Genomic DNA, 121,896 nt, shown 5'->3' with positions numbered 1-121,896 from the left:
ACACAAACTTATTGCACCATCACACACATTGACAAAACCTATCACCTATGGTAGCTGATTGTACTACTGCACTATTTCCACAGTAATATTTCATGTAAATTCTTTAAATGAATTATCCTTATTCTCTATACTTTACACTTATTTGTGTAGATATTGCATATATTTTTTAAAGTGTGCTGTGTGAAACGTGCTGCTGTTACACCGGAATTTCCCAGCTTGGGATAAATAAAGTAACTATCTATCTATCTTGCCTCGTACATTAACCTTAGATATCACCAAATGCTTAAACCCAAACCCAGCCTTTAAGTCTAACATTAGACTTTGAGTGCTTTGACTTCCTAGAGTTCCTAGAAAAGTGCTCTAGAAATCTTAGGTATTATTATTATTATTATTATCATTATTAATAATAATAATAAACCTGAAGCCAAGTCTTCACCCTCAATGTGCACACACAGACACACACACACACACACACACACACACACACACACACACACACACACACAGTCTCTCTCTCTCTCTCTCTCTATCTCTCTCCCCCCCCCCCCCCCCGGTGGGAGGAGCTTAGCCTCTGCTGCTCTGAGTTTGTCAGTTTCCCAAACACAGCGGACGAGCGTTGTGTGTCTAACGGAGACACTTTGATTCACAGAAGAAAAAGAATATATATATATAAACACACACATATATATATATATCCGTATTTTTCAGAAGCAGGCGGAGGGCAGAGTGGTAAGTGGAGCAGGCTGGTGTGTGTGTGTGTTTGTTGCTGTGAGGAAGTGTGTTTTGCTTGTGGAGTGTGTGTGTGTGTGTGTGTGTGTGTGTGTGTGTGTGTGTGTCCTCTGCTCTGACAGACAGACACACACACACACACAGACACTCCGCCTGAACGATGCGCTGCTGGTGTTGACAAATCAACTGTTGCTCGCCCCGTTATGTTTCCTCAGGGGGAGGAGAAGAGATGACAGCTGTGTGTGTGTGTGTGTGTGTGTGTGTGTGTCTGTCTGTCTGTCTGTCTGTCTGTGTGTGTGTGTGTGTGTGTCTGCGTGTGTCTTTGTGTGTGTGTGTGTGTGTGTGTCTTTGTGTCTGTGTGTGTCTTTGTGTGTGTGTGTCTGTGTGTGTGTGTGTCTTTGTGTGTGTGTGTGTGTGTCTGTGTGTGTGTGTGTGTGTGTGTGTCTTTGTGTGTGTGTGTGTGTGTCTGTGTGTCTGTGTGTCTGTGTGTGTGTGTGCGTGTGTGTCTGTGTGTCTGTGTCTGTGTGTCTGTGTGTGTCTGTGTGTGTGTGTCTGTGTGTGTGTGTGTGTGTCTGTGTGTGTCTGTGTGTGTGTGTCAGTGTGTGTCTGTGTGTGTGTGTCTGTGTGTGTGTGTGTGTGTGTGTGCGTGTGTGGACATGCAGCCTAACCATGGTGATTTCTGTTTGTTGTGATTTTGTGGCGAGGTGCAGAGTGTGATCACAGTACGGGGTGTACACTGTACATGGACAGCTTTATAAAACTTTCAGTAAATCCCTCTCTCTGTATATATATATACAGTATATGTATACAAACTGTACTTGTCCTGCTCTACCCCATGCCTCTGTGGATATGGATATGGATACTGTGGCCATTTAACAACACATTGTACATGTGGGGTTGCTGTCCATGTCCACTACAGTTCAGCGGCCCCGTCCCACTGGGAGCCCCTGCAGCACTGCTGCACTACTTTTTACACCGACTCCACAGGAATGCGTGAAGATAACAGTATTCGTGAAAAGTATGGCTGCTGGACCTCAGACAACCAGAACACACAGAGTAGTGCTGCAGGCATGTGAATTCAAAAGGTTTCGCTCCGGCATGGATCTCAGAGACGGTGACCAGTGTCCTGCAGATGACAGGGCTGGTTGAAGCGTAATGAAAAGGGGAAATTCATTCTGAAGCCATAAATTACAACACTATCAAACCGTATTCTCTGTATCAGTGTCATTACGCACAGAATGTAATGTAAAAAGCTGAGAGACGGACACAAGGCGAAGACAAAGCGTCAGGCGGAGCCGGGGACCGAATTCTCAGAGCAATATTTTCAGCAGGACAAGGAGAGTCTCAACGGGACATGTTGGTCATCTGTCAGTATATTCAAAACCAAAACGCCACGCGTGACACTGTCGAACAAGTGCTTTGGAAATTCAAGGCCACTGCTAAATTCTGTTTCATAATTTTGTCATGTGTTTCATTTGAGATGTGGCTGTAGCTTTGTTCTGAACATATATATGATAATGAAAAATTGCATCAGCCCATAGTTGTGTTTTTTTAACATGACCACATAACAGACTCGGTATGGATGTTTTAGATTAGTTTAGAGAATTACGATCAAGATACATACGGAGAGGGATAATTTGAAAAAATAAACCTCTGTCTGTCTCTCTCTCTATGTATGTATGTGGGTATATATATATATATATATATATATATATATATATATATATATATATGATGGGTCGGTGAGCAGAGGTTCTAATACACATTGTGCATCAGCTCAAGACAAGTATAGTTTTTCGTATTTCTCAATGTTGTCGTCCGGCATAACTCAACAAATGCGTGGAATTGCTGGGCTCCCGCCGGGGGTCTTCCTCTGTCAGAGAGCTGTATTCGAAGGCGACGCGAAGATTGCCCTGATTCAACCTGGCAGGGTCTGGGCGGTTCTCAAAAAAAAAAGGCCACGTTTTGGGAGGAATTGTTTCATTTATTCATTATTGTTTGGACATAAGCTTAAAAAGATTCTGCATTATTTTCACGAGATGTCGGAAGAGTCAATGTTGAAAGATGGCGTCACGCTTAAAAAGATACGTTTGGAGGTTGTTTGCCGTTGTGTAACGGGTCTGTCATAAGTTTTAAATGAGGCCCTTCAGATCATTATGGGGGATATCACTGATACAGGGTTGATGTTTTTTTGAATAGTCACTCTGTTCCTGCGGTGCCTGCAGGGACAACCACACACACACACACTTCTTTTTATCACTGAACTAAGACGACAAAACCTACTGTCTTGCATGATTTTATTGATATTATGGTCTTGTTGTCAGTCAGAGACCGACATTTTCTTGGTGTGTTCGGCAGGTGAAACGAAAAAGGGGGTCGGGCGACTGGACGGAGCACGTCCTGCTCTGTGGTTCATGCATCGCCGACGCGCCGCGGCATTGTCCCTGCTCCTTCCCGTTTCCATATTTCATTAGCCTGGCTCGCAGCGCGCGGCGTCACCTTCGATTATCCTCCCCGTCAGAGGAGCGACGGTGCCTGTCTGCTGGCTTTAGTGATTATAGGCTTCAGGGGACAGGTAATCGGGTCACGGTTACACCGTCGCCCTGTCAGCCTGCTGAGACCACAGGGAGCGCGCGGGATAAAAGACTCTCCCAATGTCCAGTCCCTTGTTTCTGACCATACCTCCGTATCCAGATATCGCCGAACGCGACGTGCGACACATTGCGGGACAATGTAACGTGATGGCATTTCTCTGTCCTTTTTGTGTTCCGGTCGCTTGCCATGTAAATGGCAGAAAGGGTCATGTTTGTCCGTAAGAAACCGACAACATAGCGACGGCTGGCACACCATGCTGTTTCCATATACATTTATGGAACTGTCGAAAGGATTTTCGAGCAGTTCCTTCGCTTAATGGTCAACGTTATTTTTCATGTCAGGCCGTGTTGATGAGTTCATTCAATTTGCTCTGATTTATCAACAGAGGATCATATGGCTGCTACGAAGCGATCATCCCGCAAACAGTGATCTCCCGACTCTTCTGTTTGAGCATTTTACTGTCTTCCAGCTCATTGTTTTGGTTTTTGGTCTGAGCGCAACTTGACTGATTCGGTTCAAATCTTGCTGCTGTGATCACCTTCGACCTCGGACGGCGTTGGCGACTCCTCTGCAACAAAGCTCTATAAGACCCTGTGTACACGGCCTGCCGCCAGCAAATGGCAGACGGACAAATTTATCCGCCAGCGTATAGCGGCAGAATTTTGCATTTTGGTCGAGACCTAAAACAGACGCAAAAGTATATTATAATGCTGCTCAATGTGTAAATGGGCAACTGTCTGCTATCGTGTTAGTCACATCCACTTGAAAGATGGTAACATCTTTGTGTTTACAGCTTGTTTCTGCCGCCCTCAAATAACCAGCATTTTTAATAACGTTGCAGGAGGACTGGCTTCATAAAATATTTAAGCCAAAGTCATAAATGACTCGTTTTTATGCCTTTTATGCCTCGTGCAACTCGTTTCGGGGGTCCTGCCTTGTGGTGCAGGTTCAGCAAATTACCTGGATAACTTCATTGTCATTCAAGAGTGAAGAGTGTGAAAATGCAACACACTTGAAATCCGGTCACACGTACTTCATCCAATTTGTCGGAGGTACCGTGAAGTCTCTGAGGTGCATCACACACCGTATGCTATTGCTAGAATGTGTTTCACTTTGAACAGTTCATTGCGCAATCTTGTCGTGTAGTGTGTACATGCACATAGTGTTCTGATTACTGTAAATCTGATTAAGATGTATGCTTCTCGTGTTTACATGCAATGGAGCAGAAATTCCCTTTATTGGTAGGTCAGCCTTTTCAGAGACACGAAAAGACCCAACCCATCTTTCATCCATGCAGGGAAAATGCACGGTCCTGCTTATAAAAAAAACAAAACTTTAGCAAGATATTGAGCATATGCATAAGGTAGTAGAACATATTTCATACAAGTATTTATAGACAGTTCACTCCATCGGCCAAAAGGAAACAGGACACTTTTCCAAGAACTGGTTACCATGCTGTGCAATTGTTGGCTGGACGTCTGATATTGTTGCATGAGAATTCAGAACTACACTTTGCCCTAATGTAATCTAGCTGGAAACATTCCTGGGATCCTTTCCCATATAATCAAATCCACTTGGTCGTCTAGCTGGGGAAAAAATATGGTCACATGAGTATTTGTTTGATGGATAGCATTTGTTTCTGAATGCTGGTGAGCGGGTCAGTTGTTGTCAAGTTTGCATCGGGGTTAATGGTTAATGTCAGAGCCGTCAGTCAATGTCACGTCATTTGGTAGGCTGGCGGAGGTTTCAGCTTTGTTTGTGCCATGAGTAGAAGGATCCATGAACTGAGCCCTGGAGCTAGACAACATCACAACCATGATGCTGAAGGAGAGCTCCTCACTGGTGATGTTACATCGCGTGGCGAAGGATTGCAAGGTGTATTTTGTGACCTCACGTGAGGGCATGAGTCTATCACAAAGGGCCATTCAGCTGAATGTGAAGCTGCAGGGGTTTTTTTTGTAATGAAGCCGTGCCACTTTGCCTTGTGAATGAATTTGATATATTCACTTTTTCTACCACGAAAGGCTGAGAACCTCTGTCCCTTTTGTTGATCGCTGTAAAGGCAATTGGAACACGTTACATACATGCCAGTGACCAAAGCTGCACATTAAAGTGTTTTTTTTCTTTCTGAATATGCAACTTTTTTAAAAAAAGTGGTAGGAAATCAATCACCTCCAGTGTAATGGCTCTCATCATAAACACAAGACACACCCTCACAATAGATGCTTTAAAATGAAAGTTTAGACCAGAATTTATTCTAAGAAGAAAAATACTTTGAAATAGAACATTGCATAATACTTTCATAAATGCCCTAAAACGTGCTTTTTAAAAGTTGCCCGCTATCCATTGTAGTGCATTTTCAAGAAGCTCCAATCAGCTGTTGTGTTGATGCTCACCTTCACTTTCAGGTGTTTTTTTTTTAAACTCACATGGAAGGAAAACCATACCCCTGGGTGTTTGCCGCAGCACTGCATCATATCAGTCACTTGAAAGCGTGTGTAGTGGTTTAAAACAGAAATTTGGCAAATGTCATCTTTTGCTTTTGTGGCAGTTTTAAATTGACACGTCTTGAGGAAATCGAACCTGCAACCCCATACCCCATTTTTTCTTTCTAGTCAATTGCATGGCCTGCTCTGGCGGGCCCGAGCCGATGCAGGCTGCCTCTGTGCGGACTAATGGATTTTCTTATCCACTTTCATTAGCTGTGGCGATTGGCGGGCTAAACCAATCACACGCTGTGTGTCGCACAGAGCACCGAGGAACGAGAGGTCCATCTGACTCTTCCTGCTGTGTGAGCTCGCTGTGCGCTTGTTACCAGTCCGTGCTGATGCCCGCATCCACACTGATGTGATTATGGAGCAGCACAAGCTCATTTTGGTTCTGCCCGCCGCACGTGAATCCTCAGGTCAAAGTTTGTATGACACGTGTGGTGTATACCTTTTCCATCTCATTACATAAAAAACAAACTTCTGTTTCAGGGAAATTATGATATTTCCCACTGATGCTTTCATCACATCCGGCAATATTGCTTCATTTGTTGCCGACGGTCTTCACACAAACAGTTATGTGCATACGCGTGTCTATTGTGTAATGACTCGTGTGGTGAGAAGAGCAGTCAGTTCTCAATGTGAGAAGTGCTCCGAAAAGGGGATTACTGCGCCCAATTTATCTTCAAAATAAAAGACATTCCTTTCCCGACAGGAGCAGAAAACGTTATGACTTTTTTTTGCCCTTTCTGAATCTGAGAACACTGAAAGGAATTGCTGTCTGTAATATTGTCTTATCTGGATCTATCAGAGGACAAATCAATTCCAAGTGTCTCTATATAAAACCATTGAACACATTTCTTGTAACTGCTGCTGCAGAATTTAGAAGTTGTAGTTTGTCATCCAACACCAAAACAGTTATGGTGATTAACATTAATTTTCACCTAAACTTGGGTCTTTGACTATGACTATTAATTAATTTGGGCTTCAGTGTTATGAGGCATGATGTCCTTTAATTCTTTTACACAGGGCCCAGATTCCATTGGTGAAATTCTTCAGAGAATATTCACTACAATGTCCTGAGCTCCGTAATTCAACTCTGGTTTTCCTGATTAAAAAATGACTTCCAGACGGTGGTGAAGGCTCTGGTGCAAAAGAATGTGTTTTGTGTTATACCTACTGTATATGGACGTATGTTTGAAAATCATGTCAATTGAATTGAGCAATACCTCTCTTCTCCTCTCGCTGTGGTTCCTGACAGAGCTCCTAATCATTTGGACTTGAGAACTCTTCCTGCAGGGTCGCCCCAGTACACCAGGCCTGAGCTGCTCCTTCCAAAACCAGCCAAACCTCTGGCTGCCTGCCGTCTGACCGCCGGGCCACACGCCCGCACGTTCGATGCTCAATGTGCCGCGGAGGAGCTCAGGAATTACAGTCAATAAATACAGAAATCAAATGAAACAATTTCCAAATATTAGCCCTGCAATCTGCTTCCCTGCAGTCATATAAAACCGCCTTTGTTGCTCCCAGTAAATAGGTTTCCCCTCGGCGCTGCCAAGTCAAACGGCAATGTTGGGTCAACGGCAGCGTGGCTTGGCTTAATTAAACTCAGTGTTGATTTGCAGAGACAGAGTCCAGACCGGAGAGCGGCTTGGGTCTGCTCAGAGTCCTGACACGGGTCTTAATGGTGCCAACACTTCATTAATGCCGACCGTTCGTGGAGACGCTCTCACGCCACGCTCAGCTGAGGAGAACCTGTTGTACCGGCAACTTGTACCATATACTCCAATGAGGCACGTTTAGCTTACAGGCTGACTGACTGACTATGGGCCAATAAAATGAGAAGGTATTATTAAAATGGATGTCTCCTTGTTGACCACCAGCTTTCCTCGAGTACAACAGCTAATAGGCAGTCAGGATCATGTTTGCTTTGAAGTATCTATAGTATCTACTGCTGTCTGTAGTCTTTTCCTTAATGAAGAAACATTTCTCGAGATATGTGCATGACCTGCTTGCCGCTGCTGTCGCCCTGGCTGTTCAGGCTGAAGTGAAGTTTCCAGCAGATGCAGCCGGTGTGATCTCACAGGTCTATCAGCAAATCTACACCCTAATCCCAGGTGGCTCGGAAAACTGTTCGGTTTGCTGCATTTGCAAGCCCCTTGAAATACCATTTACATTTAATGAGAGTTAGATCCCCTGCTGATCATGTTGTTTGTGTCGCATGTGTCTTTCGAACTGATCCTTGAAGCGATACTTAAACACCGAACAGCTGTCGTTTTCTTCGTTCCAAAGAACAGAAGCTGTGGTGAAAGAAAACACATCCATAGAAAGCACCCTACTGTCATATGTATATGTATATTCTGAGCACTCATTTCTGGCTGAATGCCCAGCTTTCATTTCAGTCCTCATGCCTCACCTAACAGGAGTGGGCATCGGTTTGTGTATCCGAAACACCCGCTCTTCTGTTGAATAGGGTTAAATGGCTGTCTTGCGGGTTCGAGGACTACTTACTCAACAACTGAACTTCAGGCTTTGCCATAAACTGTTTCAACCATTTCAAACACAGGAAAAAGCTTTGGATTTGGGATTTGTGAATTTCCCCCACAATGAGCTTTAGGAGCACACAGGTCCTCCTGTCTGAAGTGCCACTCACAAGGAGCAATCTTCGTCACTCGCGCATACCCCACTGATGTGAGATCGATGCCGGATGAATGCATGTGGAGGGGTCTGTGTTATGGCTCCAGCTGAACTCTACTTGTCCTGTACATACACTGTTTACCCAGTAATCTCAAAGAGAGAGATGGCAGTGTTGGAAAATGTGCGTATGTGTGTGTAAGGGGGAGTTCGGGGTGGGGGTGTGTGGGGCTGGGAGATTGCCTGGAGGACCCTCAGGGTAGAGGTTTCAGATCTACTTACCATCGCTTCACAACATTAAAAGGAGGATATCACTTTGCTGAAAGCACAGAATATCAATGAGCTCAGGAACAAACAAAAATGTTAAAGAATTCATTATAATATCATTTAGTGGATCAAAAGATTGGGCTGAGGCTAGATCTAGTTATCAGTGGAGTAGCGTGGCTCTGCAAACTCATCTGCTTTGAGCACAGAGCAGGAGTGTGGAAGAGATTGGTTGTACTTTATGATTCTGTAGATATCACACTACTGTCCTCAGCGCCACCTCACCTCAGTCTGCAGGTGTTATTGACACAGGGCACTTATTTTTTAGAGAGGAGTGTTCCTCGATTGTGGTCAAGCAGACTCCATTAGAGCGGAGGTTCTCCCAGTCACAGAGATATTTCCCTCTTGAGTTGGTAGAGAAAAGGTTTGAAAAGTCGTCACTTGGACAGTATTCATGCGAAGGCGAGAGGGTGCACGTGATCATGGTGAAAAAATGTGCAGTATGTTGAAACAATAAACAATCCGGAGTGCTTCAACGCGAGAAAAATACAGTTGCAAAGAGGGGAGGGGTTAGTGTTGTGTTTTTTTTTTGTCATTTGAGGGCAGCGGATGAGGGCCTGGAGACAGGAAGGCAGCTGACAGGTCGCCTACATATAGAGACAAACAAATATTCATGCTCCCATTCTGACAGACGATTTAGAGTGCATTTCTTTGGATAATGGGAGGAAGCGGGACCTGTAGAAAGCTCCGAAGGCTGTGGCCAAACTGGGGTTTGAAGCCATGGCAGATACTCTCACTTAATACTCTCACTTCTTCCCTCCTGTGGCTTTTTGAAGCCAGCCAGGGGTCAAGAAACAGAGCTACTTTGAATTCAAAACATTTTGTCGGTGCAAAACGAGGTGTATCCAGCCATCCATATTCTTTCGCTTATCCAAGATCGGGTCGCGGAGGCAGCCGGCTAAGCAGGGTGTTCCAGACATCAACACTTTGCAGCTCCCAGGATATGCTATCCCTCCAGTGACTTCTGGGTCTACCCTTAGATCTTCTCCCAGTTGGGTGTGCCTGGTACACCTATCCAAAGCAAGGCACCCAGGAGGCATCCGAACCACCTCAACTGACGCCCTTTTGACGCAAAGGGGCAGCAGCTCTACTTCGAGCCCCCTTCCGGATGTCCGAACTCCTCACCCTATCTCTAAGGCTGAGCCCAGCCACCCCCAGAGAATGCTCATTTCGGCAGCTTGTATTTGCGATCTTATTCATTCGTTCACTACCCAGAGCTCATGACCAAAGGTGGGGGTCAGAATGTAGATTTATCAGAAAATCTAAAGCTTTGCCGTACAGCTCAGCCCCCTCTTCATCACAAGGATCCGGGTACAACTTCTTAATGTTACTTCAGGTGTTGATCGACACCTCGTCCCCTGAGTCCTGTACTTTCTGGTGGGAACAAAATCAGGCCGCCTAAATCAATGGTCGCGTGAGCACTCTCAATTCAGTCTCTTGTACTTTTCACCATGTTCGTGGACGACTGCAGAAACCAGGACCCAGACATTAGTTACATCACACACTTACACAACACTTCCATCGTGGATGGCAAAGACTCTGGGGAATGGCTTCAGTGCTTTTAAAACCAAGGGGATGAGTGTTGATTTCTGCCAGAACAAACCCACTCCTCCTGAAGTGGAAATCAATTGTCATGAAATTGCAAGGGTGAAGAAATATAGGTACCGTGGCCCCACTGTTGACCAAACTCTCCTTTAAAAACAGCAAGAGTGTGGCCATCTGTGGAAAATGTCAACGGTGACTATAGTTCCTAAAATAACTTTCACTTCAAGCTGTTCCTTTTCAAAAGATTGTCAGCATCAGAAGCAAAATCATCGGACTGGACCAGGAACAGCTAAACAACATTAACAGGAAACACAACATGGACAAATGCGAGTGGGAGAATATCTTGCCCCTTACAAGCTGTAGAAGTGCTCCAACTGTGAGTCACACAACATTGTCTAAGGAAAAAATGAATTGGACTTTTTACATATAAACAAGAGTTCTGGTCAGAGATTTGGGAGCAGTTGGAATTTTCTTTTTTTTTTATTTCGTTGGACCCAAAGAGCTTCGGCCTCATGCCGCCTGATTACAGTTTGGAGACGAGACATGTAACTGAGACATTGTCACCTCACCACAGTCCACGACCACAGTTACTCAGCGTATCTGCTAGAACTCAGGAGGAAAACGTCACAAAAGTATTGTGCCAGCCTTGAAAGTTGAAGACAAGTTATTGTCTTTTTTCTTTATGAGCGTGGAAGGGAAAGCATATTTTACAGTGCAGCTTGTGTTTCAATCTGTGTCGCAGGCATGACATCAGTGTCTCTGTGTTGAGACAGGAAAATCTTATCCCACTGTCATAAAAGCAACACAATAATGAAATGACATCACAGCGGGCCAGTAATTAAATGAACAGACCGCTGTCTTGGAGTTTTTATTAGGCTGGCAGATTGTGAGTAACGTTGCGGCATGCAGGAGAGTAGGGTGTTGGTGAGTGCAGTGCTGGAGCTACAAGCTTGTTGAGTGTGAAATTCACAAAGTTCAAATCATGTTTTTATAAAGAACAGATTTCAAGTATTGCCTTGTTGTGCCGCACATAAATGTATAGACACACTGTCACACAGGATTTTTTTTAACCCTCATTTCCTTCAAATACTGACTAGTATTGAACATGGTAACACAAGGTCCTGGTTTGGGGTGGTATGGCAGATAACAGTTGAAGTCATCTAATCTGCCTGGCCTTCAGCCTGGCATTAAAGGGTGAGTTTCTGGTGGAGGGAGAGGACTTTAATTATTACATTTCAGGCAAGAACTCATTAGCTCGGTGACCTGCAAAGCAGCAGAGGCCAGTGCCGATACTCATGCTGCATGATACCAGAGGCTGGCCTGTCGGTCAGTGGGTGATGAATTAATCCCAGTCCGTGCTCCTGCTGGGCCTGGCAGCGGACAACAGCAGCGCTCGGTTGCATCGTCCCCGCATTGCTGTGAGCGACGCGTCCCTGTCTCAGTAACCCACAGAACAGCGGGAAACCAGGAATATTGCGAGACTGAACTGAAATGAGTCTCGGGTTTTTGTGTAGATCTACAAGGGAGACTCGTTGGCGGCTGCTGCTGCGGGTTGCCATGTGCGTATCAACCCCTGCTCATTCAAAGATTGCGCATTGTGCCAGCGCATCATTAGCATAGGAAAATGCTAATTTCCTTGCTCTTGCTTTCAAGTTGCTGCAACTCCATTATATTTTTCCATAAATTGTCATTCGCTTTCCTTACATCAAAGAAAACTCATTTTCCCAACTTGGCATGTGGGGAGGGTCCTACTGTAAACAGGGAAGTGTTAAACACTTGAGCCGGTAAACAAGTCTGAGCTCACTCCATCTCCCTCGGGGAGCAGGTCCACCACATATCCTGCCTGTTTACTATGAATAAGTTCCCCCAAGAACTTTAATCCAAACTCAATTCACGAGAACTTCAAAGAATGGCCAGGCTTGCCGGGGGAAGGGGGGGGAGAGAATCTTCTATCAGTCTGCCTCGTTATGCCTTGAGCCAACTCTCCCTGCTGATGGCCACAATGCAAATAAGCTGCCAGAGGAAGAGGGATGAGATTTAGCCAAACGGGAAGTAGAGGAGAGCAAGGAGATGAGCAAAGCTGCTGGGAAGGTGAAGATACGTACACAGAACATAATCTGTGTCATCAGTCCTTAACACTTTTGCAAACTGCGATGAGGGAGAAACACTTTAATCATCCCACAAATGACCACGAATCTCGCCATGGCTGTTTCCACGCAGATAACCGGGATCAGCTCGGTGATCTACCGAACCAAAAGGATGTTCACTCTTGCACATATTGGACACAGTGGTTCCTTTATTCCCCATGCAGCAGAAGATTGGGGTGTTATCTAGTGGTGCATGCTGGGTACCCCTCAGCTTGAAGCCTCATTGATTCACTGTTGGAGTGACTGGAGCAGGGGTCGCGGTGGGGTCAGCACAATTAGAGACCAACCCATGGTCTTTAATGAGGAGGGGGGATGAAAGGGTTGCCAATTACTCTGAGCTGTTGTGCACTAAAAACAACCCGGTGCTGTTGAGACCCAGCATGATTAACCTTCACCAACTCTAATTTATGTTTATTCTTTTATATGAGGAAATGTTAAAAGGGAGGTTGTTAATTAGTGCTCACAATGTTAAAACTGTTATCAGGACTGCTACTCTCACGGCCTTTGTTAACATGTTCACCGGGGTTTCATTGGGGTCATCGGACCAGCGTTAGGGAGTCACTGCCATGTTCTCGTGCAGGCTGGATGACATGCAGGGAAGAGTTTACAAACCAGAGCAAACCATTATCTGCAGATAATGCGCAATGATTGTTTGCAAGGTCTAAGGTACAGCTAACAATTAGGTAAGGTTGAAAAAACTAGTTGAAAAGCTAATTAGGTTGAAAGTCTACAGGAATCTTCCATCGCAGTGTCTTTATTGCTATAAATAAAACTTCACTAATGAAGTTACACCAGCATTTTCCCCCGTGTCTCATAAATGCTCAAAGCTTTGGAGATTAAGAGAAACTGCTGCGGAGTTGCTAAAGTTCTTGGATTATCGCTGTCGTCTTTGTTCCCTGGTGGTTGGTTGAGTTTAAAGGAATAGTTCGACATTTTGGGAAAAACTGCTTATTCACTTCTTTTCAAATTAAGTGAAAAGCTTAATTTGGAGCAATAGGCTGGTTAGCTTAGCTTAGCATAGAAACTTGAAGAAGTTGGGAAAAGGCATACCTTGCTCTGTTCAAAGGTAACAGCCCACAAGACGGGTTTGAATCAAATTGAAGCCTTGCTTGTTGATTAGGAATAGAAAAATAAGTGAATCCTACTTTTGCAGTCTGTTTAAATTAGTTTGGATACAGTAAGTGTGTTTGTGTGTGTGTGTCAACTCATGCTCCCTCTTTGACTGCCAGTGGACAGGCCAAGTAACAGGATGTACGACAGTTGACCGAGCTCGTAGGCAGTGGAGGAGTTTCATGTCATGTTTCACCACTGTCCTAATCAAATATTCCTTTCTTATTTTGTAAGAGCCAGCAGAGATTCTGAAACGTACATCGGTCGCTATCTGCGAAAGTGAATGTTCGCGAACGATGTGGCGGATGTGGTCAGTTCTCTGAGGCGGGGACAGGTGGCTTAACTTTCAGCTATTCATAGATGGGTGAGCATCGTGCAGGTCATCAGCAACACCCTGTTCTCATTCAAACTCCCACTTTCTGCTTTTCACACTGTCTGAACTGCCCAGTACAGTCATAGGTCATGATACTCTGTTACCGCAGAGCAGTATTTAGTCAGGTGCCTTACTCAAATGACCATCAGGGAGGGTAAGTGCTCATGCTATTGTAGTGACCAAACAAAACTTAACATATTGTTATATATAAAGTTTAAAAGGACAATTTGTGGTGGTCCATTTATTTGCAACGTCCCAGACACTGCTCATTGCATGGCAGCATCACGGTGACGACAAGTATGATTTTGTTACTTCTGGACAAAAAGCCAGACTGGACGTTCCCCCTGTTTCCAGGCTTTGTGTTAAGCTCAAGCTTAATTTCTAACTACAAGAGTAAATATAGGTATCAATCTTACCTCGGCATAAAAGAGAAAGAAGTGTATTTCCTATAATATATATTCATACCTTATTTCAATGTGCACAAATGCCTAGTGCACATCACTTTGTGCATCTTAATGTGGCAGTAAAATATATGCACATTTAACGACGCTTCTCCATATTAGCAATCAGAAATATTCTTTACAGCAGACCTAGCAAAAACATACTTATTTTCCCCTCATCATTCAGTCATGTATCATGTAGCATTCAGAACACCTTTCGTGTAGAAAAATGCTAGATGGAGACCCTTGGGCTCCATTCAGAAAAACAACAATACGTGACATTGTGCGATTGTATAAGGAGTAACACATATACAATCCTGTCCTGTGCAATCCAACCTTGGAAAAACTGTGTTCATACCCCCACAAAGAACGGTCACGCTTCCAATGATCCGCCGGAATTGGATTTCATGGGTGAGATAAAGAGGAGTGCGTTTGGCTGTGAGGTTCGCTCCAGGAGCTTAGCACTTCTTGTTAAGGATACATCCAGAGGCAGGGACATTAAAGAGAGGCGTTGAGAAGGTCAGCGCAAGCAGAACTCCGTCGATCTATTTCATTGACGTTTGATATTTTTTCTAGCCCTTTGAAAATAATGAAATGGCTACAGCAATTAGGTTTAAAAATGCCAAATATTCAGAGCAACAGTTTATTATTAAATGTGTACTCTTAAGACACTGAAGGATTGCCAGAAATATTCAAAAATATAAAGAGAAACCAACAGGATTGAATATAATTTAGTTAGCTTGAATTGGCATTTAATGTTTTTATCCGGTGCTACTTATCGTATTTGATTAGGTGTGACTTTTCCGTTTGGGTGTAATGAAAACATAATAAATGGCTGAACCTCGCAGATGTCTGTGCGAGCGCTGGTGGCTGCAGCCCGTTGGCTCATCCCTCTGTGCTGTATTGATTTTCACGCCAGCCGGATAGAGTTTCTGCCAAAGTAACATATTACACCTCCACCGATCACGACAACTTGTCTGGGAAGCGCATGCACAGGAGATGCAGAGCAGGCACCAGTGTTACTGTGCGCACTCTGCAGTCTGAGACACATTCGAGACACACATTTTGTATTATATTTTCATTGTATGTATTCTCTTTTTACGCTTCCATCTCTCACTGGCATCAATTTAATAATGCAGACACAGGAGATAATTAGCGACTTTTAAGTGAAGCAATCAACTGCTAAGGCACCTGTCTCCTCGAAATGATATAAATTATATTCATAACTTATGAACACAAAAGAAAACTTTGTACATTTTTGAGTTTAACTCATCGATCTGGTGCATTTGCCAGCAATTTAAGCGGCTCCATCTATGAAGAACTTTATGCTTTTGTTAACAATTGTGTGCTCAAGTAATTTAATCACAAACACATAGGTTGTATGGATATGAATTTTGTGGTCAAAGGAGTAAAAGAAGCAACTGGCAATGTGCCTGGGCATAGTCATTTTCAGATTCAACTTTGACGAGTAACGGGCAGCAGGAGCGACCTACAATTATCAGAATATAAAAGCATACCAACAACAGCAGTGAATCTAAGGCACTATTCAATAAATAAGTACAATACCTTCATTTAAAATGAAAAAGAAACAGGTTTAAAACCTGACTGTAACTCAAATCACCAGAGTTTGGCATTGTGTTCATTGCTTCCATACAAAGGCACGCTGACCTAAGTCTGGTTTTAACTTGCCATTTCACTGTAGGAATTTTAATTCATTGGAAGTGCGCCTCGGATTCTCCTTTGGTGTTTGAAACTATGAAATCCGAAGCAAAGATCACCTTCAGGACCCAACACACGTTTATAATCTAAGTCAAAACCATTTACCTTTCTCACAAATCTTTCCCACTGCTCCTCCCTTGGCAGGTCCTCAACACCCTGTCCTCTCCTGTTCCTCTCCTCCTCATGATGGATGCTAAAGCCTCAAAGTCCAAGGGGGTCATCGGGGTCTCGGTAGATGCGGGACAGGAAGGAGCCGGGGAGTGAAGTTGATGCGTCTGAGGGGTCTCAGTTGGGATTGGAACCTAAAGTTTAGTGCATCCTTGCAGCAATTATGTTTCCTTACAAAGTGTATTTAGAGAAACAATGAAGTACCACAGGGTTGGTGAGGAATGTGAATTTATTTCTAAACAGCAATTTGATTAAATTCAATTTGTAAAATTGGCTATTCAATTCAAGAGTAATCTTTGAGTTTAACATAATTTGATAATAGAAACAATTTTTTCATTTCGCTAATGACTGAATTAAAATTTTACGATGAATGTGAAACCACAAAAAGACAGCTAGACATCAGAGTTTTATTTCAAAATGTTTTAAATGAAGACACAGAAATAAATATATTCATATAGGAGTATTTCACTAAAATGACTTCATGAAAAAAAAAAACTCACGATGAAGACCTCGGCCTGTTGTCAAACTGAAAGTCTTAAGTTTTTCACAACCAAAGATTTTGTCTTCTCTTCTGAGTACAAAAACAATTTAGACTTATATTAAGAGTACGATAGTAGTAGCCATTCTATTTAATAGTGGCATTGGCGGCAGTAACAGTAGTAGTGGTAGTATCGGGGCCAGTTTCAACCTTTCAGTCACGACAGCCAAGAGAACAGTTTTATTATTGTGATTCAGAGTATTTAAAATTGATAATCCGCTGCATTTTGTCTTCTTCAGATCAATGCATTATTACTGGCACAATAACTTAATTATAACACCCTCACATATTACGGCAGTGCTCCAAAGGCGCCCCTGCTATTCCAGGGCTTTAGACCGCAGCGCTGAAGTTAGACTTTTTGCTTCTACGTGGCTTTAGCCGATTCAGACGCAGCGTTTATCAACCAACCAAACTCAAGAGAAACTCCTTTGTCTCCCTTCTTGTGGAAACGAAAAACTCAGAAGGGTGGTGGAAAGGTTTTGTTGTTCTCTTTTGCAAAATATTTATCTCGCCATCAAATCATCCAGATTGTTAACGGGTAAATCCTTGTGACCTTTAAATCCCATACATGCAAGGCGTCTTTGTCCGTCGGTGTGCACCCTGAACTGACTTGGCTGGGTCAGCTGGGATCGGGGCTGGTGGTGAACTGGATGGGCTGGGCAATAGCGTGCAGCCTCTTTGCAAAACCAATCACCATTACATACAACCTAGCCTTAAAACGTTGAAGGATGAAAAAGAAAAATATGAAATATGAGGTGTATTTTCAATGGGAAACAGAGAAACAATCACTCAAATGGCACAAGACCAGAGCGGGCTGAGGAAGTCCTCAGGAAATAGCAACGAGGCTTTAAATGCATTTCAAATCATCATGGGATTCTCTATTTAATTTAATTTATTCTTCATTTATCTGCTGTATGGGGCTTTAAGGTGAATTATATCTCCTACCAAATATATTGATATTAATATCGAAAATATTTGTCATACAAATCAGCAAATGTCAAGGGATACAATTCCACTGTCGCATGACAAATGCATTTGTCCCATCTCCCAACCCAGTGAGCTGGGTCTGCGCTGGGGGGCTTTTTGGTGGCTCGGCTCCGGGCTCCACATGCTGCAGTAATCCAGGGAGGGTTAGGATAAAGCCCGGCTTCACCCCGCTCTCTGCCTCCTCCCAGATCAGATGAGATTAGGAAAGAGCTAAGGAGCTCTGGGGGAAGGCAGGGGCTGAGAGACACTGAGGCTGAGGAGGGACACAGCAAGGCAGGTGGGCATCTCCTGCAAGAGGAGGAAGCAGGAGGGCGAGCACAGGCGAGGTCACTCGAGACGGCAGGAAGGGACGTGTCGGTGCACACGGGGGAGGACCGCTGTGGACGAGAGCCCGGAGCCAGCTAGACAAGGTGCGCAAGCGAAGGAGAAGCACGGGATTCATGGCAGAAATTTGGGATTTTGTTCCAACAAACACAGTTGGTATTGTGGGTGGAAATGTGGTGAGGGATCACGTCCTTGTTGCCGGTTGGTCAGTGTTTTTTTGCCCTCCAAGGTGACACTCTCTCCTGTCAGGTCAAGAAGCAGCAGCTCTTCCTATGGGACAGTGGAATTGGCAGTGGCAGTGCACTGCAGTGCACGGGAATTTGCAGTATCAAATTGAGGAGAAAAAAATGGCAAAATAATGAAGACTCACAACAGGCTTTTCAGGATTCATGCAAATCCTGGAAAGCATCTTCTGAAACTCATCGATTGTGACATTGCCCCTGCTGTGCGGTGCTCAATAACGCTGGGATTAGATTGACTCTGTCTCCGCTTTTGCTCTCTTTCAGCGAGCCATGCCAAGCTGTCACTGGACTAACAGAGCTGACAGTGGGACTCTATGTTGAGGATTGTCCGTTGAGCCCTTGAACTGACCGGAAGCCCACTGACATTCTCCTTTGGCTTTTACTGGAAGGCGTTTTTCGGCAATGGGGAGAAAGAAGATCCAGATCACCCGGATCGTCGATGAGAGAAACCGGCAGGTCAGTGACGGTGTCCTATTCTTATTCTGTCGTCTGAGTTCTTATGCACAAGAACCTCCATGAGCCACTGGACCATTTAACTTCCTTGTTCCTCATTCTGCTCTGTCAAACGTCTCCTCAGTGTACTGCATCACAACAATGCACTCGCACAAACACGTGCGGTGGTTTTCTGCCGTGGAAAACAACATCTGTGGAAAACACACTTCATTGGTCGTTATATTTGGTTTTCATGATATCTGATGTGTTGATGTGTGGCCCCTGAGTCCTGCTAAGAGCCCACTCTAAGATAAGGGGATTACGGCATTTACTCCAAAAAAAAAGACGTAATTTACCACATTCGGACTCATTATTTTAAAAAGTATGATTATAAAGTTTCAAAAGAAATCATCAAACATGTCATGGATGTACAGGTGTTGACAGGTTCAACTTAGCAACACTTGTGTGAAGGGATCCCTCAAGGAGACGACTGCGGCTCCCCTCCAGTTTTAATCTTGAGAACTCCCAGAGACTCTCGCGAGCTGTTTTCCTTTTGGGAGTGCAGCGGTCACGGCCGGTGGCGAGGGCAGTAATTTGGGGCGAGCCGGCACCGGACGGCACCCTGTCATTAGCAGGGTGGGTCAGCGTTAGGGACACACAGTGGCCTTCTCTCCTCGCAGTCTCCCCGCTCGGCCACAACTGCTGCCCGCTGGAAATCCTCTCTGTCTGTCTCCTCTATATATATCACCTCCAGCAGCACAACAAATACCAGCCTGTCTGGAGGGAAGGCGCAGGCTCTGGAAATAGGGATGTGGCTGGAAAATAAATAGCTGGGATGATGTTTATATTTGATGTTTGGTTGTCTGGGCCGGAGCATATTTTAGATAGACACTGCTTTAGCTGTCGAGTGTGCACTATCACTGGAGCCTGCTGTGTATTTAGGCTCCTTGCACTCTATCTTGGGAAGTTTGCATGTTCTTCTTGTTTTGTTTTCTTATCTGTCAAGTGCATCAAGTGCTTTAGCTGTTCTTACACAACTATTACACATATTATACGGGTGCAGCGATGCAGTAAAAAGATACACCAGCGAGATCAGCTATCAGCACGCATATTCAGGGAGGATCGAGGTAATTCTTTATTCCTTTTCATAGACATATGTTTTCAAGTTATACCCATTGAATAACGAATATACAGCAATTACAATCTTTGTTAGAGAAAGTTTCACCACTATCCACCGATTCCAGCTACCGCGATTAAGATGCAATATTTATTCATTGAGCTGTTAGCGGCATCGGTATGAATGTTGAGCTCGGTTGAACGTGAACTCGGTCGCCCGTCTGATGCAGCCTCTTCTCTCCCCGACTGGACCGTGCGAGGTTGCAGGAGCACCGACATCATTGCTGAGAACACTTTGCTCCTCGCACATTTTTCGAAAAACAAATTAAACTGTAATGGAAGCAAATTGCATTAAATTAAACCCTACCGGGAAAACTAAAACTAAAGGCTAAATTACTCAGTAAGCGTATATTGCTCACCCTCTGGCTCTCTGTGGTAGAGCATAATATGTAAAGCCCCCTGCGCTATCATGCGTATAATGGAACTCTCTCCAGTTTCCTCGGTGCAAGTCTCCTAATGCGGTGGGAGATACCGTGGAGAGTGGCTGTTTAGTCACAGGGTTCCACACATCTAACCAAACACCGATATGGCCTGGCTGCTGCTCTTGTCAGTTAACTGAGGCCCAGGGAGGCCCCCGCAGTGTTGGAAGCATTTCTTTGTCCCAAGAAATTTGGCATTGATCTTTCTGTTTCCAATGAATAACGGGCGATGATGAAGGTGCGAGGGCAGAGGATTTGGTTCGTTTCATTTAGGAGCAGAGAGATACGGGGGAAGGGTGGATATTTCCCACTGAGCAGGTTAAATGTCCTCGTGAGATGAACACGTGCTCACTTAAAAAGGCCACTGCAGAGTCTGCCGGGGCTGATTTGGAGGTTCCCGCTCTTCCTAAACTCTCTTCCATGTTATGTTTATAGGATAATTTATACTTCCCCCTCAGTGAACTGCAACATTTGGCAGACCACCAACTCAAACCTCTGGGGAGAAGCTGAAACTGGAAAAACTGCTTCTCGGCAAACTGTGGACGGATTATACTTCCTCTGAGGATGCACATGACTGCGTCCTGCTTACATGTGTCAACAGTTGTTTTTTTTTCTTGGTTTGGTTGTACTCACTTTTGGCATCAATATTTTGTAACTAAGATGAACCGAGATGAATCCAGTTGACTCACTGCAGGGAGTCATCGTCACGCCACAAAAGGGAATAAAAGTATGATCGAATGTGTGACTTGTGGGGGGTTTTTATCTGAGTTTAATGTGAGCTGTATATGGCTCACTCCATGGTTTAAGGGAACATGGAGGGTTTCAAGAATGATTTCTATCATGTGGGATGTCACAGTGCAATATGACACTGTATGCTTGGAATGTTGTTTTGTCCAGGGAGGGGTTACTGACAACATCACAAACTTTCAAGGAACATGATTATCTATAACACCTTGACAATAATCATTAAGGGTGTGGAAAGATTACTTAATGTCCAGGTTATTTCCAGCCTCTTTGGGGAATTTAGTTTCAGATCTTGCACAAAGACCTTCCTACTTCAGTGTGACACAGACACATTGGGAATCTCTTATCTGTCAAACCTGTGACGCTGTAACAGTTGAACTTGTGCCAGTGGTGCGTGCTGTCGCTGTGGTCATTGTCTCCTCATCAGTTCAATTAAGTTATGAATTATTAATAATTATTATTATTAAACCTGTCAATGCAAAAATACATTTTGACAACTACAAAATCGACACGTTCTGGCTGCAATGGAATGCGCATTAGGGTCACGTGCGATTTTGCCGTTAGCGTTTTGAATTTAATCCACAGAGAAGCTTGTGCTTTATTCTGCTTGCAGCTCTGACATCAATCAACTTTATGGTGATTTTATTTCTCTAAAACATTCGAAAGCGGTTTTCTGCTCAGAAAGCAAAACATTTCCCAGTTTAGAGAACATGTTTGCTCGGGCAGGATTTAGTAGAAAGCTCCACTCCATTTAGTAGTATTATTGTCTGTTTTCCACCATGACAGCTAATGAATGCAGGTAATGGGGGGCTTCTTGTGTCATAGAAAATGAAGGGACAATGATGATCAAGTGATTTCAAAATAATTGACAGTTTCAGCCAGTTCTTCAACTGCACTTTTGCACGTAAACTCCTCGCCTGTGGATATTTGACCCTCGGCGTCTGTCTTCCCAGGTGACATTCATGAAGAGGAAGTTTGGCCTGATGAAGAAGGCCTATGAGCTGAGCGTCCTGTGTGACTGTGAAATCGCCCTGATCATCTTCAACAGCTCCAACAAGCTGTTCCAGTACGCCAGCACCGACATGGACAAGGTCCTGCTGAAGTACACGGAGTACAACGAACCCCACGAGAGCAGGACCAACTCTGACATTGTGGAGGTGAGTGGCAGATTCTCTTGGTCGTGTCTGTCTCATGTCGTCGTGTCAGTGCTGCTGTTGTCATTGGAGAATTTTGAACTGAAAAAAACCCCACATGGGACAGAGTTGGCTCTTGTCCATGTACAAACTGTGTGTGTAGTGTGAAGAGAAAAAGGGGACTTGTCCTCTTCTTTCTTTAAATATTGTTCTGGGGGCCAGTTACCTAAATACCATCATATCTAACTACCTCTATTTAATTACACTCGCTAAATAGTAGCAAAGATATAATGTTTGACAGGTTTTGTTAACAGATTTCTTTTTTTTAAAGAGAGTATTTACACCGGGACAATATGTAGCCAACACTAAAAACATTTTCTGCTTCTTTTCTTGGGTCTGGTAAGTTATTAGAGAACATTTTGTTGTTTATCCTTTATTTAACCAGGAATGTCCCATCGAGATACAATATTTCTTCTGCCAGGTCAAGTTGGGTAGCAATGAAATGCCAAAATATCCGACATAAAACCATCAGGAACAGGTAGTAAAAGAAACATACAAACACAAAACACAGCAAACAGACACATAAACGGGAATCATTGGCAAAAAATGGAGAGTGGAAAATGAAAAGCACGTGTAAAAAGCAATGACATTGTTCTAGGAAAAACTGCATTTTTAAACATGCCAACAGAGGGTAATGATTCCAGGTTTAGAAGTTCTTGCATCTGATTGGAAGCATGTGGTGAATAAAAGCAACAGGCAGATTCCCTCAGCTCCGATCGGGTAGTTGGGACCTTAAAGAGAATTTTTCTTTAATGGTCGTGTATTGTAGCTAATGGGACAAAGTATTGACGGACTAGATAAGTATTGTTGTACCTAGAAGAGCTTTTGCAATAAAAATTGAGGTATTGGTTTTGCCTCTAAGAGGCAGCAATGACCATTGAACCATTTCATATAATGTGCAGTGATGTGTGTGGGTGATTGCAACAGTTACAAAATGCAAGGCAGCAAGATTTACTACATTCAGAGAAATACATGTGTGCATTTAAATCACATCGCCACAATCTATTAAGGAATAAATATATATACAGAGAAACAGTAGTATAAGTAATTGAGAAGATTTTAAGACTGTTAAGCGATTGTCAACGTTTTTAATAAGTTTATCAATTAAATCTATCAGGTTTAATTTGCCTGGAAAAGCACAAAACAATGTCCATGAACAAAAAACCAAAACCAAAATGAATTCTGCCCTATTCAATGCCAAGGAGCAACACGCTGAATAATATGTGACATAAATGGATTATTGATATAGAGAAACATGTATTGGTCTGTAGAACGTTAAGCAATAAAATAACACGTTCAAAATCGGATCTTCTAAAAAGCTGCACTGAGAACAATTTGCTTGTAATACTCCTTGCGGGTATCTGAGGCTCTTACCGATGTCCGCCTCCTCATTCACACTTTCCAAAGTCCTATGTCAAAATCCACTCCCAACGATGGGGCACAGGCTATTTTCTGCACCTCTGGCTTGAGCAGCATGTGGGTCAAACATGCCGAGCGCCTCTCTGGAAGGAGCCCAGGTTGCTTCTCTCTGCTTGGCCAACAACTCAGCCGGGCAGGGAGTCAGCCAGGTCCTCCACGTGAAGTCCAAGCGCCGTAATCACTTGGACTTGATGGCCTCAGGACGGGTGCACTACAGCCGAGACGCTGAGACCCGCTGTGCACAAACTGGCTGAGAACCACCAAGCACACGGCGCACACTTTCAAAGAAGTTTTGCTTGTTCACATTGAAAATGAAATAATTTTGAATTTCTTTCAATAGCCTCAGACATTCTTGGTAGACTGCTCCTGATTTCTGAATAAGAACTTTTTTTGTGATCAATAATGACACCTCATTATAGTTTGAATGTCAAATTTCTAACTGATGCATATTGCATCTATATACCCCAACTGTACAATCAAATCAAATCTGTTATTTGGCATTCATTGGCATACTTTTTAATTGGTGTCACACAGAAAAATGTTCATACTGATAATAAGAATAAAATAACCAAACAATAATAATCAATATAAATATTCAGGCTATTATGTATTAGCCCTCATTTTATCAGATAGGGGGTGGTAAGGGACATGGATTTTCTGTGATGGCTGGATCAAAAAAGGTTGTGAACCACTCGTTTAGAGGAATCAGGAAGGAAATGATGCAGTTTGTGCTTTAGAAAGTTCAATTCCTAGAAAGTGTAAAGACCGCTGATTCAGCAGAATTAATCCAGCTGTTACTGCCTTCAGTTCTCTCTTGTGTCTTTTAAAATGAACGGCCATGTAATGTACATTTTTAGAGATATTAAATATATGATATAGTATAATGGACAACACAAATACAAAATCTATCTAGGAGATACTGACCCCGTAACAACACAGGCAATGTGGCCATTTCCCACGGCTCCCAAGAGTTTTATGAACATACAAAATGCATATAGTGAAACATTGAAGATGGAAAATACTGGACTACATACACACGTAAAGAATCACACTTACATTTTTTCGGAATGACTAGATTTGGTTTGTTGAGAGGGGCCATCCGTGTTTTCACGTTAACACTTTGGTCGATTTGAAATGTGTTTTATAAAACCTTTAGCTATTATTGTTGCAGAAAGTGAAGAAAACGCAGCTGTGAGACTTGATAGTTAGTTCAGTTTGATTCCGTGTTTCTTTTAGTTTATGTGTCTAAATAACAGCAAGATTTTTCAGTGCTGATACAAAATGGGTTACACTTACGAAGACTGAGAGAATTTGCAGGGCATAGATAAAACCCCTGCTGTTACTACAGACAGGTTGGCCTTCCAACTTTGGATAATGCAAATCATCTGTGATACTGTGGATTAGGCATTAACACCCCCCCGTCGTAGCTGGCCTACTGGAGACATATATGTTTTCGGTGATAAGACCCAGCCATTTACAGCGTTTACATCAGTGTGGCGACGCCGGCAGTGTTGCATCATGGTCCCCGAGCAGCGCTATGCTGTCTGTCATGACACGTACTCATTGCTCCTGCCATTAAAAATGAATGGTCATCTTGACTCATGTTCTGGCTGTTTATGTAAGCTTCTAATGTGTGTTTGCCTTACTGTTCCCACTTCCCACCCTACTTTACACACACACACACACACACACACGCACACACATGCACACGCACACGCACACACACACACACACACACACACACACACACACACACACACACACAGCAGTGCTGCACCACATGCAAACTGTCAACTGTGAAGGAAGCTAAACTTCCCATATTAAGTTTATTTTCTCTTCCCCCTTCATGAAAGAGAGAGACGCGTCATTGTTTCAGGGGCGTCCGTGTACGTGTTCCGTCCGCGTCCTTTCCTCACGGACTGTCCTCTATCTAGACAAATTATTGGACTGAAAAAGAAAAAAGGGAATTTGATACAGGCTTACATTGAACAGGAGTCGAATTCATCCTCTTAGATGAAGTGATGGTACAGTGGTCGAGGTTGATGATATGGTTAATGGACATCGATGATTCTAAGGAAACATAACCACATCTTTGCTCCTGCTGTAAACCACAAGCAGACACCCGTGTCGCCTCTGTAAGCCATCAGCCCGGCTGAATTTGCCTACTTTCTTCCCTTATTTGTTTTGTTTCCCCCGCAAATGTCACGCAGACAGATAAACTGGTGAAAACAAAGCCTGGAGAGTACGAGGTTGCTCTTTTACATATCGGCGAGTCCATCTGCAACCTTTAAGCATGGGATTTGACTATGTGTAAAGTAATACCCCGCTGGCTGCAACAGACGTCCCTGGTCAGGAGGGGCTGGTGCCGGCTAGTGCTGTTTAATGGACGTGAGGTTCGCTGATGATTATCTCCCTGGCACAGGCACACAAACAAGCTCACGAGTTTCTTTGTCGCACACATGCGGTCTTCACATTACTCTGCATCCACATGCAACGTGCACTTCAACGAGGTTGAATGTTTGCTGCGTCGTCTTGTGCTGCGTTCCCGTTGCACTGCGACTCTGGAGGTTGGAAAAAACCTGGAACGCAGCATTAAATACGGTTGTAGTAAACTGTCCAGAATACGTCGCATTCGCGTTGAATTTCCAGCGCTGCTGAAAATGGAAATGGAATTAGCGGTGCGCCACCATAAAGTGTCCCCTGTCGGATGCCAAGTTGGTTGCGGTGTGCAACTTTACCACCAGATGCCGCCAGAGAGGTAGAAAGCTGTTTGGCCCCTAACCACATTCGACATTCAGGAGTTGTTGTGCTGTTAATGACTCTACTTGCTCTCAGAAAGTGGAAGCTTGGCATATGTTGCCATTGGTGCCGTTACATGTCATTTTTGTTCACGACAAATCAACACCTCCCAAGTCATCAGCTGCTTCAACACACTCCCTTTTGTGTTTATCCAACATTATACAAGGAACAGTCGAAAGGAGTCTAAATGGTGTCAGCGCGGTCTCTTTCGTCGGTCCAGTTGTGGTGATGGCAGATGACCAGAGTGTCAAAACTAAAAAGTAGCCTACTGATTTGAATCACAACGCGGTGTCTCCTAGGGTCATGGAAAAATGTTGGTGTAGTGCTTAACTTAACAAATGGCAAGCAGTGGCTCATAATGGTGAAGTTGAAACAAAATGCCAAAGTTTTTCCAGTGCTCGTCCGCACAGATTCAAGATGCCAACTCAAATTCCATGTTCATGGACGTGTTTAAGGTTGAATTAAGTTGGTCTTTAAGTGGTACACACATTGCACTCTACAGATCTGTCTCCATATGGAGGAGGTCGAAGTGTTAGGTCAAGCTCTAATGGAGGTGGAGGCCCGGATGACGCAGAGTTGACTTTTCAACCTAACAGAGAAGCTGTCCAAGGTATGCAGCGCAGACATAAATAAGAACCACAAGAGAAAGTGAAAAACGACCATACACCGACAGACGGACTCATGTGGCATATACAGCACAGCTGTTGCTTTGGTTTAGTTCTATATGATTGGATGCCTCGTAGAAAAACGGAAAAAAAACAATCTGTGAAAGCTGGTGTGTGTGTGTGTGGACTGGCTTTCGAGAGCGTGTGAGCTGAGCTTATCCCGGGCCAGAGACGTGTCGAATCACATTTCAAACTGCCAACGGGGCGATCACCTGACTGGAAAAGACTCAAGGGGGGAGCCTCGCTGTGGCTTTGATGCGGCCCCAACAGCAACAAGGCATCACCTTCACATGTGAAGATGTCGAACATGGCAGCCTGCGCACCGTGGTGGCGGCGATCCACATGCCTTTGGTGAGCCACTAAAGCCGACTTTGACATTTCGAGATAAGGAGACACACGCGCTCTCAGATCCCCCAGCAGACACTTTGAGATAGTCTTCCATTCCCAGACATGATGTAGTGGTTTAAACCAGCGTCCGTGGAGCCACATTTAGCCCTTTGGGTCTTGGACCAAAATCCCCCCCCCGAGACCCTCCTCTCCTGGGTATACTCTGTGCCTTTCTACCCCCATACTGATCACTCTCATCTCTCTAAAGAAAACAACCTCTTTTATAGCAACTGGAACGCCCCCAAATTTAAAGATAAACTGCGAAGCTACCTGAGTATGTTGTGAAACTGCGGATCATATGATTGGTTACAGCTGTCCCCTCTTGTTTTGCTTGTACGGTCAAGCTGAGTTCATTCTGTACATGAATCAGAGAATGGTTGTAGAGTAACCCACTCCTGAAAAACTTTCCATCTGGCCTTTTTGTCTCATTTCTCACCATATTAATAACAATTGCTCAGTCATTATACTGTATGCTTATGATGTCGTTCTGGAGTTGTGTCAACTCACTGTAATATCTAGCTTGTTATGCCTATGCTTGTATACCTGAATACCTCCACACGCAACTGGTATAGATACTGGTATATGTGAACTCTGAACTATGTCTCAGATGATCAGTTATTGTCGGTGAAAAATAACGCACAAACAAATGTTGTTAATAAGGCCTTCTACAAGAATGCAGTGAAATGCATCACATGTACGGTTAGCATGCATGTCCTTTTCACACTGTGAAACAACAGGAGTTCTCTCCTTCACCTTGTGTGTTAGAATGGGTGTCAAGGCCAAATCATCCGCACTGTGCACGGTTTTGAAATCACTGACGGAGAATGCATTCCCTACCCGTCATTTTGATTGGTATTTGCTGGCACTGCTACACAGTAACTGACATAGTGTACCACCAAGCACCTTCCCCATAATTAAACCCAATTGCATGATTGTCCAACACAGGGTCCAACAGTCAGGATGAGAGGTTGAGGGAAAGCCCTTCCTTAAGCGGAACAAGCCGAACACCGTGTCTGTCCTTTGTAATTTTAAACTGCCCAGTTTGATGTTCACTGGAGCGTAGGCAATGAACAGCCGTTCAGCTGAGCAGGGATAGAGCGTGTGACTTCTGAAGTGTTCGCCAGTTGTTAAAGTTGGAGTTTAAGGCCTTTGGTTAAAAAATAGACTGGCAAGTGTGCGTTGTAAGCTGCTTAATAACTACCAGTGTCTGGGAATGTGGAGGACATGTGGTGGACAGACGGTCAGCTGGCTGGACGTGTTGGTCTGTCAGTCCGTCCTTTTCACGCCACGACGCGCAATGTAATGAGGAGCAGAGATGAGATGATGGATCCCCGCGCGGTGAAGTCATCCCCCAGGCTCGCATGATGTTGGTATGATTTGATTTGATTTGATTTGCAGCGACTCCCAATACCAAGGTCCAGGTGCTGTAGCCCGACGTCCATCACTTCGTCCAACCATTTTCTAAAGCAATGACCTAATCTTTCTAAACCCATGGATGAACAATGCCAAAATTCCTTGCTTGGCAGATGCATGGCACATTTTGAATTTAAGTATTTGAAATCCCACAGGGTTCAACTTCTAGCTGCCACAATTCACATTTGTGTATCAACAATGGATCATATAAACATAAACGCATTATGTGCATACGGTGTCTTCAGCCAACTGAACCGACTCTGCCTCATCTCTATATGGAGCATTTCAGCATCTTTAAGCTCATTGGGCCTCATGCGAGGACATTTTCGTATTCTTATCCTGAATTTCTCTTACACCTGTTTGTAGCGTGACTTCGTACAAAGAGGTAACCTCGGATTCATCTAATGCTTCTATCTTCAGAGAAGTGTAGTATAATAAACTACCAAATATACCACATAACTTGCTTCACCTAATGCACCTCGCACATTTACTTCTTTACACTGATGTGGACAACTTTTATCAAAGCCACTGCAGTTTGAGATTCAAAATGAATCAAAAGCTTCAGTAGCACAGTGGGGTTTTTTTTCACATAATGACATAATAATAATACAAAGCTCATACAGTTGTTGTTTATGACTGAGGGACCTGAGCTGAGGGTTCTTCCTTCAGATTTCTTTACCAGATGTGCCTTTCTGCAGCTTTGTGTACATTTGTGAAAACTGATCTTTTTACTGTAATCCAATCTTCTACAGACGGAGGAGTTTGCACCAATGAATCTCATCTCACTGCTGCACCGCTGTGATTTACAGTCAACTCCTTGCCCTATATTTCCCTCTATCCAGCCTGCAGCACTATCAACGCCGAACCAAAAGTGGTTCCAGGCCTGCTATGAAAAATACCTAACTCCCTTGCTTGCTGTTTCAGAAAGAAAGCGAAAAGAAAAAAAAGCTGTTATGTACATAGATGAGTCAGACTGCGCTGCGAGCGCAGCATCTCTCTGGAGAAACACTCCAGATCGCTGATGTCTGCACCACTCGGACCGGCTGTTTGTGTGTCACGCACGCCGCTCCACAACTCATAAACTCAACCGAACCGTCAGACCCTGAAGAGCAGAATGATATATACAGTCAGGACAGGCAGGCGATGTTTGGTCGGAAACGTAGATGCGGCTGTTTCACAACTGTACATGCAGAACAAATGCGTTTCCCAAACTAGAACTGTACTTCAGCGCAGCTGTGAGCTCAATGCTGAGAGCTTTGAGCGAGGCTGCTTGTGTAACAAATCTAAAATATTCTTCGGACACATACTCAGATAATTAAACACACACCTGAATTAGTTTGCCTGATAGTAAATACAAAAAACCCCATAATGTTTAATGAATCAAACAGAGGCTATTTTTGAGAATGCTCTTGCGAAGGGATTTTTTTTTTTTTCACGGAATAAAACGCGTTTCTCCACCCGCGCCGATTTAAGGATTAAAACAACTTATTTACTGTACAGCTTTTCAGGAATTTGTAAATATGGCCTCGGTGGTGGGGAAGTATCCGTATTTTCTGAACCTCTAGAGAATCAGATCCGTTCTCTTGTCTTGTTAGTGGTGAGTTTTCCTTCCTGCTCTCTGACCGCACGTCAAATAGGGGGCCAGCCAGAACCGGACACGTCACTTTGTGACATGGACAAATATTGTCTTGTAGAAAGGATCAATAATTACCATGTTCCATGTTTGTTCTATTTTGTTTTTGTCAACTGTTTTTCTCCTTCACTTTCTAACAAACGTCTTTGTGAAAAAGGAACTCGACTGAAGTGTTTCAGATCTGTAGTTGCTCTGTTTATGGACTAGTAAATCATTTCAAACATCATTTTGATGTGCTTGTGCTTGTTTTACCCACAGGCCCTGAACAAGAAGGAGCACAGAGGCTGCGACAGCCCTGACGGCGAGGCCTCCTACGTCCTCACCCCCAGTACCGAGGAGAAGTACAAGAAGATTAATGAGGAATTTGACAACATGATGAAGAGTCATAAAATTGTAAGTTACATTAAATTTCTCATTTCTTTGCCGACACTTGTCGTGGGAAAACAGCTTAAAAGGGGACTTTAACCCATCATCACCCATTTTCTCTGCGGTCCAATCCTACAGCTGTTCGACCTCTGTTTTTGCATCTCATCCACAGGTTCACATACTCTTTAGGTTTTACTCAAGCGCATATTAACACGCCTTCTATCTGTCACTGTCTGTGCAGCCCACAGGCCTTCCACAGCAGAACTTCATGCATGTAGCACCGGGCAGCATGTCGTACGGCCCTGGTGCAGGAGGAGGAGGAGGAGGAGGAGGAGGAGGAGGGGTGACTTCCCAGGCTCTCGCTGCCGCTCTGGCTGACAGCGGGGTCCTCTCCGCGCACCACTCACACCTCCACAGGAACTCTCCACAAAGGCCTCCCAGCACTGGAAACACAGGTGTGTGCGAGTGCTCCATATTCCGGGGTGAGGCAGGTGATAACACATTTGCATTGCTCTTCGATATCTGCACTCAGCGTTAAACTGAGCTGATGACACTCAATCACGATCACAGGAAGCGCAACATGCATGTAAATCAAAAGGTTGACGAGACGGGGCTTAATACTGCGGGAGGACCAACCGCAGCACTGGAAAGATCGGACTGTATTGCTCCCCAGAGAAAAAGTAATACAGTTACACCTGCACATGTCATGTTACAGTTGCCGGCCTCCTCTCGAAAATGAAACTCCCACCTAATGGGACTTACACTGTATCTACATTGAGGGGGCGTCCTCGCTTTTCCTCTGAATATTCCTCCATGCGATAGTGAGTGGCAGCATATTGGGGACTAGCGAACAGCCAGGAAAGTCAAACCACAAGAGGACACTAACTGGTGGAAAAATAATCGTTGAAAAAAATCAAATACTAAGCTGTGTCTGTGTGTGTGTGTGTGTGTGTGTGTGTGTGTGTGTGTGTGTGTGTGTCTCTCTTCAGGTGGCCTGCAGGCCAGTTCCGATCTGACTCTGCACAATGGATCTGCGTCAGTTGGTATGTACAGTATCTCACAGGAGTCACACACACACTGCGACATACACACTGCAGACACACCGACACACGGTCCACTGTTACGAGTGTAACTATGGAGGGAGGTGGAGTCCGAGCTGGCTTCAGTAATGACTCTTCACATCTGCTCCTTTCATCCCCTTCAAAAGTTGGACTGGGTGAAGAAAACAAGTCTCCTCAGAGGAGGAAAATCCCGTTTTCTCTCCTCCTCCTCCTCCTCCTCCTCAGGCTGATGTAGACAGACAGGATGTGGGCTGAAGGTCTCTTAAACATCCTGTCTGCCTACATACATTACAAATACTTGACTACAAACCCCACAACGCCCCAGTCTCTGGACTACACGCATGATGTACCCTGGTTACCTGCTGTAACCTCTCTCCGTCTCTGTGTTTGTGGCTCTGCTGTTATGTTCAGTGTCTAGTGACTGTTGGAAAATCTGCTTTTTCATAACAACCTAGTATGATGCCTGAGTTTGCAAGTGTTTAATATTGTTGTCATACTTCTTTCATTTAATACTTTTTTTTTAAACAATGTGCTGTTAGATGTTGAAGACACACAGCCCAAAAAAATACACATTTATAAGCCTTCCTCCTGATTTAAAGACAATGTTATCCATCTCTGTTCATGGATAAGGTGAAGAACTAATGCAGTAGACCTGAAATGAATCAGTACAAAAAATGCACAGAAACTCTTCACCTCTCAGTTTTTGATGCTCGCAGTCAAGCAAAACGGAGTGATCTTGAGAAACTTTAGATGAATTGCATGTTTTACATGTGAAATAAATTGTCAGTCAGACCAGGGGGTGAATTGAATATGCCGTCTAAGAATGAACAGCTTTCTATGAAAAATGATCAAATAATTCTCTAAAAAAAAGTTAAGACCAGAGGAAGAAAACACACATTTTAGTTCCTGTCCTCATTTTATAATCCCTAAAATGGGGGCCATTATCCCCCGGTTGGGAACCAATGATCCGGAGGTCCTGCGCTGTAAATGTTTCATGTTTTCAGCCGGCTGCTGTGCGACAGCAGTTCCTGCACCGGGTTTCATGAAGGAGGTTGAGTTGCTGTGGGATAATGATGGATATCTCTTTGTCAAGTGAAGGTCACTTCTTCACAGTAGAACACTGTAAGAGTTTCAGTTTAAAGGCCAGTGGAGTGTTCCTCCAAGATTGTGGATGTCATTTCTTCTGTTTGTCAGCTCCATTTGTCTTTACTGTGGGGTCGTCAGCTCTCACTGCTCCCTGTGCTCCTCACAGACCTCCCCTCCCTGTCATCTCTGTTCCAGAACAGCATATCCCCCTATGAACACTGCCATTATGTAATGTCAAGACCAAGGAAAGATACATTATTCATTATCATCTTTTGTATAATATATAGCTGTACTTTTCTCCACGCAGAGCCTGGTGGAGGACAGTTTGGTTGTTACAGTGCACAGACTCCTTCTGCTTACATGTTCTTACTCTCAGTCCAAAAAGTCTTTCTCCTATTTTTCTCTATTTCTCTGTCCAGCGAATGGTTTTGTGAGCTCACCTGCTGGAAGCAGTTTGGGGAAGATCATCCAGCCCAAATCTCCTCCTCCTCCTCTCCCACCTCCTGGGAACAGCCTGGTCCCCGCCAACCGCAAGAGTGATCTGCGAGTGGTCATACCCCAGTCCAAAGGGATGATGCAAACACTGGTGAGTGTGTGCGTTTGGCTCGTACATTTTGGACCTTGACAGGAGCCGTCACGAAGGTTAATAACAAAGAGGAATATGCTGCGTTTAAAATAAAAAAGAAATAGAGCATTTAGACACACCTGCTTCCTTCTCACCAACATACTGTAGGAAGTTGCCATGTTAAGCAATCGTCCATCTGAATGTGGATATAATGAAGCACAGTAACGGGAGCATCTCCAACTCGGGCCTTAGGAGGCATGGTGGAGGAGATTAAGTCCTGGACAGACACGGGGCCTAATGGCTTTCAGTGCCCGGGTCTGACATTTATTAGGAACCAGAACAGTACACAATGTTCTCCGAGCCCGAGGGATGTTGGACGCAGACAAGAATGGGGGTAAATAGATTATGCACACTACCTCAACTTCTCAGAACGACTGGTTCGACACCATCAGGACCAGATGGGGGCTGGGTTCGCAAGTGAAATCGCTGATCTTTTTTAAAGAAGGGAGGAAAACAATGAGCAGTAATCTCCTTCGTGATCCACACTCTCGCTCAGTATCGCCGTAGTTTTTCCAGTTTTTGTTATGAAGTAAAATAGATTTGTGTACATCTGGGGTTTCTTATAAAAATGCGCTGTACGAATCCTGGGCTTGCGTTCTTCTTCTCCTTTTTTGTTTGTTGTCGTATGACAATATGAGCATCTTAAACCAGCACTTGTGGATCATAAAACAAGATAAAATTAATTCAGGGTCATGTTCATCTAAACATTGTAGCACTAGGGGTCAGGAACTCTGGAAACTATGATCCTAATAATTATCCTTTTCAATCTCTTCTGTCCGTGTACGGTTCCGTCCTTCTTTGCTTTAGTCTTGCCCTTAACATTTCAGTCTTTTTGGGTTGCTAGTGGCCAAAAACTTTACAGCGTAACATGAAAGATCATTTTTAATCATAGAAATGTGCATAAATACCGGCGTGGCACACATCGGTATTTGTGCAAAATTCTATATACACTGTTCCAAGCATTGAATAACATTTTATTCATCAGAACAATGGACTGATTACGCTCCTGCACATCCAGCACAGAAGATATATTTGACACCTCTATAATGGCTGTAGTAATAAAGAAATAGTTTAGGTGGATTGCAAAACCAAAGCATCAACGGTCGTCAGTTTGCAAATGATTTTCACAAGAGCTTCTAGTAGTGTATTATGAAATGATTTCAGGCCAACCTAAGGTACCATCTCTGTAGGCTGCGCTTTCATCCGCAGAAAGGCCACAAAGCAGTAGTTTATTGTTTTTTGCATGTAGTTTGAACTTTACAGACACGCTGCTGCTTGTTCTCACAGACACCTCCATGTTGGCCCAACGCCTAAGAACCCCACGGAGTAAAACTTTGCATTTCACCAATGCAGAAATCTTGTCACCAGCAGTTCTGCTGTGTAGATGCGTTTGAGTTCGGTGAACCGACTCCTTGCCTCTAAAAAGGCGTAGAAGGAATCTTCGGATCTCCCTGCGCCTGTTTCTCGTCCATCGGATTGTACATTCAGCGGCTGCGCCGGAGTTATTGATTTGCCCCCAACTCCCTTCCTGTTGCCCTTGCCTCCCACTCTATGCTCAAACATGATGTAACGATTGGCAAACAATGGAAAGAAAGAGTGTTCTATTTTTCTTTTTTTTTATGGTGACCAGGTGGCTCCAGTACTCTGCTGACTGTTGGATCAAGGAGATTTCTTTTTACATTTGATCGTGATCCAAGGGCAGGAGTTTGTGATTTGGTTGTTATGACCTTTAATGTAGAAGTCCAGCCTTTTGGTACACACAGTACATTTGTAGATATTGTGGTTGAATTACAACTTATATACATACAAAAAAGAGTATATTTGAATGAAAAGAGTAGTAGATAGAAAGAGAGAGTAGATTTGACTTTTTTGAGATTATACATGGACAACAAATTAAAAAGCTTATTATGGGTTTCTATTACGAGCTTTTTTTATCAAGACTCATGAGGAATATTCACTAGTATCAAGAAGATACTCATGAGTCCAGATTGAATCACACTGTTCTCAATAATCAGTTCCCATCACTCTGATTTTTCTGGGCGGATCACTAACGACGACTGGGTGAAAGATAAGAAGATAGCATCTTTTTTTTTCCAGTTGTATGAGCGTGTCAGCTTTTTACACCTGCATTCAGTCGGAAACATGCATTAAAGCAGAAACCGTAACCTGCCACCGTCCCCACCGTGTTGAATCCAACAGAGGAGGATGGCAGCCGCAAATGTCACAATTTGTATCTGCTTTTCATTTGAGGCAGTAAAAGACGCCGATGTGCAGTCAGACAGGCGTCCCCTCAGTTTGATCATTTTGCAACGGCCTTTCACTTCCTCCTCACTGCATGGGAGTGCGCACATTATGCCCTGTGTGTTGTGTGTGTCTTTTGGATTGCAAATTTTAAAAACGCTTTGTATAAAGCCATATTCATAAAGAAACCGAGCAGGTCGGGATTTTCTTCCCAGGCTGCTATGTTTGTCGGCGTTACCATGTCGGCTTGAACGGAAAATTCTGAAGTTCATAGTGACGGGACTCACAGATAACACAGGGACAGGGGGAGGACACACAATGCAAGGCCCCTGCTAAGTTACATTGGTAATATGTACAGGTTGGTTGACCCACCTCGTGTGTGTGTGTGCGTGCGTGCGTGTGTGTGTGTGTGCGTGTGTGTGTGTGTGTGCGTGCGTGTATGTGTGTGTGTGTGCGTGTGCGTGTGCGCGCGCGCGTGTGCTAAACAGTGAATGACCTCACTCGCGGTGATGTAATTTATGACATTATCAGGCTGGAACGCCAACGGCCCATATAGGAGCAACACAAAACTTAAAATCAATGTTCGAACTGTGTCCAGTTAAAGAGCCACCTCATTTGATCACAAGCACCAAACGAGTGTCGAGGCAACTCGGCTTATTGCTCAATCTGAGAAAGTGACTGGTTAAGAATCAACTGCCGGCTGCTGTTTTATGGTTCGTTGCTCAAACATTCAATCGATTTATATTGGGACTGAGGTTGTAGCGGTAGGCCTGATTGTGATTCCACCTTGATGAGCCAACTCCCAACTGAAACACTGCATCTTCCGGAATAACACAGAACCAAGTTCTCTCTAGGGAATATGATTGTTCTGGTGGACTATTTCTCTGTACTTAAAAATACAAACAAACAAAAAACACAAATAATGACGTTCGGTATTTGTCTTATGAAAGGATTTATAGAAATCATAAAAATTCAAAATGATTCTATCTAAGTCACTGACAGTTTGGTCTTTCCCTGGTAGACTTTTCAGTCCAAAACATTCATCGTCTTATCGGCCTCTTCCTCTGTCTCGCGTTTTCAATTATGCTGAACCTCCGCGATCTCGCAGTCTGGAGGACGGTAGCATTCTGGGAAATGTAGGAGAGAGTATGAGTTTTGACTGTTTTTTGGTGAAAGGTGTCACAGATGTCACCGGCTGCAGAGAGACTCCATGGGAAAATGAACTCATCCTGACACCTTGTGGTTGAACTGGGGTATCACAACCCGAGCTCAGCTCTGGGTAATGCACCATAACGTTTATATGTAGACAGTCGAAACACTGACAAGCAATACACCGCATTACAGTTTTTAGACAGTTAGATAACACATCTTAAAGTGTATAACAATGTGGTTTTTTTTTTCTGTTTTTCCAGAGCAACCAGAGGCTGAGCAGCAGTCAGTCCAACCAGCCTCTGTCCACCCCAGTGGTCTCCATCACCACTCCCAGTCTGCCTCACCAAAGTCTGTTCTACTCCGGCATCAGCTCTGCCTACAACAATGGTACCTGAGCATTACCACTATTTGTACTGTTTTTTACTATTATAGCCCTGAGGATCCAAAGAGGGAAAAAAAAATGGATAAAAAACCAACTGAAGGATTGCTGTTTTTATTTGTAGATCACTTCATTTAATGCACAAGTGGGTACATTATTACATATCAGAAACAAACAGAATAACACAGTGTTGTTATCTGCCATAGTACGCAAAAGGGTTCAGACATTCTTAACATTATGCTAAGTAGGGTTATCCTATTTATACGTGTATTTGTTTAATGGTATGTTAATATGATCTCTAAATATATCATCATGTATCATCACAATGTTTCTCTTCCTGGGGGAAGAAGAGACTCGCGGGACACTCCATACTTTTCCAGCAATAGTTAGTGAAAGTGAGATAGTTCCGGGTGGTGCAGCAGCTCCTTGTGTGAATCCTACGCTTTCTGCCTGCCATCGTGTGACGTGTCCCCGGCTCTCTCTCTTTGTCAGATTACTCCCTGAACAGTGCAGAGCTGTCGGGCTTCGGCTCGCCCGCAGGCCCGCCTCTGGGCTCCATGGCAGCATGGCAGCAACACCAGCTGGCCTCACTGGGGTGAGTAGGCTACCTGACACAGTTTGCCTTTTAGTGACAGAAAATAGGTTTTACTTGTTACTAGTATAAAAAAAAGGTTTATTTACACATATGCTTTAAAAAAAGACATACAAAACAGTTCAGCTAAAGCCTGAGGGAGTTCTTATGAGAGGTGCCTTGATGAAACTGATGATTTCAACTAAACATATTGCAGGACTTATATGCTATTGACTACCAGTGTTGGGCAAGTTACTCTGGAAGGGTAATAAGTTACTGATTACTTATTACACTTTCAAAAAGTAATTATATTACCTTACTTATTATAACTAAATATTATAAGTAATTTGTTACGTTAATGGTTATACTATTGCTATATTACTTTTGCAGGTTCTGCATATTCAGTCACAAGAGCAGCAAGGAGTATCTGATGGTTTTACAGACCATAACATTTTGCAAAACACCCAGCTGATATTGTGTCCAGCTTCTTGTTCTGTTATTTCTGCCCTGGCCTATTAAGCAAGGTCCTAATGTTCAGCAGTGAAACAATGATTGAATGTCATTAGCCGAGGCTTCTCAAACCTCTTATCTACGATATACCCAGTGTCAAGCTTCTCCCGGTGATCTCTGTCATCCTCCATCCTTCGTTTAGCTTTCTGGATCGTAGCCGACGTGACCTGCCAGCACGTACACGTCATCTTATAGTAATAAGTAATGCAGCGTTACTTGGATCAGTAACTATAATATAATTACTATTTCGGAAATTGTAATCCCTTACACTGCTAGTTACTGGGAAAAGTTATTATATTACAGTAATATATTACTGAGTAATAAGTTACTGCCCAACACTGTTGAAACTGAAAACACACTGGCATGTTCAGTAAGGGAGGAAGCGCTGAGGTCCATTACTTACATTAAAATAGCCATACATATTAAATTAAAGTAGCCTTTCTGTAAAATGATACCTCACAAGTTACAGTGAGACAGTGTTACTTTTGCTGAGCAGCGGCCACCGGGCCCAGTTGTGGGATAACGATAAAACATAGAGAAGCAGTACAACAAATAAGAGAAGAGATTTTGAATCATACAGCAATTGTGGTCTTATTTAACCACCATAAGCTTTCCACTCTTTTTTTCTGCCTCCATAAAGTCCTGCATTAAAACTGCTATCTATTATTTAGCTAAACATATTTGAAGTACGAAAATTAACTGAATTAAATGTAAAACAATTCCCCGGTGTGTAAAATCATGTTATTGGATTATTCTTTGTTATCACATTAATGTGTATGCATAGGGTTGGAAATAACTTCTGTTAAGTAAACATATTTTAAAATAGTATTCAATTACGTTATTTGATTAAATACTAAGTTTCAGTATTAGTCAAGCAGAGAGGAATTACCTCTTCTGTCTGCAGACCTGTCAGTTTCCCCACTAGGTGGCATCTTTACCCTGCAGTGATATGTTCCAACGATCCTCTTCCTCTTGGGTGCGGTCGATTTGTCAAATTGTCTTAGGAAGTTTCCTAAATCTTGACGTGAAATATTTGATCAGCCGCCATGATAAGAGCTGTTCGTATGCTCTAAATGCGATGCTTCCTTTCCTATCTCCTTTAGCATAGGGTACACTGGAGCTTCCTATGTGAGAGTAAGGAGATATAGACGCCCCATAATTCATGGCGGCAGTGATATTTAGCGTGACGCGCCATGCACAGACGTAAACGATTCAATCAGAAGTAGAAGAGTATGAATATGACCCAGAAGAGACGCACGTCATCATGTCAGTAACTGTTACATATGAATCATTTACATCTGATGTCACACAGTGGTAAAACACACTGAAACATGCTGATGGATCCGCTGCGTCTTTTGTAGTTCATCTTTGGAGATTTGTAGTTATCCGCCATCGCATGAAGACGTAGTATAGTGAAAGTCGGATTCTCTGAGCAGCGCTGTCGGCTTTTCCTATGACCTATCAGTCCTCCTTTACACCTTTCCTTGACCTCATGACATTTTCCACTGAGGTCAAGGAGTGGTAGCTAGGAAGGACAATTCGACCTCACCCCTTTTCCGCGTGTCTGCAGGCCGGGGCGCTCCAGTCTCTCCATCAACACCAACCACAACGTCAACATCAAAGCGGAGCCCATCTCCCCGCCCCGTGACCACCTCAGCCAGTCCGCGTACATGACCCAGGCTCACGCCCTTCCTCCTCCTCACTCCTCCAATTCCTCATCCGGCCGAGCAGAGATGGGGAGGTCTCCTGCAGACAGTGTCAGCTCCTCCTGCAGCTCCCACGAGGGCGGCAGTGACCGGGAGGAGCAGCAGCAGCAGCAGCAGCAGCAGCAGCAGCAGCGGACGGACTTCCACTTGCTCGCTGTGAGTCAGTCAGAGGGCGGGGAGAGTCCGACGGTCAAACGAATGCGAATGGACAGCTGGGTGACATAGGCCCCGCCGTCACGGGGCGATACGACATCAGGGCAAACCCAGGAAGGACACTGTTATGCAAACGAAATGTAGATTTTATCGATGTGTTCCGTTTATTTTTCATTAAGTTATCTCGGTTTTTTGCTGTTGTTGTCAGTCAGATCTTTGAGAAGGATGAAGCCACATCCGTCAGAAAACATCCAAACAACGTCGAGAAATCTTCAGCGGTACTTACAGAGACTCAGACATAATATGCCGTCCTTTTTGAAATACATATTATTTTGAGCCTTGCAGAGTGAAAGTGTGGGTCCAATTGCAGTACGATCGCTCATTTTCTTATCCAGTGGGATGCAGTGAAGTGCACAGAAGAGCGTGAGCTTGGCGTCATGTGTCTCATCTTGTTCATGATTTGGGTGGTAAAGCATCGAAGAGCTTACGGATGTCCCCCACTGGGTGTCACCAAAATGAATTTCTGATCTTCTCAGGGTTTGAGACATTTGAGTCCAGCATGAAAAGCAATATTCCCTCCCCATCACCACCGCTGTAACTTCTCTTCACAAAAACACGTATTTATATCAGCCAAAGCAGTACGCTGATTTTTTGGTTTGTTTGTGTTTTTATATTGTGCACAGAATAAGACAATATTACATTCAGATTTAAAACTGAAAGCCATGGACACTTGTTTTGTGTTCTACAGAAAAATGTCTCTATTGTTTTGTATATAGCGTCTTTAATATATATCACTTTTTTGTTGTAACAATATATTGTTAATCTGTCTGTCGTATCTGCCTGGGTGAAATATAACACCTCCACCAGAGTTTACAAAAAAAAGGATATTTTTCTGGATGATTGCCATATTCACAAGGCATTGTCCTGTCCTTTCTCATCAACTGTCTGTTGGATAAATATGTTTTGTGAAGTATGCCATGCTCATGTTGCACTATCTTGATCATCAACATCTGCCCACCCCCAAAAGCTATTGCACTCCAGAAAACATATTTTAATGAATTAAAGAAATCTCGCTCCTGAGGAGGTTGTTTTTACAGAAGGGGTCCATGATAAACCAAGGCCAAGATGTAAGAAAAGACAAGAGATAAACTCAGACATGGGCCTGATGGTTAAATCTGGCCAGACTGATACAGTTGATCACATGGGATTAGATGAATACTGTTGTATTAATTGCAAAAATCACAAAACAGAGTACCTTCAAAACAGATCATGTGACCATCACGCAACGGAAGTTGCACAGTTACAGTTGCAACTGTGTGTGTGGGCGCGTGAGGTAACTTCCCCTGGTGTAAATTTAAAAGCACAATGAAGCACTAAAATTAAAGAATCAGTGCAATATTTTGACCATAAAATTCAAACCTGGTTATAATTTGCAGGGTTATGATGTTAGTTTTTTAGGATTAAACAACATTTATTGTACATAGACGTGTTAATGAAGCACAGATGAAGGTGGTTAACTGAAATATCTAAATTGGATACATTTTAGGACTTTGCATATGTTTTAGGCACTTAGGATGTTTAGATTCTTATCCATCATCCAATACAAATACATTTTGCACAGTACTGTCATGGTTGGAGACGGGACTTAAATGTGCAATTGTGAAACTGAGTAGCAGAAAAAAATGGAACATGTGGTGAAGAGTGCAAAAGCTGCAAGAGCTGTGGTTCCACTGAACCGTAGCGTGGACGGGAAATGTAACGGTCCTGAGTGTGAATGGAGCGATTAGAGACTAAACGGGAAGCCAGATAACTTTCCTGGTGTACCTGGGTTTGTAAACAGTCACAAAATATGGGGGAGCATCGTACGAATACTCCAAAAGCATCTCTGCATTTCAATGATACCGACCTTAAAAAAAAGGGGGTCATCTGATATCTGGATGTGCCAAGTGCAGAGGTGGCCATGAACAGAAAATGGAAATTCAACAATGAGGGAAACACTCTGTGGTGTGACTGTGTGCACACAGGAAAGTCTTGCTTTGATAGATAGCATCAGTATGTGCAGCTCTGGAATGCCACAATCATTAGACTACAATAACCTGCTGCAAACAAGTGAGGAAGTACAGTGGTTCGGCCAGGATGTGCTGGGTAAATCAGATGTTGCCGGTGTACAACGGTTTTTAGCTTGTGCCATGTGTTAGGTGGTACAGAGAATCAGAACAAGAATTGAATCCCTCTAACTCACGAGGAAGTGAGATGTGAACGAGGCGGAGCAAGTTCAGGACTGTGTGTGAAGAAGGTGAGTCATGTGTAACACCTCTGGTCGGTGACATAAGATCTGAATGTGAATGGAAATCTATTGTGTGAAAAGATGAAGGTGTGTAGAGGTTACTTGTGAGCATGGGAGAAAAAAAAGGGTTGTGCATTATTTTTTACTTAAAGCAGCAGACAAACAACTGATAAAATAAAAAAGGCCTATATTGTTTTGTACCGTGTCACGTCAGCTATATGTCTTATAGCTATATATCCATAAAATCTTCAGTATAAGAATTATTCTGTTGATTAACGACGTTATTCCCATTTAGTCAAAACGAACAGTTCTTGCGAACTACAAGCTGTACTCAATGATATGAAATGTCAGTATAATTGTGTTACAATTAATAACACATTGACCGATCACTATAATGTATTTAAAAAAAGTGCTGGTGGGACAGAGAGGAGCAACGAGGATGGAGAGAAGACCTCCCTCACTCAGGACACTGTGGTGGAGAATGGGAGGATGGTGGATGGATTAAATGTACAAAAGGTTAAGCAGACATCTGTTGAGAGGATTAGGTCCGTGTGAGCCACAGAACTCTGCGAACTCTGTGCTCAATATGCTGAGCAAATAAAAAGCTTTTTCACCCTCCTTTATAAAATCACGACTCAGGTTTACGTGGATCACTCAAAAAGGCAAGATGAACCAATTAAATAAAGACTGAAAACATATCGTATAGAGTTTTGATTTGCTGTGAGATTTATGGCAAATCACAGTCAAGTTAGTCGGAGTGTTTTATTAAAATACAAATACAATGAACTAACTATTTTAAAAAAAAATTACAATGAACTAGAGACGAGTAGAATAGGGCACATTTAAATCAAACATACAGTGGATTATTAGCGCAACAATATGATAATTATATTTGTGAAACGACTCACTTATGAAATGAATCGCTTTGACTATTTTAAATTTGTACATTCCTTTAAGCATGTATAATCTACTACACGTAACATCCTTAAGTGACTTTTAAATCTGTACCCAGATGTGCGCCGGAAGCGCTTTTATTTTGAAAGCGTTAATCTCGCAGAGGTTGGATGCTAGACGCGGTGGAGGAGGAGGAAGAAGAAGAAGAAGTCCACAGAGCCGCAGATCAGAGTCGATGGTCTTGTTCTACACGGCATCGCACCAGCGGAGAGAAGAAAATAAAGAAAGGTAAAAGTCGAACCATTGTTTCTTTTCTTTTCGTTTTGTTTCTTGGCGGAAAGCTACCGAGTGTAAAGTTACCTGCTGTGTGAGGCGGGGGGGCGCTGCTCAGGTGGAGCCCCCCCCCCCCGGTCCTTCCCGGAAACGTTTCCCCTGCCGGCCAGGTGAGAGGTGGGAAAACAAACTTTTCTTCGCACGTTTCCTGCCTCTGTAAACAAGGAGGCTGAGGGTAAAGTAGAAACAGCTGGCAACTCTAGGCTTCGTGCTCTTTAGACACAAACGTTCGAAGAGCCTCGTTTAAAACGAAAACTTTTCTTGTCCACGAGTTCCGGTCGTGAATTTAAAACCCGTATGTTGAAGAGGCTTTAACCCACCGGTGCTGTGAGATGTTCAGGGGCCAAGTTGGGTGTCGGTAATTTAAACTGCTGGTGCCTGTTGGTCTGTGCATCTGCTCTCAGGTGGAGCTTCACCACGACATTCACGACTAGAAATAAGTTTTCTCCAGCTCCTAACACCTCCCCGCTTATAGGAAGTCCAATGCCAGACTCTTTATATAAGTTTATATTGACAGTATATAAAAGTGTATGACCTCCAAACTGAAAACGGACTCAACCCGCCACGGCCGCAGATTTATTATTTCGTTGATGTGAGGCTTGTTGCCTTGTTTGCTTGCTTGTTGTGTGTTGTGTGTTTGTGTTGACAGTGTGAGCTGCAGTCTTATCCTAATATCAAAGTGAAGGAAACACAAACAGATCGTTTCAGGAAATTGCCTCTTGTCTTGCTCAACCGGGCCCACAGAATGTGTGTGTACATATATACACACAGCCTATATATATATATATATATATATATATATATATATATATATATATAACAAACATTAACGGCTTTGGTAAAACACACCTAGCACTATTAGAACATGATCATGAATACAGTAGGATAAAGGTTCTTTCCTCAGGATTCATACGGTATCTGAGAGGGAATTCTCGCAGGGATCCTTTCAAAAATGTGACCGGCGCTTTTAATACTTAGTTTTGGGCAGAATAAATAAGAACACGGTAGATCTGTGAACTTTGGAGGATCCAGTCAGCTACAGCCGCTCTCATGTTTAAACAACGGATTGTCACAGTTTCATTTTCAGAACTCCATCATCGGTTGTTTCTATTCTATGAGGCGTTTTGTGAAATCAGTGTCTTTTGTGGGTTTTTTTTACAAATGGTGGTGGTGACCTCATTTGGGAGTGAGAGTAGACATGGGCTCTGTGCAGACACGCTATGGTTTGATCAGAGTCGTCGGTATGCGCGCTGTCTTGCTCCGCCACCTGTAACCACAATGACTGAGGCCGAGTGTGTGCAGGATCTCCTCAAGTCAGATGGAATTTACCATGCTTAGTTGTAACAAGACGTGACTAATGACCTTGGGCTCAACGTTTCAGAACGATGGGAGTGATACACCTCAGATTCCATTATCCTTATTACAACACAACTCGGCTTCACTCGTACAGCAGAGGCTCTTCTCGTGCAAAAGTAATGCCTTATTAAAAATAACTTTGGTTGTCAATGGAATCAGCAATCTATCAATGGGAGTGTGTACTCCAATAAAATGACACCTCATACGCTCTCTAATAATGCTCTCTAATATTCTATTAGTCTCTTTTCACGATCATCTATCGCTTCCTGTGCTTTCGCTTATAATTTTTTTTTTGTACATCCAATTTTTTAGGTTCACAGTCACGTTTGTTTAACACTGTGACCTTTGGCCCCTGCACTCTTGCTTCTTTGTGACGTGGGTCCGTTGGGTTTGTGGACAAGGCCGTCTGGAACTGGACTTGTTTGTGCGGCGGCCTTCACATCTTCACTGCCTGGACTGTCAGCAGGGATGTTTAGTTAAAGGAATGGTAAAGCCTAATGTGCCATTCAGGTTATATTCATGAATCAAGATTTAATGAAAATGTAGTTCTCCCCATTGAGAAATATAAAAAAAGAGTGCATGAGTCTGTGTATCTGTGGCCTGTGACCCCTCTGGCTTGACTGGCAGGTCAAATGAATGTCATGGCTCACGCTGCAGTGTGGCCACCTGGTTTTCTATCTCAAGTAAGTTACATGCCAACAGGGCCCTGTTTAATGATTTTGAGTTGCGATATTTTTATATTTGCTCCCACGATGCTCTCTGCAAATCCTCGTGACCCTTGTTAATACTTCATAACTGGACTACTGGCGTTATTGACTCTATTCAGAGTTAATGATTGATCAAGAGGGTCATTGTTTGAAGTCTCCAGAGTGCAGTAAAGAGCGCAGATAAGGCCCACCAAGGCACGGCAGCTTTCATTTAACAATGTTAAAATGTAATATTGGAAGACAAATGAAAAGACGGAAAGAATAGCAGACAGAATGTTTTTGCGCCAGTAAAGGTGATGATCTTTTTTGCCACCTGGGGGCGGTGAAAATAAGCTACTAACACAACACTGACACATATCATCACTTTATAAAATGTATATGACAAATAGGAGAGACTGAGCAACATTCATTTGGGTATATTGGCAGAAAAGGAATGAAATATCCATAATGATGTTTTCACTAGTGTATACTCACCTGAGATTAAGAGTCCTTGTGTTTTTGCTACCTCAGAATGAGCCGTTAGTTCTTACCTTAGATTGAGGAAGAGGACTGGGAGCGGGTCCTCTTGCTCAGAATCTGACATGTTGTACTGCCATGTTTCTACAGTAGCCCAGAATGGACAAACCAAACACTGGCTCTGAAGAGGACCTGTCATGGTTCTACATTACCTGAAGGCCATCGTAGATTCTCCTACGCACTCAGAACAGGGGAGGTGACAGGAGGGATATTCAGTCAGTTGCTGTTTTCAACCTCACTGCTAGATGGCACAAAATCCTACACACTGAACCTTTAAAGCTGCTATGTGTAGATTGGACAGTGTCCAATGCCAGTGGTAGACAGTCGGCACTCGGCCTTGGACCAGAGTCAGGGACGCTGAGATGAGTGGGCTGCAAGCAAAAAAGACTCATCATCAAATTTTTCCTACTATTTGGATCTTGGGTAATCATCACATGGTGGCTTTAAATATGAGTTCAAACAAACCTGAACAATCTGTAGTAGACTAGGAGATCGTAACAAAATTGTATACTTTAGATTATGGGGGGGAAATAACTTAAATAGTGGACTAACATGTTCCGCAAGGGTGGTCCCAAATCTCGAGCATCATTGCAGCTGTAAAGCGGGTTTGGTGGAGTTTGTGTGCTTTTCTTTGTATTTATGAATTGTCTCTATGTCCCCTTCGTCTGCTGTGCACGGCCCTGGGGCCAGATGTTTCTCACGCCTTCTTTAGATGGTTTAATCCTTTGACCTCAGTCAGTTGTTCGTCATTTTGATAATAGACAGATCTGCAGTCAGGCCGCTGTATGGCCCGTTAGAGGCCGCCATCCTTCTCCTGTGTGCCTGCTGTCTCTGTCTCTCTCTCACTCATTCAGCGATCCACCATCTAATCCTTATATCTGGGTCAGGTGAGAGAATGCTGAATCTAGGCTGCAGATATCCTGTCATTAGATTTGCTCTGTTTGCTCCAAACTAGATAGAAATACATGGCTGTAGACTGACCAATTCCTTGTGCTTGAGCTCTCATTTTCAAACAGTATTTTGACTTTCACTTCTTAACATCTGTCATCATCTTTGCTGGTTTTGTAAACACTGGTTCACGTTACGTCCCTTCATCTGTTGCCTCCCTGCCTCTTCCTCCACCTCCCCGTTACCGGCTGATAACATGTCAGTGGTCAGTGGTCGCAGTTAATGACCATACAAAGTATGAAGCTGTTAAGAGGCTTGGGCCGTTGCTTAACTAAAACGGCGGCAGTTCTGTGGCAAGTGCTGCTGCTATGTACTGTATTTCATTGGTACAGTGCAGATCTTGTTTTACTTTATTGAGCATGACTTTGCAGTGACCAAACTGTGAATGAATGAATGATGCCAAAACACACACACACACACACACACACACACACACACACACACACACACACACACACACACAGACAGTTTAGTCTAAAGGGAAATGGTCTGCTGCTCGTGTCGCTGTAATACTGTATGTTTAACACAGATCAAGCTTTTTGGCTTTTATCCGAGTCACGTGAAATATGCCACTGTTCTTCATTCATTTGGTGTGCAAGTGTTTAAATCTGCAGACTTTCAAATATATGATGATTATGTTGCTTGCTACTCTTTATTATCTGTTCCTCAGTGGTGGTCCATTGGGTGTTAATGGTAGATATAGATATATGAGGTGTAAGGCTCAAAAAGGAGAAAATTAATGTTACCATACATCTGATAAAATACAGGGTCTGCTCTATAGTTCACTATAATGGAGGGGGGGGGCTTCTTAAATTGACGATTAAATAATAACATATATGAGCTGCTCCCCTGCAAATTTTCAAATTACTTTGTGACAAAAAATGAACTATATATACAGCTCAAATTCTTCACATCTCTGTTGCAAATATGACATTAGACATCTCATATTTAGACAGACTGTACATTTTATCACATTAGTCAAACATGTGCCATGTGAGCATCTATTCCTGATTTGGAGTGGTGATCGCTTGAACTCATTTTCTGTAGATACACTGCAATAACACCGTTGACTCATTCGTTTCATACATAAAAGAACCTGAGAACCAGACTATTTCTTTATTGCTGGGCAACCAGGAGAGACTCCAGGTGGTCACTGCCCATAAACAGTGTGGATATAACAAACATCATCTCGCATCTAAGTACATGTAGGATGTGTTACCTTTGAACAGAGCCTGGTTAGCTTTTTTCCCCATTGTTTCTTGTCTTTACGCCTTCACATTTGACAGACACGAGAGAAAACCTTCTGTCTGGCTGTCAGCACGAATGAAAATACTTGAACCATATTGGATTCAGTTTTCATCCTTCACCCAGGATTTAAGGCTGACTGCTCTGTTCATGTGTTTGTGTTTTTTACTTTAGCTGTCCGTGACGTCCAAATGTTAGACACAGACTGAACCACTCTTCCATCATGGATTCCAAGAAGCCAGGCATTCTGCAGCATCTTCGCAAGAAGCTGCCACATCTTCGGCGAGACAAGACAAGCCCGAACAAGCAGGTTGCCCGCCTCAAACATGCCGTTGACCACCGGATGAGCTCCTCCGTTCCCGACATGAGGGACATGAGGCAGGAGTACGCCTCCATTTCCTCCAGCTCGCAGCTCCGCCAATACAACACACCCAGCTACAGCAGCCCCTCCACGCCGCTCGTCAAGCTTTCTGGGAGCCAGAAAGGAGGTGGGAGTGGCCTGAGCATGGGACTAGGTAGCGAAGGAGTTGGGAGGAGTGAACACCAAGTGAGCGTGCCTGCAGACTGCACAGACTGGGCTTCCTCCCAGGAGTCATTCAACAGTCTCTGTGAGGAGGAGAAAAACTCGCCGGACTCAAACTACAGACCCGCCAGGGGCATGGAGCCTGAGGAGCTGGGCCTGCCGGAGATGATGACTGTCTACAGCCCACACTTCCCCACTGTAGGGGACTCACAGGACAGCTCACAGGTACAGAAAGTTCACGCGAAAAGTTACATCTGTATTTTAAAAACCAACAAACAACCAGTTCTTAACACAAATGCCAAATAAAGATTTCAGTTTCTTGGATGGTAGCAGTCAATTTTGAATTCCTATATCCATCTTTTAGTTAATGTTTTTCTAGTAATACGCACAATGACAGGAGAATATGCTTGAATAGTAGTCGTGTATATTGTTTTCCTCTAACACAGGTTTGAAAGGTGAAGCACTTGTGATCGGGTGGCTGGTTTATTGTACATTGGCAGGTGTGAGTTGTCAGTTGTTTGCACAGGACATACAAAGTTTAACTTGGAGGAGCTGGACGGAGATGAAATGGGAGGTTCCTCCAAACAGTCTCCTGCCGCACTGAGCAAACTGGATGCGTGTGTTTTCATACAACCATGGCATGACATTTAGTGACCCACGTCTTTATCACGTCATGACACTTTTGACAGTGGCAAGGATGTGAATTTGAACATGGGGCCCCAGACTGATGAGGTCTTAAAAGATCTGTTAAATATTAATAGGAAATTTTGGGATATATTAAAAATATACTATACTAAGCATAAACTAAATATGCTTGTATGATGAGTAAGAATCATCAAGAACAACCGGGTACAGAAACCTTTTCATAGCAAAGGGTTTGTTGATGAACTAAGACTCACAAATAAATGTCCCAAAAAATATTTCTATTGTGATTGCAAATATTCAGGCTATTCAATTTTTCCAGTTTAAAATGTTCTAATAATACGAAATTGCGAAATATTACATTTAAATCTTGCATTTATTCTGGGCTCGCAAAGGTAAAAAATAAGGACATATTGTGAGAAACAAATCTTTCTAATTTTGTATAACAACAGTCTTTAACAGGACCTAAAGAGAACATATTAGTTAAGTTCATACTTTTAATCTGGGTTACCACTTGAAAAGGTTCACATGCTTTAATGTTCAGAAAAGGCCTCAGTGTTCTCATACTGCCCATTCCCGCAGCTCCTTCACCAAAAAAGTGGAGATTTTCAGATTGCAGGTGGGGTTACCCCCTCAAGAGTCCAACTGTGACATAAGAGTGGGAGAGAAATCTGAACCAGTTGTTCAGAGCTTCAGGCTGTAGGGGTTTGCCAGCTCACAAAAAAACCACAGGGTGGTCTTTCTTTACAGTTTGTGGGCTGGCAGGCTCCACAGATACACACATTGTTGTGCACAAACACTGAAAAAGTGATTTTTGCATAATATGTCACCTTTAAATACATTTGGTGTTGTGTAATTAATAAATGTATTTGTGTAATTCTAAGGTACAGCAGCATCCTTTTCAATAGGTGGCCAACAGTTTATTGAGTCGTTGCCAATCCACATGTTTAACTTAGACATTATTGAACATGTGTGTTTGCTGAAAGTTCTGTGTAGTGCAAGTCTCACTACAGTTATTATTTTCTCAATAATTATAAAATAGGTTAATTTATCTTGACATAAAAGTCCACTGAAATTTCATGGTATTTTTAACAAGGTCTCTCTTACTGGATGCAAGGACACAAAGGATTGCTAAAGTCGCGGCCTGTATACCTTAATGAATTAACCACGTCTTTGTTTACAGAACACACAATCCTGTTTGGTGAATTCATGATTTACATCAAAGCTCATACTTCAGTAAATACTTTGCTCAGTAACTCGAACAAAGGATAAGGTTTGTCGTGAATCCTCTCCACCTACATCAGATTCCACCCCAGTGATGCCTCAGCACTTTATTTCTATATAGGGAGAAAACCGCTGGTGCTGAGTTGCCCTATGTCTTCGCTGTAAGGTTACGTATTGCAGAGCTGCCCAAAATAAGATTTAATAAACAAATTAATAATATTTAAAAATATAAAGTGTAAAAATAAAATATTTTCCCTTGACAGAAGGGGTGTGGCTAGAATGCAGAAGGACAGGTGAGATACATGCCAGTGACATTATTGGCTCTCCAAATGTGACAATGACTGAACCAATTGTGTTGCTTACCACAACAGCAAATAGTAAATGTTGTTTCATGACTTGACACCACACCCTTGATAGTTTAACTGTAATGAATTACAGTGAAATCTTGACCTCACCTTTGGATCACAGAAATTAAACTCACTTGTAAAATAAGTTCAACTTCTTCCAAAAATGATTTTAGAGAAGTGGCTCAACAACTTGGATGGATTGCTGTGGCATTTGTATGATTTGTACAGACATGCAAGTCCCACTCAGGGTGAATTGCTGATCCCTTAACTTTTCATCTTGCCTCATTGTATCATTGTCATAATATTACTTTTTTACAATACTTATACAATGACATTCCCATCAGTCTCAGCTTTGTTTTCTCTTGAGTGCTTACTAGCAAATCTTAGACAATAACTAAGACGTGAACATCTAACTAACTGTTAATTATCGGCTTTGTCACAACCATCTACAATCTACCCGTCTCAGTTCATTTAATTCCATACTCAAACTCTCTACTTCTCACTGACAACTTTGGCAACATGAAGTGCAATGCAAGAATTTGGATGGTGCGCTTGGCAATGCACCATCTTGGCAATGCAGTGAAAGGGGAGTGACCCATCAAAATATTTTCAAACTTGTGAAAAAGGCGGCTGAATAGTGGATGTATTGTGATACTTCACTCACTGATGGAAGTATCTGATTTAAAAAATCTCATTTTAAGACCATCAATAGTGAGTTAATACTGTACTCTCATTGTTTGTAAATTACAACCTGGGGGCCAGGTGCTCTTGTGATTTAGGAATATTGTAGTCAAGTATAGTTCACTTATCTTGAATTACTGTCTAATGTGCAGACATATGTATTTCGCACAGTTTAAAAACAAAGGGGGTGAACAGGCGACCGGCATTTCATTCTTGCCCTGGGGGGGCCACAGAGCAGGTTAATCCAGCCGTGAGTCACATATTTTGAACCTTGTTTTTCTAAAGGTACCCACACATGGGAATTTCAAAAACTAATGGCTGGGAACAGGAAAATCACCATTTCTGTCATTTCATATCATTTCTAAAACACTGACTTAGTTTTTACCAAACAACAGATTCAGCTTTTCCTGTAAATACTGCACTGTAAAAGCATGTCATATCATTAAAAAAAACTTAAGATTTTGAATGCATAAAAATGATCTATGTTATGTTTTTTCTACCATTATATGATTATGACTTACAGCATTTTAGTAAATCAACAAGAAGTAATCAATTGATGATTACTTTTATTATGGATTGATCGATCTCCTGATCATTTTATCAATGATTAATGAATTGGGTTGTACAATTTCAGAAAATAGAAATGCCCATAACAATTACCTAAAGCCCAAAGTGCCCTGTCAATTAACAAATCATTTCAGCACTACTTGTTTGAACAGTTGTGTAGTTCAGTCTACAATAAAGTTCTTTATATATTTAACCTGTGAAAAAAAATCAAACTGTCAGATGAATATAGAGGTATAAAATGGAATTTATAATATACTAGATGTACTGTACTTGAATGGCACTCAGGAGAGCGTATACATTCGCTGATATACAACAGATCGCCTTCAAAACCACATTAAAATCAACTACTTTCGTTTTTTAGCGTGCATTGCGCCAATCATAGATATCAATCTTCTAAATATGCCTGATTTTGTTTTAAATTTTGTTCATCAAGATCCATGGTATATTGTCTGGGAAATTGGTGAAAAGGTCAGAGTAGAAAGTGGGGAAAAAAATCAAAATTGTACTTACTCTGATCCGAACAACACTGCAGAAAAAAGAGCAGAAAGGCAAATGACCTTTTTTTCATTACCATGTTCTGGGGAATTTTTAATAAATGCTTAGAGTTGTCCCAGTGTTAGCAATGCCAAAGACAGATCAGTTCCTGAACCTTTTACTGATCAGCAGACAAAAAACTTCCCCGTTTTTATCATGCAGGACTTCACATGCTATTAAAAAATCCTTTTTCTTATGTCACATGAAAGACTTTTGACATGCATTTTTTAATCTTTATCTCCGCAGTATGATAATCATGATTTCACTGGTCACGTGGCAAAGGAAGGGGACGACCAAAATGTAAGTGCTGTAATCCAGTTTGTGGATTTGTTAACCTTGTGATTCTGTGTTCCTGAACTGATGTCGTTTTTGTTATTATATATGATTTCTACTGATGATTTATGTCACACATGAAACCATGCTGAAAAGATGGGTGTAGGTACGTCCCTGGTCTTAAAAGGACTCTGCTGTTGTCTGTCTCTGTCAAGTGGCTGTGCCAGTGTTTGTGTTATGTATCGTGCAGACTGCAGCATTGTGCTTTGGCTGACGCGCTGATGTCAGAGATTAATTCCAGATTATTGTGTCGGGGACATGATGGGACAGTAGGCCGTGTGGCTCAGTAATCGGTGTGTCACCCTGGCTTTTGTGGCTGGTCAGGGTCGGGACGCTGAGCCGGGTGATTCCAGGGCAACGGGGGTTTTTTATTCACTCAGACATGCTTGGTTTGCTGAAGAGTGATTGTAATAATACATTGTGTGCACAGGAAGCGTGGGTATCATCCCTTCTTTTTAATTTCTATCAGAAAACTAAAATTAAACATGAACAAAAAGTATAAAATTGAACCCTTTGGAATGACCTGGTTTTCTGCATTGGTGACCTGATCTTCGCAGGTGTTGATAGACCTAATGTGCTTGAGATATTAACACACAAACAATTATAATCTGTCATGTCATGTTATGGAGCACACCTCTTAAACAATCAAAGTGCTGCTGGCAAACTGGAGTTAACCCTTGGTTTAACTCCTTTGACAGCGAAGACCTTTAACAGAGCGCCAGTATCTGCAAGTCAGACCTGCACAACATTCAGGAGAAATGTTTCCGTTCTTCCTACGGTACTGCTTCAGCTACATATTGTTAGGAACAGCTGTCTGAGGTCTGGCTGGGCCACTCCAAAAGCTGGATTTTCTTAGTTTGTAGTCATTTTGTTGTAGACGCACTTCAGGGTTTAAGGGCATGCTCCCTTTTCACCTTGTGTTTAAAGGGCTTTATCTTCCACACAGTTCTTTTTATATTGATGTAGACCCACTCAAATCAAAGCTGGCAACTGACCCCTTTAATTTAAATTGAACTTGCTGAAGTTCAGAGCCTGAAGAATTAAAAAGAAAAGTGTAACTAAATATTCCTCTTCTTGATTGTAGATGTTCTTGCTCAGAAAGTCTGGCTGTAATGAGACTTACTATTGCGTAGCTTCTAGGAGTAATACTATCATAATAATGTCAATGTATTGCCATGTATTGCTCTCTAGTGTGAGATGGGCAACGAGAGTCCGAGTGTGTCGGAGAGCATCAGAGATCCTCCAAGGTCCTTCCTGCTCACCATCAACCTGAAGGAAGGACGCAACCTGGTCGTCAGGGACCGCTGTGGTAAGAACCTCATCACCACTGCTGTCACTAATACTACTGTACCAGCACTACTACTATCACTCAGGCTTTCACAATCTACAGTACCACAATATTAGTTTGATCATGTGTGCATATGACCATGTGACATTTGATGCTACAGGACAACAGGGATGTTCACAAAAAGGGCCACAGATCTTTTTACATACCGGTATGATCAACACAGAAGAATGTAAACAGCAGGTCTCTCTCTGTGTAATCCTGTAGTATACCATGCTGACGGTGGCAGCTGTTCTTTGGTTCAGACTCATACAGCACAATGACTCCGCCTCATGTGGGTAGATGTAAAGATGGTACAACACCTGGAACACACACTCTCTGAGTCTGATCTTGAGCAAACAACGCTGCGTAAATCAATCCTTCATGGCCAGAGCAACAGTTTGCTCAAGCAAACAAAGTGAATGTGTAGAAGCGGAATTGTATTAATTTTCAATCTGTGACCTTCATCAATTCAACTTCCACAATGACTCATGATTTCTCTGCCTGAAGGTTTGAGCTCCAAAACTATGAATGAAAAACTACACACTTAGCCTTTTGTCCCCACAGGTATAGTATATACTGTGGGCTGTTTTAATCACATAGGCCTTATTCTTATATTCCTGTTAACAGAGGTGGTAAGAAGTTTGTGGCTGTTCTTCATAATTTGGATAAATAATTTTAAAGGAGGCATAGTGCACTGCTTTTTTATATATCATACAGTATGTATATATGATGTGTGTGTGCTCCTGAAAGGGCTCGTCAGTTGTCCAGCTGATGCTTCCTTAAAGACCCCGTACAGTCAACAAAGTGTGTTTCTTTTGTTTATGTCCTCTTAAATGTCTAACATTGACTATAGCGGACTTGTATCTGAGCAAATTCTGTCACTGTAGAGGTGTTTTCACATTCCTTTCCTGGAGTAGAAGATTTCTGTGCACATTTGAAATTCAAACGAATCCTGGCACGCTAGATTTTGTAGGTCACAAATACAGAAAACCAACCACTGTCGAATATGCAAATGTGGGCAACAGGGCTCCAGACTGCGAGCAAATGTGGGCATGCGTGCCACCTGCAAATTGAGACTCTTTTAACACTTTCACCTGGTCAGCGGCCCGTCCAGACCAGACAGCCCCATTTCAGAGGGGTTTTTTTAAACTTTTTTTTTTTGGGTAAACAATGTTAAACAATATATCAGGCATAGCAGATTATTTAAAACGTGACTGGAGGGGGTAAAACATGTCTAGCTGCTAGTCTGGCACGCCCCCCCAAAAAGCCGGGTAAAGCAAGAATGAGTTAACCTTTTCAAGTAATAACGGAAATTAAAGTTATGAACCTGAATATGAGCATAATATGTCTCCTTTAATGTATTTCTGATGATGCATGGTTTTGACTGTTGGTTGGACAGGCATCGTGAAAGCATCACTTTGAATCCACATCTAACTTCGAAGTGTCGAATGAATTTGGACATTGAATTTTTCTTTTTGTGGTCCTACTGCTGCAAGTTGATTGGATGCTGTTGTGGATCTGGATCCACAACAGCATCCTTGATTCCGATGTCATGTCACTGGAGTTCAAACCTCTACCTGTCACTTTTGACTTCTTGTCATAATGTATCACATACTTCATATGCCGATCTGTCCCAGTGAGTAAGTGCTATCACTGTTATTCATATATTCGCTCAGTTTCGACTTAGCTCCTATTATGTCCTGTATGACTTAAGATTCACCAACTTTCATCTTGCCTTTCATCTTGCCTAGACTAGTTTCTTAAACTCAAGAAATATTTGAGATAATCTGCACCCAGAGGTGTGGTTTTGATGTTATTCTGGCGGGTTCGAACGTCACCGTGTCCTCCGCCGGTGTGTGTCTTCCGCCTGCATTGGCCTCAGCCTGTGTGTTTAGCCTTGGCTTGCTAATGACAGCCAGGAACGTCTGCTTGAATTGTACACCCCGTCTTATCGACTCCAGGGACACTAAAGACAGCCGAGTGTCAGGTGAGCCTTGCGGCTCTTATAACAGCCGGGGCAGGATTCCACACGGCACATTACAACCTGTGTGAGCCACACCCAGCATCCAGTGCACCTTGGATTACATTTCCACTAACGTGGGTTTCTATTTACACAGCCAGGCGCTGGGTAAAGATAAAGCAGATAATGGAGGGGAAGGATCAAGGGATGGGAGGATTTGGTTTCAACACATTATTGTTAAAACCATATGGTCTTTAAAAGCAGCGCTCAAAGAGAGTTTTTTAACTTTTTCTGTTTGATCAGATTATATTCGCTGCATGCGCATGCTGACATCTGCTGATAGACAACACTCTTTGTTGTGTAAGGGGTTTACACTGATCAACTGCTGCCCTCAGGTGGTCGATTGATGGAACCGCTTAAACTCACAGATTGGTCGGTCTTTACTTAGAGCTGAAGAGGATTTGTCACAGCAGCAACAAAAGGGAGATATAAAAGTGTAAAACTATTTCATAAACGCTTTAGAACTTAATGATTATTTAAAGAATGGTAGTGAAATAAGAATTCTGTGTTCTTAATCCTGGTAAAATCAACTCTACCTGTTGCCACAAGTCAAACGATCTTAATAAAGTGTTAAGTTGCCATCACTTTTTGCAGTGGAAGCTGAATTTTGATTGGTTGTTGTCACAGGAAATTGTGGTCCCTTCTGTAGGTTGAGAAAAAAAACCCCACATCCTCCGGACAGACACTAGAGAGAGAGCAGGGTTAGGGTCGTCCTCCCTTTTAGTGGAAACTAGATCACTTCCCTAGAGGTTAAGAAACAAAGTTTAAAAGTCTGTTTAGCAACCGAGTTATGAAATAAGAAGCAGAGTGACTTGATTGGTGTTTGCTGTCAGTCACAATGACAAATCCAATTCTGCTTTTCAAAGATGAAGTGACCTTTGCTTCTGTCTCACTATGAATTCAGAAACCCAACCAATGGTACATTACAGCTCAGGGGGAATATTGTGAAATATAAAGTAAAAGAAAATTTTTCAATAGTGTTGGATATCACTTTTGGTCACATCTTATAAAAACATTTACCCTAATTTTCAGGTTAAATCAACAATTGTACTGTCGAGTATTCATGTTAAATGAATGTATAGGCCTTACTAAGATGCCAGTTTGAGATACCAAGTCTGATTATTGTAACAAACACTATCAAGTATCAGTAAATAATCTAAACTCTGTTGTTTCATGGTGTATATCATTTTCAGGTACCAGTGACCCTTACGTGAAATTCAAATTCGATGGGAGAACGTTCTACAAAAGCAAAGTGGTTTATAAAAACCTCAACCCCACATGGAACGAGTCCTTCTCTCTACCTGTGAAGGATCTGAATCAGAAACTGTACATCAAGGTAACGTCTGTCACTCTCCATGACTTAAATGAATTCATTATTTTATAAAAGGAGTTTTGGAATGTCCTGATATGTCAGCCGGCATAGAAAAAGGTCCTGCCTAGATAGGGTTCTGAGCTTTTCTGCATTTCATGGTGCGTTGTGCACTTAACGTTGTTTGCACCTCAGGAAAGTGTGTCTGTTGAGTCGTGCGTAACACATGAATTAAATGTTTATTCACAATTTCTCTTTGCAATTTCCCTACCACAGTACTTAACTTCAAGTCAACTGTAATTTCAGCCACTCGCCCGTCCAGCTGGCAGCATTTCATTTCAGAGAGTTGTGTTTGCAATGAAAGTTTGTGTTGTTTTTATAAAAACCCATGCCTGGTCAGTTTCTGCCCATCACTGACGGTAATAAAAGCAAGTCTCATCGTGGTGCGTGACACAGGTATACGACCGTGACCTGACAACAGATGACTTCATGGGCTCTGCCAGTGTCGTCCTGAGTGAGCTGGAATTTGACAAGTGAGTACCTGGGTAGAGTATGGTTGGTGAGTGTAACATCTGCGTGTCGGAAGCAGCTCGATCATGCTCTGTGAGTGAGGCATATGCGAGTGGTGAGAATTAGGAATGCCTGGGAGGCCGTAGACAAAGAAGTTTTGGTTTCCCTGTGTATTCAGTCTGTATTTAACCAGTAGTTTCCAACCCTTTAGGTTTGATACCGCTAAAAATGCCCGATGTGTGCAAGTGCCGACCCCTTGTCACAGATTGAATTATGTTTGTTGAATGGTGGACCTTTCAATTGATGAGTCATAGGGCCTATGCAAAAAGAAAGGAAGGAAAACAATAATAAAAGAACTAATACTTGATTTCAGTGGCAATCCCTTCTCTTCTTTTTCTCATGATCCCTCAGGTTCGTAACCACTGTAGTGTTCTAAAATATCACTTGTGCTGATACTATTGATGAATGTTTTCTCTACTTCAACAAACACTGTATAGTATGTGCTAAAAGGGAGTAAATGATATATTGTTAAAGGCTGTAATCAGGACACTAACACTAAAAACAAACATAAATGGTCCACCTTTTCCTTCTCCTTCCTAAAGTCCAACTCAAATCGTAACCGGCCCATCCGGCACAATCTACATCTGCATACACTCAAGTCCACACTGAGTTCCCATGTTACTGTATGAAGCACAAATGTACAGTCTAATATAGCAGCTCTGCAATAAAGGTTCTTGTTGATACTGTGTTGCAGAGGTGTTGATCATCTTTGTGGTAAATTTGGACACTTATCTAGTTCAGGCTAATAGAATAACATAGCTAAAACTACACCCACCAGGGCAGCTGCACAGTGACCATTAGTAGAAGGCTTGTGGTCACACACCCCTTTCTAAAATTTGCCTCTGAGTGAAATGGCATAGTTTTGTGAATTGACCTGAATAAATACCACCCATCTCTAATCTAGATCCGTTTCACTAACACCAAAGCTATTTTTTCCCCCCAGAGTCAATGAGATGTCGTTGCCCTTGAATGACCCAAACAGCCTGGAGGAGGACATGGGCACCGTGCTGGTGGACATGAGTCTGTCCATCAGAGATGGAGACAGTAAAAGAGGCCAAGTATGGCAACCTCGCATGTACTGTATGATCGCTGAATGTTTTCTCGCAATAGGGATAGTTGTTGCACATTATATTTGTCACATGTTTATGTTTTGAATCAATGTTTCTGTGTATCTCCTACTAACCAAAGTGTTTTTGTTCTGCACCTAACTTGCATGCTCCTGTTGGCAGCGGTGGCCCCAATTACGAAAACGAAGTAGTAGGGTAAGACATGAGGGAGGGAAAGCACTGGGCAGACATGATTTATGTTTACTTTGCTTAGAATTCTACATCGTCCCGCTTGATATAAAAGCGAGACTTAACTGGATCAAGGATGAAAAGCTATAGTCATATACTTCCACCATCATGCTCAGGGTTTGACGTCCTTCTGATGCAGCTCAGGTTAGTCAAACTCATACCACAGGGTACGTGGCTGCTGATCTGGTGACTTGCATTCGACCATTTATCAAGACGTGTTCGATGTTCTTCTCAATAACGGTCCGTGATCACTTTATTTAGTGTACTTGCCCAGCAGTGAGCAGAACTACTTCTTACCTTCAAAACAGCATTTCATATTTGGGGTGTTCTTCGAACAAAGCTTTTCCATGTTAACTCAAAACGCAACTCAAGCTCTGCTCAAGTCACTTTTGTTTTTATTATCGACGAATTCCATGAAAACACCAAAACCAAAAATGAAGTTTTCTCGTTTGTGTATCAAAAGCCGGCTATACTTCAATAATCTGTGCAGGAGAACCTCATTGTTTTCCAAAAACTATGATTGGTTAATTTGAATTGATCCACACACACACTATCCTGCCAGCACAATCACTTATGACATAATTTAATCCTTTAAAGAGAAACCATGTATTTGTTGCTAAAAGTGTTTTTTCTGTGGAATAGAGTCAGCAGACGTATTAAGTCATTTCAGTAATTTATCATCTAAGGTTATCTGACATCAGGTTTATTAGCCATTATAATCTACTGGTCATAGCAATAAGTAAGTTACCAAGGCTTGAGCAACAAAACCACTGAGATGAAATTCATCAAGGATGTGTTTAACTGCTTAAGAAGAAGAGTGTATTATGATAATGATTTAAGACTTTCTACAGACAGGGTAATCCCATTGGGAAGTATTCAGAGGTGGACTAAAGCATTATGGCTGTTTGAATTTTCATGGAATTGCTTAACAATAAAATATATGTTTATATATATGCAGAATATAGAGAATTGACAGCTTCATCCACTGTCACCGTGGAGGTGTTTCTGCCCACAGAGCAGCTGCTGAATCCATGCTTCTTGCTCTCTGTCCACGGCCTCCTCTGCCGTGCATGAGTCCATCAGGCAGTTCTTTCTCCGATGCGGCAAACAACCACATCTTTGCTTATTCCTAGACCAAAAATACCTGTTGACCGTGTCACCTCGTTTATAGATTGAGTTGCCGCCGCATGACTGTGTTTGGAAGCTGCATGCATTATTGAGCCGGTGTACCTAATAAAGTGCTCCGAGTGCATGTTTCCCCTGCTACTTTTTTGCTCTCTGCCAGATGCATGCAGTGCGGCATGTTAATTGAAACACGATTTTCTGCTTATGCATGAGGCAGAACGGAGTCAAACAAGACAGCAGTGTCAGCTTGATCTGCATTAATTAAATCTGGGTTAAATTTATCTCCCTTGCAGCGCTGTGTCCTCATGAAAGCTCAGCTAATTATCTTAGAATATGGCTTCCTACTGTGCTGTATATGGAAGAGAGAGAGAGATGCTGCTGCTCTGCACTGCAGCCAGCTTTGCCTAATCTCTCAGTGAAAATAAAGGCCCAATTAATTTTCACAGGAGAAAAGGAATACTGCTGTCTCATTCAGCTCGTCTGTTTGAGGTCTTCGGATTGATCAGTGTCCATGTTTGTAGTGTGTCCAAAACATTAGTCTGAAGGAATGTTTTCATCTAACTTAAGCCTGATAATAGCTCAGTTGTGATAGTAGGTCTTTGCTTCATGCATTTGTGAAGTGTTAAATAGTATAAAAAAAAACAGAATTGGGCAAAATTTGAAAGGAAATGGATTCATTTTTTTTTCCATTTGTGTCCTGAATTTTATTTAATTTTCCTCTCCTCTCCTCTTCAGTCGGGAGCTTCCCCTCAGAGCGTCCGTCTGTCAGAGTCGCTGGCGAAGGGTCAGTTGTGGACTTCTGTTGTGTCAGTGACTCTGGTCGAGGGCCAGGAGCTGCCGGTGGAGGCTCAGGCAGGGCAGCTCTTTGTTCGCTTCAGACTGGGAGAGCAGAGATACAAAAGCAAGGTACTGGATTGAGGACTAATGCCTTTTATCTCCTCCAACCTCCTCCTCCTCTTGAACTGCCCTTGTTATTCCTAAGCCTTCTTTTCAAACTCCCCTTCCTCTGCTCCGTCCTCCAACTCTGAACACTTTTCTTTACTTCTTAACCGCCCCTTCCATAAACTCCTATTTTCCTTCACTTTGGTTTTTGTCATGTATCATTTCCTTTTCCTTTGCCCTTTAAATTCTACTGTTTTTTCAAACTTTCTCTAATAATGACTGTGATTTATGTTAAGTACTCACTTATTTTATTGATTAATAGTATTTTGTAGTTATTGGGAAATTAATATTGTTGTTTGTATATGTTTAAACTCTCTGGATATGCTAGACACATAAATGTGGGCTGTCTATGCATTAAAAATTTAGTCCAAATACAAAAAAGTACATGTAGGGCAAAAGACCTTATCTCAATGTTTTAATCTCTGACATTAATAACAGACTTTGATCTGCAAAGCTGTGATGGTAGACGTTACCAGATATGGAAACAGTGTTTCTCTAACTGTTCTGACGCTGAACAGATTTACTGTTGCATGCGTTAAATGGTTGTCTCACAAAGCCAGACCAATTTCCACAGTGGATGTATTCAAATGTGGATGTTCGCGCTGCTGCTCCTCCAGGCAGCTGGAAGATGTCTTGCAGTGATGCTCACGTTCTTGTGCTGCAGGCTCTGTAGCCGCTGTCATTGATGATCATCTTGCTATTCTGCAACATCCATTACACAGCCAAGCTGCGTGCTAATGAGCAGCACAGCTCCCTTGTCTTCCTTCATATGCAGGTTCAAAGCAGACAATCATTATTTATTATTCTTTCATATGCACTGATGCTGCCGAACCAAAAATATTCACACTGGTCTGTGGGAAAATCCACTTTACCGACGCAGTTAAAAATCTGGATGTAATGGAGCTAGTGAGCTAGGTATTTCAAATCCCACAGTTTGTCACATTTGACTAATGTAAAATAAATTTACCAGCATATAAAAACAGCTAATAACTACTATAACTTTATTAAGGGAATCACTGTGGCAATGTTGTCTGACTCAATTAGCTGAATTGAAATGCTTGCTATCGTTGGTTTAGTCATGCATTAATATGAAAGCATGTTTTGACGTTTCATGCTCCCTCTAATTCAGAATCAGTGTAAAGTGGCCAATCCGCAGTGGAGAGAGAGGTTCACCTTAAACCAGTTCGTGGACAGTCCAGAAATCCTCGAGGTGGAGCTCTGGTCCAAGGAGGGACGAAGGAACGAGGAGTGCGTGGGAACGTGAGTGTGTATTTGGCTCATTGAACCCGTGTGTTTATACGAGCATGATCCATGATAACGTTGACTTAGTCTGACAGATATGAAACTGTATGTATGATTTTGTGAAATGAATGACCGTCGTTCACGTCTGTGGTGTCAATAGATATTTAAGAAGAGATCGGCAGCATTTCCAGAGCTGCTTGATTTGATTTGAAAGCATATACTGTGTGTGCTTGCTTGTATGCCCATGCATTTATGTTTGATCGTTGTATTTACATGTTCCTACCTGCGTGACTAAACTGTGCTGCGTGTGTTTGTGCGTACAGGTGTGGGGTGAACCTATCCATCGTCCCCTTCAATCAGAGGCAGCTGTTCACACAGGCGCTGGAACAGGGCAGAGGGCGCTTGGTTTTCCTGATCACGCTGATCACATGCAGCGGCGTCTCAATCTCGGATCTCTGCGCCGCGCCGCTTGATGAACCTCATGAACAACAGAACCAGCTGGACAACTATGTCAGTATCTCTGTACTCTGCGTCCTCCGCATGTGCCGCGTAGATGCATCACTTCACTCCCTAACGTCCCAGTAGGAGTGCTACATCTCCTGACTCCTCTGTCATTTGAGCGATATTAGCCCCATCACCAATTAAATGTTTATTCCAGTTTTCATATATAACAGCAGGAGGTGACAGAGGGAAACTGAGCTCTTTCAGTCCACATTTTGTTGGTCACACCAAGAAATCCAGATACAGTGTGATGGTCTCAGTGCCTATAGAGTGAATATTACTTACTCACATTTTGAGTTTGAGCTGAGCATTTCCTGTGTTCTGTGTTGAAGCACCAAGAGATGGCAGTATCTGTCAGAAAAACGGGCTGATAGACTGTGAAAGGAGATTCTGCTCTATCAGTGTTGAGGTTTTTTAAGTACTGTTTTTAGTATCAGGTAGGCTGATGAGTAGAGCATTGAGAATATTATATTTGAGTATTAGAATATTAGGGTCTGCAATTGTTATCTTAAAATACAGCTGGGTATTATGGTTTTAGCAATCGAAAGAGAAGCCATGGTTGGAAAGAGTGAAAAACAATCTGAGAACAAATTTGGAAGCAAGAATCATATATTCATATTCATATTTTTTTCATAACTACCCTCTTATTATAATATCATGGCTGAAATAATCATGACAGTATCAGAGAAACTATTAGACATTGTTATCAAAGGCTGCGTTTGTCATCACACATTTTGTTGTGTTTTAGTCCAGTAAATAAAAATCATACTTATATTGCATTGGTACCAACCGTTGTCGAAAGCAGAACATATTATTTTAGTTATTAGTTACAAAAATTTTAAATGAACTTGGAAAATGCTTACAGGTGTGATTTGTTTGCATTGAATTAACTGTCAGGCATAATATTTTGTTATATCAGTGCATTTACAAGTAATGGCTAAACATTGTTGGTGTATTTACTGTAAGGTATCATGGTGAATGCTGAAGCAGAACATTTCTAATTCACATAACACTTAAAACATGTATCGGGTCTAAGGGCCGAGCAACATACTATAGCTGTCTCTCCACACATCATGAATATTCATTTAACAGTGCTCAGTCTACTTAGCAGTTTGTTGGTGGGAAAAAAAACGGCATATACAGACTCGCCAATATCTATATATGATGTAGATCTCTTCATCTTAAGTGTAAATCGATTTTGGTTACCTTTGGATGCAGATCTTGAATCCACGGGTAAATCTTAGATTTTTCAGTCAAAGACGGAACATGTTAAGACATGTTCATTGTGTTCTCATCCCTGTGCTGCCATGATGGTCAGATTTTAAATATGCAGATCCAGATATTTAAAATCACCCCCTACAGATGTGCTCTCTGAATCGTTTCTTAATTCAATTGTTTCCAAACCCTTTTGCCTCTCTGCTGCTCACAGAGTTTAAAAAGGTCCCTGACAAACCTCCGTGATGTTGGTTTGCTTCAAGTCAAAGTTATCAAGGCTGCAGATCTGCTGGCGGCTGATTTAAACGGTATGTTGTGTGTTACATTTGGATGGAAGTTCCCCCTTTATGTTGTTGTTGCAGTGGATGGCAGGACCCCAGCGTCTGTGTCTGTGTGTGTGCTCTGTAGGAAAGAGTGACCCCTTCTGTGTGTTGGAGCTGGGGAATGACAGACTTCAGACCCACACCATCTATAAGAGCCTCCACCCAGAGTGGAACAAAGTCTTCACATTGTCAGTTCGACTTTCTCTTTCCAACAACTATCACATTAACACCACCTGAAGTTGGCTGTTGTGCTTTATGTTGTATTGAAAAAATGTGGACCTAAATTTATTATGTTAGGTATTATGCTGGTTTGTAAAGAGAACCTGAGATCCCCGTTTCCCTGTCCCCCTCTCCACAGCCCTGTCAAAGACATTCATGATGTTCTGGTGGTGACCATCTTTGATGAGGACGGAGACAAGGCGCCAGACTTCCTGGGAAAAGTTGCCATCCCCCTGCTCTCGGTACACACTACCTCGCTAAGAGTCCGTCATGGAGACAATTGACTTATCTATTTACACTCTGCGTCTAAATTAAAGTGGAGAGGGCGATAACACTCCAGTGGGTCGAAGACTTGCTAAGATGTAATCCAGCGTGACTGATGGTCAGGTTCATGGCTGAGTTCGGCACCTGATGCCCTTTCTGTCCCGCAGATCCGCAGGGGACATCAGATCGCCATCCCACTGAAGAAAGAGGACTTAGGTGGCCTGTCGAAAGGCAGCATCACTCTGGAGCTGGATGTTATTTTTAACCCTGTGAGTAAATGTTCACTGCAGTGAGGACATGCTGTGCCTCATACTGTCTGTTTCTCATTGCTTCTTTACTTTTCTTTTTATCAGGTCAGAGCAAGTTTAAGAACTTTCCAACCCAGAGAGAGAATATTTGTGGAAGACAATCCCAAATTTTCCAAAAAGGTTTGTCACAACTCTGATCATTTTGTTCCAACGTTGAGGAATCTGCTTGCCTGCAGTGAAAACAAATAAAAACGTATTGTTTTTATCGATTTTGTTCCACATTCTACATGCCTTCAAATTGTTGTCATTTATTTAGTTTGATAATCCAGAGCAGTTGGGTGAATGGTATGTCATTCATCTTCATTAGATCTTATATTAAATCAGATTTACAGGAGAATAGTCAGAAACTATTTTGATGCTTGATTAATTTTGTCCTTTTTCAGTCAAAAAAGATCTTGTCTCAGCTTTGCACTTATATTACTTCATATTAAGTGATCGTAAATCTAGGTTTTTTTTAATGTTGTTAAAAACAAGTGATTTTAAGAATTCACATTTGACTTGAAATATAAATTTCAAGACTTTTATTGACAAAACCGTTATTGACTTAAGTAAGTAAAGGGGCGTATGACTCTGTAATAAAATACCGGTTCATTTAATTTCCTAAAATCCATAACATTAAACATTAAGGAGGAACTAACTGTAAACGGTCACTGCTAAATATTTGTTTATTATGTAATGCTTGAATAATTTATGTTAAGCTTCAGTGACAGAGAGAGGGAGAAGAAGAGTTGTACATCAATCAGCATTTTTTTTTTCATCAGTTATATCAGCACACAAATACCCTTTGCCTTGATTCTCTCTAAAAGGCAACAGCTCCAAAAGCGAGGCCTTCCTCCGCCCGAATTAGTTGAATTGAGCTTTAATTGACCCCAACTGTGACTAAGTTCTTGGCCACTGTTCTACATTAGTTTGATATACAGTGTGCATGACAGGCTGTGACACGGGGAGCCTGACTGTCTGTACTCTGCACAAAGACTCATTGTTGTGGGACAATACATTGTTCGCTAACGCCGAAATTGGCATACGCACTGAGCACTCGGATTGTACCGTGCAGGTTTTCAGTTTGTTTAAAAAAATCATGTCAGATTACTGACATTTTTTGCCCCCTTGACCACACTGGCTCATGCCAAAACATACAATGTGTCCCGTTTGGCACGAACGGAACGTAAACATCATTAAGATGTATTATGATCCATATGTTAAACATAACTACTGTAATATTTATCTGTTTTGCATGTTTATAATCTGTGTCTTTTAGGCTCTGGCGAGGAACGTGCTGCGCGTTCAGACACTGTACAGGGCGATCATGTCGACTATGCAGTACATCAAAAGCTGCTTCCAGTGGGAGAGTGTTCAGAGGAGCCTGCTAGCCTTCCTGGTGAAGTGTTTCAACTGCTTATCAACACACAATCTGCATCTCTCCCTGTAATTCCCTCCAAGGCTGCGGAAGACGACCGCAGTCTTGCCAGCCCCTGTTTGAACTCTCTGAGCGAGAATCTTAATCGATGCGGTGTTGGGCTCAGCAGAAACGCAAACGCTCGGGCCACGGCTCTGGGTTGCGTGTGTGTCGTGGATGCCGAGTTAAGCCTCAGCTGGAGGAGAGGAGAGTCCCAGTGGAGTCGAGATGGTCTATTTTTGTTCTGCTTCCCTGACAACTCATTAACCCTCTGTCCAATCTGTGCCTGGTTTGATTTAGACCCCGGTATGCCGACAGAAGTCCAATTAGAAGGCTCTTCAGAGATAAGACTGATTCAACGTCAGTCAATTGTGCAGCACAAGTGTTGAGCATGTGTGAAGGCAGAAACGGAGCCGCTGTCTTTAAACAAAGCGAAGTGGGCGCTGACCTTTTCGACATTACTCTCACCCAAATCTAGCTCCATCAAAACGACGGACAGGGAGAGATGAGCGTTAGAGATGCAGGCAATCAAGGTCATTCAGAGTTCTTTTGGTTTTTGCAGCCGGTGTCCTGTAGATGGCACTAAAGCTTTTCTTCAGCATCTAAACACTTCCTTATGAGACTGGTAAAGTCATACTGTACACCAGCCAACAGTTCAGTTTGTTCAGTGTGCCGTGAAAAAATGGGAATTGCAGCACAGATCTGTGATCTGAACAGAAGCCACCGTCTGTGTTTTAGCTTTTTGAGTCTTGCATGAACACAAACCAGAGACCGCTTTCACTTTAAATATTTAAACCACCACAGTTAATGCACAGCTACTCACAATGAAACACTGCTTTTTGTATATATATAATATAATGTTAATTATTAGGGATAATATTTTTGTATTGCCTGAGAACTCAGACTCAGATGCTGAAAAAAAAAACGTGCAAGAATGAACAAGCACACAACGCGCACACACGCACACATATCCTCCCACTGCATCTCAGGGTTTGAAACACGGTACCATCTGTACTCCTGTTTTCACACTAATGCGCCCTGCTTTTTTTTTTCTTTTTTTTTAAGCCCCAGTTAGGAGAAATAGATGCCTGCCTAATACCACCACATAAGAGAAGTGAATAAAGCTCACAGTGACAAACCACCTGCAACATCTGTGACACCTTCGTGCAAAGAGCTTTATGGTTCACTTTAAGTTTATCCTATCGGGCACATGTTTCAGAGAGGCGCCTCCGTCCCGGCAGCGTCTGTCCTTCAACTGCAGTATAATAAATCCCGTACTGTTGCCTGTCGTCACTTTGCTGTTTAATTTAATTCTTTTTTTCATTTTCATTTTTTTATGTTAATACATAACATCTGCGCTGTTAATCGGAACAATAAAGATGCAGCCTATTTCCAAATAGCACTTCCCCAGTCTCCCGTTCTCTCCAGCCTCCACCCAAACACAGAAACCAGAGGGGTCACCCAAAATACAAAGAGGCTTTCAAAGAAGTAAGACAAAGCAGAAGAAAACAACAACAACACAATGCTGAGAGGCAGAACAGCAGCAAAACTCCCACATGCAGTGTGCTTTTACCCCGTCCTCTCACATTATAAAAGAAATGTATATGCCCCACTTGAGGTAATGTTTATTTCGTTGCATAATTTATGACATTCTTTTTTCTGTCATGTCCTGAAAAAGGAGGCTGTTCATACATTTTCCAATTCCTTGGACTAATTTGGCATCCGCTCATTTCATTACTGCCAACCAATCAATGATTGCAGAAAAGCAGACCCCCCACCACCCACAGTGATTTCAGTGCTCTTGGATTACCTCTGTGCCATGCAAACCTTTCCCCAACCATTTGGTGTGGTTCTGAAAAAGTGCTTCCCTTCAGTTCAGTAGCTCTACCAACATTCGTCGATCTGGATTGTATTTCCAGATCCCCTTTTGCTGCTGAAGACTGTGTAATGCCTCTCAAGCTGAAATGCGCCGCAGTTATCACAATCTTTATGGGCCGAGTATACATTTCCACCAAAGCGTGACTTGGCTATCCCCTTGTCCGAGCTCGGTCCTCGCCAGTAAAACATAACCCTTTCAGCGAGGAACTGGTTTCATCTCCTCTCCCAGGCCCCGTTTTGGCTGGTGATAACACAGACTAGAGCGTGCTTGGCTTTTTTGCACATTAAAGCTCATGGTGGAAGGGGGGGTGGTCTGTCATCTTTTATGTCAGTTGGTGCCGCAGAGGAGAGTGATGTCTTTACCAGATGTTCACTTCTATTTTTATTAGCGTTTAAAAACCTGTGAACCCCCCACCCCCACGCAACGCCTTTTGGCGTGCTGCCATTTTGGCCAGCGCTGCCTCCCTGACGGGATTATTTTATAGTTCCATTTAGCTGTGCAGGGCGAGACATCACAAGCAATATTTCTTCATTCTCTCTTCCCAGCTCACCTGAGCCACACGCACACACATGGAATGGGCAAAACACAAGTGCCATTACAGATGCTGATGACTCTAATGTACACAGGATGAGAGAGGCAGAGCAATTAGACTTGAGAGTGGTTAATGTCAATGCAAATGGAGGGAGAGGGATACCGGTGAGCAGGGTGGCCATCCTCCGCCGCTGTTCTGTAGGCGGGTGGGCTGTGATATAGTGGCAGGGGGAGGCTGCATCAGCGGGGATCAGTGCTTATGTAATCAGTCGAAGACTGGATTGACCTTTTGCCAGCAGGGATTCGGGAGCTTTTGAAAATGTCTGTGGATGTGACTTAATGAAGAGCCGTTTGTTTTGTCCTCTCGCGACCCTTGTGTCTGTCTGTCTGTCTGTCTGTCTCCCGGCTGATGATCTGACCCCTGCGTCCCCTCTGCCTGCAGGTCTTTGTTGTGACAGTGTGGTACTGGGAGTTCTACATGCTGCCCTTCTTCCTGGTGCTGCTCATCCTGAGGAACTACCTCTGGGTCCGCTCGGGTCAAGTCAGCCAGGACCTGGTGAGCCCCTTCCACCCTCTTCCCCCTTTAGCCCAGTGACCTGCTTGCCCCCTGTTTCAACTCCATTTTCTGCTTCGTGCAAAAAAAAAAAAAACTATCTAAACCACATTTTGTTCTCCTTATTCAAAGCTGGTTTGTTTCTATAGCAACCAGCTGTGCCTCTTTACATAATACAAAAATAATAAAATATCACATAATACATAAGCATAGAAAACTCACTGAATAGACTAATGCAGCATGTCATTATATCCTTTGCTAATTTGCAATGCTTGTCCTTTAGTAACTCTGCCTTCACTTCTGGTTATTGTCCTGAATCCTGCCTCTTCTCTTTAATTGGTCTGTTACCCTCTTCTTGTTGCGGTCAACTAAGAAAAAGGTTTTTAACACACTGCTACGAAAAGGTTATAATTACCTTTATTTCGCAATGTTACCATTTCTCAAACTGGAAAAAAAGGCTGTTGTATCCTGTCTTTGGGATAGCAGCTGTATTTACTGTATACAGTGATGGTATAGTTCTACACAGACCATACGTTATAGCAAATTATATACACAGAGCACTGTGCAGGCGACAACCTACTTGATTATGATTTACAATCTATGAAATATGCACCGATCTAATACCCTTTCATCAATTAATCAGCTTGACAATTGTTTAGACTGCGAAATGTCAGAGATTAGTGAAAAATCATCAATCACTGGAAAAACATCTAATGTCAGACAATTGGACAAAATATTCAAAGTTGAAAATGTGATTTCTCATAAAACATTTATTTTCATGAATATTTATTTTCATTACTAAATAATATGCCACAATCAAAGAAAAAAAAGTTTGAGTAATGAACGGTCAGGTTTTGTTTTGTTATAATATATTATATCCAAACACTAATATAACACAAAATTATTATTATCATTATTATAATTAATATTAACATCTGGTGCATCACAACTGTGAGTTTCAAGATTGAGCAAATATGATACTCCGAGCCAACAAACAGATTTTTGCTCAGATGCTGCTCAGTCCTGACTCTTCAAACTTCTTTCAACCAGACAAAAACTATAAAAAATTGCTCATGTGAAATAACCAAGAATGTAACTTTAAGTAAGACGGTCATTGACAAAACACAGATTTTTTTTTTTAAGACATTTGATTAATTTAGTTATTTACATTGTGCGACAAGAGAACACATTAGAACAGATTTTTATCACGATACATTTAAGTTTTAAACCAAAATCAGTAACTTATTTTCTGGCCATTATGGATGATTTTTACCACACTCTTATTTTAGTTGCCCATTTACAAATTTGGAGCATATTACAATTCCTTGGAGTTGTGTTTCTGGCCACCTGGTAAATGTGTACTTAATCTTTCCTTTTCTTTCCTTTTCTGGCTCTTTTAGCTGCTAAACTCCCCTCTACGTTCACAAGTTAGCTGTTAAGTTTTTCTATCTTTAGAAGACTTTAGTGTACACAGGGCTTTAGAGCTTTTCAGCAGAAAACGGCTGCCTGCTGTTGCCAAAAATGTGTTGGGAGATAATAAAATATATCATATATAACCATTACCTGTCCTTTACTTGTTTTGTTGAAAAACACCTGTCACTTAGCTGTTGAGGGTTCCTGCAGGCTGACCTCAGGGTCACCGCTGAGTTAACACATGACACATTGATGAGACTTGTTGAGAGGATTTCATCTGTAGAATCTCACCGCTCCATTATGATTCTTTTGTTTTCAGGACAACATGGATTTGGGGGATGAGGATGAGGACGATGAGAAGGTGCGTACGTGTGCTGGCTGTTTGTTTTTCCGGTTCTTTGTTGACTCTGCATTTTCTGTATCTCAGGTACCCGTCTGTGATCTATGCTTCCATTTTGTTAATCTTTTTATTCAGTACCAAATCTGATGCATTTCGATTCCTGCTGACGGCTGGGTGCATTTCTTTGTAAACTTGTGGTTTTGAAAAGGCATTTGGGCTTAATGAAGACCTCACCGACCAGTTTCCAGATGTCACAGCACATTCATATGCTAATAGAGGGGTGGGCAGAACGGTTCTGCTGCTTTTGGGGAAGTCCCTGAGCTTAACACCATATAATACCATCAATATGGAACTAATGACAGCACTTAGACATGCTTTTTCTCCAGAGCTCATTTTGCAAAGTTTGAGTTGAAAGTGTTACAAGGCTTTTAGTGGGTGAAATATTTCTTTAGAACGACGGCAGTTCATTGTAAATGTTTTGATAGTCCTGTGGCGGCCTGATGTAGAGTCGGTTCTCATGCTGGTTCAAGTGGGAACCTGACCCCTGAGGTGGCTGATGTGGTTTACTGGGGTGATGGCTATTTGTCTAAGGTAAAGCTAAATTGTCTTACATGTGGGGGGGTTATTTTAGACTGACAGTCACTGTGCATCTGAAATATCCCAGGTTCGATCCCCTCCACAGCTCTTTTCCCAGGCTCGTCTCCAGAGTCTCGATGGCACCGGGCCAGCAAAGAGGTCCGTGTTTCAGAGATCACATTGTGACAGAGACCAGTGGCTTTGTGAACACTCCCCCGAATAACCGCCACAGACCACATCTCCTTTCTTTAGTCCTATAACCCTCCTCTGTGTCAGATGTGGACATTTGGCCACGTCTCTGTCTGAAGTCTGGCTCTCACCACAGTCCTCTTCAGACAATCTGGACTCCTCTGTTTACTTAAAGCTTGTGGGGTCTTGAACAGCCTTCCCCTCTCATAATGTGAAGTCCAGTCCCATTCTGAAGAGCGTTCACTTCAAAAAGACAAAGTATCTGCCTTTACATTCACTTCTTGCAGACACTAATATCCAGAGCAGCGTTGAATGAGGCTGTGTCAGTGTTTTGGTCTGTGACTCATAGACTCTGTGATGAGCTTTATTATTATTACTATTATACTGAAGTGTTGAAGGAATCAAACCTGTGCCCTTGAGAATCAGTTTCATTGAATAAAACCATACAAGATCAGTTCATTTATTTTTTATGCTGACAAATTATCACCAAATTTAAATAAATATTAGGACCTTTTGAGTTTTGCTTTTTGATTGTACAAACCAAATCAAGAGTTTTAAAATGTTCAAATTGCATTTGTTTAAGAATGTTTTATATAAAAGGGTTATTGTGTATTATTTTAAAGGAAATTGTGCCAAATTAGTTAAATTTAAACCAGAAATTACTTGAGTTATACTGTAATCGTAAGATGGTTAACACAAAGTTACCTGAGAGCTCACACATACAGTAGGCACAGTAAATCAAGGATGACAGATAAAACGACTTGTACGAAAAATTAACAGTTTGAACTTGTATCCGAGTTTCACCTCCTTTCCTGACATATCTTGTTATCGTGTGTTTGAAATTCTTTGTCCTGGCTGTGTAAAAGTGGAGCATGTAAAAACAAAAAAGTATCTAACAATATTAGTTATTTCTCTTTTTTTCCAGTTTTAGTGCTTTGGAGAGTTGAGCATTAACAGGCTGCATGTGTCAAAATGAATCACTGAAACAGTGATTTTCAGTCGGCACAAAAAAGAGAATTGAATTTGTACTTTACTGAAGTACGAAAGCAGCCCACTTTTTATATTATGATCAAAATTTGTTGCTAAAAATGATCCACTTACCCCCGAATAACTTCTCCTACCAACACATACCCGACAGACAAAAAAAAAAAGAGTCATCGACCATGTGTAGACTTGTGTTTGTCGTTTGCTGCTTTATAGGAGTCAGAGAGGAGAGGACTGATGGAGAAAATCCACATGGTTCAAGACACTATCATCACGCTTCAAAACCTACTGGACGAGATGGCTTGTTTCGGAGAGAGGATAAAAAAGTAAGACGTTGTGGTCCATCAAGTTTTTTGGTTTTTTTTTGCTATATACAATTAAAATATTTCTGCTTAACTATCAGGATTTTAAAATGTTTATGATCTAAGTGAAAGGAGATTGAAATTGTGTAATGATCCTTTAAAATGTGCAGAATATTCTACCGCATCAGGTTAATTGTTCTGTCCAATTATTAACCATTACAAAATTTAAAAAAGGTCTTTAATCTCATTTATTATTAGTGCATTTTAATGTACAATCAGCATATAAGGTTGAACAAACAAAACGACCTTCCCTGATGTCTACTGATGTTTCCGATCTGCATTTGTCAGCACGTTCAACTGGTCTGTGCCGTTCCTGTCGGGCCTGGCCTTCCTGGTCTGTGTCACTGCAACAGTCCTCACTTACTACTTCCCTGTGCGCTACATCGTTTTAATATGGGGTGAGTGTCAAGTACACGTTTATTTTGTTGTCCGTTTTACCTCTTCAACTACCTCTTTAATTATTACTTAAAGTTACATCGTTTTATCATTTAAAAAGTCACAGGATTATTTGCATGATATATTTTCTGCTCTTGCTGCTCCTGTTTATCTACCTAAACTTAGCTGTTTATAATGAGGAATTGAATCACGTCCTATTGTTAGAATCCTCCTGTGAAGTGAAAGTACAACAAGAAGGCGACACGCACACGTAGTACTCTAGAAGTGATATTTCTTGGACAGCGTGAGCCTCCTCTGCAGGTATTTGTTTGTGTGGAAACAAGAGAGTGCAGCCACAACAGACTGACGGTTAATGATATGTTGGTGTGAATTTCTGTTTTAGGCATCAATAAATTCACCAAGAAACTACGGAACCCGTACAGCATCGACAACAATGAGGTGCTTGATTTCCTGACGAGGGTGCCTTCAGATGTGCAGAAGGTAAGCCCCGCCGGATCAGCGGGCCAGGAAGCCCAAAATCCCAGAGCCCGCTGGCTCTGCATTTTACCGCCACAACTCCCAGGCATTCTTCACTCTTATATGTATAATTAGCTTCATCTGTATAATTACGTAGCCCTGCATAATTTCTGTTGTGTTTTTGGCCATGATACATCCCTGGTGGAGGTCTGCTGCTTAGCAGCTTTGCAGCGCAGGCTGTTCCCAGGCTGAGGCAGGAGACGCCGCTCCCGGTGTCTCCTGTTTGAACTCGGCATGAGCGTCAACAAGCAACCAGCAGCACACGGCAGCACACTGCAGCGCCTCCAACTCACATCAGCCAGAAAAAAGAAAGAAAGAAAGAAAAAAAACACTAAAAGAAGTTATTGAATTCAGCTGGCTTTGAATAAGAATTAACATCCTTTCATCTTATACAATCGCCACACTCTTTTTTTTTTTTTTCTTCTAATGCAAAATCCCTCGTCAAAATTGCAAGATTTTGCATTTGAGGTCCAAAATGGCAACAATGTGTCCAAAAAGCAGACAGTTCTTTTCAACAGTATGAAGTATTCACAAGAAATCTTTCCTCCTACATCTGTTTTCTGCTGCGCTCACCTCTTTTCTTCTTTTCCTCCCACTCTCCCTCCTGTCCCCTCTCTTTTTTTTATGCACTGTCCTCCTCACGCTCTCTCTCTCAGTCTCTGTCTCTATCCTGCTCTCGCTAAGCTGTTTGACCCCTTTTTGTCTGTTCCCTCTCCGTCTCCGATGGCCCTGGGTCTCTGTCTGACTCTCTCCAGTGTCACCACTGACCGCTGTGCTCTGACTAAAACCGAGCACAGTCATTCTGCTCAGTACACAACGTCATCCTACACATCCTCAGTAAAAAACAAAAAATATATATATATATATATATTGTGTTTAGCAATGGTAATGGAATGAAAGCGCTATTGGATGTCGGAAAAGAAATGTCAAAAAGACTGATTGCTTCACTGTTTAGTGGATAAAGTGAGTGTTTTTTTTTTAATTTCCTGCAGGTTCAGTACAGTGAGATGAGGGTCAGCAGGAAGAAGAAAATCCAGTAAACGGAACCTGATGCAGTTGGTGCTCTGCAGATCCTCTCCAGGGGATCTGCCCCGAGGTCTGCGGAATCTCACCTTTTTGTTGGTGTCAGGATGTGTGGTTGGTTTGAATCTTAATCCGCTGCGGTGGTAACACAGATCTGCAGCGCTCATATCGACCAGCACCTAAAGACCTTTCAACCAAAGACGTCCACGCTGAGGACCCTGCACGGATTACTTTAACCACATTTTACTATCATGCATTTATCGAGCATATTGTAAAATTACTTCCAAAGGTTGTAGGTGTTTTATTGTATGTACAGTTTATTATTTTTAAATACTCAAATCAGAGGCTGCTTTATTTTATATAATATTCATGGTCCCAGCTCGTGTCCTCCTTGAAGAGCAATTTAACTTTTCATTTTGTATTATAGTGAATGTTTGGTATGTAACATTTGTTTGTGTATATTTTTACATAATTTCACATTATGACAGATATGAAGACTTTAATTATAAGATAGATTATTATTCAAAGTCACAGAATTGTTGCTGGGGTAAAAGCAATGTTCATAATCGATTACCCCAAAAAGAAAAGGGTATTTTTTTTTCCTTTAGAAAATAGTTTTTAAGTGCATGGTCTTTATGGGTTTAATGTATTAATGAATTTCATTTTTCCAGCCTTTTCATACCGTATGTCCTATGCAGCAACATATCAAAAGTTAGTGGCAAAAACTATACATATGCCTGTATACTGCGCATTAAGTACTGACTAACTTTTACATGCAGAGGTGAGAGCCTGTGTTCAGTTTTAGATTTTCTTTCATCCTACTCAGAGGATGCGCTGTACTTTGGACACTCTTAGCTTTATTTATTGATGACAGTCACCGCTGAAGACTGTGTCTTTCATTTCTTACAGCAATAAACACACACAATCCACACAATGTATCATCTTTTCATCTGCCTCTCTATCACAGCTCTGTGCTGCGTCTTTCTGAATTCCCCTGCACGGCGTGTTCATCCTCTCCGTGCTCCTTTGCTGCAGGATTGTGGGCGTCGAACAGCACCGTTTCTGAGCCCCCCTCTCTTTCATTAGGCTTTCATGAAGCGAGGCGAGGCTGCTCGAGACCTCACCGGCACCCGGGCTCCCCGCTGTGTTGATGGCCCTTGGGCGTCGCCGAGAGCAGGAGGACCTCCGCGACCTCCTCTCAGCTGCCGTGACGAGATGCCTGAAGCCAGCATCCCATCAAGCGCGGCAGCCAGACAAACCTCCGGTAGCTCTGCACACCACACAGGAGCACGATTTTGAAAAACCAGCCACAAGCAACAACAGCCGCACCAATTTAGGGATTGGAGAATTGGAATAGTTAAGATGTTGGCGCTCAGAGTAATACCCTGGGATTTATGGCTTTTAAGTCGGAGCGCGTGGGCTCTCAGTCAGCAGCGGGAAATGAATAAAATTAGAGGAAAAACTTCTCTCTCAAGATACAATAAGAATCGGCCAAATTTTGTATCAAATGATAATTAAATGTCTTGCCCATGAAAGTGTTTGGTGATTGACCTGATTAGATAGTTAAGGTGTCAATACTTAGAGGTGAATTAATGTCTGTTCTCACTTGACTGTCTGATAAACGCACGGAACTACTCATGAGAAATGAGCCAGATATCCCTTAACTGCAATGTGCACAAAATATCCCACACAATGCTGCACCACATAAAATAATTTGATCATTTGTCAATTGTCTTGAGGACAGAGGGTGCGTGGGGAACGTGGCAGACGATGACCTATGCATCTCTTCATCTAGTTATAATGTTGACTTAGGTATTCAATATTAATAACCCGCTGTCAAGGACACCGGAAGGACAACTCAATTTGACACTTATAGGCTCCGCATGAATATGTATAGGTGGCGCGGCGCTTCCAAATTACCAAGTGAAATCGCGGTCCACACGTGGGGACTAATGTGATGTGGCACATGCATTCTGATGAGCCACAAATACACCGTCTGATAGGTCTCAAAAGACTTGTTAACAACTCCACATCGGACCTGAGAACATTCAGCCGTGCGTGCGTGCGTGCGTGCGTGCGTGCGTGCGTGCGTGCGTGTGTGTGTGTGTGTGTGTGGAGAAGGGAGCAGCCTATAAAGCTCTGTAGACACAGTAAATGTCCATTATTATCTATTAAGTCTTTATTAACTCATTAATAACTACATCCAGCCTGGATCGTGTGGGTGGGTGGTTTGTTTGGTCGGTTGGTTCCTAACACAGGATTTTGCCAGTGAGCAAACTGCAGAGCAGGAGGAAGCTCCTTCCACATCGACAGCCCAGTTGGTTGGTTGGTGGCTCACTCTGTCTGTGTTTTCTGTGGCAATTCACCTACAGACTCTGGCTGCTGGAAACTGGATGGACACTGAACTCTGAAGTATAATTATATGTTTAATTCCATGAGAGAGAAAACAAACTGGCTTTAAAAAGATATCTGACAAATTCACACTGAAAGCTGATCAGAACAGCACGTTGAGGTCTAAAGTAAACAGTCAGATATTAGGGTTATGTCTTCTCTTGATCATAAGGAGGATATCATGTTTAATGATCGTGAAATTGTTCTGATAATTAGAGCCATCTTTGCCTTCACTGTCGTTGACCTCTCGCTGACAACTGCTCATGTGTTTTTGATACCGAGGGGCTGTTCCGACTGCAGGGTTGGAGTGAGCACTTTGACCTGAGCACCTGAATGCACTTTAAAGTCAACTCCTGCAAAGCATACGCTTAATACATTTAGAGTGTTAACAGACCACCTTTCCCCCTCACCGTGTTTAAGTGGTATTCATGTTGGGCGCAGCTGTCAAAAAACTGGATCGCTTTCCATTTGATCACGACAGAATATAATCATTTTCGCTGGTGCTCATTTTATGTGTTTTGTTTAGATTATCAAATGTAACGTTGAATCATAGTTTTTTTTTCCTTTTCTTTCTGGTTGCTAGTAGTAGCGCTAGCTGCAGGGTTGTGTCAGATTATATATATATATATATATATATATATATATATATGAAGACAGAACTGAATGACCGTCAAGTCCTGGAGCTCTCTCCAATACTCTGGCCGCCAAGACTACTGCAAGACACAGTGACGCGGTGAAAGGGAGTCTTATTGGTAACCAATCAAAACACCAATGATGTCGCCTCTCTATAGCCAATATTAAGCCATAAGGATGAGTTAACGCCAAAAAAAACTTCTTAATTGACACTTAAATCTTCTGTAATTATCTCTGAAATTGTATTTTGTTCCTCTAGTCAATCACCACCTCTAGTTTTTAAGGTTTAGAAACAGTTTTTTACGTTTTGGTTGCTCGTTGGCTTCATATCTGATCAAAATGAAGGTATACAAGCAACAGGAAGTTACCGAGAAGGGCCGAGGAATATAGACGGGTACGTTATCTCCGTAGAGCCGAAAGGTGTGATGTTGACTTTTGAGCTTTTGTACAGATTTAACAAACCTGTTCTAACATGGTACCAGTGAGCTTTGGACGTGCCGGTAGACAGGTGTAGACCAGCTGTCTCCACTCTTTATTCTAAGTCATATTGAGTGAGCAGGCATGAGAGAGATCGTCTCTTCGAAACTCTCGGCAAGAGAGAGAGTGAGCATATCCCCCCCCCCCCGCCCCCCCCCAAAAAAAGATCAGTCTCTCTTAAAATATATTAGTCTGCCGTGTTCCCATTTTGTCAGCCTAAGACGTGTGTCTTCTACAGTCCTGCAGCAACAGGAGTCGTTTCAACTCAACCTGTGATCGACCATTTTGTGATCGAAAAAAGTATTTCGTTTCTCACAAGTCTTCAGTCAACAATCATTGGCAGTGTGCCGCTTTCTGTAATGAGCTTGATTTTTGCACATGCAGACGTACCACACGCCCCCCCCCCTACAGTGTGAACAACCCTTCAGGGAGTCTGGGTCCAGGTAAATCACAGACGCAGTGTGTACCGACTGAGCTGCTGCCCAGAGGCTGTGGGGCGACCGTGGCGTCCCGGAGCAGGCCAACATCAAAGCGCCTGATCCAGAAGGGCCCGAGGCTACGAACAGCCGAGAGCCCTGACTGACAGCGGTGGTGCAAAATGATGGTGTGCTTTGTTTTACTGCGGATTTTGCTTCAGACACCGAAATATTACACATCATCAACTGCTATTTCTCCTCTCTCCCTTTTTTTTTTTTTACTGCATTTACACTGTCAGTCGTAAACGCATTGAAAGTGATACACAGCGCACGTTGACCCACGTCGTGAAATTGTGTACAGGACAGCGGACCTCATGCTGAACTCCAGAAAACTGGAACAATCACAGTCACATTTTTCCATTTTGTTGCCATATTTAAATCATTTGAAGAGTTTATTTCCGTCTATAGCTTTTGCTCTCGACAACAGGCAGGGATCCATTGATCCTCGCGATGTGAGCGATTCACTTGTTCCTTTGCATAATTATTTAAATTCATGACATCAAACCCCTTTAAAAACAAATTACATCTAAAGTATAAGGAAGTTGAAGTGATAAAAATAAACTAACAGAAAAGCAATTTTTTGGTTGTTGTTATTTTTAAAGATCAGGCAAACACCATGGAGAAATCTAAACTGTCTCTTTATACCGACGTCCCCAATGCAGTCGTTCCTACTGGGGAAACAATTCTTTAAAAAATGAACATAAATCATAAGAAGGCTAAATAATTTCCTCAAATTCTGAAAACTGAAGCATATACTTCATTTTTGGGGGGGACTACTTTCAGCGTTGGATGAATGAATTGGTCCTGTAGTGCAGGGGTTCTTTCTTTTTTGTAGAAACCGACTTCCCACAGCCCTGTCGGATCGACTCATGGCCTCCTACGTCGACTCCACCCGTCATGTTCCAAATGTTACCATGAATATCATAAGCTGGATAATATTGACCAATGTCTTCATATGAATCCTAACTTCTTTCTTCTTTTTTTTTAATACAGTTGAACTGCCAGTGTCCAGGTCGGTTTGGTTAAGTTTACAGTGGTAGTGCCTGAAGCTGAACATTTTATCCATCTACCCATTCTCTTTACCTTCGACCATTTATCAGATTTAACCAGCTGTCTTAATAATTTAACCATTACGTTCAGCTTACTGTTTCATTTTAGTTGTCTAATAATAATTAGGTTTAGTCGATTCAGTTAAGCTTCTCCTACCCCTCTTGTAAATGCAGCAGCACCTCCTGGGGCACAGGAAGCCCTGGTTGGTTTACGGCAGCAGGACAGTGTAGCTGAGACCGACTCGAAACTTGGTGCGTTCATGACAATGTAGGAAATGTTGCCCATTGTGGCACATTGCTGCTGTTTCTGAAACGGGGGCAGTATGGCACCGAGGAACGCGCTTTAGCAAATGCCCATAAAAAAAAACTTAGTAGTACCGATTCCTTGTTGGTTTGGGACTTTTCAGTTCATAGGTTTTCTTGTCTGCACTTTTGCCAATGTATGTGTGAGCTGATTTACACATGTGACCAATCTATTAGCAGAGAAGACAATTGTGAGTCAAACTACATGTCACATAATTCGATATGCTTCCGCCTAGTTGTAAAAGAATACCAGAGAAACTTGCATTTTTTAGGTACTTTATTTTCCTAAATCATAACTTTAATCAATTGTTGTTAGCAGCCATAGAGCCTGTGGATCCTCATGATGTCCCAGTAGGACATGCCCTGCCTCTGGCCGATCTGGGCGTTGGGGTCGGGGATGGGGGTGATGCTGTCTCTTCCGTACTGGATGGAGAAGGCAGTTTTTCCATAGTGCATGATGGAGGAGTAGTCGTAGGGAGTGTTGAGGTTGTTGGTGGACTGCTTGTAGAAGTTGTAGGCCATCTGTGGGTTGATGTTCTCCCAGTTGATCCTGACATGGTTGTCGCGGTCGCTCCTGGTCTGCTCGTGCTGGAAGCCCAGAGCGTGGTTGATCTCGTGCTGGACGATGCCGTGGTAGATGCAGCCCTGCCTGTTGAGAGAGAGCACCTGTCTGCCTCCCACTCTGCCCAGAGCGGAGAAACATCCGGCTTTGTTCTCAAAGCTGATGTAGTCGCGCTCGTTCTGACGAGGGGCGAAGCGAATGCAGGTCCTGCTGTGGAAGGCCTTCATGGCGGAGTCGATCTTCTGCCTCTCCCAGCTGGTGAACTCTCTGCTCACGGTGAAGGGGATCACGACCAAGCCGTTGGAGCCTTTCCTCCACAGGCAGCTCTGGGACCAGCACATCATGGCGTTTCTGGTTCTGGGAGCCAGCAGGTCTCCTTCCAGCAGGATCTCATCGGTGCCGTTGTTGGAGGTCAGAATCCTGGTGGTGATGTCAACGGTGTCGTCAGGGACCTCTTCCTCGCTTTCTTCCTCCTGGAGAGGATGAGCCTGAGAGAGGCCGAGCAGGAGTAGCAGCAGCAGGCTGGCAGTGGGAGTCATCTTCAGGGTCGGTCTGGAGGCTGTGGAGCTTCTGTGGAGAGCTGCTGTGGAGACACTCCTGATGCTTTATGTTTGACTCAGTGCTGACCAGGGTCTTTATACTCTCCTCTACAGGTGTGTCTGCAGGATTATTATGGGCTGGGGTCCACACTGCTAAATAAACCTCTGAAGGGAGGACTCCACGGACAAACCTACTTTTTAAACAAAGCATCTAATCCCCCAAAGTTTTTGTTCATTTTGTTCTCTTTGTGTGTCAAATTACTCCTTACCACCGCCGGTATTTTATGTTTCTCTGCTTCACAAATGGCCTTTTCACAACCTTCACCAAAGCATATATGTGTGTTAAAATTGAATTTGCCAAATTTGCGTGACCCAAATTCAGTTCCCCTCAGTCTCTGATGACCTGCCTAATTGAAATCCCCAGAGCACCTTTTATGACAAGCTGTTAAAGTTGTAGCAAAAGCTGCGTGTCCCTCTGTGAGGATGATAGACGGCCTATTGAAACTCTTGCATATGTAGAAGATGGTAATAGGTTCCTGTGGGACATGTTGCTGTGGCCATGCCCGAGACGTCTCTCTAGTCAAAAAAGAAGAGGAATATTAAATTGTGTGAAACAGTCAAGGCCATTGTGTGAAGCCATCGTGGCTGCCCGTCCATCAGTGACACTCAGAGTGTATGGCAGCAACATATGCTTGCTGATGCACGCATGCTTATTCATTATGTATTCTCATTGAATTTGTTTTCTATTAGTGTGATGCGCCTGGGCTTAAACTTAAGCACCTTTTTGTTTTCTTGTTTACTTTACGTCTCCTTCATTTCAAGCTGAATGGGCTCAGCCGCATTAACGATTTCTTCGTTTCATTTCAAATATCTGCAGCCCCTAAAAAACATCAAGATACATTTTTAAAACTTAAAGATGTCCATGCATTGCTGGTTCTCATCAACATTCCCTGGACGCAATATGTTCTCTCGTCTCATGGAAATATGAACTCTAATTTGTCGGATTTTAATTATCATTCATTTAATTATCACATGTAAACCCTACCCGCACCTCCCTTGAATCCTGGCCTCATATAAAGTGTAAAGATGAATTGTGAAAAGAATGTGTTTTCTCTCAAATGCCCCCCCACCCGACCGCCCACCCACCCCTCTCTCAATCTCATCAGCCTCTGTGATTAAGGTTTGGCATTGGGGATTGTGCTGTCTTTTTGGAGAGATATTTCAGCTGCATTTCTGACACTCTGAAAGGAGAGGAAGATAAAGGAGGCGTCGGGGAAAAAACTCCTTCCCGTTGTGTGAGTCCTAGAGAGGGCCTTGAACCCTGCCATTCACGCCTTTCTCTCCATCAGCTGAGTCTAATTGCCAGAGAGGACAGGAGACCCCGGGCCCGATCGTTCCTTATCCTCTTTAGCGCTTTCAGGCGAGTGAAAGGCGAGCTTCTGCTTTTGATCTTTTCTCTGATTCGCTTTTTCTTCTCTGTCATCCCTACCATCCTCTCCTCAGGAGTGACACCAGCTCCTTTCACCGCCTGCCCCCGTCTCCATCTGCCCAAAATAATGACCAAGGCCCAGGCATTATTAAACAGAGGTGGAGAAGGGAGGTCAGCACCGGGAGAGGGAGAGGGAGGTCTGGATGGGGACTCCAAACTCGTCTAAGGAGGGGTGCCCCCATTTTCAAATCTACTCCGTAGCCTCCCTGTGTTCCCCTAGATCCATCCCTTAAAGTTTTCATGGCCTTAGCCTGCAGAAAGCCCATTCTTTTAACAGACCGAGACGTGGAGGCTCGTCCTTTCCCAGAGGCACTGCTACAATAAGACCCCGGGCTGTGTGAGACAATGGGGCCTGTGTGATCTCTCAGCCAGACTCGGGATGAGACGATGCCTTGCTTGCCAGTCCCATGGGAGGGTGGACCCAGTGGTCATTGTTGACAGCTAATGGACAGCATCTTTCCACCGGCAGCCCCCCCCCCCAGCAGACTGTGTCATTTTAGGTTGCTTAATAACAACACTCGGACTGGACCCACGGAGGAATCCTAACAGGAACAGCAGTTTGTTTGCAGATGAAAATCATTTCCCCCTTACAAATCTGAAAAGCCAACACTGGGGGGTTATTGGATGAATGCAGCCAGTGAGCAAAGGCAGCATTCAGAGAGGGGGAAATTCAATATAGCTCATGAAAAGAGAAACCGGTCATGTGTCTGAAAAGAACCCAGAATAAGAATCACCTCATTCAGCAGGAACAATGAAATTACAGGCGTTTGTTTTTCGTACGAGCGGAGCCCGAGACATTCTGACAGCTAATCATCGCGCGGGACACGCTGACACACACAGAGTGTCGGACGAGGCGAGACATCGGGGCAGAAGAGACTCAACATATCACTGTGCAATTACGCTTTTCAGCGCATATAGCAAATGGTAAACGCAGACATTGTGCTTGGAGTGAGTCAGATCAGTTTAAGAGATGACGTAACCGCTGTCATCCGTCTGACGGCTGCTCTAGTTTCCCATCGGGATCAAGTGCATGTCGTTTTTTTTGGGAACCTACAGGGACACGCACTGTGGCTGGGCCTGTGTGGTCGTCCTTGACACTGACGGCCTCAGCAATGTCTCTGGAGGGCGAATGTGTGACATCAGGCCCACTTTCAATATATATATCTCGTCAAATTTGTACGAGGGCCCAGCACTGTCTGTGGTAACTGAGCAGTGGTCTGGCCACATGGTTGATTTCATCCTCTGCGTGAAATAACAATGCTTCTTTCATCTACTCTGAGCAGAAATATGGCGTGTCAACAATTTAACATCTGTTCCTATATTTCCATTTCACCTTTTCTGGTGGTCTGAGAGAGAGAGAGAGAGACTTTTCAAAATAACAAGTAAAACTCCTAAAAGTAATTGTCCAAATGCCTCATGCAGACCATGAATGCAGGGAATTGTGAGTGTTATACTGTTAAATTTAATATTAATGCTTTCATGGATAAATATCGTTTTGCTGTTGTAGTCGATTATAGATGATTTTAAGTGTTCTATAACCGGTTGTGTCGTTTTACTCATAACAATGCACCTTGTGCTCATATCTTTTCTAAAATCTTCATTTCTGAAGTCACGAGTGATTTGGAGCTGAAATCTGATCAAATGTTCACTGAAATACAGAAAATTCAAAATGTAGGTAATAACATTCATAATAACAATTCCTGTGGAGTTGCCATTTTAGAGGATGTGGCCCTGTCATATCTACAGAATATTATTCCACAACTTACAGTAAAAAAAAAACACAAAAACAACCTGATTAAAGGTTGAGTGTGAGCTTAGTCTGTGTTAACAGTTCCTTTATACAAAGGCCGGCCAAAAAAAATTATTAGTCTCATCTGCTGTCTGTTGGAGTTGTATTATTTTCTTTGCATGTTGTGCTTTTTGTTTTCCCCTTTTATTTATTTATTGAATGGGCAGTATGTAATAGTAGTAGCAGCAGCAGTGGTAGTAGTTTTAGTAGTAGTAGTAGTATTGAGTGGCTCAGGCTAGAGTGTGATGGATCCTGGAGTGCGGGCGGAGGAGGGGGACAGGAGATGTAGGGTGGGAGGAAAAGGGCAGAGTGTTAGGTCAGGCTGATAGAGATGTCAGCACTGCTTCAGTAATCTCGTGACGCCTAAGAGAGCGGAGAAGGGGGGAGAAAAAAAAAAGCAGGGAGGGAGCAGGGCGGCTGAAAGACCAGCGGCTTGGTGACAGCAGAAACCAGGACCACCCCAACAACAGCAGCAGGGGATGCTGGGAGGGAGGGAGGGAGGAGGGTGGGGGGCTTAGGGTAGAGAAGCCGCGGGAGAAAGTTGATCTTCAGTTACACATTATAGCAGATAGTTAACCCTCCTCTTTTCAGCATTGTGTTGGGGGGGAGAGAGAGAGAGAGGGGGAGAGAGAGAGAGAGAGAGAGAGAGAGAGAGGTGGTGAGTCAGTCAGCATCACAGTGGAGGATTTAAGCCTTGTCCACCTCATTTAACATTTTCCAGCAGGCTGGAGCTTTTCCCTGTAGCGCCCGAATGCAATGTACCTAATGAACACCATGCCAGTCAGGGCTCGACAGGAGATTAAGAATAAGGAAAATGGATTTTTAGGACAACAATAAAGACCTTGCGTGTGTACGCCCTCTCCCGAGTTTTGATTTGCTCAACATCCAAATCTGACATGGGAATATATTTCATTAGGTTGATAGTTTTTTGTGTTTTTTAAATTCAGCTTTCCTCTAGTCGACACACACACACACACACATACACACACACACGCACATCGAATCTATGGACAGAAAACAACAGCGTGTCGTCGTGTATTTGGCTGTGAAAGTGGATCTTTTGGAGTCCAGTCCAGTGTGTAATGGGCGACCCAGTGATGAAACGGGATTCAGGTGGTGGATTGATATGTGTTGTGAAATGTCCCCCCCCCGTCCGCTGGCTGGCTGCAGCCCAGACATCGCCTTCCGCTCGCTCCGGCTCTAAAGTGTGATCCGCGGTGTTTGGCCTTTTGTCCGGGACAATTAGGTTCACCATTAACAAAAGCTCTCTTCTGTTATTGTTCATATCAATTAGAGGTGGACGGTAATTTGAGCTGATGGTGGAGACAGTGCTGAGAGGCTCGGTGGTCGGTGGTGGTGTGTATGGGGGAGGGTTAATGTCACAATGAAGTCCGGCTCTATTCCTCTGTGTTCGCCTCTTTTGTCGGACGTGTCGAGACCGACACTTGAGCATGTGTCCTGATTCAGGGGCCACATCCATCCTAAAAAAAAGCATTTTAGCTCTGTGATTGAGTTGAAGAATGATCCACCCATTGGATCCTCCGTTGTTCGGGAAGAGAAGGACACCCTCTGTAGCGGCATGCGAAGCCTGGTCGCGCCACTGTAGGTCTTTAAACGCAGCCTCAGAAGGATGCAGCCCCTGGGGGAAAAAAACGTGCCATCTTTAAAAAGCACCGGTGCATTGGCACTGCTATAAACAGCGATCCATGTGTTTCAACACAGGGCAGTGGCCAACAGAATTAGATCGAATCCATATTCCTGCGAGATAACTCTGTAATGTATGATAGGGATGTCCCGATCCGTTATTCCATATCAGTATTGGTGCAATATTGGCCAAAATGACTGGATTGGATATCGGTAGAATTCAGAAGTAAAATCCGATACACTACAGTAAATAAATGCCTATTTACATATCTACTAACCCTTGAACGACATTCTGGCATCATATTTTTATGTTCATTTATTATTTTTTAATTAACAGTTTACAGTTCAATTAGTTTTTTGCTTGTTTGAACGGTGCTGACCATAAAACATTCTGCCAAAAGTTCTGTGAGAAATAAAAAGGCAGTATTCAATAAGTCAGTCATGTTGCTGGGGTGTCTTCCTTTAGGGGAGTTGATTATTCGTCTTACAGTTGAGTATGAGGTTTTAGATGGCTAGGTTAACAAAGTGCATCCTGAACAATGCATTATTGATATTTTATTTTACGAGTGGGGAAGAGATTGTATCAGATTCGTATCAGATTCGGTATCGGCAGATACTAAAGGTTGGAGGATCGGAATCCGATCGGACACGGAAAAGTGGTATCGTCCCATCCCTAGTGTTTAAAGTAGAGGTGTTTGGAGCCTATCAAACAGAACTGGTCTCAGGTTATCAGGATGTCTGCTTCTTATTGTATCGTCTGTTTCCACTGTTTTCTAATTTGCAAAGAATCTTATTGTACAAAACATCCAGGTTTGTCATCGTAAGTGCGATTACAGTCCAAAGTTGATGACGGTCCAAAATGAAAGTTGCCTGTCGTGGGTTTGTGCGCCCTCAGCAGCTGTCGTATGTGCACAAGCCAAAGGTGATGACGCTCCACTGTGTAACACCACTGCACGGCCCGGAGTGGAGCCAATGTTTGTGGTTACAACATTTCCGACAGAGTGATACATCCCTTTTCTTGCGATTCATGCCACGTCACTCTCATTGTCATGTCTGTCATTTATGCCTCTAAACTTTATAGTTTCAACCAAGATCTTAGGTGTTTGAATCAACAATTTTAGTTAAAAAAAATTAATGTGTGCACAATTTATCAAACTGCAGCTTGTTTCAATGTAGCCAATGTATTCATTTCCCATCACATTTTCGGCTAAATATAACTATCACATACAGGACTTTTTAATAATCAGTATCAAAGGACTTGGATCTATGTGTTTGTAGTAATTATTTTGTGATCATGGAGATGGAGGCTAAAATAACTGTGGTCAAGGTCAAATTTCCAGAGTTGTAAATTCCTGCTCTGTGGGCCTATGAACTGCTGTGCAGTGTGTTTTTGCGTCAGCTCACTCTTCAGACTCATGGACGTGCTCAACAAACCGGACCCACTGGATCGAGGGCACAGGTCTGGTTGCGGAAGTGAGAAGGGACGCGATGAATCCTGAAAGTTCTTCGGCCGACGTAAGTAAATTACAAATGAACGATTTCAGCCTAGTAAATAACTAGAATTAGGATATCATGCTTTTCATTAACATCTACCTATTGAAAGGTAGTTTAATTTTTAGCATTATTAATTCACTTACACCATCATTTGATGTCTTTTTTTTTTTATTTACATAGACCTTAAGCTTAATAATAAATAGTTGTTTCAAGGGCCTGGTCCTTTTATTGCATTGTAATTGGTGTTAAGTCTAGTGTCTAACTGTGAAAAAAAAAAAATGACCCAAAAAAGTTTTCAGCTTCTGAGTGTGGCCCCAACAACATTTATCAAGCAGATATCTAAGTGTACGTGTCCAGAGAACATGATCACACTGCAAAATTTCACAGTGACTTAGTGTGTCAACTTTTTTGTAAACTCAGAGCTTCGTTCATCTTAATTATAACGATGTCGTTTGTGCAGATCTTAGCGAGTAAATAGGTTTTGGGTTTTTTAAATGAGAAGGGGGGTCCCTCCATCCCTGGATGGGAATTATAGCCTTGACTTGGATTTTTTTTTTAAACTTTTTTAGACCAGGACCTGCAAGAACGTGCCAGCTCCGAAGCAGACCATTGGTCAAAAGTGCAGTGCTAATTTCACTCTCAGTGATTCCTATGGTGAGAGTTGTCCCACTGCTACAGTACGTGGCATGAATAACCCCTCATACGTGAGCAGCAGTCCAGTGCTGAGGCCTCCTCCTGCCCCCTCCCTCGTCTCTTTTTGGAGCTGCACCACCGAGGGCTGCAGGATGCCCCGTCAGTGGCACGGCTCGGATAATGAGTTATTGATATGAAAGGATGCTGAGTGCCCCGCGTGTATTTGCAATGCCAGCTGTTTACTACCCAGAGCTTTGCTAATGTGATTACCTGTAGATGGCCTGTGCACAGAGGTTGCCCTGCGCTGTTTATGCATCATATTCTTCCCATCATCCTTTTTTTCTTTTTACAATCGACACTGCTTAAAGGAAAAGTGCCTCACACGTAGAACACCCTTAATAAAAAAGAAGAAGACGGTTTACCATCAAAAACCTAGTTCAAACTTAAAGCTCATGCTCATGCTTGTTTTTATTAATATCTGTGCGTGGTTTCTTTGCCACAGTTCCTCGTGCGCAGGCCGACAAAATTTGGAAACCTTTTGTTTTAACTTAGATGGTGCACTGACTGTAGACTGGCGTGAATGTACTACAATTAGCTTTTCCTTTTCAAGTTAGGCTCGCGAAACACATCTTTTATGAACATTATGATAGATATTTACACGTGGTTTACAAATGTGCAACACATCCGCCTGATGTTCTGTCGAACCCCTAACCCTTCCCACGATAGCCGGTTGACATCCTCGCACGTCGAGATGAAAAACATTTCTAACCGGGCCAAAGAAATAATTCAAAAGGGGGCTTGAGAGGGAGGGAAGGGGGCTGCTAGATTTCCAGCATGTCCACATATGACAGTCCTTCGCCCAGGGCTGGCCGACGTGGCGACATTGTGCGCCTGTCATGGCTGCCCTTCAAACAGCAGATGAAGCTGTCAGCGGGACGATGACTTTATTCTGACAGCCGCTCCGCCCTCTCTCTTCAGAGCAACCGCAAATAAATATGTCGGGCTTCAAAGCTGCCAAGCCAGACGCTGGACAGTGGGTCAGGGGGCCAAACGCGGAGCAAAAGCATTCCCTTCCCCTCGTAACCTGTTCTCAATGAGCCTGGTCACCTCACCGGGGGCATCCATTCAGCGTGAGCCATCCAGAGGGCCCGGGGGCCCCAGATCTCACTCACACGGCCCGCCTGGGGGAATTCTGTGAGCCCTTCTCTCTCTCTCTCTCTCTCTCTCTCTCTCTCTCTCCCCCTCTCTCTCTACATCCCCATATGACAGCCATCACTATATCTCTCCCTCTCTCTCTCTCTCTTGTCTGTGCTTCTCTCTGTTTGCCGCATTGGAGAGCCAAAAATATCCTTTGCAGAGAGAAGTTTCAAATACACTGAAGAGTTCAAGCCAGTTATGACAGAATATGATTCAGTCTGACGAGGATGTAATGAATACCCCCCCCCCCCCCCCCCCCCCGACTCGCCTTGACAATAAATACAGTATTTATTCATAAAGTTCATCATGCAGCTCACAGAGAGGCCCTGGCTCGTCTGCTGCTGTGCGAACGGAGCTGATGGATCATCTGCAGAGTGAGATCCTCTGAGCTGTGCAATGCACACGATCCAGAAGCGCGTGGATAAAAACCCCAAAAAGAGCCATCCATTTTTTCTCTACTGTCTAATGAGGGGTTCTCAGAGTGACGAACACGTGGTGAATGATCTGCAACGTTTTTCGCATAAAAAAATTCAACTCTTATCCAACTCGTGGAGGGAAAAAAAAAGAAGCTTCTGTGTGGTATCAGGATACTGAGGAGGGGAAACACACAGAATCCGATCACAGAAGCATCATGTTATCTTCACTGAGGTCACATTGTTGTTTTTTTCTACACAGAATGAGGACTGTGGATTGTGTCGCTCCACTGTTAGGAAGGAAATCTCTCAATGGTCGGCACAAAGGGGAGGACCTTTGACGGCAGCCGCACTCTTGGAGAAAATGTGAGTCAGTCATCAAACTCTTCTTGAGCTGCATCGTATCAAAGTAGAGATTACTGCTAATGTTTCCCACAAAATCCACCATGTACACACAGTTAAACTTTTACTGACAATCTGTAATTTTCAGTTGGTGTTTGACATTACATTATATTACCCATCAACAATGAAGTGCATATTCTATGAGCTTATTGATATGATCCATATTGGCCCCTCGTATGTGTGGGGCAATGTGTCCTGTGCAGTGTGTCACCATGCATGTTAGTATGTGAAAAAAAACAACAAAAAAAAACACCCTGATGAAGAAACGTTTATGAGAGATTTCAGGCTTTTGATTCACAGCCGCAAATACATGCCCCCCCTCCCTCCCCCCTGAACGAGTGCGATCGACCCCCCAACCCCGTTCCCCTCACTGTGTTGGGTCGGCCATGTCATATTCCGTTTTTAATGCCTATTGTTTCCCCTGAAATACATTCCTCCACACACCCAGAGGCCACCAAGTGAAGCCTCTCTGTGAAGTGTGAGGTATGTGAAGCTCAACTACTCAAAACACTGGTTGAAAAAAAGATCCAGAAAACATTGGAGGCCAAATTCAGTTCAAATCTTTTTTCCTCCCATACCTAAAAAAAAAACAAAAAACTTTTTTATTGTCTGCATGTGACAGAAACAACACTGTGAGAATTGTGTCGAGAATAAAGGACATATTTCACACCCCGACCTCCGCTAGAGCCATAAAAAGCAGAATCCAGACTACTTTTCTTACTTAAAATGTTGGTATCTTACAGATGATAAAGAGCAAAAAAACAAACAATTCTGTCTGTGAAAGGTAAAAACAAATCCTGGAACCCACCATTTAAGTACATTTCACTTAGTCTGTTGTTAAATAACAGATTACTGCCTCCCTATTACATAATGCGTTTAAAGGGAGAGACTCTCTTGGCACGCAACCCAGTGCAAAACTGACGCTAGATTTGGGGTTAATCGCCCCCCCCCCCAATTGTTTGACACCATAGCATTTAAAGTTCAAAGGTCAAGGTCACGAGACCTCAAAAAAACACATTTCTGTGCATAACTCAAGAGTGAATATGCTAATTAGGACAAAAATAGATGTAATACCCTTCTAAATAAATTCCATCCAAGTCTTCTCCACATACATCAGACGAGTCTGGACGGACGTGGTGGTGAACTGCAGCTCGGCCGGTTGGCGGAGGTGTAAAGCCGCGAGGCGCTTAGTGTAGCGTAGAAAGCACCAGAGATCATCTGAGGCTGCAGCAGTTTATCGTCACGGATTTTGCAACATTCAAGCTGTTTTATTGTTTCTTTTTCACATTTCTCAGAAGAGTTGCATACTGCACAATATTTCCATTCACTTTCAGATGAACAAATTTACCGCATGCTGCTCGCCCCGCCCCCACCCCATACGTCTCAGCACATAAAACAGTCCAATCAAACCACACAAAAGTTTCGAATTGATTGATCAAATTTGACGCATTGGAGTTCATTTACGCATCGACCGCAGTCATCCGGTGTCCTCCGTGGCGAGACTACAAACAACCAGTAGTCAGGGGATCAGTAAAGTCAGAGGTCACAGCACACGGACAATATTCCCTGTGAACCATGAATGATCATAGATGACTCCAAGTGCCGAGGAGGAAATCGGAGACTCTCCGTCTTTATTCGGATAAGGAACAATGCTGCGCCGTGGGCAGCAGCACAACACAGCAGAGAAACGTACACTGGGGTTCCCCCGTGTTATCAGTGCATCGACACGTCTCCCTGGGCTTAACAATGACCTCAGGAATCGGGGCCCCCCGAGTCACTGAGATGTTTATCTGATCGTCTCGTGTCACGTTCAGAGTTCCCCCCTCGGTCCTCACAGGTCACTGTGACATTAGCTGACAAAAAGGGTGCTTTAACCTGTTTCACGTACTTTAAAAAAATACATGTAAAAGTAAATGAATAAATAGAAATCGTTCCAACCGTACACAAAATAGGTGGATAAAGCAGTGCAAACATTTTACTCAAGACCATACATTTGTATTTAGATGTGTTGTTTATCGATTGGCACTGTAGTGTGACATTATCACTGACACACTCGGGACATTGTCCACACAAAAGTGTGTGTGTGTGTGCGCGCGCGTGTGTGTGTGCTATGTGTGTGTGTGTGTGTGTGTTTAATCAATGACTTTCCTAATAGTTTCTCATAGACATTTTGCTGTTCTCAATACTATTTCATCATAGTGGTGTAATCTGTCCTATGAGGTCCTATCTGTGTCCAAATACCAACCTATGAAGTATGTGTGTCTTATGTCTATTTTATGTCAAGAGACAGGAAAAATATTGGTCCCAATCTGTTTTATTGGCTTTTAGTGCGACTGTTGTTCATTATGAGGTGATTATTTCCACAATGGCCGCTGCGAGGCATTTAACACGGGATTCCCGTGGGTCGCATCTGTCAACGTCCTTTCAGAAACACACATCACAGATCAGGAGGCGGGACTTTGAAGAGCCGTCGGTGCCCTCAACGGTTCATCCTGGGTCACATACTGTTCGTCCGACTTCGCCATGCCGCCTGACTTATTTTTTGTTGACATGTTTGTCTTCATCCCAGTATGATCCCCCCCCCCCCCCCCCCCCCCCCCCCCTTAAACCCCAGTAGCCTTTTCAGGGAGAAAAAAAAAAAGTCCAAACAGGAAGATTTGCATCTTAATAGATCTTAGCAACAGCAGAGGCCCTCTCGTCACTGCTCCTTTTCAGTGTCGCATGAGCTGCTGCAACAGTACGTATTAAAGAACACACCAAAAAAAAAAAGAAAAACGATTTTGCACGGGCTCAAAAAATCTATTGTGCCCTCGTTTAGATTAATACCCATTCCAGGAAGCTTGTTTGGATCGTGTTGTAAAAACAGATCACTGATAGCAATGTATTAGTGAAGGGGGATTAGTATGACTTTCGCCCTGCTTTCTGTCCACAATAAAGCTTTAATCTAGGCTCTGACTGGGAGGCCGGGCTGCCGGTGGGGGCCGGGCCGGGCCAATGAGCAGCCGCGGTGTCGGTTGCATGTCCCCGCCCCTGCATGGGTGTCTCCTGTGGTGGTGGTGGCGGCGGTGCTGCTCCCGCCGTGGCCGTGCCTGGCAGCAGACTGCAGTGGCAGACGCTCCCCTGGGATTCCACCTGTCAGCCGCAGACGCACTAATCGACAGGCCTCGTATAAACTGAACTCACAGCCACCTCCCTGTCAGATCTTCATCGTCTCATTGGTCCGACAGGTTCCCCCTGCCCGTCCGCCCCACCCTCCTCTTATCCAGCAGCCCAAGCTCCGCCCACGCACCAGCCGGCACGAAGCACAGCGAACATCAAGCCTGCTGCGCCCCAAACCAGATTCATTCTCTCATCGAACGAAAAGAAGAAAAGAAAACTGGTTTGATTTGGGGTTTGAGAAAATAACCCCAAATCTACTGTGCGGCTCCTTAAAAAAACAACACCAAAAAAAACACCCCCTCCTTTTCAGCTTTAATGTGATGGAGGTGGGCTTTAATGTTCACTGGTAATTGGACAGGAGAGGGAGGAGGAGGAGGAGGAGGAGGAGGAAGGGTCATGGTCAGGTTTCTCATGGAGGTTATTCTGCATCTGTCTCTTAGCAACGACAGACCACTTTTTTTGTACAGTCCTTGAGTTGATTGGTCCCACTCCCCTCCCCCCCATCACCCCACCCCCACTGCTGAAATATTTTTTTCTTTTTGCGAGGGGGTTCCTCAGCAGACAGGCTTTTTCACATATCCACTGCTTTTAAGATTTTGTTTCCATGAGCGTCAGATGGGCTCGCTGAGGCGTGGCACAATCGTTGGAGCAGAGCCCGCCTGACTGTACATTTTGCAGCATTCAAGTGAGAAAATTGACAGAGAACACCCAGTTTAAAGCAAAGCTCAATTAAAAAAAAAGATAAGGGCATTTTGTTAGTGGCCAATTGAGGTCAATGTTCCTTTAAAGCTCATTAATAATCATCAGGTTTTTGGGGATTTGGGGATAAATAACATCAATTGTAGTTGACTGTTTGGGATTCTGGTGGCGCGATGCGCCCAGCTCATCCCTCCTGAACTACTCACCACCGTCGTGGCACCCCTTCACTTCAGCCAGTGTCAGGGAAAGGGCAGCCCTAGGGTCAAAGGTCAGTGGAGAGAGCCAGGGGAACCTCTTGATTCACACTGCCAGCTCGGAGACATCGGAGCGGCGTGATGTCAGTCCGACGCACGGAACGGGATTAGAAGGGCAATATGGGGACAAGGAAAAGAAATAAAGGGAGAGAGGGAGAGGCCATGTCCTCCTTTTCCCAGCAGCTTAAATGTTCCCATAGATAGATGGACGGACGCTCTGCACCCGCACGCACACACACACACACACACACACACACACGCACACACACACGTATGAAGATAATAGAAGGGTGACAGAATTGAGTTTGACCGCACCTTATTCACAGAAAAAAAGACAAAAATGTAAAAAATGTAAAAAAAAAAGAATTGTCAGTGGCTGCAATTGCAAGTGCGGCCACTGATCACCTGTAGGAGATGAAGATAGATGTCTGGTGTTGAACAGAGGCTTTTGAACCCGCAGGCCCGTTTGATGGCCGCCTGCTCCCGGACAGATGGAGCCTTCATGTCACCTGAGTGCTCTTGATGCTCCCGCACTTCCGGAGTCTGACAAGGACGATAAGTCACCCGGGGACGTCCGAGCAGCGATTTAATGTGGCGGATTACACTCTGTGACGTTTGGTTAAAAAAACTACCAAATAAATAATAATAATAATAATAATAATAATAATGCGATGAAAGACTTAACTCGAAGTGTATTCGAGAGAGGTCGATTCTCGTTGTTTTTCGCTCCAGTCCAATGTTCAAGTTGAACCAGTGTGATCGTGAACAACTGTTCCTGAACCGGACACATGTTTGTCACCTCCACATTCTTCACAATAAGAGCACAAAACACCGATGAATAAATGCAAGCACATGCAGGATCGTATACGATAATAATGAAATACTAAAGAACGTATCATAAACACGCGTCGTTGGAAATATTAAAGGTGGCGTGGGAAAAAAATACAGTGAAATAGGATTAGGTGTTTCCCCCTTTAGGCCCGAGCGGGAAATAATATTTAGCCTATATATATTTTATTAAATTGTATATTTTCCTCCTCCTCTGAAACTAACGCCTGTTCATATAATCCTTCATTCACACCGTGGAGCTTTGCCAAGATGTGTTTTTCACGATAGAAACTTTACAAGAAATTTTAAAAAACTGTGACCTCAACAAAATATATCAGTTTTGAAAAAAAGGATATAAATAATTGAAATAAAAAATAAAAACGTTGTATTTTAACCAGCAGCCCTGCCAAAGCCTCGTGGATGAAGAATTAAGCTTTTTACCAAATTTGAACCGGAACTGGAGGTTCATTATTGTTTTAATGTTTACTCTGAAAAGATGTAATATTAATAAAGTTAACATTGCAACTCCTATCACTATGCACATCTCTAAAATCTATCAGAGATACGGTATAGCTCCGAGTTCAAGTTATTAACTATGACGCCCGTAATAATTACCTTCTAACTTTTTTAATATATATATATATACATTTCAAGTTAGAGGCACACTAAATTGATGAACGGTAGAGCAGTGACGAAACCTATATATCAAATAGATTACTAAATGAATATAAATAAATTAAAAACGGGAACCCCACGAGTAAAAGGGGAAACGGACGAGGCGGATTTTCCTCATCTTTAAATTGTTTAGTGAAACCGAGACAACAAACTCTCTCTAGTTTTTTTCTTTCTTTTCCGGCTTTTCACGACTGCAAAGCTTATTTCCCTTTACGACATGGTAACGCACACTATAGCTGAGCTGAGTAAAGCTGTATTTTTATTCTGAATTTTCTTATATGAAAAGACACTCGACCGATATTATTTAAGATATTCAAATATTCTTCATTAGAACAAGACAAAACAGGATATAAATAAATAAATACCTTCCATAATGCATATATACAGTGTGTGTGTGTGTGTGTGTGTGTGTGTGTGTGTGCGTGTGCGAGAGAGTGCTGACATTAAGGGTTGTTATTATTATCACTATAGATTTCAGAGTGATTGACAACTGTTGGTTCATAACATGTCACTGAAACGATCAGCATGGTGCGTCACTTTACAACTAATTTACAGTAGAGTCCGAGCATTTGTTTTATTCATATCACATAGCGAATTGCACAATATAATAATTAATGACTGATTTTAAAGGCTAAAATATCAGGAGGGTGAAACAATAATAAAAAAGCCACGTGATTTATTTAATACAATACGATATTACCACGACAACTTCACGTAGGCCCGTGCATAATTATCACCATGGCAATATTTTACGTCATGCTATTAATTTTTTCTTCACTCCTGTAATATAGATTTTCTTGAAAAACATGTTTTTTAAAAATCACGTTGATTGGTTTTTTTTAACAGTTTTCCTTTTTTTTACCTAAGCGTCCACATCTTGAAACTTCTGTATTTGTGGTATTTCTCCTGGTCAATGAAAATCATAAATAAACACAATCAAACACACACACACACACACACACACACACACACACACACACACACACATTTAAGGGACATTATCAGATATTGTTGCTCCATTGTTCTCATTAGAATTATTTTATTTATATAATTATATCACTGCAATTACAAAAAACATTATAAGTATGATTTTTTTATTAACACTCAAACACTTCTAAACGTTCGAATGCGTTTAACTCCTACGGACTTGACTCATGGAGGACTCTTGAGTTGAATGGTGAGTCCTCGTTTGACTTTATGAATATGAATATTCCCAAAGAAAAGAAGAAGGGGACGAAAAAAAAACGTCAGCGCGATATCATTGGCCGCACGTTCTCTCGTGAAAGCCGATTGGCTGAGAGCGACCCGCGCTGCTGCGTGCCCACTGATCCCTCCGCAGGCCGCACGGACGCAGTTGACCGCGGGGCCGCTGACGTCATCGCAGCAGACGCCAATGAACGCGCGCGCTTTTCCTCATCCTGTCTCTGCACGCCGGTCTGAACCGATGTCCCTCCATCACATCGGCCCACATGCACTCGCCCCTCGACGGTCCCCTCCGTTTGGACCGGTGTGCCGTGCGTGGGAGAGCGCCACGCTGTCGTGTGTTGGCCCTTCGGCTCCCGGGGAACCGCGGGGCCGTGGAGCGGCCCGCCTCGCCCTCCTCAGGGTAAACTGTAGTGACAGAGCGCCGAGGGGCCCCTCATTAGCTCCCTGTCCGCTAAGAAGCAAAGAAGCTGCTCTAATCCCCTCTCGTCCCTCAATCTGGCAACACAGACACGATTCGAATTCCATTTTTCATGCAGCTCTCTTCTCCTATGCAGAGTTTAACCACCTTTTGTGAGTCAAAGGAATCCCTAATGGTAAAAAAAACAAAACAAGTGTTTGTTAAGAAGTGTTAAGTCAGTGAGAAGTTGTTGTACAACTGGTTTAACTTCAGTGGAAATACACTTTTAAAGGGACAGGATATAATCTAATGCTTTTATTTTGACACTGCGTGCTAGATTTCTACTGTATCACTGTGTTTGTAGTGATATGTGTCTGGTCAAATAATTGATCCAGTGGTCCACTTATTGTCCGACAGAATATGTTTTTCGCAATCCCTTTTAAAGATCCAAAACCCTGCACCAGCAGGACAAAATGAAAGTACATGTCTTCTCACGAAGAGCCAACAGTCCTGTTCATGTGTGTTTCACAAAAGTTTCATGTTTCAGTGGGTCAACTGCCCGATCAAGCCCGTTGTAGCGTTACAGCTGGAGACAAGTTAAATTTTTGCTGGCAGGCGGTCCTCAAATAAGCCAAATTCAAATAAACCCTGACACACATATTAAGCCTCTCAATGGAAAGCAATTAGTTCGATTAAAATGTCTGATTAGTGACAACATTACAGTCAGAGACCGGCTCCGGAGCACCAGACAGCTACATATGAGTGACTTTCATTTTCTTAGACTTGGCTCCACCACACACACACACACACACACACACACACACACACACACACACACACACACACACATTTGTGTGCTTAGTGGCACACATGTATAAACACATGTAAACAACATGTTTTCTGGTGGGAGGGGGCGATCATAAACAAGACACAACTGAAATGGCAAAATAAACCAAATACACTTTTTATTTATAAATCTTGAGTTATAATTTAATACGGTACCAATATGTTAACCAATATGCTTTCACAGTACAGTAACAGAGTGGTTTTAAAAAGAAGTAAACACAAATGAACACATTCATACACGCACGCACACACACACACACACACAGACGCATGCACGCACGCACACACACACACACACGCATATACAAACACATTTTCAATTCAGCAATACCCTGCAGTGGTCTATTGTGCCATTCAGCGGCCTGGGCTCATAAACGCATGAATTCTAATGACATAGATTTTAGATACTTGACCTGGGAAGCTTGTGTACAGTTCATTTTATCCCGTCAGCACACGGCAACAGGCCCAGTGCTCATAAAATCTCTCTCAGACAGTCAGTGTAAAAGACCTGGAAACATTAAATGTATTTCGAAGTGTGTGGTAATGCATCAGTCATTAATCCATTAGAGTAATGTCATTACTTTTCACTGCAACAATTTTTTAACACCCCTAAATATGAAAATATCCCATTAATGTATGGCTAGCAAACATTCAACCCCCCCCCCCCCCCCCCCCCCCCTCCCTCTTATCTATCGTAGCCATATTAAGCCTCGTCATCAACTCTCTGTTTGGACGAGAAATAAGAAGAGTTTCTGATGATTCGAAGGAGAAAGAAAACTTTTTGAAATATCATTTTTAGTAGGAATGGAAGAAATAATTCATACGCCTAGAAAAGTTTTGGCGAAGATATTTCCCCGGAAATGTTAAGTAATGATATTACCTATAAGCAATGATTAACAAGTAATGCATTACTTGATCCATAACACTGATCATGAGGTGTGCACTCTCCAATGTAACTAACACGGAGCATTTATCTCACCTTTCTCTCGGTGCACAAACGAGCAAATGGGTAAAAGTCTCGGTTTCAAACACTTGTCATAAATCTTTCTGAAATGTTCCTTTAGTCCAAAGTGCCATGTCTGGAAGGTATGAAACAAACAAACAAAAGAAGAAAAAAAAAAAGACTGACACGAGACGATCCCTGCAGTTTTCTTACTAGCTGGGGCGAAAATACATAAGACATTAAAAACGGGAGCCAGAACATAATTTACAAGCACGATAAATATACACACATGGGTCGAATAAATACTGTTTATCACCCCAAAAACCCCACAGACTGTGCGTGGTCACCGCACTGTAAAAAAATGTCCATCATAGCCAGTCATTTCATCTCTAGAAATATTCTTTATTCTCTTCAAAACAAATAAAAAAAATTCTGCCAGTGGGGTCGGATCATTCCTCGTCAAAATGGTTAATTTGTTTCAGGGATGTTTTTTAGAAACGTGTTGGAATGCATCGCAGCATTAGGCAGATCACTCCGCTGGGTATATCAAGAAAATGTCAAAACTAAATTTAAAAAAAATTAACATTTCTGTAACTATCTCACTTGACTGGCAGTTGTCCCCCCTCCCCTTGTTCGAATCAACATATTTTTAAGCTGCAGCAGCTGAAATGACCTCTCCTCCGCTTAGCAGCGCCGCCGCAGCCTCCTCCTCCTCTATTGGATGGACATGTAAGGCCAGTTGAAGCTGCTGCCGGACAGCAGCATGTCCCTTATCAGGGTCTCGATGGGGGTCTTCCCCACCAGACGGACGAAGAAAAGCTGCTCTATGACAGAAGAGGAGACGGTGCGCAGGGAAGGCAAGCGCAGCAGCAGCTTCCCGAACCTGTTGGGCTGGTTGGGATACTGGCTCCTCACATACTCCTCTAGAGCGCACTGGGACTTCTCCTGCAGACCCTCCACGTGGGCCACATCCGAAAGACCACACGCATCTACGAGACAGGGGAGCACAGCGGCGGGACGGACGGCAGAAAGAAGGAGAAGTGGTCAAAGGCCAGTGGTTTTCGCAAGGCATTGGAAGAAAAAAAAATCACTAGTGTCTATTCTAGACAGTTTCTTCACCAACCATGGGTTAGAGACTACAACACACAGCAGCAGAGGAAAGACAGGAAGGAATCAGTGGGGCATTTAGAGTTTCATGAAAACTGGGTGGACCACGATGATCGCGAAAACAAAAAACACCAGAAACAAGAGTTTGTGGGAGTGGGTTTATAACATCTCTGAATAAGATGTTAAAGGAAAAGGCGGACTTCTGAGCGGCTTAAGCAGTGTGTACATTATAAAAAACTACATTATAAAAAACTATCCAAAGCATCCACAGACAGTTGTCCTGTCACTGAGATCAATTGATATCCCATCCCATCTGCTGCCATCGGGGATCAAAGTTGGCGCCATTGCTCCCGTCCAAAAAAAAGAAATATAGAAAAGGAAACAATACAATACGGATGTATCAATAGCCAATGCAGACAGAGCATTGATTGGGTTCCTTTGTGTAGTATTTGTACACACAGCAGAGCGCATGTTTGCACTGTAGTGTGCTGCAGGCCGGATGGCGGCAGGGGTTAAAGAACGGCTACTGTGTCCTAGTTTAAGGACACGTGTTCAGCCGTGCTCATGGGGACTGAAATAGACCTATGTAGGAGAGCTGCTTCTTTTCTTTTTCTTTTTTTTTTTAACTCTGCCGCTATTTGTCTTTTGGATCCAGATGCATCAAACATTCAGACTGACTGAACAGGCTTCGGAATAACTAACATGCATTTTCGGCAATGCAGTCTTCAGTTATTACAGTCAAATCCAGAGAGGTAACTATTAAACATATAATGGATACGTGAATGTATCGATTTGCATTTGAGTAATTTGTTTAGTTCATGTTTAAAGCAATTTCTTTTTTTTTATTATCCTATTTACTTCCTTTAGTTCACTATTTGACAAATGAATTAATTGCAAAATTTAATAATAATCATCTTTGAATTCTATTTGATAAAGCGCTTTGTTGCTTCACATAAAAGACTCATCAGCAGCGGAATACAGTATTAGATGCTGTCAAAAGCTAAATGGTCCAATTTTCATTTGCATACTGGATGATTCACTGAAGCTGTTTTTATATTTATTATTGGCTGCAGGGATTTGGGGACAGTCTCATTCACAGCTCCTAAATGTTATGGTAAAAAAATACACGTTATAATATTCCTACATTGTACTATGGTCATACAAGTTAAAAAATGACATTATATGAAGAAAATACATTTTCAATTCAAAAAAGGAAAACAAAATATATCTTTTTGTTTTTATTATGATTTCTTACATATTTATTTTCCTCCAAATAATGCTCCCGGAGGTCAGATCACGTTTGGATTTATATTTTAAAAAATATATCACATTCATTTCTTTATTTTGCTTATACATATTTCTTTTCTGTAAATTAAGGAAAAAGCTGATTAAAAGTTTGCCCTAATATTAACAGCCCAAAGGGTACATTTATTTATTTTTACAGGTGGGGGACATTTCAGGGAATATTCAATTTGAAAATACACATCCTGTGGGGCATTGGGTTTCCCTTAAAAACAAATGCTTTAAATCATCTTTTAATGTCACTGATTCAGTGTTCAGACCATCATCATTATTAAAATATTTATTTTCCGAAAATATCTTATGCTTGACTGAACTGTAGACGAAATTTGATTTATTTATTTTAGACGGGACGGTTTCAGTTCGGAACGTAAATCTACACGTTGCCGGCGCGCCTGATGCAGCAAGACGTAAACATTTACTATATGTTGATATATATATTATTTTTCTTTTTTAACATATATTTTTTTGCTTTGTCCAGGTTGGTGGCTGTGTGACTGGATGCCATTTCATTTTCATCATCATCACACGACGCTGCCCACGCGTGCAGCGTCCTGTGACCTCCGCCTCGGGCCTCCATGTCTGCATGTACAGTAGATATGTGTGTGTGTGTATATATATATATATATATATGTGTGTGTGTGTGTGTGTGTGTGTGTGTGTAGGACAGTAGGACAGAGGGGTTACCTGTGGTGAACAGCACGATGGCCTTGATGCAGCTGTACTCCGCCGAGTCCACGTGCAGCACCTTGAGCTTCTCCACCTGCTCCTGGAAGACCCGGATGTGGTCCATGAAGGCCACCACCCGGTCCGCGGACATCGGCGACGCGTGGAGGCCGGCGGCGGCCAGCAGCGGGGCGACGTGCACGGGCATGGAGCACTGCGCGGCGTTCAGCACGAACAGTTCGCTCCAGGTGAGGCGCAGCAGGGCCACCTGGTCCGGCACCTGCAGGTCCGGGAAGAAGGGGATGTTGCGCGCCCACTCCACGGCGCTGAAGAGCATGCGGGCCGCCAGCTCGCAGATGTTCTCTATGCCCATGATGTTGTTGCTCTGCAGACACTGCGAGCCGAACCTGGAGGTCGGGTAGGGCTCGGCCCGCAGCAGGAGGGAGATGTAGCCCGACAGGTAGGAGTGGCACTGGAGAGGGTCTCCGTTCGTCAGCGCAAACTGGCCGTGGTACGACTGCGTCGGGATCCTGCCTCTCTGGACAGCTGCGAGGGGGCAGAGACACAGAGGAGATGTCAGGGCGAGATGGAAAGGAGATTTGAAAAGCAACACAGATGGAAAACAGAAATGGTTCAATGCAAGAAACATCTTTAAAGCAAGAGACACGACACACACACACACACACACACACACACACACACACACACACATCAGTACAGTATATATACTGTATATATATTTGTTTTTTAACGGATCTTATTTGATATATATCACATTTGTGTTTTTAAGTCAAGCCCGTTAACTGTGGGCCCGATTCACTTTCTGTCAAGTCAACGAGTAGCAGCAGCCTGTAGTGGGTGCGTGCACGTCGTGTGATCTTAATCACCGTATTTTCCTCAGCGGGGAAATTTGGATGTAAAGTTTTTTGTGGAGTGCAAATTAAAAAAGAAAGAGTTTCTTATATAACTCTCGAATGTCACGCTCGGCTGTTTGGTGGGCTAGAGAGTGGGAGCCACGTTTGGGCATGCGCGACCTGCATACTTAATGAACACACACACACACACACCGCTGCCGACGTCACTCACTTGAAGTGCAGCGATTTGAACGAGAGAGAGAGAGAGATAAAATAAGTGGAATAACGAAGTGAAATGTCGACGCTCCGGGGTCGCACCGGAACATTGTGACGTGTCTTTGAACGCATCTCCGGGCGGTTTCAGACTTGACGCAATGGCCGCGCGCGCGACGGACACAGCGTGCGAACGGCAACAAATAATACACTTTACATTGCGGGATGCTCGCTGCGGCACAGTCATCTCCGGGATGTCGACATCCACCCGCGCGTCCACGTCAAATAGCATCATTATCATTAATATTGGAAATATGAATCTCTACGGACTAGAGACAAAGGCAAACCCGACTGGTGTCCAGATCGGAAATGATGGAGACACAGGGCTAGGCTATAGAAATGTAGCATGCACACAAGCAGAGTTAGTGGGGGCAGACATATCAACAACAAAAAAACACGAAAAAAAATGATGTGGACAAACATGGAGTGTCGTGTGACCTGGCCCGTGTCGTGTGGTGCTGGATATGGCTGTTGTGATGTGGCATATACCCATAGCAACAAGAGGAGGATGCCAGCGCGTACCTTCCCTCCTCATGCCGACTTTGAGGCATTTCTTCAGGCGGCAGTACTGGCACTGGTTGCGGTGGTGCTGGTCCACGGGACAGTTCCTGCTGGCCCGGCAGGTGTAGGTCAGGTTCCTCCTGACGCTGCGCTTGAAGAAGCTCTTACATCCCTCGCACGTGAACTGTCCGTAGTGCTTGCCGCTGGACTTGTCCCCGCACACGATGCACTCGATCTGCTGGCTCTGCTGTTTGTCCATGGACGAGGAGGAGGAGGATGAGGACGAGGTGGTGATGTTGTTGTTGTTGTTGGTGGTGGTCGCGGCGGCGGCGCTGGAAGGGTTGGGCGGCGGTGCGCCCTGGGGTGCCGCCACCGCCGCCGCCGGGGGTATTTCCAAAGAGGACGCCGGGTTCATGTGTCCCGTCAGCTCGCCGGGCAGAGACAGGGGTCCCACCTGGGACACCGGAGACGAGAGGGTCCCCTGGACGTCCCCGACGCCCTCGGTGCTTCTCCACGCCACCATAGCCATATCGACCGTCACCAGAACTTTACGCGCCCAACTGTTCTATCTTTTTTTTCCGCAAAAATTAACGCACGGGATTTGTCGGCGCGAACTACTCAAACACGTTCATTGAAACCGCGGCATTGTGCGACGAAATGATATACAAGTCACGGGCTGGAGATGTGAAGAGAGCTCATATAAGATAACGGTAATAAAGAAAGGATCACGCGCGACTTCACGGGCAAAGAAGGGTCAGTCACCGGGAAAACAGCTTCGGCGCGGGGCAAATCCAAAAAGAAAGCCTCTTTCAGAGCGAGGGAATGCGCTGTAACATCCACCGAGGGAAACATAAAGACGCAGCGCTGAGCCAAAATCCACGAGGGGCAGCGACGGTATCCCAGAAAAATATGAAATCGGATCCTCTCTGTCCGGCGTGTCCAGCTTTAATGAGGATAACGTGCGAGCGGATCCTCCGTCAGTGATGGAGTCGCCGAACCAGGCTTTCCAGACGCTGCCTGCTCCCCCGATCAGTCAGAAGTTACATTAGAGAGGGGGGGGGGGGGGGGGGGGGGGAGAGAGAGAGAGAGAGAGAGAGAGAGAGAGGATGATGCTTTGCTCCGGGACGGATGAGGAGAGTGGTGCGTCAATACGTCACGGCTGTGATTTGGTGACGTCTCTGTTTGGGGCGGGGTTAACGCCAGGAGGAGCTGGTCTGGGAGCAGCGACATGGGGCCTCAGTTGGATGCCTGTCGGTACACCCTGGCCTGCAGTGTGTGTGTGTGTGTGTGTGTGTGTGTGTGTGTGTGTGTGTGTGTGTGTGTGTGTGTGTGTGTGTGTGTGTGTGGCTGGCTGTTATTCTGTCAAACATCTGTCACAGCCTACCTCGCCCGCCCTGACATAGCATACTTGAACTCTCACTATTATATGGGGGAGTTTCACAGAAACAAAAAGCAGCAGATCCTAACTGCAGTAATTTGATGCCACCTAGTGCCATCAGGAAATTACACATACATTTTGTATATAGCCCAGCTTGACCCACATTGTGGTGTGCTTTTAAAATTTATTTTTTACATCATTTCATGGGGTTGCCATTATAATATTTTCAGAAACTGGTGCATCATTAACTGACCGAAATCCTTTGCTAATAGAATGAGTAAAAAATGTACATTTGTCATTGTTGTTTGTGTTTGAGACAATGTTTTTTCTTTTAATTATAAAGATGTAATCTCGACACATTTTCCAAATGTTCACTTTTGTATGCATCAAATGCAATTTGCAATCACCTTTCACACGTCTACAGTGTGCAGGTGTAAAAAGTCACGAGAGAATGATTTCTCTCAGAATTAAAATAGATGTTACCTCTGATTGATATGCAATTAAAATAATGAATTAATATTATAAATATGATGTAAATAATATTCAAATTTACCAATGTGAGACAACTTTTTGTAGCCTATTTTGCGTTATTGATTTTCATGCCTGCCTTTTACTGTAGTGTTAAAAAAAAACTTTCTATATCTTTAATCAAAGACATACTTTCCCATGTAAAACACAAGTACAAAGAAATGATTGCTTCTCCCTGGGTCATTTGTCTAAAGTCAATACGAAATCTATAGTCTGATCTTATCCACCCCATTCCTTCACACCAACTCTCAACCCACACTGGACTGGTTGGACACACATTATGTTTTTGTCTTCCTGGTTTTAAGATTTAAAACGAGTGTTACATTGAGCATAATCAGCACGTCTTATATCACATTTAACGCATGTTTAATAATACACACAATGCAACAGTGCAGCACCAACATACACCTGCAAACGACTCTACATCACATGCGATTGCGCCTAGAAATGGAACAATCTTATTTGCACTTATTATAAGAGTGACACTGTGTGCGTTGGCTCTCGATATGTTTCTGCACCAGTGTCACTGTCCCTGCTTTTGTTTTCCCGTGATTGAACGTGGAAGCCTTTCAGCTGCAACTCACTGCTTGGTGGACACGTCTGCCCGGGCCGTTCCACTGTTGACTCACGCTCCGCGAGGCCGGCGGCTGAGTGCGCCGGCGCGTTCTTCCAGACGGCCGGCGCTCGCAGTCACCCAGCGACTGCTCACACACACAAAACAAGCTGCGCTCTGCCCCGCGAACATAAACACAAGGCTGACGTCCAGGACCAATGGCCAGTGGAAGGTCAAGGCTAAAGTGTTCACCACACTGGGTAGGGATGATTCATTCCCCCGCAGTTGAATTCACTGAGCTGTTCCATCGTGTGACAAGCCCAGTTTACATTAACCACAGATTTGGGAGTTCACAGGTGATGAAACCCTCCCTGTTTTTTTCTGGTGATCTGACGCCCTTTGAGACTTATTACCAGTGGGGAGCTGAAAGCTTGCTAAACGGAGACAAGGTGAGGGCGAGTTTGGCCGGGAGAGACCGGCCGTGTGCGCAAAACCACCAGGATGTGACTGTTAACGGCACGGAGGGAGGCATCGCTGGCTTGCTGCTCAGAGATCTGGAGCATTTTTCCTTTTTTCTTTTTTAACATTGAATACAGGTCCTAACTAAGCTTGTTACCCCCATCGAACTAACCATATGGTTATCTGTTAAATCCACCAAAGTGTGACGGAGACAGGACGACAGGTCTGCTTGAGGTGAGAGAGATGGCGGCTGAAAGGGCGCGCGCGCGCGCGCGCGCGCGCACACACACACACACACACACACACAGAGTTTGAAGAATGATGTCCTTTTGCTGAGAATTCCATCCAGCCACCCCTCATCTATAACACTTTTAGGTCACGGGGGGCTGGAGCCAGTCCCAGCGGACAGGGTTCAGCCTGGACAGGTCGCCAGCGTATCGCAGGGCCAACACACAGAGACAAACAACCATTCACACCTACCGTTAATTTAGAAACTCCAATCCACTTTACCAACTTGCAAGTCTTAAGACTGTGGGAGGACGCCGGAGAACCCGGAGAGAACCCACGCAGACAACATGCAAACTCCACGCAGAAAGGCCCTGGTTGGTCTGAACCGGGATTCGAACCAGGAACCTTCTTGGTTCTTGTGCGTACCACCACACCCCCGTGCTGCCTGCTTCTGAGAATTTATTTTTGTATAGGTGGAAATTGTTAAAAAGAAATTGGTGTTGCAATTTACCTAAATTAGACTAAAAAGTAGATCAGCCGTGAAGGATGTTGGCCAGTTTCCCCGATGGACCGAGCCGAAAACCCCCCACTCTGAAATCGGGTATGATGATAAGAAATATGGTGGGGAAGTCAATTATTAAGAGTGTTTCTGTGCTCAATACAGTCTTCCAGGACGCAATATACTTTCTTGCCATTCAGAGTAAACAAGTGTAGTGTAATCTCATTATGTAAATGAGATTATTGGTTGTGATCTAAAAGTAAACTGCTGCCCGTTGCACATCCTTCGGGGCATGCCTCCCGATATGGATTGGCAGAGGCTCAGCCAGCGTGCAGAAATGTCTCTGGCTTAGCTTTGAGGCTGAGACACAGAGATTGAGAGAAAGTTGGTCTCAAGCGATACGTCCAGGGCTGAATTTCTTTCCCGGTCCCATCATGTACATACTTATCACAATATCATTCCCCGCGCCTAGTAACAGCAGCATCTTGACATGTCTCAACCCAAGAGTGACATACGTAGAACTTAATCAAAGTGTGTAAATCAGCCACAACCCTCTCATTCAAAGTCGCTTTGATTCTTTAAATTCAGAGTTTTGTGTCATTGAAATATATGCCAAGTTATCACACTATAATGTGAAACGTTGCATTATTGAGACACGGCATAGATATCCAGAGTCTGAAAGTGGATGCTGAATAGCAAACCCGAATGTTCACCTTGGCAAGTCATTGAAACAAAGCTGGAATCACTTAGGCTCCTAAGCAGGGTCAAATCCTGGCCAGAGTGCAACAATAGTTGAGTCAGAGAGATTAGCGCACCTCAGCCGCTGCTTCACCTGTGACAGCTGGGCCGTCTTTCACCTTTCATCAACCACAGGCCGCCGACCCCTGACTCCGCCAGGGCTGCCGAGCCATTCCTCATGGCATGGATTTCATGCTCGAGTGGCACATTGTGCTACAGGTCTGTGCGCAATGTTAACGCACCACCAGAAAAGCCTTCCCTTTTGTGAACAGAGCCAAATGTTGGGATCATCATTAGGTCTTACAAAGTTGTACTTAACCTTTGACCTCATTCAGTCTCAAACTCATTATTTAACACAACACCAACCTAGACAACTGAGTGAATTATCAAGACACTGTACACATAGCTCGAGTTTAAAAGATATTCTATTCTATTCTTTACGGTAAAATGGAAAATGATGAATGAAAAGAATAAATAAAAGATCTAAGATATTTGTCAAACAATGACGATTGCATGAAATATAAATGTTTGACTCAGTTCTAAGAGTCCTTAATGTTTGGAATGGTGAACAGACTATTGCCGTTGCAAACCGGGGAATGTGTTGATTGAATTTATAAATACAAAGAGGTGTTAACACATCATGAAAAAATAATGCTAGTTTGTATGTATTTTGTTTACTGACTGAAATAGACATTAACAGCTTTAAATACCAGCTATGCTAAAAAGGAAAATGCACCATTTGAGTCATTGTTGCATATAGTTATACAAAGTTATTTGTGTTTTATTTGCCTCTTTTTTAAGTTTTTGGATGATTACCTCAATTGTTTAAAAGTCAAAATGATCCTTATAAATTTCCTATTGAAATCTATAGGAACTTTTCATTCTCATGAGTTAGGCTACACCTTTGTCAGGTATACAGTATTTACTGTGGACTATAGCATCCTTATTTAACACGGATTTTACATTTGATACATAAGGTAACGGGTGAATTGGATAACATTTCTTTCATATATTGTTATATATCGTATTAGTTCTCCAGCCAGTAATGCTGTAGATGTGCAAGTAGATCATCATCATTCATCGTCTACCGCTTTATCCATTTAAGGGTCGCGGGGGGTCGCTGGAGCCAATCCCAGCTAACATTGAGCGAGAGGCGGGGTACACCCTGGACAGGACGCCAGCCTATCACAGGGCCACACACAGAGACGGACAACCATTCACTCTCACATTCACACCTACGGTCAATTTAGAGTTTCCAATGAACCTAACCCCACTCTGCATGTCTTTGGACTGTGGGAGGAAGCCGGAGAACCCGGAGAGAACCCACACATACACGGGGAGAACATGCAAACTCCACACAGAAAGGCCCTGGTTGAACCGGGAGTCGAACCCAGAACCTTCTTGCTGTGAGGCGAAGGTGCTAACCACTACACCACCGTGCAGCCAATATGTGCAAGTAGATGATCTATACAATTTTTTTCATAACTGGTGCAGTAGTCTGGCTAACTGAGTAGAATAACTTAGTGAGAAAATATTTGCAAGTTTGATAATTTGATGGTGAAAATGACAAATAATCATTAAAATAAATAATGTTATCAGCTGAATGTGCATATATTGATCTAACAAACAGTGTTATTCCCAGAGTGGTGATTTTTGATCCTATTATGGAAGAATGTAAGTTTTAAAGGGGACATATTATGCTCATATTCAGGTTCATATTTTTAATTTGGGTGACCACTTGAAAAAGTTGACATGCTCTAATGTTCAGAAAAGGCATCAGTGTTTTCATACTGCCCATTGCTGCAGCTCCTCTTTTCACCCTCTGTCTAAAATGACTGGATTTATTTAGCCCCGCCCTCCAAATAAACTCCAGTCTGCTCTGATTGGCCAGCTGGCCCAGTCTGTTGTGATTGGACAACCGATTTCAAAATGTGTAGGAAATGTCACACCCCTTCACCAGAGAAGTGGAGATTTTCAGATCGCTGGCGTGGTTACCCCCAAAAGAGTCCAACTGTGACATCAGAGTGGGAGAGAAATCTGAACCAGCTGTTCAGAGCCAGACTGTAGGGTTTAGCCAGCTCACAAAAAAACGACAGGGTGGTCTTTTTTTCACAGTTTGTGGGCCGGCAGGCTCCACAGATACACACATGTTTGTACACAAGGACTGAAAATGTGATTTTTGCGTAATATGTCACCATTAAGTATGTCATGGTTCGGGCAACAGTTTTCCCTTCTTGGTTGGAGCAGTGAGAATCTGCTGTTTGGCTTTGAGGCAGTTTGAGTTTGGTGATCAAGGCCAAGGCTCCTTGGCCTTGATCTGCTGATCTGCAGCCACTGCAGGTCGGGGCTGGTGTGGTGTTGTGATGTCCTGGATGTTACATTGGTTCAGATGGCTGTGTGATGGCCAGAAGGGACACATGCAATTGGAAGCTTGTATGAATGATATGAAAAAAAAAGGCTTGCTTTTCAAGGTCAGGTGGCAAAAATGAGTGTAATTCAGAGAGACGGTCACCGTGGGTCTGTCTGCATTTGGAAAATTGATGTCGTCTTGGAGGCAGGTTGGCTCCTTTAAAGCTAGCAATATGAAAGGTAGATTGGAGACAGTATTATGAATAATTAAAGGATGAAATGGTGATATTTTGCAGCCATCTTTCCCTCCGAAACCCTCTTAACTCTGACTTGCCTCTACATTTCTGCGGCACAACCACAACAAAGACACAAAACCCCTCTCACTCTTCCATCGGAGGGCCAAATTTTATGTCAAGGCAGAGCCACTTCTTTTGTCCTTCACAGTGGCACACTTCCTCAGGCTGAGGACACTGTCCAGCATTTTGATTGATCATGTATTTGTGTCTATTCATAGAGGCCAGATTCATCATCCCAATTTGTCAAGTTTCTGGAGTGCTGAACTAATTATGTGCAGGCGAACCAGATGAGAAAAGAGAAAGAAAGAGGGACGGCCTCCTGTTTACACTCATGTGAGGTTTCCCTATCTCACCTCGGCTCAAAACGAGCAGCCGAAGCTTCACCGGGCTACAGGAGCTGCGTGGCACTGTGGGTAATTAGTGTGATGAATGCCTTAGCGGGACAAATAGTGGCAGTCGGCTGTCTCGCTCATCGTGTGGCTGTGTTGTCATGGCTCAGGCTGCGGCCTCATCAGGGTAATGGATGATTCGGCAACAGGACCATCCCTCAACCAACGGTGCCACTACTGAGCAGGACAAACTGAGTTTTAACTGGTTTTCCTGACTGAAAACAGAGCTTCGGGTTTTTCTTGATGACGACTGTGCTGGTTAAGAATGTCAAGTGCATGTTGGGAAGGTTATGGAGACAGCCAGTAAGTAAGACTTAAAAAAATCCAATCAAGAAATATTTGTATGTGTGTTATCCCATGAGCAGTGAATGAAGTGGCACATTGCTATATAAATATGATATTGTGATTTTGTCTTCTACACGCCTCTCAGGACTATACATGTAGATATGCAAACATTGTGTTTAATATATAATATCAATCCTCCGTGGGATTGTTTTCCCTGTCTTGGGTGTGGAGCTGTCTGCTGAAATGATGGATCACATTATTAGATTAGGGGGAGAGCAAGGAGAGCCAGCAAGTGGATTTGCAATTCACAGCCTCTTTTGTACACGGACCTTTTCTGCATGAAAGGGATAATTGGGCCGTTGTCACTGAGTCAGAGTTAGTTTTTCTCGCACAATGTGGGGAACCTTGTAATAAATCAGGTCAGCTGTCGCAGCCGCGTCACGAGACAAGGCATTAGTCAAATATGCAGAATGACTCTCTTGCATACAATGTAAAGAGGAATACATCATCATTTATTTGGAGTGAGGCAAGCCCAGATCTCGTCTTTTGTTTTGTGTTTTTTGCAACAAATGAAGGGTATACGGTGATTTTGTTTCCTGGATGAACCTCAGGGCAGGGGCAGCCATGACGCTCTGTCCCTTTGTGCTGTCATTTCAGTACCAGCTAATGGCCTGTGCTTACTCCGTGCCTTGACTTTTCAACCCACTGTGACAGTGAATAATATGCTGCACATGAGGCCGAATTCTCAGCCATGTCATCCATGTAGCGGAAGCTGAATAGGTTGACTGCCACCGAGCGGTAATCCATTGCCATATCAGGAAGTTCAGTGAATTGTTTCGGTAGCAGCCAGACCCACGGCTAACAGAGCGTGAGAGACAGGCAAGGTTGTGGAAAGGTTATTTCTGGGTTCACGAGGTGAGACTTTGGGGATGTGGACACGTCAGTCCAGCAGAGTCCTCGGGTCAATGTGAAGACATGTGGAAGACACATCTCTCTGTCAGCGCACAGAAAGCCCGCACGGGTTCAGGCTTCTGTCGTGGAGTCCCAAGTCATTGAGTAAATAGCCAAAGAACATGACACAACCTCTCACAGTCATTCGGCATCAAGCGGAACAGGGAATGGCATGCTTTCCATTTCACTGCACCATGGCCCTGGCAAGACCTCGCCTGCACTCGAGAAACAGGAGAGCTCTCGGCGCCGGCTCTCGCATAAAAGCAACACTGCAACCAGCCCCAAACACGTACAGCCGCTCCCTCGAAGCAGCGGTACAAAGTTATTCACTGGTCAATCCATAACCGTGGCTATTATCTCTGCTGGCTGTTGTGGCACCGCGGGGAGGCCCGTGGTAACCTGAGGGCTTGGATGACAGGAAATAGGATCATGGTGAAGCACAAGCACATTTCGATTAAACCGATGTCGGGATTTATCTTCTGCTGTCAACGCATTGAGACGGGGGGACGGGGGGGGGGGGGACCTTTCACCCTATCTGACCTAACACTGACTAAGTGAATAAAGCCTTTTATCACAAGAATGGATCTACATGTCGTAAAGAAAACTACCTCTTACTGTCTTTTGTATGAAAAATAAAAATGAAGTAATCTCTAATGATCGTCCAATGCAGTAGTTCTCACAGCTCAAAACTATATGCTGGTAAAGTGCTAAAGCCACGTGAAACGTTTGCTCCCTTTAGCCGATCATGTTGGTCATTTTGTATGTAGGTCTATGTCGCTGTTCCCCAAAGGATGAATGTCACGGGCTCTGGTGATTCACCGACTTCCAGTCGCCACTTTGAGGTTGACATTCATAGTTTTGAGCCAAATGTCTATTTGATGGATTGGCATGACATTTGGTAAAAAAAACAACATTCATGTCCCCCTCAGGATGAAACTTAATAACTTCCCATGTGGCACCAAAGATCATCACCAAAAATGTTGGCTGCTGTCCAAGGTGCAGGTGTTAGATCCTGTCCTCACAATGAGTGAGATCAGATTCAGCAGGAAATCCTCCTATAGGTTTGTCGATAATAATCAGACAGGAGAGGTCCTATTAAAACCAAAAATAGTATATTTAATGTATTTACAATAAACATACAATCATGTAATCTTTTTCCAAGAAATATACAGAACATAAAGCTTTTAAATATAAATGTATGTAATTTAAAGAAACAAAAAAAAGAGAAAAGAAAATGAAACCAAAGAAGCAATAGAGCATATCTAAAAGTCTTTTGTGATGCTGTGAAAATATAAGTGATATTTTCTTATTTCATTGCCCTTTTTTCTAAAGGTCCCGTCACTGCAAAGAGCCATGAAGTTCACATATTGACCACCTCCCACAACATAAGCAAACACATCACTCTAAAACCCTCACTAACATGGTTAGCACATGGTTTCACTTTAATAAAAGGCAACATGCTGCCCAAAGGCCCGAACCAAAGGATTACCTATCTGCATATGAAGAGTTTCCTTCCAAAATAAGATCCTTCATCTACAAAAAAAAAAGCGACTATCCATAACGAAAATGATTAATAGCAACAAAAAAGGCCAAAGTAACTGTGGACTTATTTACAGGATAGCTGTCCATTGTTGGCAAAATCTCTCTTGAAAGACCTCAGGTAAGAACACCTTTGGCCACAGACGACGTATTTTGGCAGTAAACTCTTCATATGTCAATACATCTGTCACTAAAGATCCACTATAAAAGTCAACCGGCTGTTACCAAAAGGCAACGTCATCAAAAGAGACTCATGGAAAAAAAAAAAAAAAATGAAGAACTTTTATGCTCCAAAGCTGTTTTTCTCATCACAAGGCAAAACATCTCAAGCACATTTGGGTGCCAAAAGAAACAGTCCCGCCGCCGCAGGTGAATACATGGTGGAGCGAGCGCTGTCCCACTGGCGCAGCGCATCGGACAGGACCTACAATGTGTTGGCTTCTTCTCCGCAAGTGTTGAGTGTTACAGTGCACAGGCTGATATTGGCACAACGTTGGCTCCCACCACAAAGTCTCAAGAGCCTCCGCTCTTGACTCTCATATCCAGGCACAGGTGCAGGACTGCTATCAGTGAAGTCGGGCCGGTTTCTCCACGGTCAGCCGTACAACGTACTGCACCATGTCAGGCCACGGCTCAAACATTGGGTGCCGCTCGTTTTTTTTCTTCTAAGCAAAGTATTGTTTTGTTTTGGGGCCAAAGCAACAAACAGTAGGCTTCGCCACTGATGGAAAGACAAAATCAGACTATAACTTCACTAGTAGAAAAGTCCTACGTATTAACAGTTATTACATACTAAATAATACTGCTCTCTAGACCAATATACAATAGTTCATAGGCAAAATGTTTTTTTTGGGACACTTTTGTATGATATGGAGAAAGTAAGAGTGGGGGATATCACAGAAAGGCTACATACAGCTGGACGATCTGCTCTGAGCTCCGGCGTGTTGAGACAAAGTTCTCCGCGGGACATTACAGAACACTCCTATGGTGTCACTTTGGCACTTGTATGGCACTATTATGTACAGAGGAGTCAGCACTATGACACACTTGGACGTCACAGATATCAAAGACAGCGTCGCCTGTTGGGGGGGGGGGGGTTTGCTAAGGAGGAGACGGCAAAGCAGCTGGCGATATCGTTATCACCCTCCTCACTATTGGGAAAAACGTGGAAGCTTCCTTTTCCTCTATTTTATTTATTGACATTTTTTTTTGTCTACATCTCAGCATCATGTGCGTCTGTCCTGCTGCCCGGAGTCAATCATCCCACCGGGGACAGTCACATTTTTGAGCTTGGAAGCTGTTTCAGGCACTACCTACCATTCTTTTTTTAAGGATTCACAGCAGCGCTGTATTTTCACTGTCTTAGTTCACGTCAAACCAAGCACAACTCAGTCCGGTCTGGTTCGGCTCGGCTCTCTGTTGAACATAGGTCCGTAAATGAGTCGATCTCAAGTATTCCCTCTGCATTTGATAAATAGTTGTTTTCTTCTTCGGTAGAACGCGTGTGACGCTGAAGCAGCATCGATGTACTGTAACGTTGAAATCTTTTTACTGTTGGTTCGGTGAGGTGCGAAACTGAATACATCATCATCCAGGATTTGAAAAATAAATAAAAACAAAAGGCTCATAAAGCATGAGAGGCGGCATAAACCTAAACAACCGAGTTGTCGCACAGAGGAGCAGTTCAACCTCGTGGTGAAATACACTTGTCTGCTCCCTTGCCGAGAGATGGGAAGAGAGGGCGGACACTGCTCTCATGTCTGGACAGTAAACATGAAAGTACAACCAGCAGCTGGTTTTGCAAAATGTTTGGACAAAGATAGAAAGGGGGGTGTTAGCCTGGCTCCAGTAACTGAATCCAGCCATGAGCACCTCCAAGGCTAACCTATTAACACGTTGTATCTCCTTACGCATTACACAAAACAGCTGTAAAAGCCACAAGTTTCATTTTGATGGGGGGCTTGGGGGTAGGGGGATATGTACATGGCTACTTCTTGGCTGGGCTCAGTGTCGCTTGGCAAGAAAGTGAAAGTGCATTTCCCAAAATGATGAAATACTCTTTTCAACCCCCGTCTCCAACCCCAAAAGGGGTGAAACATTTTTTTCTTTGGGAAATGAAATATATTGCAATGATGAGTAACTAGAATATTTTTGATGCAAAACATAGTAAATACTTACAAAGTAAGCCAGGGGAAAAAAAAACATAATATACTCTCTCTATATATATAAACTGGATATGTAAGAAATCTGGAAAAAAAAAGACGAAAAAAAGAATCTGTATTTAGTCAGTCACTGCAGTGTGAGTGATTATGAGTCAGCTGGGTTTTTTTTTTTTTTATATCAACACCACAATGCAGTATGCATTATAAAGCTCTCCCATGGTCAAAAATAGAATGTGCAGGCCGTATTTAACCATTTCCATGTCCACCAAAGTCCAGAGTGTGTGCAACTTAGTGACATACTGAATATTTTTTTATTTCTTCTATCGTTACATGCATTACCAGCATGCTTTTAAAAGAACTAATTCTGGCTGCGTCATGCTATGCCGTGTCCGCCGACAGCTAGCCCACCGCGATCATCGCGTCTCACTGTGTTGACTTGGCGCTCCACCTAAACGTCCTCACACTCTCTGTCAGCCTCCACCTGCGTCAGCCCTACTGCGTACATGTCCCCTGGAGAATGTTCCCTGCAAGTTATTCGTCATGTTGCTATGTATTCCATGCATTACTGCTGAGGGGCGACATCCCCAAGAGTAGAATCACATCGCCAAGTCAAACTGCATTCCTGTCTTCATCTGCCAATGACATGAGTGGCAGAATTATAATATTATAAATCAGTAACAGGTTCAGCAATGCCCATAAATGAGTGGGTTCACCTAACTCCCTTTATCTTCACCTGCTTTTAGATAGGGCCCTCATTTAAACGATGGGAAGGATTTTTCAAATTTTTTTTATAAATGACCTTTTGAAAAATTGAAAATGACAATATCCAAAAGGCAATAAATTGTACTCAATTGAAAACATAGAGGATGAAATGATTTGTGTGAAGTAAAAAATCAAACAAAAGAGAAGATTTTTGTGATTCTGAAACAGAACGGGTCTCAGAATGTTGTCAAGCATTCATAGCAAAACTCCTTATAATGACACGGTAAAGGGATAATAATTACATACTGGCTCAATACTCCTCTACCTTCCACAAATGCCCTCTAGAATAAAACAGGCCAACTATTCTGAAACTCATTTTCTAACACCCACTCCAAAATGGACATCCTACTTTAAAAGGAAAAAATAAATAAACCTCACTTTTAGCACGAACTACAGGGATAAGATATTTTTCGTAATTTAGCTGTGAGAAGCAGTCAAAACTACATTTGAAATTAAATTTGCACCCTTATGATGGTCTGGGTCACTGGGGTTTTGGTTGAAGATGAGTACAGTCATTTTACAATTTGGTTGGAAAATGTTTGATCTGGTTTTGGAGCGGTACGTATTGTGTCTATACTTCTTCTCTCCGTTCCTTTCGCCCAAACTCGTTAATGATGTAGCCAGGAAATAGACAGACCTGGAGTTATGAAATCTCTTTAAAGTGAATTTAAAATATGAGGGAGTTTAAGGGGGGGTTATTGGCACAAAAGTGTTTAAATAAGTCTTCGGTGGGGTTGCCTAGCAGCTACAAGTGTGACACTCCCTCAAAGGAAAGATCCCAATTGCACTACGACTGTATGCTTTTTTTTTTTTAAATATCTGAAAAGTGCTCAAAAATATGCTAAAAATGCATCATCTGACAAAGAACAATCATGTTGACTCTCATTCTTTCTATCTAACATGAGGACCTGAGAAATATTTCCTTCTAAAGGAAAATAAACTGTCTTAAAAAGAAAAGAAAAGCCGATGAACAAACTGATCTCTGCTTCTCACTCTCGCCCTGATTCTGAAGTACGACTCAACCTAATGTCTCTCGGTAAAGAATATCGATCCGTATTTGTCCTCGATGCAGAACACATGACTGCAACATCCCCTTTTTTATCATTTGGTGGAGTTTGAAGTGTCATTCCTCCTTTCTCTCCCTGTGTGTGCTGTCAGTCCCTACTTGGGTGTCAAATGGGGGGGGGGGTCAACAAATCAAGTCAACAAAATTGACTGGATAATTTATATTGAGGTAAAAAATAGAAAATAAAAAAGTAAGTGTAATGTGGATATAGAGTATTTTGGGATGCATTTCTTTCATTATGTTGGATGTTCTGGGTGAGAAGAAGATAGGACCCTTGCTGAGGACATTCTTCTAAACCGATGCAAGACCAAAGAAAACGTTGCACATCCGGTCAGTTGCACATCGACAGCTCTGGTCTGCAGTCCTTGTGCAGCGAGCCACTATAAAACTGACTCCATGTTGTTACACACGTCGGGGTCCTCCAGGTTGTATATGAACTTTGTCCTGTTGGCTGGGTTCTGCGTGATCTCCTTGCCCAAATTGTCCAGAGTCACGTTGGAGGCGAAGAGTTCGGTGGGAGTGAGGTAGCCCTCGCTGTTCTTGATGTACTTCCTGTAGTTCTTTCTCAAACACTGCCACGTGGTGGCGTACAGGACGAAGGCCGACGACTTGAGGGCGATGGCGATGCTGACGTACAGATGCCTGTAGGCCACGTTGTCGTACAGCATGCAGGCTCCCTTCTCGCCGCAGACCGAGCTCCAGAACAGACAGGTGGAGTCGATGCCCATGCCGAAGATCAGGGGGGGAGGGATGAAGCCTGGGGGGCAGCAGGTCAAACGGTCAAACAGGCTACTAGTTTGACAGACTAATGAAGTTCAATTCAACCAAGGTGAAAAATTGCTCTGACATTTACAAGATGAGAGTAAAACTACAGGGTAATGGCAGGAAGGACAAACGCAGCGAAGAGTGTTTCTCTGTGAATGTGAACGCTTGTCAAACGGTATAAGAATTGTACAATTTGAAGTGTGTTATAAGGCCGCAGGACGAGAACTGAATGATTCGTGTCTTACCTATAAGTCTCAGGAGCAGGAACAGAACCCCTAGGGCGTACGATTTCAGCTCTGGACTCACGGTTCTGAAACAGAGAAACATAACTCGGATGAGCAAAGTGCAACAGTGATCCGAACGCTGCGTCTGAGTGGCCATCTGTGGTGGAACAGGTTGAGCTTGAGACAAGCGAGCGCAGAGAGACACATCACTTAGGGTTAAAACATAATTACATTTACTGCAAACCTTTGATTGGTTTTGTAATTTTATTGTTGCAACCAAAATGCAACAGTTAAGAAAAATTATCAAAAGTACATAACAAGGATGTGACATCTTTTCTTATCACATAAAACTTGATTTTTTTGTGATAACATTTTTGTTGAAATTGAAATTGTCGTATTAAAATACATGTACACTTTCTTAGCAGGTGTTTGAGTTGGTAATGTGTTCACACTGGGAAAGTGACAGAACCAAAAGAGTCCATATCTTCCAAAATAAAATAAAAAAACCTTTTTACTGTGCTGCTGATGGATACTATTCTCCCACAATGCAATGCACAAAGGAAATTCATACTACATACTACTTACTGTAAGACAGTATAGACTACTAGCTAATCTACATAGTTTGATATTTATATTTAAAATACTTAAACATTTTACACTGAGAATGAATAATACAACATCAGTCATCAGTCAACTTCAAATATCACTGATAGTGATATTGATAAAACTGAAGAAAAAAAAGGATAATACATTAACAAAAATTGTACATCTACAAAATGAATACATGTAGACAGGCATCATTATGTTGGGTGATATGCATACAGATCTGTACCTTACAATGTTCTTTGTACACAGGTCAAGGCATAATAGAATCCTTGTCTGTTAGTATTTCTCTACACAGGTGTCACCTTGACAAATCTCTCCTCTCCACTGCAGACAACCAAAGTGACTGTGACGCCATCCTTCAGGCCTCGTCGGACATAAATGCCAACAGCTCCCTCTTGTGGAGCTTGTGTGTAACGGCGGGTCTCCTACCTGATGAGGATGATGACGGAGGGCGTCTGGGCCATAGCTCCGATCA

The 121,896-nt window shown here is 43.1% G+C and overlaps 5 protein-coding genes and 1 long non-coding RNA gene across 12 annotated transcripts in view; 3 read left to right on the top strand and 3 right to left on the bottom strand.

Annotated features, from left to right (window-relative positions):
- Positions 1 to 585: 585 nt before the first annotated feature.
- LOC118302198 (myocyte-specific enhancer factor 2A-like) lies at positions 586 to 41,571 on the top strand. Of its 2 annotated transcripts, none has more exons than XM_035628167.2 (10): positions 586 to 729; positions 18,626 to 18,817; positions 22,086 to 22,289; positions 30,900 to 31,034; positions 31,249 to 31,462; positions 31,997 to 32,050; positions 33,574 to 33,740; positions 37,433 to 37,559; positions 38,044 to 38,146; positions 40,203 to 41,571. In XM_035628167.2, exons 2-10 carry the CDS (start codon positions 18,764 to 18,766, stop codon positions 40,561 to 40,563), a joined length of 1,419 nt encoding a protein of 472 aa, XP_035484060.2. In that variant the 5' UTR covers positions 586 to 729; positions 18,626 to 18,763; the 3' UTR covers positions 40,564 to 41,571. The 2 variants fall into 2 exon arrangements, with proteins under 2 accessions (XP_035484060.2, XP_035484059.2); XM_035628166.2 differs by having other exon boundaries at positions 31,249 to 31,489.
- A 2,235-nt stretch (positions 41,572 to 43,806) lies between these two features.
- mctp2b (multiple C2 domains, transmembrane 2b) lies at positions 43,807 to 77,970 on the top strand. Of its 5 annotated transcripts, none has more exons than XR_004790473.2 (24): positions 43,807 to 43,960; positions 48,952 to 49,525; positions 53,542 to 53,595; positions 54,820 to 54,937; positions 58,169 to 58,311; positions 58,741 to 58,817; positions 59,798 to 59,912; positions 60,084 to 60,116; positions 62,010 to 62,180; positions 63,346 to 63,476; positions 63,782 to 63,968; positions 65,389 to 65,482; positions 65,583 to 65,685; positions 65,856 to 65,958; positions 66,148 to 66,249; positions 66,334 to 66,408; positions 67,547 to 67,666; positions 70,537 to 70,650; positions 72,380 to 72,421; positions 74,366 to 74,475; positions 74,800 to 74,909; positions 75,290 to 75,387; positions 76,416 to 76,519; positions 77,533 to 77,970. XR_004790473.2 is itself a non-coding variant. In XM_035628161.2 (23 exons), exons 2-23 carry the CDS (start codon positions 49,001 to 49,003, stop codon positions 76,461 to 76,463), a joined length of 2,673 nt encoding a protein of 890 aa, XP_035484054.1. In that variant the 5' UTR covers positions 43,807 to 43,960; positions 48,952 to 49,000; the 3' UTR covers positions 76,464 to 77,375. The 5 variants fall into 5 exon arrangements, 3 of the variants coding, with proteins under 3 accessions (XP_035484054.1, XP_035484055.1, XP_035484058.1); XR_004790472.2 differs by having other exon boundaries at positions 77,482 to 77,970; XM_035628161.2 differs by lacking the exon at positions 77,533 to 77,970 and having other exon boundaries at positions 76,416 to 77,375.
- A 4,067-nt stretch (positions 77,971 to 82,037) lies between these two features.
- On the bottom strand, positions 82,038 to 83,021 carry LOC118302764 (high choriolytic enzyme 1-like). Its single transcript, XM_047331466.1, has one exon. The coding sequence runs from the start codon at positions 82,874 to 82,876 to the stop codon at positions 82,088 to 82,090; it is 789 nt and encodes a 262-aa protein (XP_047187422.1). The 5' UTR covers positions 82,877 to 83,021; the 3' UTR covers positions 82,038 to 82,087.
- Positions 83,022 to 88,352: 5,331 nt separating this feature from the next.
- LOC118302765 lies at positions 88,353 to 104,171 on the top strand. The gene is made up of 4 exons (XR_004790632.2): positions 88,353 to 89,313; positions 91,798 to 91,901; positions 102,707 to 102,803; positions 104,016 to 104,171. It is a non-coding gene; the product is annotated as an uncharacterized LOC118302765 (long non-coding RNA).
- LOC118302763 (COUP transcription factor 2-like) lies at positions 100,701 to 106,675 on the bottom strand. Of its 2 annotated transcripts, none has more exons than XM_035629188.2 (3): positions 105,633 to 106,675; positions 104,038 to 104,562; positions 100,701 to 101,933 (listed from the first exon to the last, which is right to left on the bottom strand). In XM_035629188.2, exons 1-3 carry the CDS (start codon positions 106,171 to 106,173, stop codon positions 101,659 to 101,661), a joined length of 1,341 nt encoding a protein of 446 aa, XP_035485081.1. In that variant the 5' UTR covers positions 106,174 to 106,675; the 3' UTR covers positions 100,701 to 101,658. The 2 variants fall into 2 exon arrangements, with proteins under 2 accessions (XP_035485081.1, XP_035485082.1); XM_035629189.2 differs by having other exon boundaries at positions 105,666 to 106,675.
- An 8,712-nt stretch (positions 106,676 to 115,387) lies between these two features.
- The window catches only part of LOC118302766 (solute carrier organic anion transporter family member 3A1-like), a 25,206-nt gene continuing 18,697 nt past the window's right edge, over positions 115,388 to 121,896 (bottom strand). The window contains exons 8-10 of the mRNA XM_035629191.2: positions 121,851 to 121,896; positions 120,837 to 120,901; positions 115,388 to 120,583 (exon numbers count right to left, since the gene is read on the bottom strand). The exon at positions 121,851 to 121,896 is cut by the window's right edge and continues 127 nt beyond it. Coding sequence (XP_035485084.1) covers positions 120,207 to 120,583; positions 120,837 to 120,901; positions 121,851 to 121,896 — 488 coding nt within the window. The 3' untranslated portion in view covers positions 115,388 to 120,206. The remainder of the gene's footprint in view (positions 120,584 to 120,836; positions 120,902 to 121,850) is intronic.

This window comes from Scophthalmus maximus, chromosome 4, assembly GCF_022379125.1.
Source record: "Scophthalmus maximus strain ysfricsl-2021 chromosome 4, ASM2237912v1, whole genome shotgun sequence".
In the NCBI taxonomy this organism is placed as follows: Eukaryota; Metazoa; Chordata; class Actinopteri; order Pleuronectiformes; family Scophthalmidae; genus Scophthalmus; species Scophthalmus maximus.
This window is presented reverse-complemented; position numbering and strand designations above follow the sequence as displayed.

What these genes read in the sequence shown, in the direction of transcription:
- LOC118302764 (XM_047331466.1), bottom strand. Translation starts at nt 82,876, where the DNA reads ATGACTCCCACTGCCAGCCTGCTGCTGCTACTCCTGCTCGGCCTCTCT.
- mctp2b (XM_035628161.2), top strand. Translation starts at nt 49,001, where the DNA reads ATGGATTCCAAGAAGCCAGGCATTCTGCAGCATCTTCGCAAGAAGCTG. An exon ending in AACGAGGAGTGCGTGGGAAC is followed by an intron (nt 63,477 to 63,781) that starts GTGAGTGTGTAT and finishes TTGTGCGTACAG; the next exon opens with GTGTGGGGTGAACCTATCCA. An exon ending in AGAACCAGCTGGACAACTAT is followed by an intron (nt 63,969 to 65,388) that starts GTCAGTATCTCT and finishes TGCTGCTCACAG; the next exon opens with AGTTTAAAAAGGTCCCTGAC.
- LOC118302198 (XM_035628166.2), top strand. Translation starts at nt 18,764, where the DNA reads ATGGGGAGAAAGAAGATCCAGATCACCCGGATCGTCGATGAGAGAAAC. An exon ending in CCAACTCTGACATTGTGGAG is followed by an intron (nt 22,290 to 30,899) that starts GTGAGTGGCAGA and finishes TTTTACCCACAG; the next exon opens with GCCCTGAACAAGAAGGAGCA. An exon ending in CAGCTCTGCCTACAACAATG is followed by an intron (nt 37,560 to 38,043) that starts GTACCTGAGCAT and finishes TCTCTTTGTCAG; the next exon opens with ATTACTCCCTGAACAGTGCA.
- LOC118302763 (XM_035629188.2), bottom strand. Translation starts at nt 106,173, where the DNA reads ATGGCTATGGTGGCGTGGAGAAGCACCGAGGGCGTCGGGGACGTCCAG. An exon ending in TCCTCCTCTTGTTGCTATGG is followed by an intron (nt 104,563 to 105,632) that starts GTATATGCCACA and finishes GCCCCCTCGCAG; the next exon opens with CTGTCCAGAGAGGCAGGATC. An exon ending in CATCGTGCTGTTCACCACAG is followed by an intron (nt 101,934 to 104,037) that starts GTAACCCCTCTG and finishes CCTGTCTCGTAG; the next exon opens with ATGCGTGTGGTCTTTCGGAT.